At 37.4% G+C, this 144,179-nt stretch overlaps 1 protein-coding gene across 1 annotated transcript; it reads left to right on the top strand.

The window, feature by feature from the left end:
• Nucleotides 1-64,914: 64,914 nt before the first annotated feature.
• On the top strand, nt 64,915-139,632 carry ptchd4 (patched domain containing 4). The gene is made up of 3 exons (XM_028799110.2): nt 64,915-65,996; nt 109,836-110,316; nt 137,489-139,632. The coding sequence occupies exons 1-3, from the start codon at nt 65,397-65,399 to the stop codon at nt 139,120-139,122; spliced, it is 2,715 nt and encodes a 904-aa protein (XP_028654943.2). The 5' UTR covers nt 64,915-65,396; the 3' UTR covers nt 139,123-139,632.
• The last annotated feature ends 4,547 nt before the right edge of the window (nt 139,633-144,179 follow it).

Below are 144,179 nucleotides of genomic sequence, written 5' to 3'. Positions count from 1 at the left end.
ACAACCAAAGAACAACTAAGTCAGGGCCTCAAACTCCAGCCAATTTCACTCCAACCAGTTGCTTAATTAGGCGTTGATTCTTGTCGTTAATTAAACCTGCTCTTTAATTTCATGGCTTGTTGCTGCTCTCATTGTGCAATAGTAGACATTTCAGAAACTGTTGCTTTTCTCTTTTCTAAGAACACTGTTAAAATGTTTTTGGGACCTGAACAGATCAACATTCCTGAGACCTTCACCTTTCTTTATTTTCAAATATTGTATGATCAACACAGTTTGCTGGTCATGTTTTCGTTCATTTTGTATCTCATTATTGTTTGGCTGCTAATTAAGGAAAAAGAAACAATTAATGGGTCTGAGTCTTCAAGAGCAAGTCAAATAAAATTAATTCAAAAGAAGTTAATTAGGAGCAAAAACAGGTCAATAATTAATAATAAGGTTAGAATGAAAATCTGAAGCCACTGCAGCCCTCCAGGACCGGAGTTGGGGACCCCTGGTGTAAAACAACCTTATTAGTCTTTTATTATAAAGCACATGTTATTTATAAAACACCATGGGACAAATACCTCTCATTTATTTTTGTTTTTTCAGCCACTTTCTAGGCTTTAATGGCATAAGGTCCAGGACATTAATCACAAAGATATCTTTGGCAATTATCCTTGGTGTTAAAACTTTAAGAAAACATACAATCCCATAGTAAAATATATCATATATTTAAGACATATATTCAGGGGTCGTTGGTTGAAAATAACACTCCGTGTCAGGGGTTGGCACTGTTGCCTAAGGCCTCTTCTATTTCTCCCTATGTAGAAGGAATGATTGTCAGACATAACACCAATGATATCATTTCTGGCCTCCAGCCACCTGAAAATTGGCTCCACTGCCATCTTTGCTCCAGAATGCTTTTGGATTTGTGTCTGAGAAGAAGTACTCACATTTCTTTTTGCTTTGACTCATACAGGTGTAACTTAGGTGTCCTAAACCTTCATTAGCTTTTGTGGTCTCTTTATTACAACACACACATATTGAATTCAGTATTCTGTAGCGTAGTATTCATTGTATTTTTTTTTTGCTGTTGGTATTGTACTGCTGTCACTAGTCTGAGGGAAACATGTAAGTATGAATTTCATTGTACTACATACACATGACAATAACCATGAACTCTAAAGTAACATACATAGTAGTGAACTCGTCCTTTCTGTAGTTGTTGTCACATAGCCTTGTTAGAAATTTGGAGATGCAATGGAAACTGCGTTACTTCAAGTTTCTCACTAACAGTAAGTAAGAGTATTACAATGGAGTTCACAAAAACAGTTCAAAAGTGTCTATCCCAAAACTGGATGAATTGTTCCTGAACAAGGCACAAATCAATTGCAGAGCTCTTTCTCAGTGTCTCCACACACACACACACACACACACACACACACACACACACATTGTGAAGTTACTTGCTCAATTACAAATCCATTATAAAATGTAAGAACATTTTGCATTTTAAAGGATACATTTCTAATTGACATGGGTACCACATAAAGTTTATGATGCTTTTTGCATGTATAAATCAGTACGTTTTTTTTCTATTACTTCTATAACTGATTTTTATTCTACTACTTGTTAAGTACCCTGTCCTACAATTATTGTAAGTAAAGCTTTATAAATAAATGGCGCTGTTGATGTTTATGTCTTCAGAGTTTCCATTCCATCCCTGAGATTTGGCTGTTAAAATATGTTTTTAATTTTAACAGAGTCTGGTCAGAATAAAATTATGATAAGTACGATGAATAAAACATAATATAAATGTGAAGCCAAGGGATGTCAGAAATCCACAGCAGGAAAAAGTGAAAAAAAAAATAGTTCCAGTAGTATTTTAGAAGTCAAAATTAATGGAAGGAAAAAAATATCCATGTCTAGTCATCTTATGTGATGCAAATCAGTCTCCCTCTTTTATAAGATGTCAGAGAATAAATGGGGTTTTCATGTATCTTCTGTTGTTTTGTTGTGATCTTCTATTATACACTTTAGTTATTTTTTTGTTGTTAAGATGTGGCCTTTGTTTTATACAGTGCTTTGTGATAGTGTCTGCTCAAGAACCAACAAAGACCTGCATGTTATGTAACAGCTGGGTTTTTTAGTTATTGCTAGTTAAGAATTAAATTCAATTATGTTTTTTAATTTACTTTAAACTACAGTACAATTATGCATTAGTACGGCAAATTGGTAACACTTTAGGTACTGCAAAAATGCATCAATTACTCATTTATGTTTATGTAACAAGACCTTAACAAAAGGTTCTTTTGATTGTTATAACACTTATAAAACATATGAGACAAGATAAGTTAGTTGTCTCTGTGCATTGTGGCATATTGACATGATGGGAAAATTACTTGTTAATATGAAAGATTCATATGTCTTATACTAAATATGTAATATCAGGAGAAATGTGTCTCAGTTAAGCCACCTCAGACCATCCCAAAGTAAAATTTTGTTAGTCAGTCATATTGCAGAGATGAATAAATACTTCACTCATGCATTGAAGGTCTTGGTAAATATACCTAAACTAAAGTGTTACCACCAAATCCTAATCAATATTACAAGTTGTAAGTAACTGGAATATGTACTTTGTGTTTTGCAAGTGAGAAAGATTATTCAGATGTGCATAAATCTAATTGAAACAAAATATACATCATATACTGTCACGCACGTGTGCATGGGAGGCAGCTTAAGGGCTTGGCGACAGTAATCACCCACTGAACCATGGTTTGGTGTTGTGTTTTAATGCCTTCTCCTCTTCCCCCTCTGCAGAACAGAAGATTAACAGCCGCCTGACAGGATCCACCCCTTCCTGTCACATGACCATATAATCTGGAAACCGACCGTCATATTTCCAGTCCTGTCTTGAACTTGCGTCTGAGAAGATGACTCTGCAATTACTGCATGGTTTTTGTTCTACAAAGCCTTCAGATGTATGGGGTCACCAAGTTGGTGCCCCAACCTTCTGTCTTTGTCTCCTTTTTCAAATAATATGTATTTCTGTCTTCCATTTTCCAAAAGCAACAAACCTTTCTCAAGTACCATAGCTAGTGTGAACTGAATCTTAATCAAAAAACTGTAAGAAGTTCAACCTTATTTGAAAATGGCTGCCTTATTATGAGATTGGTAAGAATGAAAACTTTCCAATTTTCAGAAAAGAAGAAGGCTTTCTTGGCATTTGTCATTCTACTGTACAATAGTGCTGTTTAAAATTGACAAAGTTAGTAGTATTGGTTCTCAACTTAATATTTACTAACATGTGTACATTGACCGGCTCAGTGCTACCGTCCCTGCTTTTGATAAAGAAATTGCCAAAATTCACTAGGTCCGCCAAAGTCAATTTTTAAAAAGTCTTTATTACTAAGGCTTGATTTGGAAATTGTCATAAATGTAGTATGGTTCGATCTGAAATTGTTTGACATGTTCACAATAAAAAAATAGCCATCTAGAATAATCTAGATGATGATCATCAGTTTGGTATTGGATCTTTACTGGTTTCAGTTTTCAAGACTCTCTTATGAACAATAGCAGTAAAGGTTGTACTCAAAGTATCTAATGCATGTACTTTTGTTTGGATAAATTAGAGGCAACATATAAACAAAGCACTTTAGATGTTGCACACATCAATTTAGAAAGGCAGGCAATAGGATTTCATGGCATTTTGCTGAAGGCTAGCTTTAACTGATTCCAAAGGTAAATTTTATCTGAGAAAGTGCATAGGTCCTTTAAAAAATGATGGCTTTATGTATTATTTTTAACTTCTTTCCATTTTCTTAGTATCATAACCTTATACATATCATTGCTTCCTGCTCCTTGTCATTTGGGGCTTGTTTGGTCTTTATAATCAATGGAGTGTGCAGTGGGAAGCGATTTCAGAGCTCTAGAGAGTATTATGAGAGTTCAGAGAGACAGCCTTGTATGAACAGCCTCATTTACACCTTTGCAGTCTTTAGCTGTATTTCACCTCAGAATATCTTTAACAGCATTCTACTTGGTAATCCAAATCTCCGTCATATGCATCATGTCACATTTATAATTATGTTAGCTACTATGTAAATGTGGCCTTTTGCAAATACTGAAAAAAGGAACCTACTTTATAAAAAGTAATTTTTTGTCTTAATATATAAACAAATATGTTCATTCACTATCACCATGATTATATCTCATAAACTGGCATCAGTACAAATATTTTTAGCATGTACTGGTGTTAGGAATTGGCACAGAATACTAGTATTTCATAATTTACATCTACATAAGTATACTGCTTCAATTATATTGCTCTGATTCAGCATCTCTGTGGGGGTTTTGGCAGACAAGCCCATAATCAGTTAATAAATTAATCACATAGGTTTACTAGTCCCTTTAAACTAGCTCTAAAAAGAACTCTAAAAAGAGCTCTAAAAAGAACAAACTGTATATGTATATATATATATATATATATATATATACACATACATACACCTACTTATATACACCAATCAGCCACTACATTAAAGCCACCTGCCTGATATTGTGTAGGTCCCTGTCATGCCACCAAAACAGCTCTGACCTGTTGAGGCATGGGCTCTACAAGATCTATAAAGATGTCCTGTGGTATCTGCCTCCAAGATGTTAATAGCAGATCCTTTAAAATCCTGTAGGTTGCAAGTTGGATCCTCCGTGTTTATCTAGCACATTCCATAATTGCTCAATCACACTGACAGCTGGGGAATTTAGAGGCCAAGTCAACACTTTGAACTCTTTGTCATGTTTCTCAAACCATTCTTGAAACAATTGTTGCAGTGTGGATAGGCGCATTATTCTGCTGAAACAGGCTCCTGCCGTCAGGGAATATTGTTACCTCAAAGGGGTGTATGTGGTCTGCAACAATCTTTAGGTAGGTGGTACATGTCAATGTAACCTCCACATATATTCCATGACCTAAAGTTTTCTGGAAGAACATTGACCAGAGCAACAAACTGCCTCCTCCAGTCTTCCTTCTTCCTTTAGTGCTTCCTGCTGCCATCTATTCCCCAAGTAAATGAGGCACATGCACCCGGCTGCCCACATAATCTAAAAGAAAACATGATTTGTCACACCAGACCACCTTCTTCCAATGCTCCATGGTCCAGTTCCGAAACTCAGATGTCGATTGTATGCACTTTTGTCAATGGACAGGTGTCAGCATGGGCACTCTGATCAGTCTGTGCCTATGCAGCTCCATGCAAACTCTTTCTCAAATTGGCCAGCATTAAGATTTTTAGCAATTTGTGCTATAATAGTTCTTCTGTGAGATCAGACCAGACAGGCTAGCTTTCGCTCCCCACGCGCATCAATAAGACTTGGGTGCCCATGACCCTGTTTACCAGTTGTTCATCCAAGGACTACTTTTGGTAGTTACTATTACTGCACAATGGCAATACCCCACAAGACCTACAGTTTTGGAGATGCTCTGACCCAGTCGTCTAGCCATCACAATTTGGTCTTTGTCATAGTTCCTCAAATCCTTATGCTTGCCAGTTTTTCCTGCTTCCAACATGCCACCTTTAAGAACTGACTATACATTCGTTGCCTAATATATCCCACCCCTTAACAGGTGCCATTGTAACAAGATAATCAATGTCATTCACTTCACTTGCTAGTGATTTTAATATGGTGGCTGATCAGTGTATATACAATCTGAACATATAATTAGTAATATCTTTAAAACTACAGTTATATTTACTATTTTAATAATAATATACAAAAGTAGAAATAAACAACAAACAGCACAATATGTTTTCCTAAATAATACACACCTCCATTACCATATCCTATAAATATAACTTCTGCGGTGGGTTGGCACCCTGCCCGGGATTGGTTCCCTGCCTTGCGCCCTGTGTTGTCTGGGATTGGCTCCAGCAGACCCCCGTGACCCTGTGTTCGGATTCAGCGGATTGGAAAATGGATGGATGGATGGATGGATAAATATAACTTTTGTTGATTCTGATAAATACAACCTTTTCTGATTTACAGTATATTCATGACATTGATTTCAGTATAGTCAGTAAACTTGTGAAATGCAGATGACATTAAAATTGGTATACACTAAAGGAGGCCGACAATAAATGTAAAAAATTCAAAAAGACCAGGGGCCTCATGTATAAATGGTGCGTACGCACAGAAATGTTGCGTACGAACGTTTCCACGCTCAAATCGCGATGTATAAAACTTAAACTTGGCGTAAAGCCACACACATTTCCACGGTAACTCATACCTTGGCGTACGCAATTTATCCGCCCAGTTTTGCAGACTGGCGGCACCCAGCGTCAAAGCAGTGCTACTGTTCCTGTGTGATCACCCTTTCTTTCTTAGATCCACATTCCTGGCGTGGCTTTATAAATACACTGAAATTAACTGCATATTGTTTATTAGTGTAATGCATCTGATGTAATTAACCTATAGCAATATAATGGTCCAGGGAATAGCCATAGTATTCCAAATACCATAACTGCTTTAGCGTTGTAACTCTCACTGCATCTTCTTCTTCTTTCAGCTGCTCCCATTAAGGGTTGTAACAGCAGATCATCTTTTTCCACATTACTCTCACTGCACCACTCGGAGTATTTATATCACTGTATCTGAGTGGGAAATCACAGCAGCAGCTGATCGGAAAGAGAATTATCGGTACACAGCATGAAGCAGATGCTGCCTGAGCCACAGCAAAACGCTTTAGTCCCTGTACGGACTTCGCGGTTTAGAAACAGTTTCATCCTAAGAACTATAAACGCACTAAATCAGTCCATCAAGTGGTCCTTATAGAACTGTTTACTTATAAGTACAATTACCTCACTGTAAACTTGCACTACAGTTATAATATTGCACAACCTGCGCCACTTTATAAAGTGCGTATTTACATATGATGACGGTATTAATTTTTAAGACGAAATGCAGCAAAACATGTTGATTATATTATACAGATAAAACTTTAACTTCATTTAAATAATCTGTATTGTTAATAATTAAACATGTGAGGATACGGTGCCGCAGCGCTAGCTAGTTCAGTAATTGTTCCTGCCTTGCACTGTATTCTTGCTGGTGCTGACGCGACACTGGAAAGATAGACGGATATAATAATTAAACACGTACTACTAAGATATTTCAATGTTCCTTAAAAGTTTTGAAGAATCGAAGTTCTAAGCTTACAGATGGCTTCACGTCTATTACAGAGCTGATTGTGTGGCGATTGGGTTTTTGGAGAACGAAAAGTAAGGACAGGAATTGGAGGTTAGTACGTTTGAAAGAGGCAGTACTGCTGTGATAAATTATTTCATTGAAGGTCGCGCATGGCGCAGCAAGCCTCTTGCATGAGACATGAACAAGCACTGTGCCACCGTGTTCCCATGTTTAATAACATGCTTTCATTCCTATCATCATGAAAAAGATATCACGTATACATCTCAGTATTTTAATTATTCAGAGAGCTGTAATATCACGAATGTAATGGATTATGTGTCCTGTCGCAGAAACAGAAAGCCCGTTTAAGAAGCAGGTAGTGATTCACACACATAGAGCACATAGAAGATCAAATACAGAACAAAGCATTTAACATGCCACTTTAGCTACAATGGGATTTGAGAAACTACTAAATTAAACGATTTTAAGATGAAGTTTATGATGTTCTACTTTAATGGCAAAATAAACTAGGTGATTAAAGTGGAAATTTCGAGATTAAAGTTGACATTTCGTGCTTTTTTCCCCACTGTGTGTCTTTTTTTTTGTCTGTACCCTAAGCTTTCATATGACACTCAGACGGTGGGCTACGACTCGCCTTTTCACGGCGACTTTGATATGTGATTTCTTTTTTATTTCGGGCACTGTGCGACTTTGTGAAGTTGAGCCTTCGAGTTTCTCCGACTCTGTCACTCGATCAACTTCCTTTTGTTGATTATACCACTGGTTAAACCAACAAATAGTATGTTTTTCCTTTGCCTCCACTTGGTATTCGCTGAAATTCTTATATTTTCTCCCGTGCTTTTCCCATTGTCTTTTCACAGAAGGCTATTTATATCGATTTGCATATTCAAAGAGGCGTAATTCTGGGAGGAGTTGGGGCGGGACAGAAGGTGCGTGCACGTGCGTTACTTTTCACGCTGATCGGGATTTATGTAGTGGAAGAACGTGAAAGTTTGCGTACGTACAGATTTCTGCATCTGGATTTTTCTGTACGTACGCACATTCCCGCTTTTGTGCTTACGCCATGTTATAGTGTGAGTTCTACGCACGGCGTTATACATGAGGCCCCAGGACATCCTTCAGAACTGGGTAGACACTTGGAAAATGCAGTTTAATGCAGAAAGTGCAAAGTGATACACATAGGCAAAAGGAAAATCAAATATATGCAGGAGACACTGTCTTACAGGAAGCAACCTCTGAAAAGGGGTTTATGTTGACACAACGTTTTTATTGTTTAAGCAAAGTGCAGAAGCAAGGCAAATAAAATGTTAAATTATACAGTGAAAACTGTTGAACATAAATCGGGTGGACATTATGTTTAGACTATATAATGCACTAGTGAGACCGCATCTGGAGTATTGTATGCAGCTCTGGTCACCATGTGTAATAAGTGGTCCATTGCGCTGTGCTGGCTCCAATCGGGTGTGGGTGGGTGCATTCCAGTGATGGGTGGGGGTGCCTGACTGATTGTGTAGGCACATGTAAATGTGAGCATCATTCAGGTGCCTCATTATTGCCTCAGAGGGAGCAGCATGTTCACACTTGCGCCCCATTAGAGTGGCCACTATAAAAGGAGCATGCACAGTGGAGAGGGGAGACAGATGAAAGATAAGCAGAAAAAGAAAGAACAGAGGTTAAAGGGAAAAGAGAGAGAAGAAGTCAAGAGTGATAGAGAGATGGTGCAGAGAGAGGAGGTAGGCAACCATGAAATGGAAGACCCTAGGGGAACGTGCGGCCAATGCTCAGGGGCTGAATAATGTCACTCCAGTTAAATGGCTGACAAAGCTGGAGTGATCTGTAGCTCGCTCCCGCATACGTCCAGGGAAGGCAACGGGAGAAGAAGAAGAGAAGCTCAGCATGGGGCCCTTTTGGGGCCACAGACGGCGGTAGGGACCCGAGCCTAGGAGAGATTCGGTGCAGCACAGTACTGGGAGCCATGGAGCAGTTGAGACCTGAACCTAGAGAAGATTGTTGGCTATGCCTGTTGGTTTGGCATCTCTTTTACTGCAAGGCCCTGTGCCAGGGTAAGTAGAGGAGGTGTTGATTTTAAAAGGGATGCACCAGGAACTGAGATTTTAAAGGATTGCTTCCTGCCTTGGAGATTTTGATCTCATTTTAATGGATTGTTTATTTGATGGATTTTTAACCTCCACAGACCACTGTTTTTATGGATTATTTATTTATTGAACATTTGCACTACACTTTTGAACAGCTGATTTGTTGGATTCTAAATAAAAGCACTTGAGCACTGTTACACCTACCCCTTGCTAGATGTGTGTGTCTTCATTTGCCCGGCTCATCCTTGGTTATGTTATCGACAGTGGCAGCTTGAAGATGCTCCAAAAGGCAAACAGTGGTAAGCCCGAATAACTTTCATGACAGTTTTCTTCTGCCATCTACTGAACAAGAAAACATTATTCTAAAAAAAATCATAAACATATTTCTATGTGGCTGGAAAATGAACCAAGTAAGAGATGAAACAGGGCCTAAATTAACAGTCACATCAGGTAGCACACAGGCCAAGTAACACACCACACACCAGTCCAAAAGCAGCCACATGTATGCCACATATAAGCTAGTACATACTAGCTCAACACAGCTATGATACCATTAGTACTGTTGATACTATAAGGGGTGGTATCATTAAAACTGAACATAGTCAGCAGACCCATGAGCGTCTCTGTGTGGAGTGGTATAGGCTGAAGAGGAATGTCATGTTTCAAGGAGCGAGGAAATGCAGAGGAGACAAAGCAGTGTGAAGCATTCAGCTTATGTGCCCACACACAGGACAAGGCATGGAAGGTGTTACTTCCAAGTATTCCATGCTCATGCAGGTAGTCCTCAGGTGGCACTACTTATCTCGTGTGGAGGTTTGGATCAGATGTGGTAGTGAGAATAGGGTAAATGTTGCATATGGCCCATGACAAGAAAACAATCCTTGTAATACTAAAAAGCTCATCACGAAGTTGATTTTTGTTGTATCTCGCCCTACAACCAATTAAATGTCTAATTATAAGGCTCTCAATAAAAACTTGTTCTCCTTCCAATATGCTAACTATTTTGTGACTTGTTATTATTGGTTAGATAATTAAATAAATGATTCAGATTAAGTAATGTAAGCAACTATGTAATGTTTCTGATTAATACTACTACTCTGATGTTAAAGTAGGCCTCAGAGGATGCCTATCCTGCTGTTAAGGCCACAAAACACGTTACAGGATGACTTTTCCTCCTTAAGGCTTCCCTGGCCTTGATCATCACAGCAAGGTCAGTCACTTCAGTTGCTTCGGGTGGTGCTGGAATCAGCTTGCAGTGTGTGCAGTTGTACCCACCGTGGTTTTCCATAAAGCTTGAAAGCGGCTGTTGTCGTAAGCAACATTTGATAGCGTCCTTTCAACATTGGGTGCAAGCAATTTTTATGTTGGAAAATCCTTAAAAAGACAAAGGGTGTGCTTCAGTGTCAGCTGGTCGAGGCCATCCCTGCATAACCAGCTCATATTGAACTTTTCTGATTATGTTTAGAGCCAAGCAGTATTTGGCCATCTCACTGTGAGACTGATGCAAATCAGAAGGCTTAAACAGGTTCAGTGATAATGTTAGGCTAGCCATGGCACTACCAAACACAATCTCGGGTGGGAAAAAGGCTAGTTTTCATGTCAGTGGTGGCCCTAAGTGACGTTACGATTAATGTCAATGTTTCAGTCCACTTAAATTGTATTTGTGTACATAATTTTAGCAACTTGTTTTTAATGGCACTATTGGTGCGCTCTACCAGAATTGCACTCTGTAGTTGGTAGGCAGAGTAAAGCAAATGCTGAATTTGTTATCCTTTACCAAGACACTGTGTAAGTTCATTAGCAAAATGAGTGTCTCTGTCTGAAGAAATTTGAACTAGAATCCCAAAGAAGGAAATTATTTCTTTAACTGTGTCTTTGCTAGGGCACCTGTGTCATTTTTTCCTGTGTAGCACTGTTTCTACTCACTTGAATAACATGTCCACTATTAGCAGTTTACCAGAGGGAAGCATTTGGATGGCATTTGCGTGAAACCAATTTGCAGGAGCACTGAAACAGGTCTGCATTTGGTGGGAAAGCAGATAGCCCCTTCTTTTGTGGTTTATCCACATTACATGTTCCATAGATTTGATGTGATTTTAATACATCAGATATTTTTCTTCCTATATCTCCAGTGCATAGTATTCTTTCTGCAACTACTCCAAACGTCACTTTGTTTACATGTGTGTCGGCCCAGGTGTCAACTTAATTAACTACAATTAGAGGGGAGAATTCAAAAATGCCAGATTGTTGTCTACAACTGGTGGATTCCCAATGCTGCTAAGGTAACTCATCAATATTTATGAGTGGTGCAGAACCTTCAACCAAAACTCAACAGCATGTAAATGAGAAGCTGTAATGTCCATTTTAGAACAAACTGAAATTGAATTCGGGCGGCACAGTGACGCAGTGGTAGCGCTGCTGCCTCGCAGTAAGGAGACTTGGGTTCGCTTCCCGTGTCCTCCCTGCGTGGAGTTTGCATGTTCTCCCCGTGTCTGCATGGGTTTCCTCCAGGTGCTCCAGTTTCCTCCCACATTCCAAAGACACACAGGTTAGGTGCATTAGCGATCCTAAATTGTCCCTAGTGTGTGCTTGGTATGTGGGTGTATGTACCCTGCGGTGGGCTGGCTCCCTGCCCAGGGTTTGTTCTTGCCTTGCGCCCTATGCTGGCTGGGATTGGCTCTAGCAGAGCTCGTGACCCTGTGTTAGGATAAAGTGGGTTGGACAGTGACTGACTGACTGAAATTGAACTCATTAGTTGAATCAAGTGATAGTGATGGTCATGAAAAACCAATAGTGAAACTGATGTATATGACTGAACCGCCATGATATGCCATGGTGAATTTGGTCGCCTGAAGGTCAGCGGGGTGCAAGTAGGTGCATGGCAAAAACGCAAAATGATAGCAATCTAGTAGAAAGACAAGGAAGACATTAGCCTCCTGAGCACTGTTCACAATGCAGCAATTGTTGTTCATGTCAGAGGAAATGTGGAAGTCACTAAGCCTTGTGCTGTAGTAGCCTATAATAATGAAAGGGACATGTCAACCACGTGTATCAGGTACAGTCCTTCTACACTCTCACAATTAAGCAGAAAAAAAAAAATTAGAAAAGTTAAAAAAAAACACACTTCCAATGTCCCTTTTGCAAAATCGTGTTGCGTGTTGGTGACTGTTTCAAAACATGTCACATGAAGGATTTATACTAAAGCTACATCAGCACAGCAGTGGATACTAGACATACCTTTCCTAATATATTTATGTTAACATTTTGATATTTACATGTTTCTGTTAAAGTAATAACATTTGTCTCGTTGAAAAAAATTAAAAGTTTTTGACTCGTATTTCTGGAGTAAACATAAAAATAAGGAGGCTAAACCTGTTTAGTCTGAAACAAAGGAGACCATGTGGGGACCAAATCCTGGTCTTCAGAATTCCCAGACTCATTAATAAGGTAGATCCAGGGGAATTCTTTTAACTAGACAGTGAATCACGTACTTGAGAGAACCATTGGAAAAACCATTGGAAATTAAGAGGACGGGTATTTAGGACTGAAACTAGGAACTACATCTTTACACAAAGAGTTGTGGGAATCTGAAACAATCTACAGAAACATTTAGTTGAAGCAAAAACCTTGACAATCTGGATAAGATATTGGGACAGCTTAGCTATTAGCTAATCAAAGAAGCCTGATGCAATGTACTGTCCCCTCTTATGTGTCAAATGTCTTATGTTTTTATATATGGTCCAAATACAGTACATAAAAAAAATGTTATTAACAAGTATTCGTAATAATTAGTAATGTAATTGAGGTCATAAAAATGACTTTATTGAATCAAAAACCACTGGAAATTATAACTAATAATGAAACATAGTCCATGGAGAAAATTAACCCACATAGTTCAAATTAAGTTCAAAAGAACACCCATGAGTGGAAGGATGTTTTTCCAAGGCATTTTTGGACCTATTGTCTCTTCTTAGAGTGAATACACATTTGTACATCAATTGACAACAACCACATTGTTTTAAATATATATCTGTAACATTAGAAACATTTTAAACAGCAAGGATACTGTTACAATTGAACCTGTACGAATTTCACATGGCCCCTGGAATGAGTACTGCAGCTGGCCATGGCATGTGTAGCCCCTTCATCAGCTCTGACTTCCAAAATATCTTTCTACTATTAAACAGAGGCAACAAGCCAGCAATAATTCGACTGCATTCTGTCATTAAGTTTTTTGCTTTTGAACTTTTTGGCCTTTAGTATTTAGGTATTTAGTAGTTGTTGTGTAATGCCTTGAAAGGGATAAGGCAAATATATTTTTAAACAGAGATTGGGAGTTGAAATGCAAGTCACAAAACGTGCAAAGGTCAAAACCTTGAAACTTTCTTATCTGTCACTGCAGGCAAATCATTAAACAAAGATAGAGTCAAAATACAGTTGCACAAATTCTGTAATTAAGAAGACTATAACTAACACAAAGATTGTAAAAGTTTAATAATCAGGATAATTGAATAATTATGAAGTCCATGATCCCTAAGTTTTACATCTTCTATTCAGTAACAGCCCGGGTTGTTACTTCCAGTGTTTTTGCATAGCAGTGGGGCTATCAACTAAAATTGTTGTGGTGGTGCCCACAACAAACAAAATGACATCACAATAAGTTTTTAAAAGTTTTCAATAATATTAACAATTGCCTTTACTATATAATAAACCTAAAATAGGAATTCTCCATATTCCAAAAAATATGTCCTTGAAATAAACACTGAAATAACACTAAAATAAATCAATTAAAAATAAACATATATATAAATATAGGTGAGACACAAAAATAACCGGACTGGGCTTGGGGCTTTCCTGGAAAACCATCTGGAGGTCAGCCGGACATGAATCATAAAACTATATCCCCTTCTACAAGCCCTCTCAAACTGCCAACTGGCTAGGTATATCCTGTGAATAGCCCAGCCAGTATTTGCACAACAATCGCTACACGAGTTGCCATGTTAATGTTGGGTGAAAAAATCGAACAGCGAATCAACATCAAATTTCTCACGAAATTGAACAAAACGGCCACAGAAACTTATGAAATGATAAAAACAGTGTACGGTGATAAAAGTTTGTCTCGCACACGAGTTTTTGAGTGGCACAAACGTTTCAAGGAAGGACAAGAAATGTTCAACGCTCAGGTCACCCACGCTCATCTTGGACAAATGAAAACATCAAAACGGTGAATCAGATTGTTTGAAATGATCGTTGCTTATGTGTTTGAGCTATCTCAGAGTTGGCTGGTATTGACAGGGAATCAGTGAGACGCATTTTGCACAAATGTATAGAAGGTGACAATGTTTAGAATGCTGTAATTCATCAATAAATATTTTTTTACCAATATATTTCGTTATAATAACTGTGGGGAAAATACATATAGTATTGTGACCTGGGCCTCCAGTGATTCGCCATGTCTGACAGCAACAATGCAAGGACAGCTCTGTTGCTGCACTGCTGTGTCTGGTATGCAGTAAACCAAGGACAAAGCAATTGGTTGTTCTCTACAGGATCAGGGTTACTGAGCACCGTGCTTGTTACGCAAACAACGGACTTTGATCTGCTCTTCCTCACACTTTCCTGATGTCTCTTCTCCAGACTGCATCTGCCACAGAAGTGATTCCGAGCTTCAGATTCTTTATATCTGAAGAATTTGAGTCTGTACGTGCCTTCTCTATATAGTAAAAAAATACCTGTACTTTCCTTTAAAACCTGGACTCATCTTCCTGTCTCTCATGCAACTCTGTGACCCAAGCTCGACAGTACCTGTATAAAAAAACAGCACTTCTTAAACTGTACAAATATAGAAATACAGGTATGAACATGCAGAATGAAAGTGAGACGTCAGATGTAATGTTCTTTTAAATAGAAATAGAGATATGAACACAGAATGAAAACGACATTTGATGTCATTTTTTAAAATAGAAATACATTTTTGAATACAGAATGAAAACAAGATGTTAGATGTATTTTTTATAGAAATACAGGTATGGACACAGAATAAAATGACGTATTTCTATTCAAAAAAGAATCTAGGTATAAACACAGAATGAAAACAAGTAATTGGATGTAACATTTTTTTAATAGAAATACAGGTATGAAAATACAGAATGAAAACGAGTCATTAGATGAAGATGAAGGCGCGATTCCAAAATTCTTTCAGCACATCATTTTTCTTAATTCCAGCTCAAGTTGGACGGTTGGGAGACAAAGTCAGAGAGGTGAGATTGCGTTGGTTTGGACATGTGCAGAGGAGAGATGCTGAGTATATTGGGAGAAGGATGCTAAGGATAAAGCTGCCAGGGGAGAGGAAAAGAGGAAGGCCTAAGCGAAGGTTTATGGATGTGGTGAGAGAGGACATGCAGGTGATGGGTGTAACAGAGCAAGATGCAGAGGGCAGAAAGATATGGAAGAAGATGATCCGCTGTGGCGACCCCTAATGGGAGGAGCCGAAAGAAGAAGAAAGAAGTTAATTTTTCTTTTAGTGTAAACTGATGCCATTTCTCTCTTTTTTTTTTTGTTCATCTCAAAGAAAACTTTAAGAATCGCTATGAAACTCAAAAAGTATGGTATGCACACACAACACAAATACCCACACGGACGCTCGGTGGAACAGTGACTCAGAATTCAACTATGTGTATGATGTCATGCCCACGCGCTCGCTGAGCCTGCCCAAGACCGGAAATTTTGTAATAGACTTTCTCTCTGGCTTTGCGGCAGCCTGTTTCAGAGTTTCTGAGACTAAGCAGGGAAAGTGTAGGAGCAGCATTAAATATTTTTTTTCTTTGCAGTATTATGTTCGGTGGCCATTTTTGCCCAAAAAAACTTTCATTATACTGAGATTTACATTTCGTTAAAATGAGATTCGCTGAACATGATTGTCTATGAATGTTTGTCTGGGCCCATAAAAAGTATTTGTTATACTTCAGTATAATGGGTTTAACCTATATATATTGTGTGTGTGTGTTTGTATGCGTATAAAATCATAATATCTTGGCCTTTCTGGAGAATTTTGTATTTTGTAATTTTATTTTCTTGTATTTTTCAACTTTTGAAATTCAGGGTCTCTTGGCCTTGTTATTGAAAAAAAACTATTTGGATTTAATTAACTTATTAAATGATGCATCAAGTACATTTAAATCAACCCTTTTTGGGACTTTCTTAAAAAATAATAACCTTTTTCAGATGCAAAAAGGAAACTTTTGTGTATGGCATATCCTTAAAATAATGCAGTCAATGGTGGGGCATTCTATTGCCTGTCACCTATTTTGTTGTCTCTTGACTTTGACAAATTGCAGCACCTACACTTCAAAAACTTCTGGTGAACACAGTGCTTTGCTGCCTTTGTGTGTGTACCTGAAACTATACTGGCGGGCAGACTGATAGCATTTCCACAGTTTGGTGGGCAGAGTGTTACATTCAGCCTGTTCTGAAAACTGATGAATGGGTGAATGAAAATAAATACATTCAAGCTGAAATAGTTAATCCCATGACACATCAGTGTATAAGGTAGGTTAGAAAATTAATTGATGCCTGAAATATTAGTTGGTGTATTTCATTTATAAATATGACAACAGTGTATGAGAGACCGTATTTTTTTAAATGAATAGGAAATATGCAAAGTCAAGCCAAAATAAGAACAAAAAAACTCCAAAATCAGGGACAATAGAAAAGGTCTTAAGAACTGGGAAATCATAAAAGAAGGTAGGTTTGTTATCCATAAACTCAGACACATAAAGGCTAACAAGATGACCTTTTAATCTCTCATCAATTGAACCCCTGAAGCTGTGACCCTAAATGCCATATCTGATTTCAGGATACGTCAAGACGACAAAATCCAAAAATGGCAGCCCCCAAAGAAAAATGAAACTATGTTGAAGCATTAATAAATTATAAGTTCTTCAAAAATGCATTAACCTTGAAATCTGACTTCAGAAACAGAATCCCTGAGTTTCAAAATCACAGAAGAGACACACAATTAGACGGAATTTATTAAGGATACAGCATAAAACATGTATGAAATCTATTAATCAACACAATTATTTAATCATGTACTATGCTTTCGGCAATTCTAATTAGACATTTTGGTACGGTTACTTTTTATTTTCTTTACCTTTATCTGTTGATATGGGTTCTTGGCTGTTAGGCAAATAAAGAAAAAGAATGATACAATTTATTTATTAATAAACACAAAGATTATAGAAAAATGATAAATGCTCACAGTACGGTATACTGAGATAAAAGATGGAAAGCAAAACAGATGGGACACATAAAAACATATGGCACAGAAGCAGCTATACTTAGTTCTTTAAAAAGTTTTCTGGAGTTTTTTGATTCTACAGACTTTTTTATTTAGCATTTTTTAGAAAAATTAGTTATTGCACCCTAAAAAGTTTTATCTTTTGTTTTCAAGTTTTATTTCACAGTCTTCAACAAAAATGATTGTTTTTATTTTGTGTTGGAGTTACATGTGCATCTCCTGGTCAGCTTCATAAAACTTAGGATGGGCAGCGGGCCTCAGTGTAGCGGGTGTTTCAACCATTTATTGTTTTTTCATGACTGCAGTAACAATTGTACACAGTTATGTTGTAACCTGTGAATGTGATGCATGATTTTCAGGTTTTCCTCCACATAGAAAACAGTTCTAAATAAGTTTTATTAGAAGAACATATAAAAAAGACAATGCTTTTGTTTTTTTATTGCAGTGTTCAAACTCAAGCTCATCCACATTTCTTCAAATAAAACTGTCTTCTCCACACAGAGTAACAAATGTACAGGGGCTTAATACCCCCGACTTAATGGCAACAGTTTGTTACAGACAGTACAGGACTCTGTTACAGAGAGTGGATGAAATGGAATAGCTTATTTAAAAGTTACTTCCAGGCTGAAAACAAAAGATTCAACATGTCTCTTCCAACTTTTCATCTTAAAATATTATTAACCATTAGTATCACATTAACACACGACTGGAACATTTTTACTGGCATAAAAAGAGGAAATATACAATGTGGCTCCTCTAAAAATTTTCGGTTTATGGAAATATTTTTATGTTAGTCTTTTTTCTTTTTCTTTTTTCTTCTGCTCAGTAAGTTTTTCCTGAAGGTTGTCTCATTTTCTATTATAGTTTTATAACTGGAGAAATGAATTTCCAATTTTAATTTTGTACATAAAATGTGTTTTATTTTACCACTTATTTTTGAAAATATTGTGATGCTGTTTTGTTTTCTTGATACTAGCATTTTTGTTATGGCACGATGGTAATTGCTAAGAGATGCAATTTCAGAAAGTGATGCACTGTGGATGCCTTTTGACACAAAATTAGAAAGACACCCATGATACCGATAGTATATCCTATAAAAAGGAGACAAAAACCCAAGAAAAAGATATGGAGTTCCACCTTGTATATTCAGAATCCTGGCAGTAATTAAAGTGATTGGAATCAATGTTTTTAAAGAGAGTGAATAGACTTTTCAGTGTGAGTCCAAACATACGACTGCAAGGGAGGGAAAGTAACTGCTACTTATAGCTGTTGAGGAAGAAGAGGTGTGACCAAGGGCAGGAACCAGAAGTGAGGTCAACGGAAGGGAGGTTCTGGAAGTAGAGATGGAATAAGGCAGGCTTCTGTTTGGAGGATCTGGATGAGACAGAGAGAAAGGCATTAGTGCACCTAGTCAACCCATGCTCCAACTTACCATGTTCAGCCAAGCCCACTGACTGCCTCCCATGTGCTTGTGTGTGACAATCCATACCCCCAAACATCATTCTCTGTTCTACAAGGAATAACAAACCCAGAAGGGTGAAACACCTAGCTTTTGTGACAACAGTTTTGTTTAAGAGATTCAGAGCTCTGTTACTGAAGGTGGCTGAAAAGGCTCAAACCGACTAATATGAAAAAGTGGTTCTCAAAGTCAGGGTTGAAGTTAGACATGGCAAGGTCCTAAGCTACGGGAAGCTATAGAAATCATATTTGGCACATGGTAACAGAAAATAAGGATCTGTAAAAAGTGGAGTTGGCAAGCACGCCACCAAGATGCTTTACAATATAGTTAATATGTCTTTAATTATTTAGTTTCAAGGCAATTATTAAGGACAATCGACTGAACTTTTTTAATTCCTAGAAATACAATACTGTTCTAAAGTAAATGCCATGAAGTTAAATGTAATTTGCAAACTGTAGCATGATTTACATTGATAAATATAAGAAATCGTTATTTTAAAATATTTTCCTTCTTGATAACAAAAAAAATCACAAATGATGTCCAGAAAAGATGGCACATGCAACACTCCAAACTTTCTAAACAGACTATGGAAAACTTTATTTATCCATTGCTTGCAAATAGCAAACAGGAAAAATGGATTTCCACAATATAGCTAAAACCGTGTAAATTAGTTTCTCTACTAGTGTGAAATGAAGGTGGGACACAGGAAAAGAAATGCTAAAGAAAACTGCCTTTTTAAAGTATATTTTGGTCCATTTTATTCACCTATTATCAACTGTGCCTGTAATATACTGGGGGAACTGAACTCCTTCAAACTGCCCCAGCTCTGAAAATGACCCTCTTTTTTAAGCAGAGGGAATGCCAGATAAGAAAAAAAATGAAATGAACTTAGTAGGTTGAGAAAGTTTGGATTATCATTGTACTATGTTTATCATTGTTTTATTTTGAGTTTATTTCTGTAGTACACAGTATGAATGCCAAACTGGATGAAATTGGGGTGAAGTTGAAACTGAGGTCTTTCTGAACAATGACAGTCATAACAGCCAAGTAATTCATAACTTCTGAAGAATGGATAAACATTTCCTCTAATCTACAGTAGATCTGATGGTGTTCTATTATTATATTTACTACAAAACTGCATCTAGAGTAAAGTAAATTTAAATAAATCTCTTAGCTCTCCTGTTATAAGTTGTTATCCTAATGTTAGACAACTCACCATGGCAGGCTAAGAGTTTTCTATCCAAATGGCAGTCACTGCACCCCAACACTCATAAGAAAAATGGAAAAAAATTTGATAAATAACAGACTACACTCCATATACAGCACCCTATTAATGTTTAGAAGACTAATTTCATGGCTGGGAAACTTACAGGTTTTTATTCTATACATTTTCATGCTTGAGATGACAACAGAGCAATTAGTTCTTTTTTGTTACTCTGTAGCAAATCAGCATTCAAGGAAAGAGCACAAGTCTCTTTTTAATGCTGGTGCCTGTTTAGTTAAGCTGCTGACACTTTAGCATTTTGAAGACTCAAATGTGGACAACAAGATAACCCATGGCTACATGTCATATGCAAATGCTGTGATTATGTATCATTGCCTCAAAAATATGTCTGTTTAATTAGTATAAATAGTTGGTCCAGTATGTAATTGGTCTGCTACACAAAAAGTATTCCAAAGCAGGTATGTGGATAATTCCAAAATGTAGATACAGTAAATACAAAGCAATGCAGTAAATCAAGATGATTGAATTAGTTCAGAACTAGCAAGCACTGAGGAACTGCACTGCCGGATATGCCAAAAAGCACTGAGGGACTAAGAACAAAGTAAAGTGTAGTTGTTTGCAACAACACCCCTTCTGAACAGTTCTCCTGGTAAAGACGTAAAATTCAGAGAAGCAGAGAAAGAGGAAGAGTTACCTAAATAAGTAAAAATAAACTACTGCATATCCTGATGTCTGTTCGTGTGTACATGTATACAGTATATATATATATATATATATATATATATATATATATATATATATATATATATATATATATATATATTTAAAGAGCCTCTGTGAAAAGCCAAGTTTCTCTGAGGAACAAATAAAGTCCTATCTTTCTATATATATAGTGCCATGCCCGGCTGGGATGCCCCTTCGATGTATGTTCTGAGGGAGCAACCATGGGCTGCTCAATACCTCCCCCAGGACGCTTGGTGGCAGCATCCCTGGTGATCAAGCACCTGGAGCACTTCCAGGTGGGCCATAAAAGGAGCCAGCAACCACCAGTCAATGGCCAGAGTCAGGTGGGAGGAGTGGTGGTGCCAGAAGAGAGGAGTGTGGTGTGCTTACTTTGTGTGTTTGTACACTGGGGACTGTGTTGTGCCTGTGGGGTTTACAGGGAAGACGTACCCCACAGGTGAAGATCAGTAAAATTCTTTTTATTTTATACGTGCCTCCCGTGTCCATCTGTGTTGGGTCAGGCGCCTATATAGCGCCTTTGTTATAATATATATTATTTATGTATAATCTACTGTGTTTATATATTCATACATATATATATTTATACACAACATTTCTCCTATACTTTTCCTTTGTGTAACATATATTCTGTAGTTTACTTAATTCAAAGCTGATGCCTAAATGAGTTTAGGTGGTCTGTGCCAAAATAAAGAGAAAATAAAGGAAACAGAATTTTAGAACAAGTTTCATTAATTGAAAACAGATAGAAAATTTTTTAGCAAGAAAAAGCCGTATGGTCATCCATGCAGTAGCAGGTTCTCGATTAAGAAAAAAATTGAACTCTATTATACTTTACACCCACATCCCAGAGTCCCTTTTAACACCTCACTGCTTACTACAATATATATTTATATTATGGCAAAACATAAAGACAATTACTTTATATCTCTACTGTGTATATCCTATGCATTGGTAACTGTGCACTCATTCCTATAAAGGTTAAGAATTGCAAAACAAGAGTCCTCTATTACTGATTTTACAGCTGACCAACCAAGCACATTTATTACTTTTTCTAAAACTAAATACATTTAAATATGACCAAAATTGTTAACCCTTTGTGAATTAACATAGTGTAAAATTGAATAGCATAATGCTGTGTTAAATGTTTTAAAACAACTACCTTAAACTAAAATAATTTAGGAAAAGGAAAAGGAAGCTAGAGAGCCCAGTCATACTACAAGCATTGCTGCTAACAAAGGACAAAATTCTGATGCTCTGTACAAAGCAAGTTTGTTGTTAAAAAGTTGAAAGTAAAACTTGTGAGCAAGAGGAGTGTACAAAGAAGGCTGAGATTGACATCTGAAATAATGAAAGAACAGTATGATTGGGAAAACAGGGTGATATAGTGGAAGAGTAGAGAAGGAGAGTATTGTAGGTAAGTGCTGTAGCAGGAAACAAGTTTGAGAGGAAAATGTATGAAAATGTTTTCTAGACAAGTAACATTTTTCTGGTAGAAGTGATGCAGTGCTTGTTGGTATGGTTGTGGTTGAAATCTGGGTGCATAAATTAGTGGAGATGAAGAAAAAGCAGTTTAAAGACGACTAATGGACATCAATAAACTGCACGTGCTGTGCATTGAAAAGGATGATTCATTTTTGGGCAGATTGTTGTTGGTGATGCCTAACATGCTTTAATGAGAGATATAATTTTACTGGTTGAAATCTAACTTGACATGTGGGACTCATTGCTAAGTTATGAGGCCGTTCACTGTCACTAATTTCGATACTGGAAATGCTAGGAATGACAAGATTTGAGCAATTAAGTGGATACAAGTGTTGAAGTGTAAGGTCTACAAGCAGAATAAACAGATGAAAACTGGTAAGAAGAGAGGGAAAGAGGTCCCTGGAGCAACTAAAAAGTGGTAAAGGGGAAGCAATGAAGAGTTATTGGTAAAAACAGCAGAAATATTGAAACTTAACAAAATGGCAGTCATTCTTCTTCTTCTTCTTCTTCTTTCGGCTGCTCCTGTTAGGGGTTGCCACAGCGGATCATCTTTTTCCATATCTTCCTGTCTTCTGCATCTTGCTCTGTTACACCCATCACCTGCAAGTCCTCTTTCACCATTACAGTTTTTTTTCAGCTGCTTTGGCACATTTCATGAAACATTCTTAAAATTCACACAGTTTTAAATGAATTTTACACAACAGTTCATACAATAGGCAGAACACAATAGTTAAACAACAAGAAGCCAGCACTCACACAAAACATTTAAGTTGAATTACAAAAGCAAATAATTCCTTCAGTGAGTTAGTCAGTGTCACCAAAACAAAAAGTGCATTTCACATCACACAAATCACAACAATCAGACACAAGTGCAACAAAATTACAGTAACAACGTAACATTACAAGCCTTTACATTGGCTGTACTGAACAATAAAGCCTGCGGTGGGTTGGCACCCTGCCCAGGATTGGTTCCCTGCCTTGTGCCCTGTATTGGCTGGGATTGGCTCCCGCAGACCCCCGTGACCCTGTGTTCGGATTCAGCGGGTTGGAAAATGGATGGATGGATGGATGGATGGAACAATAAAGCATGTAGCCGAGTACATAACATTTCATTAGTTTAAAAAAAAAACATGTATGAATGTAAATCATTTTTACTGGAACACACTCAAGACAGTACAATGCACCAAACAGCTAAAAGAACAAATACACCCAGCACTGATAGCACGACAGCACCAAAATATTCATAAACTGAAAATCACAACATTGTACTCAACTAAACATCATGCAGAATTTAACAATGTTCACTGGAAATCTTCAGTGGACCTCTTGTCGCTCACGTCTGTCTGGCCACATATTTTCACCCACTTTGCACTTTATATTTTCTCTTGCAATGCAACAAGGGCAAATCTTTTTGAATGGCACATCCACCCACCACCTACAAGATTCTGCTGTTACGTCCTGAGAAGCTGCTTCCATTGCACCTAGCAAGGACATTTTGTCATGAGGCCGATGGTCATGTACTTTCCATCTTCACGTTGAAAAGAACTCCTCAATTGAATTCAAGAATGGAGAATAGGTTGGGAGGAATACCATTTGTATCCTTGAGTGAGCACTGAACTATTCGTGGAATGCACTGGTTCTGTGAAAGCTGACATTGTCCCACACAATTACATAATTCGGCAAGTCTTTTCTGACCATACCTCTCTGATTTTCTGGAATGAGATTTGTGTACAGAATGTCCAGGAAGATAAGCAGTTGTTGAGTGTTGTAAGGCCCAAGAATGTTTCTATGGGTGACCACACCATTCTCTGATATGGCTACACACATTGTAATATTGACACATCGCTCACCTGGGACATCTACCATTGCTCACTCACCTATTACATTTTGGCCACATCTTCTGCTCCTGATCAAGTTAAAACCAACTGCATCCACAAACACAGCCTTGTGAGGAATTTCACTTGATTCTAGTTCCAAGAATAAAAAAAAATGATTAGTGGAGATGGAAATCATGCACCTACATCAAAATTGTATTGTTCCATATTCTCTATAGCAGCCACAGTACATCTTGTAGTAAAGATATGCTATTACAGATATGTACATTGTCCAATATAGCACTGTGAAGTACAAATCTGTTCTTTACCTGAACATAGTGGTATTGCTGCTCCTTAACTCTTTTATGGTTCCTTTCTAAAGGAACCCTGAACAGTTGTTTGACTGGAAATTGAATACTATTCAACACTTTACTAATTGTTGGGAGACTGACAGAACTGATGTTTTCGAAAGATTATATATAGAAGATATTTTATAATGGCACTCTGGATCTCCCGAAGTCTAATGGAATTATTGGAAATCACCATGTTGAATATTTCTTCTTCCTGTTGTGGTGTGAAAACTGCTGCCCTTCCACCAGCATGAGGCAGACGCTCCATCTTTCATCATATATTTATGAATTTATTTACTTTCTCTGTTGTACAATAACAGCAGTAAATGTGCAACATTGAAGTAACAATATACTTGTATGTGATTTCACACCTGTTTTCCCTGCAAAATTTTTGAATGACAGAGGACACGGTTGACCATCTGACATTAGGCAGTACTCATTGTCTAGTCTCTGCCATTGGCCATGGTTGATCACATGGTCCACAATTGTTGCCCTCATTTAATTTGAAACAAACTGATGACCTTGACATCTTCTGCCTCTTCCTCTGCCATGGTGTCTTCCCCTCATCCTAGCCCCTCCACGCATTCTCACTCCCCATCCTCTTCTGACTGTTGTTCCTTTCCAAAATATTCCTGCACTGGTTCATGCATTGTAACAGTTCTATTAGAGTCCTGCTGCAGACTGTGAATGTTTTCCAATTTATAGTGTAAGCTGATTGTATGCTCAGCCCAATTAGTTGAGCCATGAAATGACACAACCACTTCATAATTGGAGTTCATTGTTTACTGTGACTGATATTTTTGTGACTTATTTGTGACTTTTGTGACTTATTACAAATGTTTGTTGAATTATTTCGTATGTGCTGGCTTAAACAATGATTGCAAACATAAAAAGTTTTGCTAGTGAGACTAATTCACTGGAAACATAAAAGATCCATTTTAAGTCACAAAACTTAAGCAGCTGAGAGTTGTGCCTAATGATGATAATTGTACAATACCACTTGCATATATTTAGTAAACACGTTCAAATTTGAAGGAGACAAAGAGAAATAACAAATACAGTAGAGTCTCGCTTATCCGACATAAACGGGCCGGCAGAACGTCGGATAAGCGAAAATGTCGGATAATGGGCGGTGTTAAGAAAAAGCCTATTAAACGTCAAACTATGTTATAATTTTACACATTACGAGCCTAATACAGTGGAATCTTACTTCACGAACATCTCTGAACACGTACAAATCGGGTTATGACCAAAAAGTTCGCCAAACTTTTGCCTCTGTGCACGACCACAAACTCGGTATAGGAACAAGCCAGTTTCCCTTTCGGTTTGTGCGCGCCGATGATTTCCGCACGTGTTCAGTCTCTCCCTGTGCATTCCCTGTGCAGCATTAGAGAGAGAGCGCGAGACAGAGACACAGACAGACACATGCATGCGCAAGAGAGAGAGAGACACACGCACACACACGCGAGAGAGACACATGCACACGCGTGAGAGAAAGAGAGACACACGCACACGAGAAAGAGAGACACACACACACGCACGCACGAGACACACACGTGAGAGAGACACACACATACACACGCGCACACGCGCGAGAGAGACACACACACTCGCGAGAGAGATGCACGCACACACATACGCGCACGAGAGAGACGCACGCACACACGCACGAGAGAGACGCACACACACACGCGCGCGAGAGACACACACGCCAGAGAGGGCCAGCCACATAATCCACTGTAATCATGTTTTACAACAAAACAACAGAAAAATTTAACTGAAAAAATGAACTTAGCAACAAAAAATAGACTACGCTCACGCTCGCCGTTTGATGCGTTTTTTTTTTTTGTTTTTTTTTTGCGGTGAGACGTCGGATAATACAGAATGTTGGATAAGCGAAGGTTGGATAAGCAAGACTCTACTGTAACAACAGAATGGTGTGGAAGTAAGATTAACTGTTTTGCAAATATTTATTGTCAATTGAGACATGTCCCTAAGCAATTGTTTAAAAACAGTAATTTTGGATATGGATAATTTTGCTAAAAAGTGCAAAGTTCATTGATTTTGCCTTCTCCTTTCCCCAATCAAACAATAAAGTTATTTGCTTTTATTTCCTCATAACATCCTAAGAGGTCTTTGTTTTACTTCCCAGGAAGGTCACAGGAAACACTGTATCCCCTTTTTCCACTAAACATTACATTTCTCTCAGTATTTCTTAGTTATTCTCAGTGAATCCAATTAATTTTGACTTTGTTTTTCACTTTTCTCTTTAAATGCCCCATGATCTGATTTTGTTCAAGACTACAATATCCTTCCTTTTCTCTCCTGTAAATAGTAAAGCACTGACTTTGCTCTCTTTTGTACTTTTCCCCACTTAAAACCTCAAGTCATATATTCACAACTACCAAATTTCCTTTTTTCAAAACAATTAAACTTTATTGCCACTACAGGCTTTTTGCATTTTTTTCATTTTTTTTAATTAGTAATTTTATCTTTTATCTCTATTGTAAACACTTCTCTCTGAAGCACTAAACATTTTCCCTTTAATCCCCTGCTAAACACCAAATCTTTTTCTTTTATTTTTTAACCACTGAATTATATTACAGTCTACCAAACTAAGAACAAAGTACTGTTTCTTGTAAAGATCATCTTTATTTTTTAAGTGTTAGAGGTGTGGTAGACTCAAACAAATGAGCTTAAATTTAAAAAAATAATAATAAATATAAATAATAATAAAGGTTGAATCCTCTTTTTATAGCAAAATTAGAGTAGTACCCAAGTTAAATTATATGTAAGTCTCAGTTGGAGTTTCCAGTCTGTGATCAGTTCCTCATTCTTAAAGTACAATATTCATGGCTCATGGTGTGGTGGATTCAGTTGGTGTTGTGATTGATTGCCTAATTAATTAACCACCTTCAGTAAACATCCCTGTGGGTTTGCTGAATGTGCCTGCTTTGCGCTTGAACAGATGGTTTGCCTTAGAGTTACAGTATGCTTACTGGACTCCATTGTGCACAGTAGACAACTTGCCTCCATACTTTTTAGGTAGATAACTGCAGGTTTCAATATAGAAATGTATGCAAAGGTCTTTACAATATGTAAAAATTCTATGGACCTACATATATAGTTTTAAAAAGTTACACATTATTTATATGAATGAGTTATAGTTATATTTTGTTATATTTTATATATTTTTACAAAAAGTTGTCAATTTGTTTTAGCCCTTTGACCAGCAAGACATTCTAACTGCACAAAAGCTCACAAACTGCACTTTTATCAGTGAGGTCCAGGTGAAACAATGCCTGATCAGGTCACTTTAATTTAACAAGACAAAGAACACACTTAGTCAGCTTTCTGTATATTTCATAATGCCTCCCATAAGCAAGGGAGAAGGCCAGTGGGAGACTGCAGACATGCATGTCATGTGACAGTATTACCAGACCCTAAGGATTAATCTGCCCTGCTGTACTGCAGGTAATGTTTCAGTACTCCAATAGAACGGATAAGTATTGAAGATATGGTTGCTATCAAGTGACTACACCAGTGTAGGACCAACATATCACACAGGTCCATCTGAGAGATCATTTCTGATATGTCAGCTATTCTGCTGCTGAAACTACCACACAATGCCCACATTAGTGACATGGCAGTGGGGCCTTCTGGTTCTAAAAGGACAAACCAGAGAAATTCATGGAAAATGGATCAGGAGGAGGAACTTGAGCTTTAGGCGTAATGAAAGTCAACACTGGAAAATGGGAAACTTATTCTAAAAGTAGATCACAGTAAGCGTGATTAGTAAATCCAAGTTGAAATCAAAATCAAAACACAAATCAAACTCATTGTTGTTTACTCTTGCTATTGATTCATAACCTCATAATTCTGAATAACACCAACACACTTTTAAATTGCAGTCCTTATTATTCGATGCTGTGAAACATGTGGTGCCAGCTTTTAACAAGTTGTACAGAGGCTGCCATTAGGCATGACCTTTCAGAAACAAGGGCCTCAGCATCAGCGACAACATGTCGTGGTGACAAGGCCACAAAATGGCCACAGTAACAATTACATTTCAAATGCCCTTCTGGCAAACAAAAACATGATGATAAAAATTATAAACATTAGTCCAAACACAGAATATTGTAATAACAAACATACAGAAACCATCTCTGACACACAATATCCTAAATTAGATAGATAGATAGATAGATAGATAGATAGATAGATAGATAGATAGATAGATAGATAGATAGATAGATAGATAGATAGATAGATAGATAGATAGATAGATAGATAGATAGATACTTTATTAATCCCAAGGGGAAATTCACATACTTCAGCAGCAGCATACTGATACAAAAAACAATATTAAATTAAAGATTGATAACAATGCAGGTAAAAACAGACAATAACTTTGTATAATGTTAACGTTTACCCCCCCTGGTGGAATTGAAGAGTCGCATAGTTTGGGGGAGGAACAATCTTCTCAGTCTATCAGTGGAGCAGGACAGTGACAGCAGTCTGTCGCTGAAGCTGCTCCTCTGTCTGGAGATGACACTGTTTAATGGATGCAGTGGATTCTCCATAATTGATAGGAGCCTGCTGAGCGCCCGTCGCTCTGCCACAGATTTCAAGCTGTCCAGCTCCATGCCAACAATAGAGCCTGCCTTCCTCACCAGTTTGTCCAAGCGTGAGGCGTCCTTCTTCTTAATGCTGCCTCCCCAGCACACCACCGCGTAGAAAAGGGCGCTCGCCACAACTGTCTGGTAGAACATCTGCAGCATCTTATTGCAGATGTTGAAGAACGCCAGCCTTCTAAGGAAGTATAACTGGTTCTGTCCTTTCTTACACAGAGCATCAGTATTGGCAGTCCAGTCTAATTTATCATCCAGCTGCACTTCCAGATATTTATAGGTCTGCACCCTCTGCACACAGTCACCTCTGATGATCACGGGGTCCATGAGGGGTCTGGGCCTCCTAAAATCCACCACCAGCTCCTTGGTTTTTCTGGTGTTCAGGTGTAGGTGGTTTGAGTCACACCATTTAACAAAGTCCTTGATTAGGTCCCTATACTCCTCCTCCTGCCCACTCCTAATGCAGCCCACGATAGCAGTGTCATCAGCGAACTTTTGCACATGGCAGGACTCCGAGTTGTATTGGAAGTCCGATGTATATAGGCTGAACAGGACCGGAGAAAGTACAGTCACCTGTGGCGCTCCGGTGTTGCTGACCACAATGTCAGACCTGCAGTTCCCAAGACGCACATACTGAGGTCTGTTTGTAAGATAGTCCACGATCCATGCCACCACTTATGAATCTACTCCATCTCTGTCAGCCTGTCCCTAAGGAGCAGAGGTTGGACTGTGTTGAAGGCGCTAGAGAAGTCTAGAAACATAATTCTTACAGCACCACTGCCTCTGTCCAAGTGAGAGAGGGATCGGTGTAGCATATAGATGATGGCATCCTCCGCTCCCACCTTCTCCTGATTTGCAAACTGCAGAGGGTCAAGGGCGTGTTGAACCTGTGGCCTCAGGTGGTGAAGCAGCAGCCTCTCCATGGTCTTCATCACATGTGACGTCAGAGCAACAGGCCGGAAGTCATTCAGCTCACTAGGACGTGATACCTTTGGGACTGGGGTGATGCAAGATGTTTTCCAAAGCCTTGGGACTCTCCCCTGTTCCAGGCTCAGGTTGAAGATGCGCTGTAGAGGACCCCCCAGCTCCGATGCACAGACCTTCAGCAGTCGTGGCGATACTCCATCTGGACCTGCTGCTTTGCTGGCACGAAGTCTCCTCAGCTCTCTGCTCACCTGCGCTGTTGTAATTGTGGGTGGGCATGTCTCTCCTATGCTGGTATCAGCAGAAGGATGTGTGGAGGGTGCAGTACTCCAAGGTGAGAGTGAGAGTGGGTTAGGGTGGTCAAACCTGTTAAAGAAGTTGTTCATTTGGTTTGCTCTCTTCACGTCTCTCTCGATGGTGGCACCCCGCTTTGAGCAGCAGCCAGTGATGATCTTCATCCCATCCCACACTTCCTTCATGCTGTTATTCTGCAACTTCTGCTCCAGCTTTCACCTGTACTGCTCCTTCGCCGCCCTGAGCTGGACTCTAAGTTCCTTCTGCACGCGCTTGAACTCATGCTGATCACCACCTTTAAAAGCCCTTTTCTAATGGTTCAAAAGGCCCTTGATGTCACTTGTAATCCATGGCTTGTTAGCATAGCAGCATACAGTTCTTATTGGAACTACAATGTCCATACAGAAGTTGATGTAGTCAGTAGTGCAGTCAACAACCTCCTCAATGTTCTCACTGTGTGATCCCTGCAGGATATCCCAGTCTGTAGTTCCAAAGCATTCTCTCAGAGCCTTCTTTGCCTCAGGGGACCACTTCCTGAATGATCGCGTGGTTGTAGGTAGGACCCTCACTCTAGGTTTGTAGTAAGGCTGAAGCAGAACCAGGTTATGATCTGCTTTCCCAAGCGCAGGCAGCGGGGTGGCGCTGTATGCGTCTTTAACGTTTGCATACAGTAAATCAATAGTCTTACATACTGGGAGAAGGCAGGTAATATTTTGTCCAGCGTCACATGGTTAAAGTCTCCAGCGATTAGCACAAGCGCCTCAGGGTGCTGCGTTTGTAACTTAGCAACAGCAGAATGGATGATGTCACTCGCTGTCTCCACGTCCGCCCGAGGAAGGATGTAAACAATAACAACAATGACATGTCCAAACTCTCTGGGCAAGTAATAGGGACGCAAACTTACGGACAACAGTTCAATGTCCCTGCAGCAAGTGGAGACTTTGACGTTAACATGTCCAGAGTTACACCACCGTGTATTAACACAGAGAGCGAGTCCTCCTCCTTTGTGCTTCCCGCAGGTACTTGCATCTCTGTCCGCTCTAACTGTGCTAAACCCGGGTAGCTCCACGTTAGCATCTGGGATGGTGGTAGTTAGCCACGTTTCACAAAAGCACAACAAACTGCATTCTCTGTAGGTTCTGACATTTTTCACCAGCGCAGCCAGTTCATCGGTCTTATTTGATAGTGAGTTCACATTTCCCAGGATCACAGAAGACACCGAAGGCTTAAAACGCCACTTTCTCGCCAGCCGCTTCATTTTTAGCTTAGTGCCGGCTCTGCTGCCACGATACCGCCTTCTTACCTTGTCGGGTAAATAGGGAACCACACCTGCACTGGCATTTGCTCTCAGCGCTCGCAATTGAGTACTTGAATAGATGAGTCTCGGCGTGTAAAAATCCATGTCCACGTTGTAAAAGTAAGTGTGTCCAGGGAATGAATCCACATAAAATAATGTGATAGGAGTGATCAATAAAAAAGAGAAAAATAAAAGTAGAAAAAAAAAGTCGTACACAGAGCTGCTGAAAAGGCTGCCACTCTTGGCGGCGCCTGAGTCATCTAGATTAAATTATTCCAAAAGCCTAGAAAAAATGTAATCAGGCAATGCTGCTGGACTTTGAGCTAGGTGACCTGTCAGAAGCCTTCTGTTTACACCCGCATATCTACAACCAGAAAATGGCTGATGTGTTTGTTGTAGGTGAATCTAGATTGCCGTGATGCACTTGTTTCCAGCCTTAACAATTTTAGACAGTGGGTACCAGTTTGCCTCTACATTATGGGAGGAATTCTTTTTCAAGGTTAACTACATTCCCCACACTGTTGAGCTTCACATTTTACTTGCAATTAAAGAATGCATTTGCTATGAACAGAGTATGCTTGAAATATATATAATTCTTCTGATACTTAATTATTTGAGTGTGTCTTTGGTTTCAAGTCTTCAATTTGTTTTTTTGTCTAAAGCTACAACACATACAGTATCTGTAGTTCACCATAAAGTGATTTATTTGAATTATCCAATGCTCTTTCACTAATACTAGTTTTTGAGAGAAGGGAAATTCAAAGGAGTTCAAGATTTATTCTCATACTAGGGGGCTTACCCCCTGCACTTCGCTCGCCAACCCCACTTGCCTGCACTCACATCTCTGCTGCTCGTGTTGTGAAGAGGGGTGCTGAACACACCCCAAGGAGATGTGGTTGCTCCTCCGAAACCCCCTCTTAAACGGTGATACAATGGGAAACAAATACAGGTTTTTTTTTACCTCCTCTTTGCTCAATCAGCTGCTGGCTTGCTGCTGCTGCTGCTGTGCCTCATGATCTGCATCTTGTGCAGCGCTTCGAACATTTAAAAGCCTGTACAGCAGCTGTCTTTGTCATCTACTCTTTGTCTTTTATTTCTGGCCCCGGGCATGGTTATATCTGTTGGCACAAAGTCGTGGGATGTGAGTTCTTGATATTTTTTTAGTTTATAATGTAAAAATGGAATAAGAATCTGAAAATCTAACAACATCACATTAAAGTTCGATAAACTATGAGAAGAATGATACCAAACATATATATGTAGGTTTTAAAATAAGCCTGTTCATGGTCTAGAAGGAACAAGTTGATCTCTACCAAAGATGCACATGCCTCTATATTATTATGGCTTTTTCACTGTAGGCATCTTTACAACCAAAAATGGAGTATCCGGTGGCTGAAACTTAGCAGGAGGGCTGAGTCAGGTTACACAGTCACTTTATAATAATTTTGTGTTTTATGTTAGTTAGTACATGCATCTGTCCGTATAGTAGCAGAAATGCTTGCAGTTTCAACCTTAAGACCTCTGGTTTTCAGTTTCTTTTTCAGGCTAGTGTTAGTGGTCTATTTAAATTTTAAGCATAATATGGTGTTTTAATATACCTGTTACCAATGAAATATAGGCAACACAGTGGCACATTTGTACTACCGGAAAAGTTATTTTTATGTTTTTGCTATTTGTAACACCTGTATTTTAGCATTGGATTCTGTTAAAATAAGATATTTCTATCTATTCGCCATACTGAATGTGAATTTCCCATCGGGATTAATAAAGTATCTATCTATCTATCTATCTATCTATCTATCTATCTATCTATCTATCTATCTATCTATCTATCTATCTATCTATCTATCTATCTATCTATCTATCTACTGCACTGATGATTTTTTTCATTTTACTTAACCAGTCAAACCATTATCAATTGAACTGTTCAAATAATTACAGCAGTGGTTACTGTAATAGTTCCTGTGTTTACAGACACAGGAAACATCCCCTCACCCTATTTATGATCCATTCAGTTTTATCACATCACCATTTTAATCTGCACAGGAGGCAATTATTAGCATGAATAAATTCATTAGTGTCCAAATTACAGAGAGATCTTTACCAGCAGGCATTGTGCTATGTCATGAGGCATGTTGTCAAATACTACCATGGAAACTAAAAGTCACAGAACTAGAAGGAGTACACATATTATCTAAAAATAATAATGACCAATAAATTTAATTAGGACTGTAAAAATCAGCAATAATAATAAGTTATTGTAAGCAACGTTCACAGTCGGAAGTTGCAAAACAAAGGCTATCCAGTGGCCCTTAGCAGAAATCTGGGAAGGCACAACCATACTACTTTGAGACTGAGGACTTATCAGCCTCATCAAGTTACAACATGAACATTTAAAACCTTCCAGCTCTTTTAATTAGATTTCCTACAATATATACAATGATATAAAGCATCTAGACCCTCTAGATTCTTTTTCGGACTGCTACTTGAGACTTTCCAGTAAAGCTGTTGGACCATCTTGTCAGATTCTCAACCTGCTCCACCCAATTCAAACTGGTCCTTAGGTATGAAACATATATTTTAACCATGCTACACTAATTCAAAAAATTAAAATACCAAACCAAATAGTGATGCTAAATGAATATGCTATTATTAATGTCATATAGTGATATTAATATAATATGAATTAGCAATATGAAGTTATGGAGCAATAAAGGCATGGGTAAAAACTGAATGAGAAAGTTTATTATCATGGGGTTAGTGAAACTTATCATGTTCATTATAGGTTGGCCTTCTCCCACACCCTAAACTTAACACACAAACACACACACACACAGACCCTATGTATTTATGTTACTGATTACAAGAAATTCCTGCACAGTCTGTCACCCCTCAGCACTCCATAGAGGGATTCATTGGCTTGAACAAGACACACGTGTCTGCAGATGTAGCCTAGACCTAAAGGCTACTTGGGCCCATGAGAATAACCTAGACACAGGGCTGACACACCCTCCCTGTTTCCTTAGATGTAACCTAGACCTAAAGATTCACACACCTTGATTGCTGAGAATAACCTAGACACATGAAGGCTGATACACTTTGGATAATTGCCATTTACCATTTAAAGGAGCATTAATTAAGAATAGAATAATTATGAGTGAACTACATTAAGTAAATTATAGAAAATAGTGAATAATAATAAAATCTGGATGTAAAGCCCTAATGCATTCTTGCTTTAAGGTCATAAAGCTTAAACAATCCATCCATCCATTTTCCAACCCGCTGAATCCGAACACAGGGTCACGGGGGTCTGCTGGAGCCAATCCCAGCCAACACAGGGCACAAGGCAGGGAATCAATCCCGGGCAGGGTGCCAACCCACCGCAGAGCTTAAACAATACTTTCTGTAAAAATAAACGTACAGTAATATCTGTGACAGCCATCTTGGACAGCTTTTAGATTCAGCATCCAGGCTAACCCCTGGACAACATTTTCAACATCTAAGTGAATGGAATTTCCCTGAAGGAGTGGAGAATCTCTCTCTGATGTCTCTGTTGTCACCTTAGATGGTCCATTCTCCATGTCAGAAGGAGCACATGGGGTTCTGTACCTTGTGATGTTACACTGAAATAATTGGCCAGCTATGCCTACTGTAAAAGCTTTGAAGACAAAAGTATGTGCAAAACACTCTGTGTTGTTAAGTGTGCTTTGCCGTTTTTTTTTTCTCCAGTTCCCTTGGGAAATGAATTTCTCCCATCTAACATTTGAGTTATGGAACATCTAGTCATTCTAATACAAGGTTATAATGCAGATAACAGTGAAAGAAAATGTACATTTGACTTAAAAAGGTAATTACGACATTAAAACGGTGCCATTCACTGCATTGCTCTTCGTGGAGTTCTACAGCACTGCTTTTTCTCCGACAGCCGTAGAGTTCATTTATAGGTCATTGCAGTCTGTCTGAGCACACAAACTTGTAAACAAGGCAGACTGCAGCCTGCAGTACCAAAATGATTGCCCACTTCATAACAGAAAGTATTCTATTTTCTTCCGTTAAAAACAATCATAACTTATTTGAACAGAGAAGACACTTTCACTGTCACTTCTCATTGCAGCTTAAAATATAATTGAAACCAAAATCCTTCAGCTATTCTATCACTTTTGGTTATTTCAAATTTCTTTTTTCAATCACCCTTTTACTTTTAAGCTACAGGGTTTTAATATTCAATTTAATTCAGTTTATTTTTGTATAGCAATCTCTACTGAAAGCATGCTCAGATTGCTGTAACAAGTTCACAGGTAAAATGCAAATTCAAACAATACAGAATTACTAATTACATAATGTATAAAAATGAAACCTAATAATATCTTTTAATTAACATTATCGTTGAATTATGGCCAGTTGTCAAAGGAGGAGAGGAAAATAAAAACTTGTGTCAGCAGCATATCTGGAGAAATTAAACCTCCTGGGCATTGATGGTCAGCTATAACAGACAAAATGTAGTTGTTAACCTCCCGGCAACAAATTCAATCAAAAGTCCTCCGCTTCTGATTGTGGCCAAAGCTGCATGAAGCAGGTCCATCTTGTGGACACAAGTTCCATGAAAGGAAACAAAAAATGCTTTAAATTATTAAAATAATTCTGCAGAGCTGCAATGTCTCACAGCCTTCCTAAAATATTCAGTATTTAAGATATAGTAGAGAGCCTGATGCAGATTTTGATTTTATTTCAAATTACATTAATCTTCTGTTTTGAAAGAGATGTGCCTTAAGCAAGAGAAAACAATACAGTAAAATAAAAGATATGCCTTTAGAAAAATAAAAGGACTCCAGCAACTTCTTTAAATAAGTTTATAAAAAATAACACAACAACTGACTATAATTGGTTAATGGAAAAAAGTTACTCATAAACAATCCAATACAGTGGCAAGTATAAGAATATAAGAAATATGTAAACCTGAAAAGGTTGGTCTTCAGTCCTTTTTGAATGCCAGTGTTTGCTTTTCTTAACAGCACAGCGTAAACCACAATAGACAAAGCTAGATTATAATGCAATGAAAGTACACTGTGATTATTGTGAGCTGTTGGCAGCCGCAATATTAGAAGATGGATTTTGGAGCACCTGAATGAGTTAAGAGATGATAAGAAGTATAAGTAAGATTAATACCTAGCCCAGAGTGTCTAATTTCTGAATAATGCACAGCTACGAATAAACTCTCTTGTTTAGAAAAATTAGGCTTCAACGAACATTTAACAGAGATAATCAAGTTCAAGGCTAGCATACACATGATGAAGTATTCTCAATATACTTTAAAGTAAATAGTGCCGTTTTATAAGTGGTGTGATGAAGCCTGTTCAGCATAGTCATATTATTGTAATATTATACTCTTTACCTCTAGCCATTTTGTGAAAACACATCTTTTTATGAAATATTTTGGAACATCTTAGTGTCTCATGATAGCTGCTGTTGTTCTGACAAAGAATTTAGGGTCTTCCTTTTTTGCCTTATTCTAGTTGCAGGTGTAATTATATAGTAGTATTGGTAATACTTGCTTAGTTATGTTTTTATCTTGTTCCCTGTTGCTTTTGATGCTTTGTGCCTTCTAATCATTCTTATATGTATTATAACTTGCTTTGTGGGTCACCTTGAATAAAGGGATCTGATAAATAAGTAAAAAATTAATAAAAATAATAATCATTTTCACCTACTTGTCATTAATTCACAAAAAGCAATTAATTACATATGGTAAACTTACAGTATGTAGCTAATCTTATCCTAGTTAAACATATTGAAATGATAGATAGATAGATAGATAGATAGATAGATAGATAGATAGATAGATAGATAGATAGATAGATAGATAGATAGATAGATAGATAGATAGATAGATCTGTGGTGGGATGGCACCCTGCCCGGGATTGGTTCCTGCCTTGTGCCCTGTGTTGGCTGGGATTGGCTCCAGCAGACCCCCGTGACCCTGTGTTTGGATTCAGCGGGTTGGAAAATGGATAGATAGATAGATAGATAGATAGATAGATAGATAGATAGATAGATAGATAGATAGATAGATAGATAGATAGATAGATAGATAGATAGATAGATAGATAGATAGATAGATAGATAGAACAAACTTTAGGGGGAAATTTGGGTTTTTAGAGAAGCTTTTTAAATAAGTCAATAATTAAATATACACACACACTGTGGTCTCAATACACACCAGACTGACTAAAAATCAAGAAAACTGAAAAGAATGAAAATTACTGACTTGGCTGTCACAGTCACAGTGAAGCATTGTGCATACATTTTGCTGTTGGTATTGTGATGGGCGGCCAGGCCCCATGCCTGGCCGGGACACCCCTACTGCATATGTTCCGGGGGAGCAACCATGGGCAGCTCAATACCTCCCCTGGGACGCTTGGTGGCAGCCTCCCTGGCCGATGGTGATTCCCCAACCTCCCGGAGGGCTCCATGGGAGATGGAGTCCTCCACAGACTGGTTGGGAGCTGAGGTGGCCGCTAGGGGGTGCTGCCTGGATTGCACAGCCCGGCTGGACAAATCTTCAGCCTCACCCGGAAGTGCAATTGGGACCAGGTGGTCAAACACCTGGAACTCTTCCAGGTGGTCTATAAAAGGGGCCAGCCACCACCACTCAGTGGCCAGAAATGAGAGGAAGAGGACAAAGTTGCCAAGGAGGAGTGGTTGTGCAAAACGGGATTGTTGTGGTGCTTTGAAAGTGCTTCTTGGGACTGTGTATTGCCTGTGGGGTTCACGGGGAAGACGTGCCCCACAGGTGGAGAAAATAAAAGTCTCTGTGTTTTTTACACATGCCTCTGTGTCAGTCTGTTCCAGGTCGGGCGCTATATAGCGTCTAATTCACAGTATAAAGGAGCCCTTGTAGCATTTCTTGCCACAATCCTGCTGAATAATTCGTTGGCTGAAAGTCCTCAGTGTTAGTGTGTAAGAGAGAGGATATCTTTTACAGGTAGCAAAGTTCTACACCTGCTGTTACAGACTGAAGTCAAAGGCTTCTTCTTTTTGGGTACATAAAATGTCAGCATGGCACTGTCAAATCTAAACACTAGCGTGACGAATTGCTCACATGCTAAAGTGACTTTAGCTACAGGTGTAAGTCCCAGTTTACTTATGGTGCCAAGTTGAGTTGTGGTGCAGCAAAAGCGCTGTGAAGAAGATGTCTGTTGTTACGGTTCTGCCTTTGTCCAGAAACGGCTCCATAAGCTTTATGACCACAGACTCGGACAAACTTTGCCCTGGGTTGTAACTCAAAACACAGTTCTCAACAAAATGTTGCTAGATGTCCGAAATCACAGCAAATCTGTTGTTTTTTAGACGTTTTGCATGGGTGTCTTTGTTGTCAAAGCATAAATGCTGCATGATAGTCTGATAGCGGTCATGGAACATCGTATCTTTAAATGCCGGTACAACAAATAGTTCTGAGCAGGTATCAACCACAGCACCAACTGTGGTCATCGCTGCTCTTGTGAAAAGAATGGAGATAAACATCATCAACTCAGAGAGGGAGAGGCAAGTTCATTGTACCATGTGAACATCACTGACAGAATAAAACTGAATAATAAAAAAAAGTGCTAACTTTTACAAGTAGCCAAAATTTACACCAGGTATTACAGACTCAAATCAAATCTATGTTTTTATTATATTATAGTAATAATAATAGCAACTCACTACTCAAAATGCATAGCACCTGGACTCAAACCCAGAACCTTTTGGTTATAGGGTAGCAGTTTATCCCTCTGCACAATCCAAGAATACATATCAAATTTCTGTCAAATGACATTTGGGCTTTGGTTTTTAACTTATTGACAGCAACATGTAAATTGAATGATTTTTCTTTCTTTGGTTACATTCTTGAAGAAAAGCGCACATGTGTATTTGATATTTGGACTAAAGCCTTCACAATATTATACACTTCACTTCATTATTAGTTTAACATTAAAAAATTTCTGTTTTAGGTATGTGTTCACCATTTCTTGCCTCACATTTCATGTCATCCTGCAATTACACAGAACTTTGTAGGCACGGAACACACATGAAATGTATGTATTCTAAATAACGATATATTATTTACCCTATACAACTCCAGGCACCTCACACCACAATAAAGAGACTTGATATGGTAGAAGTTTGTGGATTGGAGGGATAGCAGGCTGCTTGCTGCTTGTACTGATCAACACATTTGTAAAACAAAAGATGCTGATGAGGAGAGGTGTGAAGGAATTTAAGGTGTTCCGGTAATTCAAGTAAAACATTCTACAGTACAATTAGTTTTTTCAAAATATAAGGTACAAATATAATCCCACTGTGGCTCAGATGATGGTTTAAAGGTGTTAATTACAGACAAGAGTCATAAGTGATGTTTACAGGTGATTTCTGCTTATATGGTTAACATGTATTTGTTGTCTGCGGTGGGTTGGCACCCTGCCCGGGATTGGTTCCTGCCTTGTGCCCTGTGTTGGCTGGGATTGGCTCCAGCAGACCCCCGTGACCCTGTGTTCGGATTCAGCGGGTTGGAAAATGGATGGATGGATGGATGGATGTATTTGTTGTAATTTTTCTAGTCAGAAAATGTGGAAATAAATACACACACACTTGCAGTTATCTACATTAATTACCTTCATAAATACATATACAAAAATTACAGACACCATAACATTAACAGCAATCAAGCATGTCTCTCTCACAGCCTACAATTGATAAGCCTTTCATTGATTTACTCTGTGAGGGTTTGTAGACATTCTGCATTGTTGTTATGCCATATTTGAAAATTCTCCTTTGCACTTTGCAGCCAAGCTGTATGCTCTTGGAAATTTAAATGCCACAGACTGTATTTAATTTTTGTCATAGGTAGGACAAAACTAAAATTAAAACTTTTTTTTTATTGACAACAAAAATTTTCTTCATACTTTCCAAGACACTTAAGATCAATTGGGAAGATTTGTGTATAATCAAATTCAAGTTTTCTCAAAACTTTTATTTTTCACTTGGGCTGCTTACGGGTTGTGAAATTGCACTTTCATTTAAATAATAGCACTCCAGATTGAGCACAGTTTTTCAGAACTCTTTCATGTTCATTTCATGTCATGTCAGACAAAGTACTACATGGCTTCTTTTGTCAACACTTTCTTTACAGAGGAAGAAGAACTTTTGTGTGATGTACGTATGCTGTACCGGTATATAGAAAAAAGAAAATAAACCTTACATTTACACTGAAGACTGTTTCAAGATTTGTGAATTTTCCTTTGGTGTTTTCCAGTTTGGTAGAACAGGTGTGTAAGGAAATGTTTCAGACTTAAGTAAAAAGCACAGTTTAAGTTAGCAATTAGAACAGTGACTCTCTGCCAATCATTTAAAACATCATTGTGTTAAAAAGTTTTCTTTTATCGATTGATCTGTTTCATCATAACATTTAAGTGTGTATAGGACTAACTTATACAGTCTGGCAGAACAAAATATACTGTAAATAACAAGAAAGGCTCTGATTATTTAAAGAGATTTCAGGTTCTCTTGAAGTGTTCATTTTATGTGTAATTAGCCGTAACATCATGGAATAGTTCATTGCTCATCATCTAAGAAGAGCTAAAAGACAAACAGCACTGGCCATTTAGACATGCCTGCAGATCCTGGGATTGCACCTGTCCTTCAGCCTGAGCATAAGCATCTTACAGGGCAATGTCATACCTGTTGTGCTGTCCTGCAACTTATTTTGAAGATTCACTGGACTAAAATCACACTAACATCTGTTTGCAATACATGCAAGTTTGATTTATTCTTTACCTGTTAAGAAAACATTTCCTGTTTTGTGGCAGGTGACATACTCAGCTTAGCGTTTCTTGTCAGAAATGTCAGATAACTAAGAGTCAGTGGAAAAGATACTTAGTAGAGATAATGATCAGAAGGAGAGAAATACAGTAATTCAGTTGGAAGCTAGCCAAATTACGAAAAACTCCCCAAATCTTTTGCCTAAACCAAATCAGAAACCAAATTTATGAAAAACTCCCCAAATCTTTTGCCTAAACCAAATCAGAAACCAAATTTATGGTTAGAAAACAAGCAAGTCAAAACTAAGAAACACAATCTCAGTATTTTTAATCCACAATAATGGATAACTCAAAAGTGATTCAGGAATGTAGACCTTCCAAATGAACCAAATATTCAGCTCAAAATTTATGATGACAAGAATCCAAAACTAAGTGTATCTCATATTTGTCAAAACTATTCACATTAACAGAAAGAGGAAGGGAGATTCAGTGGTAAAATGGACTATGATATATACAGTAGGCTTAAGCCTGAGAACATGACACATGGAATGAGTTTTAAAACTGGCCAAAAATGGCAAGCTATAAGAGCCATTAAAATGTGCCATCTTATAGGCAGTCCATGCCTAGCAGTGCTAACAAAATGGAGGGGCTTGCATTAAAACAAAAAATAGCGCATTAAAGAAATATGGTAACTGAAATGGAATTCTCAACTTACAAAATTTCTTAAAATACATAGAAACAGCATATAGCCAAAATCTGCTGTACCCATTCAGCTACAAAATAATTGTGCAATGTCACAGTCTAATACTGTAAATACAAAATTTGTGCAAATACAAAATCCTATACAATACTGTGGCTGTCCATTTTTCTGTCCAGGATTTTAAATCACCTGTAGCTTGCCTTTTGAAATATTGACCTGAAATTTGGAAAACATATACTACGTGACATCTACTATTCGCTTTCAGGGTAAGAATTATTACTCTTTTTATTTTTATTTTTCTCGGCAGTGGGCAGCAGGGCAGCCATGTAGCACATGCGTATGGGTGCCGTTCTCATCCCTGCCACCTTTGCCGTCACTTCCCCTTCCTCTTTATATCTTAAATCATTCTTGAGGCAGATTGAAGTCTTCAGTGCTAGCTTAAATGAAAAATTAAGGAAAACGTACTAAGTCATTGCAGCACAAACACTAACTTAGTCAGTTTTAACACGAAAAGATACAGATGAAAGAAAAGAAGAAGCGGGCTGGTAGGGTGGAGAAAAGAATAGCTGCTCAGGAAGAAGCAAGCGGATCAACCTCTGAGCAAATGAATGCTAAATGTACAAAGAAAGAGTATGCAAACTATGAAGAGTGCACTCAGCATTTATGACAGGCTGACGCACAGCGAAAGAGAATTGCTCGAGCAACTGAGACCATACAATGAAGACAGGCCGACACTAAGCGAAAGAGAATCACAAGAGTAAATGAGACTGAGGAAGAGGCTAATCGACATGGGCAATCAGTGGTCAAACGTGCCAGAACTGCAAAGGCAAATGAGACAGAATCAAACGGCATCCAGTAACGACAAAGTAAAGTGTATTCACTGCACGTTATCGTGCAGTGCGCCGTTACTGGTTTATAAATAGTTCAGATGATTCTTGGAAAAGCTGATCGCATTTTAAACAAGTTACTTTCCAACACTAACTGAATGAGAATTTTATCATAAAATATCACTGCAAATTGTGATCTTAGTTATTGGGCTGTATTTTATACCACTTGCTGTTCTTCATTTACTGCTACCCATAATCACAGTGTTGATGATTCTCATTAATTAATGTATTTCCAAATCGAATAATATTCAATCAGTAGATATTATAATTAGACCTACAATTAAATGTGATCCCTTTACAGGGCTGCTTGTATTAGTAACTCAATTCATATTAATAAAAATATACAAAACCAGTTCCTGTATGTCACTGTTGTGATCTTAACTATGATTCACCATTCAGGGTGGATGGTGAGGATGGTGGCAGCATCTTACAAATGGGACATTAAAATAGCAGTGCCTGTCAAAACCAAAGTGCTGGTGGAAATGATACAAAATGTAATTATTAAGGTCAAATCTACTTATATAGCAAGTAATAAATGTAAGTATTAAGTTTCTCACCTTCAACAACCCCAAAGGGAGGGTCTCAAAAGCACAGAAACTTAAAATTGAATAATCAAAAATTAAATCATATTACATAATAATGATGGGATAATAAATAAAAAACAACAGTACTAACTCAAATACATACAAAATAATAATTTAACAAAAACAACTGGAAAACAAAATTACACCATTCAAATACATAACAGCTTCAGAAAACGTAATGATCTATTCACTTTTTCTCTTGTATAGCAGCACCCTAATTACTCCCTATAGTTTAAACTATAGATATTATAGTGTCTAGTGGCAGTTTGGGTGTGGTTATCTGTGTGTTTTCCTGACACAGACAATTGCACATTACATTCTTTTCCAGGAAAGTCTTATCAATAATAAAATTTGAATATTGGAAGCTAGTAATTACCAGGTATAATTGGACTTGGAAGAGTGGAGACATTAGTGACAGAATACAGAATTGCCTACCTTTTCTTCAATAGTCATTCAAAACCTTATTCACTTGACAGCTAAACATCTTAAAGCAAGAAGAAGCATGGTGGGCTGTAATTTTAATTTTGTAATTTCTTACTAAACTGGTGAAAGGAATGTGAAAGCTGTTCCCCTTCTGAATTAATTTGATTTGCACAAAAGTGAAAGTAAACTAGAACCTAGAATTCTTGATTCAGTGGACATAAAAGAATTTGGGACAGTCTATTATTTGTTTCTGTCTAAGTTTATCAGAAAGCATGGTCATGTTTCTTTAGTTTCCAGGCATAAAGAAACTCACAAAATAAAGAGCTTGTTGCCATGTCTCTTAACAAGATATATAAGACTAGCTATGCTTCCTGACTAAGATGGGTTGAACGAGAGACCTCTGCGATAATGTTTGCAGTGCACCATCTATTGGAATGTATTTTGTAATGCATGTAGTAGAAAAATACATTGCATTTGTCATTCCAACAGATGGCACATCACACACATTTGTAGTAATATAATGCATTACTACAAATGTTAGTGATGAGCCAACTGTAGGCATGACAAATGCAATGCATATGTCTCTGTTATGTGCCATTTGTAATGGATTCGTAAAAGCTGTGTTAACGTTTATAATTTGCCATCTGTTGAAATAACAAAAGCAATGCATTTTATTACTGCAAACGTTTGCGTTGCACCATGGTTTGGAATGATAAAGACACAGCAAAAGGATGGACACACAAACAGACACTTATCGTTTTATTAATGTGGATTATGTCAAAGTATGTGCTAAGTGTACTGTAGATCAGCAAAATATTTAAATAGTTACTCAACAGGCACCCACAAACTGTTAACACCACCTGTGGAGAAGTTGGGAGCACATCTCAATTGTCTTTAAAACCAATCTTTCTCCCTCTGAAGGTTTAGCAACATTATGATAGCAGTCAGCAGAGAAAACAGAGTAAATTAATACTTATAGAAATAGCTTAGATATAATACAGATAAATTCCAGTGAAACTGAAAAGAAATTCTTCATACAGCTACGTTCTCTCATAATTCAAGGACTATAGCGATCATCATTTTTCAATGTTTGCATGGTTATTAGTGTTGATCGGTGAAATTAGGCAAAATGTTTTTCTCATCGATGTGCTGCATTCGCTTGTATCCTGGATCCCTGAATATTTACCAATGCCCCATGACGCTTTGCAAAGCCAGTGTGACAGCACCAAGCTGTAGCATCCAGTGTTGGACCAGGGTATATAATGCTGATCCTATGGGGTAAAAATGAGCAGAAAACTGGCAATACATTTAAACACAAAACGCACACACAGAATGAAGCTGGAAATATGTCAGTGTATTCAGAGCCGGCCCTAGACAATTTCGGGCCCGAAGCAAACTGATACTGAGGGCCCCGTAAGGGGCTCGACCCCTGCAGCTAGGGGGTCCGGGGCAGAGCCCCGGCCGCCAAGCGATTTCCTGCATTCTGAGCTGCAGAAATGCGTTTTCCTGGCATCTACAACCATCACTTTTTGACGATTTCCGTTTGACACTGACAACCGTAACTGTACAGAGCCGGCCCTAGACAATTTCGGTCCCGAAGCAAACTGATACCGAGTGTGCAGTGGGCCCCCTCCAGCTGTAGGCCCGAAGCAGTCGCTTCGCTCCTAAAGGTAGTGTCTTTTTGTATGGACATGTATGTGACCTGTGTGAAATACTGAGTCTACCTCTTTATTAATAATACCCAGAATGCTTTAGTGTTGCACTGACATGGTAGCAGCAGCAGTGAACAAGCAAAAGTGTCAGAGGAAAAAAAAAGCAAACTGTTCAAGAAAGGTGAGTAGTGATGAGTGAACATTGCTGAGTTCACTTTGCTGTGAGTTCTCCGAAATCACGGAAATGTTTGCGAAATTTGCTGAACTTGGTGAACTGCCTTAAAGTCAATGGGGAAGGACTAACTGATCTAGATTTGAGTGAATTATAATGGTGCAGACATCTTTAAAGTGTCCCTGAGGGCTAGGGAAATGCCTGCTAATTATACTGGACCGATTATTGTGGCCAAAAAGGTGACTTGCCAACCATTGCACCACCGTGCCTCTGTAATATTAAAGAAGAAAGAACCCAGTCAGAGAGGCACAAATCATAGATTTAATCAAAACAAAGCAGAAATGCCGAAATCATAGTCAAAAGTCCAAAAAAATATGTAGGTCTTTTAAAGGCAGAAAATTCAATGTGGTGCGTCATGATTGAATCCACTGGGTTGTTCTATTTTTTAAGTTGCGCTGATGGATCTTCAAACTGTCTGTTTTGGTGCTTTGCACTTTTTCTTCTATCAAAAAGATGGAAATGTGTTGTAAATAGTAGCAAACCTTTCATTATTATTATTATTTCTTAGAGTCTCCTGTCTTTGGGGGAGGGGGGGCGGGGTGTCAGGTTCCTTCAAAGTTTGTTTTTTATCTGCATGTGGCTAATTATTATGCCTGCATAGGGCACGCACCTACTTCTGTTATACTGACGTGGCACTCGAAGATTGACCTGCACATTGCTGAAAATCCTTGAACAAACTTTCTGATTAATGACTTATAGCACTCCATTCATCAACCTGAGTTATGGTTTTAGCATCTTAGTTCTGATAACGACTTGTATTTGCTTAATGGCTGTTAACATTTCTAAGTCAGACAGTAATGTCAGGTCCATTTAAAACCATCTGCACAGTTGCTCACAAACCCTGTTGATGGCTGGCAATTCAAAGACGTCAACTACAACTAAAAAAGTAGGTGGACCTACTCTATGCAGGGGTCTAGCCAAGCACTTTGGATACTTGCAATTGACACCATTAACATTTTAAAATCATAACTGTTTATTATAATACATTACAGCTTCACAAGCAGAGATAGCTCATCCCACAGAGTCTGTAATGCAAAAGATCAGCATTATGCACCCGGGTGGGTCAGTCCCATCAATGTTGGTTGTTACAGCTCCGGAGGATGTCACACTGACCTCGCAAAGCATTATGGGGCGCTGGTATTAAAAAAAAACAAAAAAAAAAAACAAAGCCTGATCAATACTAGAGGTGAGTACCTGCTATCGAATCTGTGTAGGCCAAACCTTAGTGAGTTTGTGTTTCCTGTCTGCAACTATGTACAAGAATTTACTCTTCTTATATTTAATTCAATTAGTTTTATCTCAGTGACTATCACAGCTGCATTTAACTGAAATCACATTTTCGGCAAAATAACCAGTCCAGTATAGTTGGCAGACGCTTCTCTAGCCGCCAGGGTCACTTAAAAGACCACTAGACTAATGTAATGTAGTCAAAACTAGTTATGTTTCTCCATTCTAATTGACTTTAATGCATTTTGCAGAGTTCAGTGAAGCTCCTAAACAGTTTCGTGATTTTCCTGAACTCCAAGCAAAGCGAATGCTGAGAGGTTAGCTCATCACTAATAGTGATATTGATAGTGATAGTGATAGTAATGATGACTAATAGTGATGAGCTTCCCTTAATATTTAACTATTTATTTATACTTAATGTTTAAAATGTTCAATGACCGTATACCAAAATCATTCCCAAGGTATTACAGTAAATTGAATAGACAGTGTGGCTCATCTCTGAGTAATTACCAGCAGAAGTTTCTGAAAGTTGGCCCCTTGGTACATAAGGCCTTTTATATCTAATTTAACAGCTATGCATGACTCCCACTAGCAGGCCATTATAAAATGTATCCCACTGAGTGTGTGCCATGTTTTAAATGTGATTATGCTAGCCCTTATTCTTTACTGATTACATGACCTTCTCCAGTTTTATTAGCAGAAAGCCATAAATGATACATAGAAAATTATTCATTCCTGCCACTAGATTTCTAGTTTTTCTGGTACATTGTCAAAGGTATGGACTGGAAAATTGTTCTTTAGTTGAAGTAAAGATTTTCCTACTCCCATATTGCTTTGCCAGTTTCATTGTTGTTTCATCATCCCCTTAGGATGGGGCTATGTCAAAACTACGTTAATAGTGTTTTATTTTTGCTTTATTTATTTTTCAATATTTTTGTCAATTTTGGCACCATCACCATTGGCATCATTTTTTAAAATGTAATTGATACTGCCAGTTTGTGCATTTGTTTTTCTTGAATGCTGTCATTTTAGACATTCTGATTGCTATGATGTCGTATGTTACTAGGCATGTGATGTATGCGCCATGTGCTATGTGATGAGTGATGTCGGGAAGCCACAGTATAAAGAAAGGCTGTGCAGCTGCCACATGTTTCACCTTTGTTGCAAAATAAGGAGAGATTATAAAGGCTGGTCTTGACTGAAGGTTTGTTGTTTACTATGGATTTTGAGAACTCCCTTGAACTTGATGATCCATTGAAAGACTTATGATGCTTCACATGGCAGCACCCATCTTACTTTCTTTAACATCCCTTAATTCTTTTTCAGTCTATCAGTTTAATAAAGTTGGTCCAAGGAAGTTTTTAGAAATGAAGACATGATAAAGGTGTTTTAATTTGACCAAATCCTGGGTTTTGTTTGCTTGCTTGACAACCTTTATGAGTTACACAGAAGTTGCATCTTCAGTTTGCTCTGTTCAGACTCAAAGTACTAATATGTGTACTATATAAAGAAAACCTCCCTGTTCAACAGCCATAGTTAGTGATAATGCAATTCTTAATTACTAACATTGTTGATAACAGAAATTAAATCAGTTACTAATACTGCATTATGCATATATTAATGAACAGTTTGGATACTAACACTGGGGGTATAAAATGCAAATATTTATTAATACCTCTGCTCTAATTTTCATTGTGCATTCAACAGGAATGGGTCCTGAAAAACAGTTGTTGTTTGTTTACAATTTTATTGCAGTCCATTATTTTCTCCTGACTTTTTGATAGTTCCCTTATACTAACTTACTTTAGACATTTTTATTATATTATGCTGAAATTGGTAAATAAATAAAATTTCTGCACGGAAATTAAAAAAGAGAAAGTTGTTACTGTAAAAGGGCAGATTCTGCCTGAATTGAACAGGTGACTTATTTTGCTACTCCTGATCAGTGAAGTAAGTAATTAAATTTGATGTTCAACAGCATAATGGGAAGGCTTTTATCCTTTCTGTGATAGCCTAGATGGTTTTAGTTATCCTGCTGTTTTATGGTTATTTTCAATTGTGAATTTAGCAATTTAACTGTGTGAAAATGTAAAGCGTGTTAACGTTTAATATTTGAAATAAACAATTGCAGTGTGTAGGTGGTAGTGATTTCTCACATTTAATGATGAACATCCCCTCTTTGTATCTTTATGAACTATTAAAATATTCATTATCATTTATATAATAGACTGTGCATTATGCTTGATTGTGAAAGTAACCTTTGATGAGAAACACCAAAACTATAAAAATATTATTTTCCCTGTGTTTTCAGAATCGTTATTAATAGTACACACTCTGGATACAAATCCATATTAATTACTTTCAACATTTATCATATTTATTATTTTAGAATATAATTTTTTGTCTTTTTTATGTCACTTTTAAGAGCGTAAAGTCTTGTTGAATGATATGCACATCAATATTTTTCAACATTTCTTATTTTATAGTTATAAAATAATACTCTATCATGACTAAGAAAATGAAGAATATTCTATAAAATCAACACAGGAGCTCCGCAGGGGACTGTACTTTCTCCGGTCCTGTTCAGCCTATATACATCGGACTTCCAATACAACTCAGAGTCCTGCCACATGCAAAAGTTCGCTGACGACACTGCTATCATGGGCTGCATCAGGAGTGGGCAGGAGGAGGACTATAGGGACCTAATCAAGGACTTTGTTAAATGGTGCAACTCAAACCACCTACACCGGAACACCAGTAAAACCAAGGAGCTGGTGGTGGATTTTAGGAGGCCCAGGCCCCTTACGGACCCCGTGATCATCAGAGGTGACTGTGTGCAGAGGGTACAGACCTATAAATACCTGGGAGTGCAGCTGGATGATAAATTAGACTGGACTGCCAATACTGATGCTCTGTGTAAGAAAGGACAGAGCAGACTATACTTCCTTAGAAGGCTGCCGTCCTTCAACATCTGCAATAAGATGCTGCAGATGTTCTATCAGACGGTTGTGGCGAGTGCCCTCTTCTACGCGGTGGTGTGCTGGGGAGGCAGCATAAAGAAGAGGGATGCCTCATGCCTGGACAAACTGGTGAGGAAGTTAGGCTCTATTGTAGGCACGGAGCTGGACAGTTTGACATCCGTGGCAGAGCGACGGGCACTGAGCAGGCTCCTGTCAATAATGGAGAATCCACTGCATCCACTAAGCAGTATCATCTCCAGACAGAGGAGCAGCTTCAGCGACAGACTGCTGTCACTGTCCTGCTCCACTGACAGACTGAGGAGATCATTCCTCCTCCACACTATGCGACTCTTCAATTCCACCAGGGGGGGTAAACGGTAACATTATTCAAAGTTATTGTCTGTCTGTATACCTGCATTGTTATCACTCTTTAATATTTTCTTTACCAGTATGCTGCTGCTGGAGTATGTGAATTTCCCCTTGGGATTAATAAAGTATCTATCTATCTATCTATCTATCTATCTATCTATCTATCTATCTATCTATCTATCTATCTATCTATCTATCTATCTATCTATCTATCTATCTATCTAAAAGTCTCAATGCTTCCTGTTTTTTATATTATTATTTTCTATTTGAATGTATTTTTAATAAATCTGCTGTTAGTTTTTTTATATAAATGTTCAAAGATTAAAGACATAAAAGGTAAAAAAAAATCCAAAGGATAAAATTTTGTTCTACAACTGGTTCCGTGATTTCTTTCTGTTTATAAGAAATTCATAGAAACTAGTTTGGAAAATCATTCATTCAGATTTGCGTTTTGTTTAAATTATTACAGATCATTTCTTTTGAGGCCAACACTCTTACCCAAATTGTTAAAAAAAAATCACTACTTCTGCTTCCCTTAGAGGCCTAACAAGGTACATTCCTATAATCAAATATTAGAAAACGTCACATCTCCCAAAGATCCAGAAATATTTTATCTGAGACATAATGAAATTGAAATGTTGAAAAGCCTTCAGTTATTGCTTAAACTATGCTAGCAGTTCAAGCCATTCCATTCATGTCAAAATATACTTCAAGAGAAATAAGGATACACTCTCCATCTGCAAACATAATTAATATATAATATCAGATTTTGCAAAGAGCTTTACCAAAAAGTGAAATAGGTAGCATAGGAGATCATTAAGAATCAACAAGTTTCAAATCCTACAATATATTCTCGACTGAATAGAGGTTTTTAGCTTTGCCTTTGCTCCTTATGAGCAAAATATTTGTTTTTAGGCTATTTCATTGTATATTTGGCTTTATGTCTTTGATCAAGGTCTTGTTATATTATTTTTCCTTAAATCTCAGGCTAATGACCACATTAATGCACAGTACTTCCTTCTGCCCTTAAAATGTTCTAGAAATGTGTCTCTTCACTGTTCACTTTGCTCTTTTTGATTCTAGACTCTGAGAGATTTTTTGCAATAAAACCCATAAATATGGATGGCATGAACTTTCCTAATTATTCCAAATTTTACACATTCATTTTTCAATAGTTCCACATTTGTTTTACTGTTTTTTGAACTTGCTGTTCTCAACAATATTGACTGCATAAGGAGAACATTTAACCAACAGAAACATTAAAACGTCTTGTTGGTCCATCAAAATGACACCTACAGCAAAAGTTAATCTACAATTCATGTCCATGAGCTGTGATAGGTAATTCCAGGTAAAGATGAGAAGAATCTGGAAACTCTACATAATGATGACCATAACTCATATCCTGTCTGCCGTGAGGTGTTTAGTATTCAGTTTTTCTTCCCTGAGTATTTCAAGTCTTTAGTACACTAAAAAACAAACCAATTTTAATCGTCAGTATTATTACTTACTGTTAACCTAAGGAATTATTTCCTCATGTTCAGCAAATCAGTGTAGCAGATGTCATTTTTTATTTTTTGTAATATTTAATTTGTATTTTACTTTTGAGATTTAACAAGTGATGTTACATTAATACGAGCCTTCAAAGTAGCCATCTGTCATGATGTCCCAGGAGTTTGTGCATGTTGTGCTATTGGTGTACTCACAATGTCATTGTGTTGTGTCTTAAGGGGTGGTAAAATTGTTTGGGTAGATACTTTTACTCCACTATGGAAGCATTGTAAAATTATAGATTTTTTGTAATTGGTAGATTCTTGTGTTATTTGTTTAATACCTTTTTTGCATCTATGACTATGCTTATAGCTGTTGCATGTATTTATTTAGAATCGGTGACCGTGTTCCCTTATTTTGTACTTTGTGTTTACATGCTACCTTTTATATGGTACCTTTTATATTTAGTGCAAGCGTGTTTTATGTTTATTTACATATGCAGGTGCTAACACTGGTTGAGCAAAGTTTTTTATGATGAAAGCTTTTACACATTCTATGTAGTTTTGCTTGTTTCCTCTACCGACTGCTTGCTTTGTTTACTACTAAACCCTGTTGAGTTGTTAGCTTAGCTTTTGTTTCTTAAATTTTTTTCTTAATAAATTTTTCTATATTCTTCTCTAATTTTTTATTTTGGTTGTGAGTTAATTGGGGTATAATGATGCCTTCATTTTTTGAATATAACTTCAACGTCATTGTTTTATTTTAGCATTATTCCTGAGGTACCATTTGGGCCAGTGGTTAACAGGATGGGCGTGTCAGTTGCTAGGCCCTGCCCCCCATAGGTTGTATCATGTGTCATCACCAGCACAATGCTATTTAAGCTGGCCCTTGTGGAGACAGTACATCTCTAACCCTTCATTGCACTTGTGAATACCAGGACTATGAATATCACACCCTATTTTCTGATTTTGATCCTGGTTTAGTTTAGACGCATGTTAGAATTGATTTCCTGGTTTTGATACTCGATTTGTTCCTCGGCTATGTCTTTGTTCATTGATCCATCTCTTTCTCTGTTCACCTAAAGTGGTACAAACTCAGCTTTTCATTTTGCACTCATATTTTTTATTTTTATTTGCCAGCTGGCTAGTATAGATTGCTTCATTTTCTATTGCTTCATTATCTAAACACTGAAAAGTAGCTTCAAGAGTCAAGACAGAAAGGACTGTAATATTAAATTATAGAATAACAAGCCCTGAAAGTATGTTTGGGTAGGAGGAATTATTATTTTATTAATGCTATATGTACTTGCAGGTTATAGAGCTCCCACTGTTTATGGACTGGAAATATGACATGTGTCTAAAACCCGATATAATTGAAGTAGAGAATAACTAATGATGAAACAGTTACCTTAAAAAGCTTCTTATGCTAAGTGATAGACTATAACTTGTCATCTGTGCATCTTGTTGGGGGTTTGATTTTGTCTTGTAGAAATGGGAAATGTTGAGTCTTACTACAAATCAAGCATTTTTTATTTTTTCTTTATATGGTAAATTATAATGAATTAAACTAAAAACCCGGTGATTAAGATGATGAACAAAGAGACCACACTATTATGGATACTTGCCATGCATTAAATATTTTAGACTATGAATGTGAATCAATTGAGCAAAAAAATTAGTTCAGGCAGCAGAGTGCATGTTCATTTTTCTAAAGTTTATTGTATATTGATGCTTACTGTAATACTTTGGCAGCAATTTAAATGTCCAAGAAAGGCATTAGGATTTTTTTTGTAAGTTTAGCCAAGATATAAATCATAATCATGCTATTCAAAATATGTTCAATGATTTTCAAAAGTAGAAGGAATTGGATAGCAGTATTACAATACTTAATACATTCAGTATATGTGAGACAGTGTGCCAGTTATCCTGTACATCAAGACAGAGAAGTCTGATGAACATTCAGTTAATAAAGGCCGTAAACAAAGATGTAGAACCTTGCTTTAACATATTATTCCCAATGAGGCAGATTTTTTGATTAGTGACAAAGGTTAATAATCGCATATTCTACTAAGTGTCTTCCCTGTCTAGTCGGTATTTGCGTTTTGTTCATTTTTATTAAACTTCTGTGTGTTCTTGTCAATATAATTTGAGTTGTTTGTTATTTTGTTAGTATTCTGACAGTGTAGAAATTCTTTTTTTCAGAAACAGAAAACAGATACTGGGTTATAAATTTAACATTACTGACTGAATTCAGAACAACCATAGACCATTCTAATATTTCTCCTAGTTGCATAAGTTACTATATAGTTTACATAATGGTGTAACCTTTGATGACTAAAATAACAATTAATTCTGATATGATTTTAATTTATTTTATGTAGCCTATTTTGAAGAGAGTTTTAATTAGATGGATTTTATGTTTGATTATGTCTTTGTACCTTACATATTTGAGGAAAAATCTGCATATGACAGCTGCTAGAAAATTATGTGTATTAGCTACTTAAACAATCCATTGTCTACAAGAACCATCAGGTTCTAATTTTGTTTTTTATATTAATTCCTTCCTGTTGTTCATTATCTACTTTCATCCATCCATCCATCCATTGTCCAACCCGCTGAATCCAAACACAGGGTCACGGGGGTCTGCTGGAGCCAATCTCAGCCAACACAGGGCGCAAGGCAGGGAACCAATCCCGGGCAGGGCACCAACCCACCACAGGACACACACGCACACACACACCAACACACCAAGCACACACTAGGGCCAATTTAGAATCGCCAATTGACCTAACCTGCATGTCTTTGGACTGTGGGAGGAAACCGGAGCACCCGAAGGAAACCCACACAGACAAGGGGAGAACATGCAAACTCCACACAGGGAGGACCCAGGAAGCGAACCCTACTTTCATTCATTTTGAATTATTGTTATTCATTCATTCATGCCTAAAGTAAATATTTTAGTGCTGTATGTGTTACTGTAACTAGTGCTTTGCACTGAATTGCCATCCTATCTATGGTTATTTCCTGCTTTGTGCTCAGAAGTGGCCACGTTTGATTTCGATGAAGTAGTGGCTAATAGTACAGTTACTTTTGTTTAGAAAGCTGCTTATAAATAAAGACTTTTAATTTAATATTAGGCAGTCCATGATTTTCTATGTGTATCATGTTCTATGTATGTGTTGTGAAAGGGACTTAATCTGTAATTACTGCACACCAGTAGTTCTCAACCTGTGATACACATATTACTGGTGGTACGTAAAGAGTTACAGGGTAGCATGTGAGGGAGCACAAAAGTGCTGGAAAGGCAGAGAAAAACAGAAAGAAAAGATCACGGTTACATGTTCAAAAGTGTTGAGGATATTCACTTAGCACTCTGGGACGGACACTGCCTTTGATGACATGGCAGCAGTAAAATTCAGTAGGGTTTTCAAGGTAAGAAATGCATTTGTTATTAACTCTTATGGAATTGGTTCAGAAATTTTAAAAAAATGTGTTTGCTGTGAGAGTGCACTGATGTGACCAATCAGCTTACAGCTACTGTTGCTTTTAATTTCTACTGTTACATATTTGAATGAGTTGAAATAATGGCTAGATTAATTGGCTTTTAATACAGCACCATACATGGTCCAGATAAATGAACACACTCCTTCTCATCCTAATTGTAAGGAGCATGGTTACATTTGTGCATCCACCTATATTACATTATAATGAATGTATCCAGTTCACGATTGTTGGGTGCAGGCGCCCATCCAAGCTTCACTGGGTGTGAGGCAGGCAAATGGAAAGTGAAAAATTCTTGATCAGTACACAGGTAAAAGAATAACCAAGTCTGATGAGCTTTGCAAGTCACCTTGAAAACAATGAAACAATTTGAATTGTGAAATAATACTGATCTTGATAAATCTGATTTAATAATAATAATGTATTCTAAAAGGTAGCGTTAATGTTGGGACAAATTTAAAAAAGGAGGGGAAAAGTTGTAAACGTCTAGCATCACTGTTTTGCGACATTTAATGTCTGAGTTATTTTGACGTGTCCATTAAATATTTTACCCTTATCCTGTGTTATTGACCACCTCATGTCTCCTCCATGTCCTGATGCAAAAAGTAATCTGATCCCAGCAAATGACACAACCCTGACAAAGAGATTTTCTGACGAAACTTCATTTCACATAGTGCTTTAAAAGCAATTTTAAAAACTTTATTTAAATTAAATATAATCCAAATTATACAGCATTCATTGATTAATATAGCAAAGGTATAATGTTGCCTGATTTTTTTAGTACCGGCTTTAAGAAGTGTTTATTTTGTTAATTAATGGACAGAAACTTTAAGTGAGTAAATTTAATATATACACACAGTAAGATAAGTCAGGCTGTCCATCACACATGAAATTCAAGATCCATATCTATATACAGTATATGACATTGTTGTTCTTTAAAAAAAATCATTAAAAAATTAGGTGCACACCCACAAAAACTAAACTCTGTTATACCTTGTTAAAACACTCTGAATAAGATATACTGGGTGTGGATAAAGAAACACCACCTTTAGTTTTAAGAGTTAAGAGTTAAAAGTATTTAACAATTTCAGAATGACTTACATAATTTTCTTTTGTTATAAGTTACATGTCCCTCTGCTGTCCTTCTGAAAACAGCCAAATCAGGGACATACTTCAGTTTATGTCAGGATGGTAGTATGTAATCATTACCCACCAATGTGGTAACCCCTCGGCACATATACTCAAACAGAGCAAACCTAAACCTGTTTCCTGCAGACATAACTCAGAAGGATGGGAAGTCCGTCTCTGTTATGCCTGGAGTTGTTTTAACCTTACCTTATATTTCAGGAAGAAATTGTACTTTTATTGTTTATTTCGTTTTAGTCTCAATGAAAGTTACATTTCTTTACACTTGCTGTTAAGATGCTTGCTAAAAATATGAATGTTTATTTAAAATATTTTTTTTTACAAAACCCCTTATATTAAATGGGTGCACTGTACAAAATAAAATGCTACTCAAGCCAGGGCATCAGTTGTGACCTCTTTTTTTAAAAACAACATTCACTAATACTTTACTTTTATGAGGCCTTAAAAGTAGTTCCATACAGTATGCAGGGTGCTAGAGCCTATCTCAGCAACACTAGGCAGAAGGCAGGAACCAGCCCTGGATGTGATGCCAATAAAGCATGAGTATATCTATTGTGAGCTTTTTTAGAAATATTGATTACCAAAACGTCATGAATGTTGGAAGTGGGAATGAACAGGAATATCTGGAGAAATGCAAAGATGAGAAAAACTTGCAAACTGCATGCAGTGCAGTGACTGGGATTCATACCTTGGTCCCAGTGAAGCACTGGATCATTATGTCATTAAATACCTTTATTAACAGAATATGTTTTATATTTTGATAGAAACTAGCATAATTTGCCTAATTATCAGTAAGCTCTTTTCAGTTAAGCTGCAGATAACAGTCAAGAAAAAACACTAGTTACGGTTATGGATTGTGAATTGTGAATCTGGGGAGATATTAAAGCAAGTTATTGATTCATGTAAAATGGACATAAAATGTGCAAGTAGCTCAACTGATAGTGCTTCAGATATTTTAGGATTAATATAAGAATTTTTTTACATTATTCTAAGAAGAATCTGTCCATTTTAATGACAGACATCAACAAAATTAAGTATTCACATACTTGGAAGTTTTCACATTTCTTTATTAAACAACATTAAACCACAATGGGTTTAATTTGGCTTTTTTGACAGTAATCAATAGAAATAGACTCTTTAATGTCAAAATGAAAACAGACCCCTGAAAAATAGTCTAAATTAATTACAAATATAAAACACAAAATAATTGATTGCCATTAGTATTCACCTCCTTCAAGTCTGTATTTAGTAGTTGCATCTTTGGCAGCCATGATAGCTTTAAGTTTCTATTGTCAGGACTCTATCAGCTTTACACATCTCAATGCTGCAGTTTTTCCACATTCTTCTTAGCAAAACTACTTAAGTTCTGTCGGGATGCATGTGAATCCTGAGTGAACAGCCTTTTTCAAGTCTGGCCATAAATTCTTATTTAGACTGCAATCTGGGCTCGGCAACTCTAGGACATTAACATTGTTGTATTTAAACCATTCCTGTGTAGCTTTTTCTTTATGCTTGGGGCTGTTGTTTTGATTGAAAGCAAATCTTCTCCCAAACAAATCTTTCTTGCAGACTGCATCAGGTTCTCCACCAAGATTTGCTGCATACATTTTACCCTTGCAAGTCTTCTAGGACCTCCTGCAGGGAAACATCCCCAACAGCATGATGCTACCATTACCATGCTTCATGGGGGGCGGTGTTTTTTGAGAATGTGCCATGTTTAGCTTACAGCAAGCATGACATTTAGTCTGACAGCCAAAGTTTTGGTCGTAGTATGCCATACAACCTTCTTCTAGTTCAGTGTTTCTCAACCACTGGGTTGCAACCCACATTTGAGCTGTGGGCTGCCTCAGGCTGGTCACAAGTTGCTGTTCTTTATAATGGTATTGAGTTGTGAAGTGGGTTGCAAGTGGATTGCTCTATCACTCACGTCACTCTGATGATCCCATTAGTGGGTCACAAAGACACTTATACAGGGAAAAAGGGATTGCAACACCAGAGAAACTGAGACACTGTTCTAGCTGACTTCAGTTTCTCCCATTTACTTCTGGCATCTCTAGCTAACATGTCATGTGTGTTTTTTTTTTCCATTAGGCTTCCATTCATTAATAAAAACCTAAAAGGGATGTTTGTGAAGACAATGTTAATGCTTAACAGGCCTTGTTCACAGTTCCTTCCATCAGGACCTACTCATACAACTAGTAAATTAATAAAGTTCCTACTTGATTGTCTCCTGTTAATGCCAGATGCTTTGAGTGACCGTGATCAGTAACATTAAAGGCAATCTTGTTTTCTAAACATTCTATGCCATAAAATGACCACCCATATATATACGTTCTAAAGCATAAATTGCCTTGTCCAATGACAAAGTCAAACTAGTAATTTTGCTGTTTACGTTCATATATACTGTATATACAAGGAGATATATATTAAAATGCATGTATGCAACATAGGTTAGTTATCATTTGTTAAAAAAAATAATTGGAAAGTTAAGCTACAACACAAGGTCGGGAGGAAGACAAGCCTACCAAGACCCCATATTGGCAATGCACCTGATCAGGACTAGCCTAGGAAATCCCTGGACTCGTCCTTCAGAAACACTGTCTAGTGCAGGGGTGTCAAACTCCAGGCCTGGAGGACCGCAGTGGCTGCAGGTTTTCATTCTAACCTTTTTCATAATAAGTGACCAGTTTTCACTGCTAATTAACTTCTTTTCTTTAGCCCTGTTTTAAGGATTCTGTCCCCTGAATTGATACTTTTGTTCATTAAATGACAGCCAAACAGAAATTACACGTGAAATGAGCCAACAGATTATCAATTAAACTGGGGATTCAAATTCCAACCAATTTCACTCCAACCAGTTTCTTAATGAGATGCTGATTCTTGCTGTTAATTGAACCCGTCATTTAATTCCATGGCTTGTTGCTGCTCTCATTCTGCCACAGCAGACATTTCCAAAACTGTTGATTTTCTGTTTTACTAAGACCTTCACCCTTCTTTATTTTCAGATATTGTGTGATGGGCACAGGTTAGCAGGTCATGTGGCTGCTTGTTTTGCGTCTCATTATTGTTTGGCTGCTAATTAAGGACAAAGAAACAACTAAGGGGTCTGAGTCATGTCAATTAAAACAAAGGCAAAGAAGTTAATTAGCAGCAAAAACTGATCACTAATTAAGGAGATGGTTAGAATGAAAACCTGCACCTACTGTGGCCCTGGTCTAGTGGCTCCAGGTGTCTATGCAATCTTAGAAACTCAACTCTCTGATAAATGGACTTTAATGTTGTGAAATTATTTCCTATTTTTTGGCATCATTTATAAAACTGTTTCATTTTAACAGTATTTTCATAACATTATGTCAGTGTCATTTTGTTAGTTTTTGCTGGTCATGTGGGTGTGGTCTATGCTATCACCATACTGCTATTATAGTAGTAACTCAGCATCCAAACATTTGAAGGATAAAATTTTTCATTTCAGTTAAAACTTGAAATTGAATTTGTTTTGGGCTTTGCTGAATAGAGTTTTTTTCTTTTTTTGACTACTGACCTTGCAAATTTTGTTTCAACTGTTCTCTTTTGTTGCTCTAAATTTTCAGTTGTTTCATGTCCTGATCCAAATCAATGTCTTAAATCTAGCTTTTAATTGTTGTCATTTTAGGCATATTTTACTTTGATTGTTATGGGTTGTGAAGAGCCACGTATACAAAAATACACCTCCCTGCTTTTCATCCATCATACAATCAACCATTTGCCACAGCAGTTCTGCTGTGTTGACATAACCCCTCAATAGAATGTTGAAAGTATAGTCCTCAGTATGATAGTTGTCTACAAATTCCTGTTTGAAACTATGTGGATGTAGATGAGTCGATGACAGAAGTGCATCTCTTTTCATGCACAACAGAGCCTTCTTTATTCATAATACACATTTGGTAAAATGTGAAAGAGTTCTCACTGTTCTGATATTTAGTGAACAACAACATTAACAAAATGCTTGCAGATGAGTCAACAAAACATACCAGCCATTCATCGCACATCATCTGGACCCTGAGAACTTTGTTAAGTCATATTTGCTCTTCATAAATTAAACAAACATCTTCTCAGATGTCAAACTGTTACAATGAAAACTTGTCATTTAAAGATAACAAATTTGGAAATGCCACAGGATAAATTTGAGGCAATTTCTTTGGAAACCACACTAAAAGTTATTGGTGGCACATGATACTCCTCTTGAATTTCAAAGAATGCGTACTGGGCCTGGATAGACTTTCCTGTAAATGAATTGCTGTTTACGCCGTCTACAGTAAGTTCTGCCAAAAAATAATTTACCAACAGATGCTGTTCATACTGTTTGCCTGCCTGCAAGTTTTATTGATACTTCTTGTCAGACAAATGGCTTGTGAGTGAAGCTTTTCAGCAATAAAACTGTTAAAATTTCAATTAGAAAATACTATTTCATAGGGACATCTTGAGTATTTTCATGTAATAGTGGCTAAAGAATGGATTTAGGTGTTCTCAGACTTGTAATGATTATCAATAAGACAGTAACAGCATTATTACATAGTGTTACTACAAGAGGGGCATCAAGGAGCCTCACAGCTCTAGAGAACTGAGTTCAGTTTTCAGCAATTCAGTCTCACTTGGTTTTCCTGTGTTCATGATGGGTTTCTTCAAGAACCCCACTGTTCTTGTATGTCTAAAAGTGTTGCCTGTTACATGAATTAGTGACTCTAACTAAGCCAGTGTGAGTGGGCATCAGTGTGACCAAAGATATGGTGTACCATCCAGGCCAATGCTTTCAATATGTGTTGTGGTTCGCTAAGGCCTTGTCCTGGAAAAAAGAACATCGGAAATGAGTAAGTGGATTCCTCAACTGAATTCATAATAATACAACTTACTGCTTGAAAGACAGACTACATCTACATTTTATTTGATTTAAAGTGTACAGTGTATTTTGAAAATATTTAGACCCCTTTACTTTTTCACATTTTATGTTGCTGCTTTGTGCTAAAATTATTTAAATTCATTTTTTCCTCTCATCTGACAATACTCAATATTCCAGAGTGACAATGGGGAAACAGCATTTTATAAGTTATTACACATTTTTAAAAATAAAAAAACTGAAATGTCACATTGACACAAGTATTCAGATCCATTACTCAGCACTTAGTTGAATCACCTTTAGCAGAGATTACAGCCTGGAGTTTTCTTAGGTATGATGTGACAAGCTCAGCACACCTGCATTTTCTGCCATTCTTCTCAGTAGATCCTCTCAAGCTCTGTCAGGTTGGATGGAGGCTGTTGGTGGACAGCTGTTTTCAAGTCTCTCCAGAGTTGTTTGATTGGGTTCAAGTTTGGGCCATGATTCGGCCATTTAAAAAGATTCACAAACTTGATCCTAAACTATACCCATGTTGTCTGTTTTGTGCTTGTGGTCATTGTTCTGGTGGAAGGTGAACCATTGGCCCAGTCTGAGGTCCACAGTGCTCTGGAGCAGGCTTTCTCTCATCCTTGTCTCATCTCCGAGGTCCTGCCACTGAAAAACAACCCCACAGCACAATTCTGCCACCACCATGCTTTACTGCTGGAATAGTATTGCATAGTGAGGCCTGGTCTCCAACAGACATGATTCTAATCTTGGCTTCATCAGACCAGAGAATCTTATTTCTCACAGTCTGAGAGTCATTTAAGCGCCTCTTTGCAAACTCCAAGAGGGCTTCCATGTGTCTTTTACTGATGAGTTCGCTCTTTCTGGCCAGTCTGTCATTAAGCCTATATCAGTGGAGTGTTGGCAGCGATGGTTGTCTCTCTGGAATTTTCCACGGTCTCCACACAACTTCTCTGGAGTTCAGCCAGAGTGTCCATGGTGTTCTTGGTCACCTCTCTTACCAAGACCTTTCTTCTACTAATTGCTCAGTTTAGCCAGCTCTAGAGAAAACATGGTTGTTCCAAACATATTCCATTTAAGAATTACAAAGTCAACTGAGCTCTTGGTAAACTTCACTTCTTCAGAAAGTTTTTGTAGCCTTACCTAGACAGGCATTTACTTCAACATCGTGGCCAGATTTTTGCTCTGAAACCTATTGTCAACTTTGGGACTTTCTATAGACAGGAGTCTGCCTTTCCTGATCATGTCCAATCAATGGAATTGACCATAGATGGACTCCAAACAAGGTGTAGAAACTGCTCAGTGACGATCAATAGAATGGGGTGCATCTAAGGCAAATTTCAAGTGTCATAGCAGTGGGTCTGGATACTTGTGTCAATGTGATATTTCAGTTTTTATCATAAATTTGCTGAATTTATAAAATCTTGTTTTCTCTTTGTTATTTGGAGGTATTGAATGCTGCTTGATATGGAAAAAAATGAAGTTAAATGATTTTACCGGAAGGCTGCAACATAGCAAAACGTGAAAAAAGTGAAGGTGGGTGATTACTTTCTGAATTCACTGCATATTATGTAAAGACACAAGTATACGGTAGGGCTAAAAATATTTTTTATTTTATTTTAAATGAGCGAGGACTAAAGTAAAACAATAGTTTTACATTTTGCTTGAAATGTTTAAAGGATGATGTTTACTTACAGTTGGCTATTTTTTTTAGCTAACGTGTAATAACATTTTATTATTTGTGTGAGTTGGCGAGGAAAATGGGAAAATGTATAATTATTATTACTGTATTATTTGCTGTGTTTGCATCATCTGGAAATAATGGTACAGGCTTTTGTAAATGCCCAGACCGTTTTTTGGTTTTCAGTCCAACACTGTGATCAGTTTTTCAAGTACATTTGCAAAGTTCAGTTAGGATGCTTCTTAACATGTATATCTGACTGTACACTCTTAAAAATAAGGGTTGTTTAATTTTATTTTATTGATCTTTTCTGGATTGTGTGGTTCCTCATAGAACCATTGGTTGACCAAGCACCATTTCTTTCTGGGAACAGTTCTTTAAATATGAAGTTGGTTCTTTGTGCTTTGGAAAACCTCCTAATATGTAGAAAGGAGAAAAAAGCAAAATCTTTAATATATGGTAGGCTACCTAGCAAGACACTAACAGATTAAGAAAACCTGTGCTTGGCATTTGTTATTGTATGCAGCATGTGCCTTTTTAAAAACACGAGCCACTGGTGTTTACCAAATCATTTACCATCTATTAATGGTTATTTACTGTGTGGAGCCTGCTACAAATCTAAATGAATAAATGTTCTTCCTGGAACCTTCATGTTGATGGGACTTTTGTCCCTATGGTACTGTTCTGAAGAACCACTCTGACATCTCTGTTTTTAAGTATATGTTAAAAGGAATGTAATAAAGTATATTAAAAGACATTACAATGATTTGGTGGTTACACAACTGTCTGACAGCTCCAGACATCTGGGTTTGGATACCAGCTGAGTAAATACCAGTGCAGGGTTTACATGTTCTCCTTGTGTTCTTATGTTCAGTTTCCTTGATAGTTTACCTCCCACATCCCAAAGAAGAGTGAGTGAGGTTCATTTTAGAAGTTACTGTAAATTAGCCCAGTGTGAGTGAGTGTTACTGATGGACTGTGCCCCTACAGCTCCGAACCAATTTATACAGGTTGGATAATGCAATGGATAATTGTTGTGAATTCCCCTTGGGATTAATAAAGTATCTATCTATCTATCTATCTATCTATCTATCTATCTATCTATCTATCTATCTATCTATCTATCTATCTATCTATCTATCTATCTATCTATCTATCTATCTATCTATCTAATGGATGTAAAAGATGCAACAACTACTTTCTTTATTCAATCATGGCTATTAGTTTGCTTTTTTCTGTTAGTTTCTTTATAAATAAATAAATGCGTTTAGTCAAACCACATCAAAAATGTATTTCATTCTCATGAAATGTCCCAGCTGATTAATTTACTAATATTTTTGGGACACCGCGGAAAAATACGATCAAATAGACTGAAAAAGTGAAAGTTTTCACAGCTTGGACCTAATTATTGGAAATCGCAATAATAAATAGACATTTTTAAAATATAGACACTGTTGGTATGGGAAAAAACTATCTGACATCGCCTTTAGAAAAGTGTACATTGGGTGGAAAAAGTAGAGCAGCTGTATCTTTAAGAGCTTTTCAAATCGGCGTTTATTAACTGTAGAGGAAAGCATATCAAGCACGATAAAGGGTTTTTTACGTTAGCGGTACTCTCTCTGTCCTTCACCTTTGCAGCAGATTCACTGTTTTTTTCACCTGATGAAAGAACAAGCTCTACGTCCATCGGATACCTGACAATATGAAATAATATTCTAAAAATATTCTATCATCATTTTCTTCAGTCTCGCAGTTGAAAACGCCGGACGTGCTAACAGTTATGTGCATATATCAAGCGACACCGGGTAGTACAGTAAGGAGACCTACACATGCACATCGTAGACCAAAGCAAGGTTCTCTTTTCTCGTTTTCTTTTTTGTCATTGCAGCAGAAACAATACAAATACTATATCACAGATCAATGGTTAAAAAAAGGGGGAGGGATGTCTTACGAGGAAAGAAAAAGCCACGAGTGATCAATATCTGGCTGTCTTGTTGCAAATTGCTGCAGTGTTTTAAAGCAGTAGTGTATTGTAAAAGGGATTGACAGAGAGCGGGGCAAAGGAACCACATGTCACATGTGCTTCATAGGAAGAAAAGGGGCATCTGCAAGCTGGATCTGGAGGAGGATGCTGCGGCAAGTCATTCACAGAGGGCTCAAATCTTCCTTTTACTGGCTGGGCTTATTTGTCAGCAGGCATCCCGTGTTTTTCCTCACTGTCCCCGCAGTTCTCACCATTATTTTCGGATCCACCGTCTTGAGCAGGTTTAAGCCCGAAACAGACCTCGAGGTTTTAGTAGCTCCGACCCACAGCCTGGCTAAAATCGAAAGAAACCTCGCGAACAGTCTGTTCCCTCTCGACCAGTCCAAAAACAAGCTCTATTCGGACCTGCATACCCCCGGCAGATATGGCAGGCTGATTCTACTCTCGAAATCCGGGGAAAACATTTTGGAGCTGGCTGACGAAGTGCTGCAGGTCCACAAATCGGTGCTGGAATTGAAAGTTAATTACAGAGGGTTTAATTACACTTTCGCTCATCTGTGTGTCATGAGAAATCGGGACAAGAAATGCCTTTTAGATGATATTATCTCGATCTTCGAGGACCTCCGGCAGGCTGCGGTCTCCAACAGTACACCTTCCAGGGTTCAAGTAAGCTATCCAGACACCAGGCTAAAGGTAAGAGCGGCTGCTGGTACTGGGGATTGCCCGGTTAGTGATACGTGTCCGGCGTTTGCATGGCAAATCAAGCACGAGAGATACGGGGAAGTCTTAGCTGAGGGGTGCGTAAAGTCCCGCTGCTCCGGGGCAGTACTGCACCACCAATTTAAAACAATTACCTTTAAGAGATTATATATGTATGTGTATGTGTATATATATATTCATGTGTGTGTATACATATATCCATTGCATTATCCATATATATATATACACACACATGAATTTTTATTTGACATCAAGTAATGTAATGTGAATGTTATCGTTTCTGTTTCAAAAATAGTATTACATCGAATCTAAATTCCCACTAGTAACTTTTCAAAACGTTATGCGGCAGGAAATAAAGTTTAAAACTTACCATTAATGTTAACAGTGAGCCCTCACTAATTCGCAGTGAAGTACGAACAACATAGAACTTCAAAGTGTTTTTACTTTAATATTGCTTCTGCTTTTGATGAGGTGACGGCGAAAAATTTCCCTTGCGATCTGACTTCCAAGTCTTCTCTAATTCTAACTTTTTGCCGCCTAAATTCAAAATTTCCAATATTGGATATGCACTTATAATAAGCACAAAGGTAAATACGTACTTCTAATTTGTTGTCGATTTGCCTTTCTTGTCTATAAACACACGCTCACAACTACAGTTCCTTTCTAAATGTTATGACTGTGTGAGGCTGTGTATTAATGTAGCCTACCTTAGCAGGAGCTTGGAGACTAATTATGACATTTAGGAGACACCGAACGGCTGCCGCAGCGAGAGAATAATATCAGGTGAAAGTTTACTCCATGCTGAATAATAAAGGCGAAGTTAGAAATACAAAACTTTGACTGCTTCAGGATTGCATGATATGGAAGCCCTCAACCCAATGGATAAGAATGTTTGTGCATCCCTTAATACATGGGAATCCAGTATAAGGAAGAAGCTTTGATTCTTAAAAAATGGTGATGAAAAACTGATTAGTGGGTGGAGTTTATGTTAGTTATTTTCAGTATACTTAATATAATAAATATTCCTGTTTTACACATTAACTCTACAGGATTACATGTATAGACAAAGTACATACTACAAAAATTATTGACCACCCTCAATAAACTGGAAGACAATTCAAACAAATTATTATAATGTAATATCATTTATGGTAACACTTTATGACATTCTAGGCTTCCAGATGAATCGTTTCTTCAAGAATTCAATCATTCTTTCCATTGCAGGGTCTTTGCGAGCTGCAGCCTGACCCAGCAGCACTGGGTGATAAGCAGGAATGAACCCCAGATGGGACACGTGCCTGATGCACGGCACACTTGGATACATACATACTGTACGTTCACTCATTCTGAGGCAGTTCAGACTTGCCATGTTATCCTAACATGTTTTGGTTGTGAGTAGAAATGAGCATATTCTGAGGAGATGCAAGTGGACATGCGTAAAATATACAGACTTCGTTTAGTAAGTGACTCTGGTCAGGGCAGCTGTGAGAAACAGTACTAATCACTGCACCACCAGTACACCCTTTACGAGTTCAGTCTTTGGAGGAAATAAGTGTGGTTCTTACACCATAGCATGAATTGTTCTTACACTGCAAACAAATGTGTATGCCTTACCCAGAAATTATTGTGTGAGAAAATTATCTTAACAATAGTAATTCATATGAAGTATATTATAGTAAATATGACTCCTCTCCTATAAACAGTGATTTGAAGACAAAAATGAATTTGCCTTTATTGTTATTCAATAATTTTCTTTTACCAAAAATGGATAGCAATGGATGTTATAATTTACTTTTCATCTCTATCAAAGACAATAATCCTTTTTCCAAGTTGTCTTAATTAAAGTTATATTAAGAATATAGAGAAAATATTGAATCAAAGCTGATTTGTAGAAAAGTAATGAAAATGATGAGCCAATATTTAACTTTTAAAGGTAGTGTTCAAACTTAAGAGCACTTAGTGCAGTGTATTGTAATCCGTGACTCATGAGGAGGTGTTCCTAAAAGTTTATATATATTAAAGAATTAATGGATGTGATTTCACAATGGTGTTTTGTAAAATCTGTAATTAGAAGCCAGCAAATGACAAAAAAAAAAAAAATAATTGGGAAGAAAAGAAAACAAGGAAAAATGAAAGTCTGTTACATTATGAAATGGTTAATAATCTGTGAAATACTGTAGTAAATTTTAGCCTGTATTAACTAATAATAATTAATATATAGTGTGTATATAATTCTTCTGGAGAATGGGAGGTATTAACAGTTGGCAAATAATCATCATTTATTTAATTGGAATAACTTTAGGAAGTGTTTTTAGTAAAGAAATATATATTTCAACCTTTTTTGGCTTGATATTAAGCACAACCTAAAGTGACAAATGTAGATTTAAACTCTGAAGAGACCCCTCCTCAGTTTAGTTTATAGTATCCCCATGAGTAACAAATAACCTTGAATTATTTGAATCCCAATACATTCCCAGATAACGTCTGTTTGGTATTATTCTTTACAGCTATGAAGTGACATCCAAATATTTCTTTTTCTAAGTATTCATTGCATTCTACCCAAGAAGGACATTAATCTGAAGTATCGTGACATACGTTGTTTACAGCTCTGCATGTAGCCAATGAGTTTCTTCCATCACTTTCATATCCTTTCTTCATCTGCAAAATCTGTGTCTTTTTATTATTCTTTTCCTTTTCATATCTTTTCTGTTCAATTTGTTATCAAATTTTAGGACATAAACTCTCCTCCAGACATGTTCTCTATATGTGGTCACAGGTTCAAGACACAGTTATTGTAGATGCTTAATGTACACAACCGGAATTAAAACTTATTTAAATAATGGACCACAAAACAGCACCAGAAAAAAAAACAGCAGGAGCAAAGCAATCAGAGCAATGTCTCTAAATCCGACTCCAAGCTTACTTCACTAGAGGGGCATTGAGGACATTTTCATTCCAACTGAATTATTAAAACACATGACAAGTAGTTTTATTGTGCACTGTAGCATATATTTTATGTATGACTTCTTGTTTGAATACTATCCTTTAACACTGTGACTGTCAGATAGCAGTTTGTTTAAACTTGATTTTGCACATTTGTACACACTTTGTGTTTCTGTTCAATACTCTATTTATATTGCTTATTATTTTTTAATATTCTGATTGTGTTATTAATGAAAAAACAAACCAAATGAGAATTTCATTGTAATTGTTACATTTGGCAAATAGGTTATTTCATTCCTTACATATTTTTAGGCTTTATTAAAACATAGAGTTACTTGCTAAACAATGGTCCTCTAAACCTTTATAAATGTATAAACCTGTATGTTTAGAAATTCCAAAATCTATTTTTACATTTTATCATTTTAACTGGAATTCTTCTAATAAATCAAAATTTACTGAAAAGAAAGTAACAATATAATAATTATTTTCATGTTATGTTATATTTTGTATATAATGAAATTATTAGTAGAGTCTGGATGAAAGTAGCATAGGCAGCATATTGATACATTAATTGTAATTCCATTGATTCATTCATTTTTATCATTTGTGAACACACTTAATCCAGTAAGGGCCAAGCGTACCACAGCACAGCCCAGCAGCATGGGGTGCAGGGCTGGAATGGGTTCTGAACAATGAGCCAGGACTTTGTAGAACTTGTGATCTCACACCCATGAGGCCATAGGACCTGGAGAGAACACTCTAAGAAACTGGAAGAGCATGCGAAATTCCATACAGACATTGTATGAGCTGGGTTGGAGTACAAATGTGCAATAACTGCTGCGCTATCATCGTGACTTTAATATTTGTTAAATTCTCAAGTGTTTACAGAAAATGCAGCATGCCAAAACTGCGCAAGGGTGCATATCAGAATCAGAATGAGATTAGTTGGCCAAGTATGCATGCATACAAGGAATTTGACTGCGGTTTTGGTGACTCTCCAATTATAAGTTACATAGTCGACATACACACAGCAGTTAATCACACACCTGAGAGATAAGAAAAAGACAGAGAATGTAAATATACTGTATATATATATATATGTGTGTGGGTGTGAGTGTGTGTGTGTGTGCATACAAAGTGTAGAGTGCGCTCTCTTAGCGCAAGAAAGGCTGATATGAACAATGAAAACAAAAAAAAAATACATTGTATAAATATGTTATGAAAGCAGAACCAGGGGAGGCTTTCAAACCAGCAGGACTAAAACTTTAATTATGGAAGGTTATGTTTTGTTAGCTGCAGGGTGTAAGGCAGAATCAATCGTGTGGCCTTGTGGTTAAATGTTCGTATGATAACAATATGTTTAAAGATTGAGTCCCCACCACAGACTTGCTGCATTGCTGTGATCAGTTTACTCAGCATCTTGGGTCAAGTCCTCAGTGTCTTTAGTTCTGTGTACAGTGGCAGTGCAAATGTGAAGTGCAGTGGCACAGGGTTTATCATGTATGGAATGCTGCTCTTTTAGAGGAAAGCTCCAGTTCTTTTGTTATTCTTCTTATTATTACAGGTGTTGTTGATGTGCAGTCTGGTGTATTTTGTTTATGGTGAACACAATTAAAACCACTTTACTCCTTCAGTGAATGCAGTTTATAAGAATGTACAATCATACACTTGGCATGCTGTTAAATCACTTGCTGAAGTTATGCAGAAAGCCAGTAAAGAGTATTGAACAAGCAATCTTGCAAATGTAAAGAAGTTATAGAGAAGCTGCAGTAAAGGTAACAGAAATCAGAATGAGGATGAGGAATCAATCTAGCACATTCTCCTGAATAACAATGATAGTAATACATTTAATTTATAAAGCATCAAAATGGTGAGCCGAGAGCCAACATTTATTGGCAAGCTGCAGTGAAGAAAGAAGTGTGGAGGTAAGAGGCAGAGATACTTTTGTGTTAACTCTGTCCTTTAGTAATTAGGTTACATCCTCCTATTGTTTGACAGCCACCCCATAATTGCATTATACATGCCAGTAGATTATTACAGTTTACTTTATTCAGCTCAGCGTTGTGTTACAGTATGTTCTCGCTTTATTTAGCCCCTTCCTGCCACTCCGTTAGAGAATTAAAGACAACACAAGTTTCACATTGTTTTTGTTTTAAGTTTTGAGCACACCTGAGGATACTCCATCTTCATTTTTCTCAAATTATGTTATAAGGCTGCGTAGAGAGCTCTTATTTTTTATAATTAACTTCTAAGTAACTGTTTTATTCAACCAATTCTCTCTAGTGGTAGGTTATTGGGTTTTTTAATTCATATATTTAGATGTTTAATAAAATGAACTAACGCAAATGGCCTAAATTGGTAAAAGCATTTTTGTAAGTTAAATTAATATAAAAAAAAAACACTTTTGCAAATGAAAAGAAAAAAAAATCAATCCTGTGGAAAGCAACATTGATTTGCCATCTGTCTCTTGGAGAAACAGCACATAAATTACAATATTGTTAGGCCTATTATATGCTTCTCAACATGCTTCAGTTGATTAGCTAGTTACTGGAGGAGAAACACATTTTTTTAACTTTCTGTAAACCTGCATACCTATAGATACACACTTTTTTGAAATTTGTGAAAAGTGAACAATAGTAAAACTTTGAGAAAGATGTTTTAGCAAATTCTTAATGATGCTTTAAAAAGGAAATTGGAAGTACAGTGGAGGCAAAAAACTAAATTATCCAATGAGAACAATGCATGAAGACAGCACAGCATATTGCACAAGCCCTTGCGCTTATGTGAAGAGACGCACACCATATTTGCCGTATCAGCGATATTCTCCCCTTGCTGCATGATTTGCATTATTATCAGACTATTATGCAGCCATCATGCTTCATTTTCTTTATACATTTATTAAAAGCTGCTGAAATGTTTCTTAAGTTCTGCATTCTAATTCTATTTTAAATAGAAACTACAAGTAAAATAGTATTCTTTCACATTTTACTTGTATACATGATGACATTTTCACACAGTGCACAACGTTTACATACAGTTGCTGTGTGGGATTTAAAATGTTGGGCTGTTCACTTGTTTCAAAGGGAGACCATTTAAATACAAAGCAACAGAATGGATAAAACCATTTCATCTCAGTTCTGCAGTTAGTCATGTGAAGCAGCCAAACAATGCACCAATAAATAAGTTATGTGTTCTGGTAGTGGTCTCCATTTATTTAGAAAGGACTGTAAGAATTTTTAAATGTTTCTTGTAGTTTTATATTGTTTAGATATTTATGCACAAAATCAATGTTTGGATGATGCATGTAATGCGCCTGCTGCAAACACACAAAATGAAAAAGAAGAAAAAGATGATTTCAGTACAATCCAAGTTTATCTAGAAACCACAACATATTCTACACAGCACTGCTTTCCCCTAATAAATCTGAAAATCTGTAGTCCTTTAGTTATTTCTCTGTCCACAAATGAGTAATCTTATTAATCAGTTTCACCAATAGAAAAATTAACAGGCTAAATGAATTGGTATGAAAAGAATGAAAGTTCAAATTTTATGCTGTATTAGTTGTTTAATGTTTACATTTCAGTATAGCTTGTGACCACAAGGGGGTATCACTGAGCCCCAACCCCAAGACACAGCAATACAGCACATATTATCAGGATAAAAGAAAGGAATTCGTTTTCTCTCAACTCACTTCTCACAATCCTCTCTCCAGTAATCAGCTATACAACAATACAAAGTACACAATTCTTCATCCTTGCCTGCTGATTCCCAACTCTGACTCAAATGAAGTGAGGCAGCAGTCTCCTTTTAAGTTGGACCTGAGAATTCTTCTGGCTGTATCCTCGCTGAATCACATCCAGGCCATAGGGAGGTCCTCCCACAACAGGACCATCTATCAATCCCCAGGGACCCCAAGAGGGCTGCACAACCGAACTCCAAATCCCAAGCACCCCCTGTGGGTGTCCCGGTTGCGTTACCATACAAGGACCACTGCCACCTAGTGTTTGGGGATGGAACCACTCCCGACCCTCTGCTTTTCTCTGTCCATCTATTAAAATATACCGGCTGGGTACAAATTTATTTCCTTTCCCTGCCAGCTAATCTGCTTGTATCATCACAGTGGCTTCCCATCCATATAATGAACTATCCTGCTCTGCTACAAGCTATAGTCATATAGTTATTGAAAATTGATTGTCACTTTCTTTAGCAGGAGATAATGGTGGTGCAGTCATTAGCACTGTTGCCTCAGTCCCTTCAGTGACCAAAGTTCAGTTCCCAAGCCATTTTCTGTGAAGTCTGGAAGTCTTCTTTGTGTCCACTTGAGTTTTTCCTGGGTGCAAGGGCTTTCTCCCAAATCCCAAAGACATGCATGACATATTTCTAAGTTGTGTTTGCATGGGTAGGTAGCTACATAGCTGTGTCATACTATGAATTAATGTCTGCCTGTGATTGGTTTTGCTGTGTGACGGATGCAGCTGGAATCAGTACTGGCTCCTTACAACCCTGTCTTAGAAGATAAGAGTTTAGGAAATAGTGGAATGGATTTTCTTGGCAAACATGGTGCTTACTTCAGCAGCTATTGAGGGTAGCCTGCATCTAAAACTCATTGTTGGTTTGTGATTAAATTATTTGATTGCCTTATTAAAGTGTCCTTGTGCATAGTATAGTGCATTTCTCTTTAAGTACTGACAGCTATAAAACAGCGGGCACCAGCACTGTATTGATTATTAGGTCAGTAGTTACTACAAATTAGAGTAGGATGTATACATTTGGATAATTAGCTGATTGTCATAACCAATAAGTACACACTGAATAAACACATAAGAACTGATGGATGGATATACAGTACATATAAATGTATCTTGTATAGCATTTTTACTGATAACTGATATTCTCCTGGTAGCCTTGATGTTCTCAGTTAAATACAACTGAGTGTACATACGAAAAGAGAAGCACGCTTCAACAGTGCAACTAATTTTTTACTTCAATTGAGCCTTCAACCTGGTGAATATTCTTAAGTTTTTGTCTCTAATTGGAGGTTTGGATTGTAGAATGACCTAAAAAGAAGAAGAGGACAGAACAAAAGCAATGGCAAAATGGGAATTAAAAAAATTCAAGTCAATATAATGTGTAAGGAAGTTAAAATGCCAGAAAACCAAAGACACATCTAAAAACATAAAATTAGCATAGAAATGAGCCGTGTTAACTAAAGCATCTTTACAATGTGACAGTTCAACCTTTTATAGGCTGACATGAGTACATTACACACCATCATAGGCAATATGGAAGGCACAAGTGGACAGGGTGAAACAGGACAGCACCCGGATGAGATAAAAAGCTAAATGATAGCAAACAATAGCATGTTAAGCACAAAAATCAACTGGCAAGTTTGATTGACATAGCTTAATAGGCCAGTAAAGTACTCACCAAAATTTAAGGGAAAAAATAGAAGCCAATGCAATGTGAATACTGTATACGTAGGTCTATATACTTTAGATAATTAAATTTATCTTAATATATCTCAATATGTCTCAATAATTACTTTTATCAAAAACTGCAGATGTGCTCCTGCTCAGGAAGTAAGAGGGTTGTAAACCTTAGCTGTGTGCAATGGTGCCTGTGTGTGTTGTCATATACAGTACCAGCGAAACCTTCAATCTGAAGCAGGTGTAGAGATACAGAGGTTCACATTCTGTTGTACGGTGTAGACTGAACTGAGTCTGCTTTCAGGTTAATGTTGTTTTGAAATCATATTAATCATTTAATGCTATTTTCTTTTCTGATGTGTCTTGTTTATCAAGAGTCCAAACAGACATTCTTTTAAAAAGTGGATATAATTTACTCAGAGCCTGAATATACAGTAAGTACAGGTGGGAAACTAGAAAGAAATTCACACATTTCCGCCTAAACATAGTACAATTTAGGTGACATCCACATTTTATTGGTATGAAAAAACAATATGTGAATTAAAAAATATAAATAGTTAAAATATAATGTATCCATCCATCCATCCATCCATCCATCCATCATTGTCTCCCGCTTATCCGAGGTCGGGTCGCGGGGGCAGCAGCTTGAGCAGAGATGCCCAGACTTCCCTCTCCCCGGCCACTTCTTCTAGCTCTTCCGGGAGAATCCCAAGGCGTTCCCAGGCCAGTCGAGAGACATAGTCCCTCCAACGTGTCCTGGGTCTTCCCTGGGGCCTCCTCCCGGTTGGACGTGCCCGGAACACCTCACCAGGGAGGGCGTCCAGGAGGCATCCTGATCAGATGCCCAAGCCACCTCATCTGACTCCTCTCGATGCGGAGGAGCAGCGGCTCTACTCTGAGCCCCTCCTGGATGACTGAGCTTCTCACCTTATCTTTAAGGGAAAGCCCAGACACCCCTGCGGAGGAAACTCATTTCAGCCCACTTGTATTCGCGATCTCGTTCTTTCGGTCACTACCCATAGTTCATGACCATAGGTGAGGGTAGGAACATAGATTGACTGGTAAATTGAGAGCTGAGCCTTGCGGCTCAGCTCCTTTTTCAACCACGACAGACCGATGCAGCGCCCGCATTACTGCGGATGCCGCACCGATCCGCCTGTCGATCTCACGCTCCATTCTTCCCTCACTCGTGAACAAGATCCCGAGATACTTGAACTCCTCCACTTGGGGCAGGATCTCGCTCCCAACCCTGAGAGGGCACTCCACCCTTTTCCGGCTGAGGACCATGGGCTCGGATTTGGAGGTGCTGATGCTCATCCCAGCCGCTTCACACTCAGCTGCGAACCGATCCAGAGAGAGCTGAAGATCACGGCCTGATGAAGCAAACAGGACAACATCATCTGCAAAAAGCAGTGACCCAATCCTGAGCCCACCAAACCGGACCCCCTCAACGCCCTGGCTGCGCCTAGAAATTCTGTCCATAAAAGTTATGAACAGAATCGGTGACAAAGGGCAGCCCTGGCGGAGTCCAACTCTCACTGGAAACGGGTTCGACTTACTGCCGGCAATGCGGACCAAGCTCTGGCACCGATCGTACAGGGACCGAACAGCCCTTATCAGGGGGGCCGGTACCCCATACTCTCGGAGTACCCCCCACAGGATTCCCTGAGGGACACGGTCGAATGCCTTTTCCAAGTCCACAAAACACATGTAGACTGGTTGGGGCAAACTCCCATGCACCCTCCAGGACCCTGCTAAGGGTATAGAGCTGGTCCACTGTTCCGCGACCAGGACGAAAACCACACTGTTCCTCCTGAATCCGAGGCTCGACTATCCGACGGACCCTCCTCTCCAGGACCCCTGAATAGACTTTTCCAGGGAGGCTGAGGAGTGTGATCCCTCTGTAGTTGGAACACACCCTCCGATCCCCCTTCTTAAAGAGGGGGATCACCACCCCGGTCTGCCAATCCAGAGGCACTGTCCCTGATGTCCATCGCGATGTTGCAGAGGCGTGTCAACCAAGACAGTCCTACAACATCCAGAGCCTTGAGGAACTCCGGGCGTATCTCATCCACCCCCGGGGCCCTGCCACCAAGGAGTTTTTTGACCACCTCGGTGACCTCAGTCCCCAGAGATGGGGGAGCCCCCCTCTGAGTCCCCAGGCTCTGCTTCCTCATTGGAAGGCATGTTAATGGGATTGAGGAGGTCTTCGAAGTACTCCCCCCACCGACCCACAACGGCCCGAGTCGAGGTCAGCAGCGCACCATCCCCACCATATACAGTGTTGACACTGCACTGCTTCCCCCTCCTGAGACGCCGGATGGTGGACCAGAATCTCCTCGAAGCCGTCCGAAAGTCGTTCTCCATGGCCTCCCCAAACTGTATGTAAATGTATGTAAAATATAATTTAAAGCCTCATACTTTATATGAATTAGAGAGGTTTAGTGCTCCTTCCCCTGTTCTTTTTATTCAAATTGACTATTTTGTATGCAAGTGTTTTTACCTTTTACAGCCTATAGCTATTAAAACTTTCAATCAGCCTTGATTTTTTATCTTTCCACTACCAGCATACATCTTTGTAACATTAGAACAGTAGAAAATCTTTGACTAGATCAGGCCATTCAGTTCAACAAAGCTCTGCAATCTAATCTACCTTATTTCTCCAAAAGAACATCAAGTCGAGGTGTGAAGGTCCCTAATGTCCTACTCCTTACTACACTGTTTGGCAATTTATTCTAAGTGCCTGTGGTTGTCTGTGTGAAGAATAACTTTCTAATGTTTCTGTGAGATTCCCCCATAACATATTTTCCAACTATGTCCCCCAGTTCCCGTTGAACTCATCTTAAAGTAACACCCTCAATCCACTGTACTAATTCCTTTTAGAATTTTAAAAACATCAGGCATGTTACCTCTAAGTGTTTGTTTGCTTAAATTGAAAAGGATTGACTGCTTTGATTTTTCCTTATATCTTCTAGTCCTGGAATCAATCTAGGTACTCTCTTCTAGACTTTCTCTAGCACTGCTATGAAATTGTTGTAATATGGACACCACAACTGTAAATAATACTCCAGATGATTCCAGAATAGTGCATTTGACGTGTACTGTGCACACCGAGATACTAACATTCTGTTAGCCTTTCCTGTACACTTTCTAGATGTAATCACTTGGTGAAAAAACATGATTACATATAATATAGCAGGAAATATATGCATTAATCATTTATTCAGTCAGTTTCTGAACCTTCTTACTTTACTTTGATACATTTTTCATGGTTCTGAAGCAGCAATTATCAAAATGCATAAAAAACCCCAGGCAAGGTACAGGTAAATCACAGGGCTTCTTCACTCCTACTTGGCCAATTCAGAACCTGCAGTCTGTCCAACTTGAAAATCTTTGGGATTTGGAAGGAAATGAAAAGAACAGGAGATGAAACTTAATTTCATTATATTATGTACACTGTTTCATACAAACTTTTGTATGCTGGCAGACTGGGACATAATGACTAGCACTGCTGCTTTACAGTTAAAGCTAGCCATCGTGTGGCGTTTTCATGATCCTACATGTCCAGGTATGGTTTCTGTGGACACTCTATTTACTGGACACCATGTGGAAGCCCTGTAATTCTCAGAAGATTATGTTAATTTGTCCATATTAAGCTCAATTCCACCTGTAAACCGAGTCAAATAAAATCTAACCAAGTATTTTATGGGTTCACTGAGTTGGCCAGTTAATCCTTGCAAAAGTAGAGTGTTGAAGCTTAACATTTTACAGTCAGCTGTCTTACACCAAAAACCTTTAGCTGCCTTTTATACATTAAAAAGGGATGGTGAATTTGTTCTAGCTCCTTATCATAGGGTTGTCAAATTAAATACTAAATAAAAATAAAAATGCCAAACTGACAACTGCATGGAGGACGTGGAAAATATTCCTGACAATAAAGTACAGCACTCTCAAAAGCAACTTCACTCATCAAATGCAGTTGCAGTCTAAAAGTATGAAGAAGGGTACAAAACAAAGACTAAGAAAAGGTACAAGATAGTTTCATGCATTTTCCATAATTTTAGGAAGCGTTTTCACAGCTGGTGATTCAAGCTGTGCTATGACTTGGTGCTGTCATTACTGTTAACATGAAGTGAAGAGACTTGAAATTTAAAAATGAGGAGACAGCAGTTAATAAAGCCAAAGACAACATATGGGTCTTCAGAATAAAGCATGATGGACAGACCTAAAAAGGCAGCTTGAGATACTAACTTTTTCTGAGAATTGCAAAATACTAAGGGCTTGATCATATGATCTAGCCTTAATGTTGTGATCACTGTATAGGCTGTGACCAGTAGTGTGTGCTGCAGCCTCCCAAAACTTAGACACAATAAAGCCCAAACACAGTTTACGCTCAAAAAAAATGTTTTCATTGAGCCCCAACACCTTCTTCACAAGAATAACCAGCAAAAAACACATCAAATACAATTTTCCTTCCTCCTCCAAGAGCGCAGCCCACTTCCTCCCGATTTTGACTCATCAAACTGAGGCAGCTGGCTTTTTTTTAAGCTCGACCCCAGAATCTCTTGAACCAATTGTCTGGAGTACTTTCAGTTCAAGCGGAAACCAGGACAGTACTCTCATGGCAGCACCCTTTGGCGGTCCCCCAAAGACCCTGACAGGTTTGCGTTTCTGGACTCAATTTCCCATGCATCCCTGTGGGTGTCCTAATCAGGTTTAGCCCAGAGGCACACTGCCACCTGATGTGTAGGTGAATGACCTGCTCCTGGTAAGCCCATTCTCCCAGTCCTTCCATTATAGCCTTCAGGCTGGGTATGAAACCTTCCATTATCCCAAGCCAGGATGCCTTTCCTTCCTTCTGGTCACGCACAAGGCATGGAATGTTGGAGCAAACATAATGATGAGATGATTCAGAGCTGCACAGGAAGTCAGTGTATTTTAAACATCAGAACTACTGAAATAGGGTCATGCACTGGCCATGTTAGTTAGATGATAAAATGAAGTTGTGAGTGAAGCAGAGATATGGGATTCAAAGGTCACACTACAGTTAAGTATGACTCGAAGGCTGATCACAGAGGAGAATTAAATCATTTTGCAAGTACACAGGTGTAGCAAGAAATTGTGATGCCACTGATCCTAAAAAAGTAACCCAGTTATCTTTGTGTTTGTTGAGATAGAAAAAGTTTGTAGACATCCATAGTTCTTAATTTACAGAATCAAAAAACCTGGCAAATGATGTCAGCAACATTTATTTTCAAGCCTTACACTCCTTCCTCTTTAATAAATACTCACAGAGAAACATATTAAAATAGCTGGACTGGAACTTTAGGAATGTGCTCCCTACCTGAACAAGGTCTAGTATTTTGCTGTTTCATTTATATATATATATATATATATGTGTAGTTAGTCAATCATTATCCAACCCGCTATATCATAACAGAGGGTCACAGGGGTCTGCTGGAGCCAATCCCAGCCAACACAGGGTGCAAGGCAGGAAACAAATCCCGGGCAGGGCGCCAGCCCACCACAGGACACATACACACCCACATACCAAGCACACATGAGGGACAATTTCAGATCGCCAATTCACCTAATCTGCATGTCTTTGGACTGTGGGAGGAAACCCACGCAGACACGGGGGAGAACATGCAAACTCCACGCAGGGAGGACCCGGGAAGCAAACCCAGGTCTCCTTCTTGCGAGGCAGCAGCACTACCACTTCATCACCATGCCGCCCATATATTTATGGTATAGTATATATATATTTATTTGTATATTATATCTTTTAATCCATTCTGGAAAAGAAAGCCTTATTTTTTCAGTGGTGTTTTTTTATTTTTAGTCATCCGCTATTTTTGTTTATATTCAACTGATATTTAGAGGTTATACATATAGAAACCCCCTAAATTTCTTTATCTCCTAGCAGTGTCTAAACTATTTCAAAATGTGCCTTTTTTTACTGCTTAACAGACACTGGCAGCACTAAGTATTAAAGGAATTTATAACACAAACACAAGAACCCCGGGTGTTCCTTTGCCGGTTTGCCTCCTACCTTTTTAGGTGGCATGGCTCACCCACTTTCTGTGTCTTTCATGTCCCTCTTTACCTCCAGAGGCTATTTCCTCTCTTCACTTAGTCCTTGACTAAAACTTTCACTCTGATTCCAGACTCAAAGTGCTCCCGTATTGATGCAGCCTTAAAACCCTTTCTGGAATTGATTATTTTGTTATAGATAACAATTTCTTGCCCACGATCAAATCTTGCAAATACACATCCCTATGCCCCACATACTCATCTCGCAACTGACATCTTAACCCTCTGCCATTAGCTGACAAGAACTGTACAGAATTTATATCCAACAAAATTGATTTTTTTTAGAGACAAATGCATGCTCTGAGGTTTCTGCAGGAATACTCTGGGAAACTCTGAAGGCTTTTGTAGGAGGACAGATTATTTCATATCTTTCCCACAAAAGTAAATCGGAAAATCAAGTAGGCATCAGAGTTAATCAGTGAAATTACCAGAATAGATCTTGAACATGACAGTTCTCCAAATGAGGCACTGTTTAGGAAAAGACAGGTTTTGCAATCAGAACTCAACCTCTTGACAACAAAAGAAACAAAAAATGGATCAACTAATTTTTAAATCATGACATCATTACTACAAACACAGAGAGAAGGCTAACAAGATCTTAACGTAACAAATCCATAAGCAGGAATTTTGCAATGCAATATCAGTAATCACCAACACAGATGGATATACAGGCATAGGCCATTAAATTTAACACATACATTTAGAGACTACTATAAGTCCTTATATTCTACTCAGTTTAAAGAACACAAGACACAATCTAATGCACTTTTTGACACATTACGAATACCACAGCTAAATACTCTAAATGCAAAGAAACTGGATAAACCTCTGACATTATCAGAATTACTAGATGCTATAAACTCACTTCAGAGTGGGAAAGCAGCATGGTCCTGATGGCTACCCTGCTGAATTTTATTAAAAAAATTTGTTAAGTTACCTCCCCTCTTATTAGCAACATTTATAGAAGCTAGAGACAAAAAAATTCTACCTCAAACTTTTCGCCAAGCATTAATTCCTAAAAAAATAGTCTCACTTGAATAATGATATTAAGATACTCTCCAAAGACTTAGCCAGAAGGACTGAGAAAGTGCTTTCTTGAATAACATCACAAGACCAAACCAGATTTATTAAAGGTAGACATTTGGCTTCCAATCTTCGATGCCTATTTAATGTAATATATTCACCTATAATGTCTAACACTCTTGGAATGCAGAAACAGCATTTGATCTGGTTGAATGGGACTACCTGTTCACCACTTTGCATAAATTTGGGTTTGGTCTGAACATATGTGCATGGATCAAACAACTGTATACCAGTCCAGAAGCTATAGTTTGTATTAACATTATTTCAAACTACTTCAAACTCGTATGCGGTACTAGGCAAGGATGCCCCCTGTCACCACTGCTATTTACAAATGCCATTGAGTCATTAGCTGTTTACTTTCAAAATGGATCAGAGATAAAAGGGATTTTCAGAGAAGGACTTGAAAAGGAAAATATCACTATATGCAGATGATATGGTACTGTATATATCAGACCCACAAAAATCTGTGCCTACAGCCCTAACAGCACTAGTATAATTTCAGATGATATCTGGTCTTAAAATTAATTTGAACAAAAGTGTGCTCTTTTCAGTGAATTCTCTAGCAAACAACATTAGATTGGACACCATCCCTTTTATCATTGCAAATTAGTTTAAATATCTAGGAGTCAAAATCACAAATAAATAATATAAAGCTTGTTTTCAACAAAATGTTGCTATTTGCATGGACAAAATTAAACAAGATATGCATAGATGGTCTGCCCTCCATCTTACATTAGCAGGAAGAATTAACTTTGTGAAGATATATATCCTCTCTGAGCTTCTGTTCCTATTTCAAAACATCCCCATATACATTAACAAATCTTTTTAAAGAAATTAGATTCAATCATAACCTCATTTATTTGGAATTCGAAAAATTCACACATTCAAAAGGCAACCCTACAATGACCTAAATCAGAATATGGCAAAGGCTCTACCTAATTTTCAATTTTATTACTGGGCAGCAAACACACAAGTTATAAAAACCTGGACAACAGACTTGGTCTGCAATATAAATTAAATCCTGCAGCACTTCTTTATATTCCTTGCTTTGTACTCCAGAAAATACAAGGTATCACCAATATACTAACAACCCATTTCTCCTTCATTCACTCAGAATATGGAACCAATGTAGGAAGCACTTTAAGTTAGAGAATATTTTATCTGCGGCACTTCTACATGGTAACCACCTTTTTCCACTCTCTCGAACTTACACAGTTTTTAATGTTTGGAAAATGTATTGGATTAAATCATTTAGAGATTTGTATATAAATAATGTCTTCGCATCCTTTGAACAATTACACTCCAAATTTAATCTCCCATCAACACAATTTTTCCACTATCTCCAAATTAGAAACTTTTCTAAACGAAATCTGCCCAGTTTTTCTCACCTCCCACCTATTTCTATTCCAGAAGAGATATTGATCGGTCTTGGGGACTCAGACAGCATTTCTATAAAATATAAAAACATTTTAAATTCCCTTTCTTTTAAAGATCCCAGAGCACCGTGGGAAAAGAATGTCTTACTCAGCATTTCAGAAACGAAGTGGAAGGCAGCCACACATAGAATTCACTCAAGCTCTATTTGCGCAAAACATTCATTTATGCAAATTAAAATCTTTTACCGAGCAGATCTCTCTCGTTTGAACTTGTCCAAACTGTTCCCAGGGCAAGATCCAACCTGCGATTGTTGCAGTCAAGCTACAGCTTCACTAGGCCATATGTTTTGGGCCTGCACCAAATTAACATCATTCTGGACAAAAAATTTTAAATGCCTTTCAGACAGCCTTGGTGTCACAATCCCTCCTAATCCACTAACAGCTGTGTTTGGTGTTCTTCCAGATGGGCTTAAAGGGGAGAAGGACAAAGAAACTGTAATTGCCTTTACTTCACTATTGGCACGCAGACTTGTCTTGCTCAACTAGAAGAATCCTAGCCCAACTCTTTTAAGTCAGTGGGTAACTGATGTTATATGCTATTTGAAATTGGAAAAAATCTAATTCTCACTTAGAGGATCTGTTCAAAACGTTTTTTAAACCTGGCAGGATCTAATCAATAACATTTTAAATTAAGCATTTATACTGGGAGAAAAGACTCCTTTCTCTTTTTACTACTCTCAACAGTTTTGCTCTGGTTGTTGGCCTTCCTCTCTTTCTCATGGGTGAGGGTTTATTTGTATTTAGTTTTGTTAAGTTTGACTTGATTGTATGGAATGTTATATGCTTTTAATAAATTCAATTAAAAAAAAACATTCTGGGGTTACTTTGTGCCAAGCACTCAAATAATTTCCAGGATGAATTGTTTTCCTCTTTAGTCTTACAGGAATGCTAGGCTAAATATCTCTCTAGTACCTTACTGTTCCTGAAGTCTTTAAAGGGCCCTTGGCATGTTTTTTTTTTGCAAAACTTTTACCTAATTCTATTACCAATAAAGAAACTCATACATTTTTTTACTGAGATTTACAAAATTAATAATTTTCCAATGCTCTTCTCTGAATTCTTCCTAGACATCGCACATTTTACATTTTTTCAAATCCACTGACAAATGCTTACCTTCTTTTAAATGATGTTATGCATTCTTTTTATGGCAGATTCAATAATTGCTGCTTAGTAGATGTCTACCAATTGTCTGCAACCATTTGCAAACTCTTGGTTGTCATCTTTGCGGCTCTCCATTCAAAGTTTCATTTATTTTTGGTTGCATTTTGGACTTTACATAGTGGGGAAGAGGGAACACATTTGGATGACACAGCCCATCTGGAAAATGAACATGAAGGAGTCTAAAGAAAAACAAGTAATGGGTCTTCTTACAAATATAGGAATAGATAAACAGAACTAGCAACAAAAAATACATAATATGTTTAAAAGAAAACCATGTTGTTTCTCAAGGCTGTTCTACACCAGATACAATTCTTTGCCTATATAGTGGGGTGGCTGGTCCATTTCCCAATGTTGAAGCCCTGCTAAGCAGTTCTTAACCAAATGTGTACCTCCCATTATAGTCATCTGGTATTTCTTCTTTCTTGGACAGCTTACTGGAATGAGGTTTAAGGCCCCAGACTGGAACCACTCTCAGGGTAATCCCACTAGGCATGGGCTCTGCTATTTCTTGTGCCATCCTCCTACTTCTGCCTTGAGAAGCCTCAGGTGGTCTAATTGAAATATTCATAATTAAAAATATACATAAGCACATTATGCTAAACATTGCTTTCATCAACACGGTGACCTCTAGGAAAAATCTCAGTCAGACATTCAATTTCTGGTTGTTTTATTACTGTATCTTATAAAATAAATAAATCCAACTTCATAATGCAATTAACAGAACTGAAATACAACAAAACAAAATTCTTTATATGTTTACTGTAGAGCTATTGTGCACAAACTTGTTACAAATTCAATTTTTATTGGTTTTAAATATTTACTGGTTTCAGAAGTTCAATGATGCTGCTTCAGATCTTTAAGCAGTAAATTTATAATTGGTATTATTTAATTTTTACGTAGCTGTTCATAGGTATTATATGCCTAATTGTATCTATGATTGTCTAGGATGTCTGCAACAAATGTTTCCATCTCTTTTCTATTTTGCTTCTTCTAACTCAAAGGCATGTGGAGCCCAATGTGACAAAAAGAAGAGCAAGGCAAGAACATTGTGCGGCATGGATGTAGAGTACATTATTCATAACCTATGAGTAAAAGCTACAAAGTCAAAAAGATGAAACTATTCAAATAAATTATTCATTAAGATTGCACTCTTAGAAGTGTTTTTGTACTCAGTAAATATTGGAATGTCTCTGTGTTGTTGCCTGCGTATTGTAGGAAAGGAACACCACAGTGTTGTGTAAAGGTCAAAAACACCAGCACACAAGTTTTTTTCCAGTTTCTTTAAGTGGTCTTTGTTTAACATTCACTTAATAACAAAAAACTAATACTTCAAACCCTCTGTACAATGTTTAATATATTTTATTTAAAATATTGCTATATATGGAATCCCACCTGGAAGGCTGTGCATGCCCCTTTTTTTCTGCCATAATCACTGATTTCACTCCATTGTTATACTCACAGTATTATATAGACTAAAATTCAAGAGCTTTATGATTGCCTAATTAATAGTGGTTTGTTGATAATGGTAAATGGTGATGATTAAACAGGCATGGCTTGAAGAAAAGAAATTAAAGTTTGTAATAAGTTAGGTTTTCTTCAATAATCCAAGTATAAAATATAGAGTAGCCGCTTATATAGCACATTTTTACACAGTATTTAAAGGTCAAAAGAAGTAATTTATTAATAAATGCAATTTTAAGTATAGTGCATTATGTATATTTGCTTGAATGAGATGCACTCACTGAGCAAATTATTAGGAACAATATACTAATACTAAGTGAGGCCTCCTTTTTCCATCAATACAGCCTCAGTTCTTCTTAACACGGATTCCAAAAGATGACAGAAACGTTTCTTTGAGATTCTTATCCATATTGATGGATTCATGCTGTTGGTGCCGAATTTTGACCTCATCATCTGTGTGCCTCAGCAAAAATCGAAATTCGACTGACCAGGCTACATTTTTCCTGTCTTCAGCTATACAGTTTTGGTGAGCCTGTGCCCACAGCAGCTTCAGATTTCTGTTCTTTGCTGACAAGAATGGACCCCCGATGTGGTCTTCTGCTGTGGTAGTTCGTCTTCCTCAAAGTTCGAAGTGTTGTGCATTCCAAGATGCTATTCTGCTCATTACAGTTGAACGGAGTGGTTATTTGAATTACCATTACCTTTCTGTTAGCTTGAGCCAGACAGACCATTCTCCTCTGAACTATGTCATTAACAAAGTGTTTCCTTACACAGAACTGCCACTCACTGGATGTTTTTTTGCTTTTCACACCATTGTGAGTGAACTCTAGAGATTGTTGTGTGTGAAAATCCCAGGAGATCAGCAGTTACAGAAACACTCAAAGTGGCCCATCTGGATTGTCTGAATAATGTCTGAATAGACGTAATTGTGGTCTGTGATGGACTGGAACATAGTTGATAATACTGGGCCCACTCTAACTGCTTTTTAATAGTTAAGGTATGCATGGCATATTAAATAACTCTTTTGCATCCTACGAATGAATAGTGACTGCAATATGTTCATAGTACAATACTATAAGTGGTCAAATATGTTGCAGCTAAAATTTATTTGATGACATTGTTGATGATACTAACGCTGTAAATTTAGCTGCAGTCTACTCATTTTCAGATTCAGGGTTTCATGTATATGCTCATACGCTATTACATTAAAGACATTAATTGTTTGTCTAAATCAGCAGCATAGAGCTTAGGTAGAATCCAAGATCCTGAAAGTACTGTAAGTTTTTTTGTCTAACCAAGTTTCTTACCATTAAAAAATACAGTAGGTCTATTGAAATGCTCATTGCTTGTGATTATTCAGGAGGACAGGTAGGTGATGCTTGTGACATCATATCACTCTGCAAGTCAGTATACACAGTGGTTAAATATATTCTGATAGGTTGTTGACCTGGCAAAAGGCACATAAAAATGAAACAAGACAGAAGGTGGGCCTGGTAGGGGCACTTCTGTAAGTAAAAAAACACACTAATAAAACTACAAATCTAGAATAAAGTGATGTTCATGCAGTAGGTGGTCCCATAGTAATAGTAATGCAGACTGGCAGCCACTCGAGGGCCGTCAAACTATGAAAGTTGAGTTTGAGAAAATTAATATTGTATAATAGGGGAATAAACAGTCAATGGATTATTGTGTTCTCCATTTTTTTTTTAAAGAGCACCTCTGAAGTAACTTGAGGAAAAGGAAGGTTGGGAGAGGCTCCTCAGGTTGAATGTGACAGCACAAAGCTCTTGAAGACAGTAGGTTCAGACCTGTCATATATTCAATACTATCTGCACTAACCCTGCCAAGGATGCCAAACCTTTAAGCATTGTACTGGACTTTGGGAATGCAGGAACATTGACTGCCAGAAGGATCTCTAGGATAGACAACTGCTGGCCTTTCTGGGGACATGCCTGTAGTAGTTCCAGGATTGCCCTGAATGTAGTCTGAATGTAGTCTTCAAATGACATACTTCTTCTTCCCGTTAGGGGTTGCCACAGCAGATCATCTTCTTCCATATCTTTCTGTCCTCTGCATCTTGCTCTGTTACACACCCATCACCTGCATGTCCCCTCTCACCACATCCATAAACCTTCACTTAGGCCTTCCTCTTTTCCTCTTCCCTGGCAGCTCTATCCTTAGCATCCTTCTCCCAATATATCCAGCATCTCTCCTCTGCACATGTCCAAACCAGTGCAATCTTGCCTCTCTGACTTTGTCTCCTAACCGTCCAACTTGAGCTGACCCTCTAATGTGCTTATTTCTAATCCTATCCATCCTCATCACACCCAGTACAAATCTTAGCATCTTTAATTCTGCCACCTTCCAGCTCTCTCCTGCTTTCTGGTCAGTGTCACCATCTCCAACCCATATAACATAGCTGGTCTCACTACCGTCCTGTAGACCTTCCCTTTCACTCTTGCTGATACCCGTCTGTCACAAATCACTCCTGATACTCTTCCGTGATAGAGTGGAGCCGCGAAAGGCGAAGCGCGATATAGCGAGGGATCACTGTATACTGGAAAAGGCCAACAACTGAGTAAAGACGTAACATCCTGTATCAGCTTCATTATCGCCAATAGCATCCTAAGCTTAAATGTTTTACTCGCCACTATGCTTGATTGCTGGTATATGGTTCTTTGCGTGATATTGTAAATTATACTCATACAACTTCACTTTTCACTTGTCTGTGCAACACAAACTTCAACATGTGTTGTGAATTATTCATGTGCACAGTGCTGTTTTTTTTGAAAAACATGGATTCTTCTTCATGGAACTGTGGAGCTGTGAGCTTTAGCATTTGGTATAGTGAGACAGACCAACAAATCAGTGCAGATGACCTTTATGTTTATCTATGCTTCTCCCACTATCAGATTCTGGACACAGTTTGGAAAGTTACCATCTTTCTCGGAAGCTAGGTCCCAAATGAATGCTGACTTCATGTGTAGATGCTTATTATATAGCATGGAAGCTAAAGGGGTGAAGTTAGTGGCATATATATAGTAAATATAGTATATAAGAAACAATCATGCATTTCTCAGTATTAGTGATTGTGGAGTAGCCGTATAAACTGTGAATAAAATTGGATCTGATTCTGCTGGTATGACTACTGATGGTTGTATACAGTTTGCCAAAACAGTGACAAGTGAAACCAAAAAGAGCTACATCATTTAGCGGTGTAGGTGAGAAAAAGGCAAATGTGAAAAGGAAAAAAATTATGAATTGGCAGCAAACAGTAAACTGTATATTCTGTCAATTATTTCCATGACAGTTGTTTTTCTAGTTGAGGATGTAAAAAAAGGTAGATGTTCTGTTTAATAACAAAACATCACATATAAATAATTTTTTGTCATTGATCAACTGACAGCATGTAAATGTTTATGGGTTAATCCTTTTAGGTCCTAAAGCTTCAGTTATTCTTTCTTATTCAAAATCAGAATCAAAATCACTTATTGAGATGCAGACCAAAGTTCCTGTCATTAATTGATGATGTTGTAAATATTAACATAATGCATGAGACAAAGAAATGGTCATTAAGACAGGTTGGATGAAAATGGCAAGGAAAGTCAAAGCTACTAGTTTTTCTAAGAGCATGTCAAAATTGCTGGAATATTTTTTGTTTACAGTTCTCATGTTATCCATTCTCATGAGGTAACCTAAGAAAAATATACTAAAAATATACTATTATGAATGTTTGTGTTGATAAAGAGAATTGATCACCAATTGTGTGCATTAGTTCTCCCTAGAGTATAACTGAAGGCTCATAATTCAAACTGCTGTTATTTACATCATTCTAAAAAGGAGGTTTTCATTATGTAAACAGCCTTGTGAATTTTTTATTACTTTTTAACAAATGATGTAAATTACTGATTTTGAAATATGCATACAGTCTAGCATTATTCCACATTAGGATTAATCAATACAGGGATATGCCATTTGGTTTGCATAACGCTTTAATTAAAAAATAATGATATATTATATATATATATTAATTATTTAATAATTATATATATTGAAGATCAGCCCTTTGCACATATAGGCAGCGAGACACATTAGTCCCAGAAGCACACTTTTAATTGCTTTTCTGCACAATGCACAAATGACAACAACAATATACTCAGTCCTGTTTTCCTTCCTTCTCCTATTCTCTTGTCTCTTTACTCGACTTGTCACTTTATCTTCAGCCACCTCCACTCCTCTCCTCGCAAGATTAGTCCTCCTCCTCCTCTGACCCCAGCTCTTTTAATGGAGTGAGGCGGCCCATTTTATATTTCACCCAGATGAGCTCCAGGTGTTCCTTGACGACTTCCCTGCAGCACTTCCCGGTGTGGTGGAACTGCTTTATGGATTCCCAGAAGCACTTCAGGTGTGCCTGGTTACTCTTCCAGCAGCACTTCCTGGTGTGGCGGAAGTGCTGCAGTCCATGGCTCCGGAGTCATTTGGGCGCACCCTAGCGGTGGCCATGGGCTTTCAATCACATGCTGTGTACTGATATTGAAGCCATTGTGTATATAGTACAATTACATATTGCCCCTTCCACCCTGAATTGGGAATGTACAGCAGATATTTATGTTGATGGGTTTATAGGGTCATTATTGTTATGCCTAAAGGGTACAGTGAATTCTTACTTACATGTGCTAATAATCAACACACAGCACTTCACCACGTTCTGTAACTCCCTTCAAAGCTAAAATGAAAGTATTCAACATAACGGCCATGGACTGGTACCTGTCCAGAGGTGCTGCTGGGATAGGTTGCAACTACCCAAAACCCAAAATAAGAGAAAGCAGGTGAGAGAATAAATGGAATGATGGATTTTTGTAGATATGGCCTCTATCTTAGTTTGCCAAATGCATTAGTTGACATAGTAGCACTTCTTAGAGGAGCTGCCTGTTCAAAACCCCTCAGAAAGGAGAACGTGCAAAGCTCACATTCTGAGAACAATCTAAATGCTAAGCTGATGTGGGGAAATCTGCTGAGTACTTGTTTTATTTCCAAAATTGAATTTACAGTATAGCAAATAATCAGAATAATCAGGTTTAACACTAAAGAAACAGCGTTTAGTTTCCGTAGTTCATTTTAATAGTTAACACCATCCCATGGTGCTTTACAAGTACTGAGCTATAGGTTAATTGTCTACATACAGCTGGAGCTCAGGCAGGTTCAGTAACTTGCTCGATGTCGCATAGCACATTTATGGCAGGGATTGATGTGTTTTTTAGTGCTTTGACATGGCTAGTGGGCCACACTGCCTGCCTAATATAAGGTTATTTGAAAGAATGCTTATTCACAAATGAATCACAAATGCAAGTCAGAACAGTGACAAGTTGAAAACATAAAGGTCATAGTAAAATATTTTTCTTTCTGATACTTTGAAAGAAACAGTTTGTTACTTTCCAAAATACTGTATTTGTTAAAAAAAAATTGAAAATAGTAAATCTAGTCAGCTTATTTCTAAATTCCTGGGAAATGTATCTGAAACTTCCGTATGAAAAAATGTGCTCAATTCCTTCTCAGAAACATTAATCAAGATTTAACATTAAATTTTCCATTCATCAAAAGCATGTTAATGTAGCTTGTAGCTACTAATACATTTCATATTCAGAAGAGTAGGCTATTTTGTGTTATTAATTTTTCATTCTGGAGTTCAGGTTTTTTCCAGGGCACGTTGTCAAACAGTGCCCAGTAAAAACACACTCACTCTTCCATTATCACACACAATTGACTTTGTTCCTCATAACATAACATTTCATTGCCCTGCATATGCAGCAATCACTATAGTCTCTCGTGGTTAGTCAAATGTAGTCACTCACTGGAGATTTTTTTCCTTTTTAAAAGCAACCACTGTGCTCAAAGTAGGTCTCTGCATAGAGTGCATTCAAGTGTTGCCTAAATTATGTAAATTATCTTTAAAAAAATAATGCAGCTAAAGTTGTAATGTTAAGAAGCAAGGTAACCAGTTCAGGATGTGGGAAAAGGTTATATTCTGAGAATACTGAGACCATTATACCTACATGTCTTACTACCAATGCTCTTTAAATTAAAGGGTAATTCATTCTTGTCTTTAACTGAATTTCCTAGCTGACAAGAATAATTTCTAAATTCATTATTAAGTCTGTATAATTCAGTTCCTTGATGAGGAGACTAGAAGGAGCTTATCTCAAGCACGAGGCAAAAAACCACCCCCAGAACGAACTTCACGGCCATCGCAGAATACATACAACTCACTACTATTGCCAGTTTATAATGTGATTAAATGTACATCTTTGAAATGTTGAAGGAAAACTATAGTGTCTGGATGAAAAAAACTTGACTTTTCTATAATGCTCCCAACCTTATATTTTTTACATTTCTTAACAGATCAGGATTACCAGCCATTAGATTAATTGTAAGAAACAGAATGATATAAAACTAGGGGTTCGCCCCCTGCGCGCTTCGCTTGCCAACCCCCCCAGCCTACGCTATGCACCAGCCACTTCACATCTCTGCCGCTCATGTTGTGAAGAGGGTGGCTGAACGCACCCCAAAGAGATTTGGTCGCTCCTCCAAAACCCCCTCTTAAACGGTTATACAATGGGAAACAAATACAGTATTTTTTTTACCTCCTCTTTGCTCAATCAGCTGCTGGCTTGCTGCTGCTACTGCTGCTGCTGCTATGCTGCATGATCTGCATCTTGCATGGCACTTAGAATATTTAAAAGCCTGTACAGCAGCTGTCCTACTCTTTATCTTTTTTTTTCTGGCCTTGGGCGTGGTTAAATCACTTGGCAGTGTTGGTTAAGTCTGGTCTTGAGGGATGTGAGTTCTTGATATTTTTTAGTTTATAATTTAAAAACAACACACATTAAAGTTTGATAAATTCAGAAAAGAATGATACCAAACATATATATGTAGGCTTTAAAATAAGCCCAATTTAAAGCATGACAAAAAACGTGACATAAAATCATTGCACAAAATCGCTGCACTTTTAGGCTAAGAATTTTATATATAGAGAGTAGATCTCAATAAACAAAAGGATTATAGAAATAGGATAATTTCTTAGGTATACTTACATAAAAGATGGGAAGAGACAAACATATAACACACAGCTGGTTGTTTTTAAATCGTTTCAGAGGTTTTTATGGTTCCAGGTTTGATTAATTTATTTTTTAAGCTTTTCCATTGAGTTTTCTCTTTAGAAGCTTTCATGTGACTTCCCAGCTATTTTACCCTTCCTCACTATAATGAAGTTTGAGTGAATTTAAACATTATGCCATGACACAGCCTGCTGTTTAGGTAAAACCTGCTAAAAGCTAAATATTTACCTGATTCATTGTTTACAATCTTGTTACACAGTGTAGATTAAATACGTCACAACAATAGCTTAGCTGGAGTGTATTAATTTTTTAAACTTCTAATTTATCTTGGCAGGCGGCATGGTGGCACAGTGGTAACACTGCTGCCTCGCAGTAAGGAGACCTGGGTTCGCTTCCCGGGTCCTCCCTGCGTGGAGTTTGCATGTTCTTCCGTGTCTGCGTGGGTTTCCTCCGGGTGCTCCGGGTTTCCTCCCACAGTCCAAAGACATGCAGGATAGGTCGATTGGTGATTCTAAATTGGCCCTAGTGTGTGCTTGGTGTGGATGGGTGTGTGTGTGTCCTGCGGTGGGTTGGCGCCCTGCCCAGGATTGGTTCCCTGCCTTGCGCCCTGTGTTGGCTAGGATTGGCTCCAGCAGACCCCCGTGACCCTGTGTTCGGATTCAGCGGGTTGGAAAATGGATGGATGGATTTATCTTGGCATCTATACAGCAGCTCTAATGATACCTAGCCTTCAGGGAGATATTTAATGCTGTGCGACACAGCTATCTTCTTCAACAGTATACTGTAGATACAGATGATTCCTTCATTGAAGCAAGATTTTATCTCCCAGAATGGGTTCAGCCACTGACACAGAGCAGTAGCAGTAAGAGCTGATCTTAGGACAGGTGAGCCAAGATTGTGGTCAGGGGGCTTTCAGACAGTTCAGAACGCCAGCAGATATTAAGAGAGAGGAAAAGAGAGGTGAATGTCTGGTGTTAAGATAAGGCATGGCTTCTACTGTTGTCCAGAAATTACTTCCAGGTAAAGGTTAAAGCTTGGTCATGTGTGCCAGAGTGTGCCAATCACTTTGCTGATATAAAACTTAATATGAATGTCCTTCCAGGTGTCTCTTGTTTTAGATGTCACTTTATCTTGATTAATACATCTGTTAGTCGGATGGAATTAAACAACAACATTTATTTCTATTGGACACTTTCATACAAAGGATGTAGCTCAAAGTGCTTTGTGACAAAGTTAGTTTAGTTTTGCATATACATAAGAAATATATAATTAAGAGAAAAAGAGTCCTTAGAATATAATGTTTTTTTAGGTTCTAAGTGACAATCCAGTGAAAAGTTCATATGGCCAGGTTGGACAGAATTTTTTTTAAAAAAACTACAGTTAAGCTGGAGAAGAAAACAAAATCTGTAGGGATTTCAAAACTGAAAGACCACCTAGCCCCACTGGGCATTCTGCCTAACATAAATGATCTTAAGTAATTCATTATTGTTGTTTTTTTTTTAGTCTTCATCTTAGGGATTCGATGGGTTCGACACAGTTGGTCTTAAGATAAGTTGGAGTATCTGCTTTCATTCAGATACCACAGGCAACTGCGCAGAAGATTAACAATGATTCCAAATTTACTTAAGAAAATGATAATTCTATACATATTTGGGGTATTGAGAGTAGAATTAAATTAATGCTATGAAAAAGCTAAATAAAAAAAGTGGGATTTTAGTTGTTTCTTAAAATGTTCCTCAGTATTTGTCTGGTGTATTAGCATTGGTAAAGTATTCCAGATTTTTGGTGCATGCTGCCAAAAGGCAGCTTCACCAATTCTTTTAAGCTTGGCTCCTGGAATTATGAGCAGGCCGCTATTAGAAGATCTAAGGTTATGACTTGTAATGTAGTGTGCAGAAAGTGAAGGAGTCTGAATACTTTCCGAATCCACTATATATGATTTCTGAATTCAGAACTTTACTGATGAGTATTAAACTTCTGATGAGATTATGATTTGCAAATTATTGGATATTATAGTTTATCCAGTGGAAGATTATTCAAATCATTGTATCTGAGGTGCTTATAAAGAGGAAAACTCTGCATAAATCATGACATCCTTTTAAAAACTTTTTTTCACTCAAAGGGGCATCAATTAAATCAAAATTAGAAAATACCACATAATGTTATGCAGTTTATTAACACATCTTCATATTTGCTGCATGAAAGTAATGTTTTGGCAGTGTAATTACACTACATTAATTGTTTTTTACATATCAGTGCATTTCTGTGTCTTCTGGCTATAATTATTGTTGCTATCAAAGCTCAAAATAATTTATCTGTGCATAACAATTATGCTCATAGACTAAATTAAACTCAGAAATATAGGAAATTGGAAGTCTGCTCACCTTTTAAATATGAGGATTAAATTTAGATTAATTTTGTCAGTGATGCACACATTTCTTTAAGTTCATTTTGCTTTAGCTCGATGGTTTCTGTCAGTCCCGAACTGTCAGGACCTGTCATGGCACATTTTTTGAGAAGGCCCTCGCAGAGCTGAGTCACTTGATGCACATCGTGCTAGTGGCCCTTGTTTCTGCTTATTAGAGTGAGTGACGACAACTGAATTGCCAATGTAAGCCAATGCACTGTGCTTCATGTGTTTGAACATGTGACTTTTATCCCGTAAGCATAACAGAAGTTTAAGACACAAGAAAATTTGAATTTACAATTTATAGTTATGGTCATTGCTGGAAATAATTATTTTTATTTCAACCCTGGCCTGGAAGTCAAATTAATTAGAGAGATTTCAAATCATAAGTACAAAAGAATGTACAATAAGAAAATATATTCCTTTACAGCTTTCAAAACTAACATTTATTTGTCTACAGAGCCAACCAAATGAAAAAGTCAAGTAGTAATATTTTAAAAGCAACACAAATAAAAATATGGAAAGGTACTAATTCAGATAAAGTAATTATGGTCAGCTTTCCCCTTTAACATGAATCTGTTTATTTGAATTTTATTAAAATAGATGTTTCAGTATTTCTATAAAACTACTACAGTGGGATACAGTAGCTTGTTAATGTTGTTTGTACTTATTTCTTAATTATGGTGACATATTTAGTTATAGAGAAATTCTTATATTTTTTTACTTTCTGTGCCATCTTGAAAAATTAAGTCATTAATTCTATTATATGTTGTGTCATGTTTACCATGCTAAACCTCAAATAGTTTCTCTCTTCTTTGCTTTTAGATTTTTGTGTTATATTTCAACATTTCAGAAAAATAAAATCAAATCTCTAGATGTTCACTGAAGCCTCCTTACATGGAAATGCACTTAAAACTTTTATAAAACACTCTTTGTGTTTCCAGGGAACCTCTTTTGTCAAAAGTTTAATGTATCATATGAGACAGATATTATTCTGAAATGCTGTGTGTGTGTGTGTGTGGCATAACATGTTCTATTAGGCTGCTATACAAAGGCTGATTCTGCGTACCTTGTTGCCTGCAGCATTATTGATCGTAGATAATGTGTATCTTTCTATTTATGAATGTTATGGGACCCAAGACACAACAAGAAGCAAAAGAAGAAATATAAACTTTCAAAGCTGAGTACTAGTGACTTAGTTGTGCATTTGAGACTCTCAGTTATGTGAGATTTCCAGGGCCATCTTTGTAAAGAACACACAGCCAAGTTCTTCTGATGATGCAGATTGTATGAAATGCTCTGATTTGGTGAGGCAGTTACTTTCTATTGAATAGTCATTAAATGGCATTACATGGTATATAAATAATAAAGATAAGCTGCATGCTTCTACAAAAGTTGGGCCTAATTCAGTATCTCCTGAATGGAACTGCCAACAAATAAAAAAGCAGATACATTAACCACCAAACTATTCCAGTGTGTTTAATTTTGCACACTGAATCCTTCTGATTTACTAATAATATAAAACTCTACATGTGTTGCCTGTTTGGATTATCAGCCAAATATTTGGAAAAGAGTCACAGGGAATTAGATTGCCAGTCAGATGGCAAAAGAAGAATAGTAATCTTCTCTAAGACTATATTAACTCTGCATAGTGCATTTTCATCTCCTTTTCAAATTCTTACTCTTTTAATAATGGTTTCAGACTTGTGCGGGATTTCTGAGTGTTTTCAGTCAGGAGTTTCGAAAAAGTATTCTTATTATCTCACTGTATTGAGCAAATTAATGTTTCTTAAAGGTAATGCAAGTTCTAGGAGAAGTTTCCTATTCTATCAATTTTGCTTGTACATAATCATGAGTCATATACTACTATGGTCTCTTGTTTTTGTTTTTTTTTCCTTTTGTTTTAATCTGTCAAGATATGCCATCCATACTTGGTAATAATATTATATGAAAGCTTATACATGATTAATGGGGTATATCATTCTGTCACCTAGTACGGCTTGCTTCATAGTAACTATACAGTAATGTTCAAACTAAACTCTTCCATTTCACAAACCCTTTGCTTAACAGATGTGTTGAACCAGCTATGGGAACATAGTTCAAATAAAGTTGTTCTATCCTATAATCCAAAATCTAAAAACATTATACTTTCCTTGAGACCTAACTTGTCATGCATCAGTGTCTGGCATTATGTGGAAAATCTTCTTGTATTATCTGGAAGATGGCATACACATCCCCTCCATTTTTAACTACCTCTTTGCAGTGCACAGGAATTAGTGTACTTACTGATCTCTTTCATTGCTTGGGGCACATGCTGTTCCACTCTTTACAAACTTGTTTTTCTGCACTTAGCTTGGCTATCTTTTGCTACCTACAAATCCAATAAATGCTTAGAACACGTGGCATTGCCCAGGGGTGTCGAACACCAATCCTGGAGGGCCGTAGTGGCTGCAGGTTTTCATTCTAACCCTTTTCCTAATCAGTGACCAGTTTTCACTGCTAATTAACTTCTTTTCCCTTCATTTTAATAGCACTGTTTTTAAGGATTCAGTCCTCTGAATTTATTCCTTTCTTCATTAAATGATAGCCAAACAGAAGTGAGATGTGAAACGAGCCAACAGATGACCAGCTAAACTGGGATTTCAAACTCTAATCAATCTCTTAATGAGAAGCTGATTCTTGCTGTTAATTAAGCCCATTATTTAATTCCATGGCTTGTTGCTGCTCTCATTCTGCCACAGCACACATTTCCAAAACTGTTGTTTTTTCTGTTTTTTTCTAAGAACGCTGTCAAAATGTTTTGGTGACCTGAGAGATCAACCTTACCAAGACCATCACCTCTCTTTATTTTCAGATATTGTGTGATGGGCAAAGGGGAGCTGGCCATTGTCGTGGCTTGTTTTGTGTCTTATAATTGTTTGGCTGCTACTTAAAGAAAAATAGACAACTAAGGGGCCAGAGTCAAGTTAATTAAAACCAAGGCAAAAGAAGTTAATTAGTTCACTAATGAAGAAGATGGTTAAAACAAAAACCTGCAGCCACTGCAGCCCTCCGTGACTGGAGTTCGACACCTGTGCCCCAGACTATTCTTCTACCTACTCACCTTCTGCATTCTATTTCTTATTATTTTCCATTCAAGAAAATAAAAATGTCCACATTTTCTATACCTTACTTTGTAAACCATCTTACAAACCCCTCCCCAGTTTTCTCCACTTTCCTGTCCCCTCTGCTCTGGTATACTGTATTCTCCACAGTTAGATACTGCTATAGATACCCCAACTACTAGTACCCCATACTTAAAACTTCATAAACTTTATCCAGCTCGCTCCCAATAAACATTGCCTGATAGGCCTCACCACTGACGCAATCTGACATCTGTGTTCCCTTGATATACCGAGCATTTTTCTACACAAATTATGGCATTATCCTCCTGATTTTTTCCTTTTGGTCATACATATGTCTTTATGTCTTCCTTTTTCTGTTTATATTACCCTTTATTACCTCAAATCTTCCTTCTCTTTCGACTGCTCTGTGGTACTCTTAACTCTCTACAAGGTAAATTATTCTGAGTCGGTATTCTGGCAGCCTTACTATTTCCTCCTTACCATTGGAAGGACCCCTGAGCTTGTTACTGTGAACAATTGGCAATCTTCTTTTTACAGTTTAATTCATCTTGAAGAGTCTGTGCCATGGACTAACAAGGGCAACCAGCAAATCAATTGAAAACTAGATTTTTTACAGCTGTGCTGTTCAAATTCTGGCTCACTGTTGCCCCATAAAATAGCATTCCTTCAGCTCCTTTTCTCTTTTTCCCTGGTGGCATGCTATAATCGTAGTTCTATTTCTGTCATTTTTCTTCTTTGTACTCGTTATCCTGAATTATCTGCTTTTTTGGCTCTGGCTGGGGTGGGAGTGTGATGGATGTTTACCTTTATGATTATGTTTATTTTCATATTTTGTTTTGTGATATTTAAAAAGCTGAGAAAAATTAGAGTCTGGATCACACTCTATAAGAGTGTAGACTTCTGACATGAAATAAACTCACATCAGATAAGAAAGTGACCAAGAATGCCTTAAATATAAATGTTATCTTCCAAACCTGCACTGATACTAGGCCACTAATTCTTGACTTTTTTATTCACCCTTAACTGGATTCTTTTCCACTTAGTATGGAAGAAAATTATTCTGTGCTATTTTTGGATTTTTCTTCTTTGGTCTTTTTACACAGCATTGGACAACATGGCCATTGGACTGCATCTTGTCTACTTTTGTAATTGAACTGTTTCTAGTTGGGAAATGTAAGTGCTGCCGTATTGCTGTTTCATAGGGAATGTTTCCCTTTTGGCATCATCAGACTGTAATCTTTGACATGGAGCTTAATATGAGCTAATTATGATGAAAATTGGCACAGCCAAAAATGAGGTCACAGTCTGCTGGTTTCTTGCAGGTAAGAAGTGGGCAACTGATCCAAAAGGAGTGGTTCAAGCACTTCTGGGTCTTCGTTTCAAGTGAGGAGAGAGCTGGTCATGTATTTGACTAGTGAATCTGTTGCACACTAGAGGCCATTTTACAGATGTAGTATACAATACAGTGGTGAAATAGGAGCTAACTTGCTCAAAGTCATTTTTTTCTAATTTATAGATCACACTACAACTCTGTCAACACCAATGGTCATGACTGGTCATTAGTGACATCATGAATGAGATTGTGAGTGCAAGATGCTGAAATCATGTCTCTACACACTGAACTTGGCTTAAGCTTTGAGTCAGGGGTGAGGAGCTCAGCAGTGTGAGAGGATTTCTGAGGAAAACTACTGTTAAGAGGGTTTGGGCATGTAACTCAGTATAGCACATGGGGGGCTTTTCTATGCAACCAGTGCTAAATCCAGGAAAGGTGAAATCTTTAAAATATTTCAAGTTACCTGGAGGTATCTGTGAAATACTCAGGAAGAGCTAAGAAAGGTGGGCAAGTATAAAGTAGCCTTGTTAGTCTAGGTCCTTGATGTTCACCAGGAGAGGCAGAGAAAATGTACAGTTAAATAATGGGTAGGCACTTTAATTATAGTCTTTAAAAGTTCTGAGGTCTACATTAACCATGCAATCAGTTAATGCAGAACTTATACTTATATCAACACTAGTTGGATACAAATAGTGCACACTGAGTTGACAATGCAGAGGTTTAAATAATTATAAAAAAACTTTTGTTTTTTTTATTTCATGTCTCCTTAATTCTATGAGCTATGCTTTATTTATAATAAATATCTCATATGTCTTCAAAAGCAACATACCTGCCAATAGCATTGCTGTTATGCCATATTGGATATTGTTCATGTAGTGTTTTCACATTTTCCTCATGTTCACCTCAGTTTGTTTCTAGAGTACCTTTCCCATCTGAATGGAAATGTAATTTAGGTAACCTAGATGAGTGTCAGTAGAGTATGGCTTGTGATGGACTGCAGTTCTGAAGTTAAAACATAGGTTAACAAAACAAATGGAAGGATTCAATGAGATTGTGCATCTCTGCTTCCAATTCTGACTTGTGATTAACTTTTTAAAGTAACATATTAGCTGTATGTAAGGTGCTATTAAAAAAGGTACAGTTATGAGTAGCATATAATATAGCTGCTCAGCTTCGTGAATATATTAAGTGATGAATAAATTGCATGAGTCTAAATAGGTTAATATAAGATTGTTTTATCAGAATACAGTTGTGCTGGTTAAACCTCATTATGAAGGCAGGGGGGCACCAGAGAGCCCAAACACAAAGACACAAGACATTCCCAGGATCAAATAAAGGGTGTTTAATACACAAATACCTTGTATACACAAGCAAAAAACCACAGGTGTCTCTCCTTCCTCTCTCTCTCTCACCACTGCACTGCTCTCCTCCAGTCGAGTGTTGCCTTCCTTCCTCCCAGCTCTGACTCGTCTGGACAAGGCAGTGTGATTCCTTTTATTGAGGACCTGGGAGGTACTTCTGGTGCCAGGGAATTGCCTGTTGGAAGCACTTCCATGTGGAACTCCCAAATAGTAAGGAGTATATCTCCTTGTAGCACCTTCTTGTGGCACCCCCCCGACCCAGTGTTCTGGGTTTATAATTCCTGGCATTTCCTGCTGGGTGTCAGAACAGGCACTGATATCCAGGGCTGTCAGGTAAGGATCTTTCCTCTCTCTTGGTCAGGATGCCTGTCGATCTGCTTGGGGCTTCCTGTCCGGGTAAAGATTCTTCCCTTTTCTTAGCCGGGATGCCCGTCCATCCCGTATGGTAGTTACAGTATATAAGAAGTAACCATATCCATATATCTTCTTGCTTTCATTTGTTTGTTCTGTTTCCTTAGTTATTTGCAGTCACCAAAAACTTTTTAATAATGGAGTGAGTGTACAGGATTCAACATTTAGGCAGTTACATGAATAAAATACCTTTTGAAGGACAAATGTATGATTGGACTGAATAATGTATTATGAGATGCCTATGTCCAGCAAACACAACTAGGATTTTATAACCAGAAATACCTTAATAATGAGAACTAGGATTCAGGGATGAAGGGGAGGCTTTCAACTGCACAGTATTTTTCTCCCAAACATTTAGTCTCTAAATAAAAAAATAGACGATATCAGAGGAAGACTGTATGGTAGATATCACCATCTGCTGTATTTTCTGTTTCTAAAAGACATGGCTGACTCCTAACAAGGTTTCTGATGTATTGCCCAGACTAAATTAATGGACTAAATCATCTCACAAAGATATTGGTTAAGGGAAATTATTGATGAAGTGCTTGTTATTTTGTCTTTCGAAGAAATTCTCCTGTGTCTTTTTGACTACTACCTACATTGCACCACAAGTCAACAACAATATTATGCTGAACAAACCAAACCTCACCATAATATTATATGACTAGTACTAATGTCTGTAAACATACCATGTTCAAACATACTATCCATCCATCCATTATCCAACCCGCTATATCCCAACTACAGGGTCATGGGGGTTTGCTGGAGCCAGTCCCAGCCAACATAGGGCGCAAGTCAGGAAACAAACCCTGGGCAGGGCGCCAGACCACCGCAGGGCACACACACACACCCACACACCAAACACACACTAGGGACAATTTCGGATCGCCAATGCACATAACCTGCATGTCTGGTCTGTGGGAGAAAACCAGAGCACCCAGAGGAAACCCACGCAGACATGGGGAGAACATGCAAACTCCACACAGGAAGGACCTGGGAAGTAAACACGGGTCTCCTTACTGCGAGGCAGGCAGGCGCTACCCACTGCGCCACCATGCCGCCCTCAAACATACTATGTACAAAAATGTACATCTTGTTTCTGAAATCTTTAGCAAAGTAAATTTAAGGAATATCTGCAACAGATGTCATCAGGATGTCATTTACCTCACAGTGGTGGTAACAAACTCGACCCTTGTTAAATATACAACCCTGTCATTAAATCAGTAAAATTACTTCTTAGTACTCCTGTGGCTTTTTTTAAAGCAGAAACTGAAACATAAATAGCCTGTAAAGAAATGGTACAATGCTGGACTAAAAAACTGTTCTTCCACCATGACCGAGGTACAGAATGAAACACAAGTTTTACTAGGAAACGAAACAGGGATCTAAATGCCAAAAATATCTAAAGGTCAAAATCAGGAGATCAAAACACGTGTCATTAAATTGAAGTGTGTATATTCCAGTAATTCATCAATACACACACAAAACTTTCACAAACAACACAGCATACATATCTCAGACTTAAAATCATTGTGGTGGTGGTATAATTTCCAGGGACAAGCCCCCCAGAAACCAAAAATGGTGACTCCCATTAGACAAAACAGAATCACAGAACAAAAAAACAAAAGATAAAAATATATGTCATCTGAAGTCATATTTTATTGTATTGTGTTGAAAGCAAATGAGATTACGAGGTTTTAACCAAACTGAGATTTAGGCCAGGTTTATATTTCACTCGATGTGACAAGTGTGCCTGCAGACGCTACTGCTACACAAGTGGTGTACTGTTTATACTTGCATGCATACTTTATGTAAATCTGGAGGATTTACCATCTGAGTTATAGCACATCTTTATTTGAAAACAGAAGTGTCAGATTGGGGGGAGTGTAAACATGACTGAGAGAATAAAACTGAATAAAAAAAACACTAACCTTTACAAGTACCATAAATTTACACCATCTGTTACAGACTCAAATCAAATGTATGTTTTTATTCTATAATAGTAACAACAAGAGCAGCTCACTACTCAAGATGGTAATTCTAGAAACCATCCAGTATCGAACCGGCAACCTTTTGATTATGAGTCAGGCAGTTCTTACTGCTGCTGTCAGCGTCGTACCCTAACCCGATTTCTTTTTCTTTGGTTATATTCTTGAATAAAAGTGCACTTGTTTTGTTATACGTGTACCTTTTGTGAAACAGTTTTATTTGATATTTGGACTTCACACAGTCTTCACACATTGTACACTTCATGTCAAAATTTTTGTCATTAGTACTATAACATGAAAAAAGTTTCTGCTTTAGGTATGTGTTTCAACATTTCTTGCCTCACATTTCCTGTCATCCTACATTTACATAGATCATTGTAGACACAGAACACACATAAAATGCATGTGCTCCAAATAATAATATACAGTGGAACCTCAGTCATGACCATAATTCATTCCAAAACTCTGGTTGCAACCTGATTTGGTTGTGACCCGAAATAATTTTCCCCCATAGGATTGTATGTAAAAACAATTAATCCATTCTGGACCGTACTAACTATATAAATATTTTTTTTAAAGATTTTTAAGCACAAAAATAGTTAATTATACCATAGAATGCACAGTGTAATAGTAAACTAAATGTAAAAACATTGAAGAACACTGAGAAAACCTTGAACAGAGAAAACTAACATTGCAAGAGTTCACGCTACAGCCTTACGAATTGCTCACTGTAAATACTTTTTTTAATGAGTTTTAAGCACAGGGAAATAAATGAAAATTTGAAAAATCGTTAATTTATACAAAAACTAACCATAAACAACCAAGAAAACTAACCTTGCATGAGTCGAGTTCTGGCATGAAGGAAGTGAGAAGGAAGCTGGGGGGGAGAGGGTGATGCACGTCTGACCGAGAACAATGTACTGTACAGGGAGAGACTGAACACATGGGAGAAATCATTGGTGCGTACGAACCGGAAGAGAATTCGAAATAGAGCACAAAGAGTTCACAGCGAATGCACAGGGAGAGACTGAACACGTGCGGAAATCATTGGCGCGTACAAACCAGAAGGGAAACTGGTTTGTTCGTCACCCGAGTGTGTGGTCGTGAACAGATGCAAAAGTTTGGCAAACTTTTTGGTTGTAACCCGATTTGTACGTGTTCCGAGATGTTCGTGACCCGAGGTTCCACTGTATTATTTACCCTATGCAAACTCCAGATACCTCACACGCAGATAAAAAGCCTTGAGCTGGGAGAACTTTTTGCCCGAGTTCAGCTGTGGGCGGTTGGGGACATGAGATAGCAGACTGTTTTCTGGTTGTGCTGATCGACACATTTACAAAACAAAAGACCCTGATGAGGTGGTGCAAAGGAATTTAAGGTGGCCGGGGGATTACCAGTTTTTTCAATAGGCTTCAGTGATTTTAGTGTTAAAATAAATTCTTCAACAAGAACACGGGACACATTTGGAAACTTTTTAAGGGTATATTTTACACAACCATTAGAAAATTACCAGGTGATGTAGTAGTGAGTAGTAAGTTAGGGATAATTAAAGCTCAACTTGTTTTTTATTTGAAAGAATTTTTCTAATGTTCTTTCTAATTTTGTGATGGCTATATTGTGCTACTTTCACTAGTCCATGATAGACATACAAATAATATTCTTATTGTACTGTGTACATATGACAATTAATGAAATGAATTGTATTTTCTAGAAAAAAGATATGACACATCCATAGAAAATCTACTCTTTATATATATAAAATCCCTAAGCCTAAAAGTGCAACGATTTTGTGCAACGATTTTATGTGACGTTTTTATGTATCGTTTTTTTGTCATACTTTAAATCGGGCTTATTTTAAAACCTACATATATATGTTTGGTATTATTCTTTTCAGAATTTATCAAACTTTAATGTGATGTTGTTAGATTTTCAGATTCTTATTCCGTTTTTAAATTATAAACTAAAAAATATCAAGAACTCATGTCCCGAAAGACGAGACTTTGTGCCAAAAGATTTAACCACGGGGCGGAAATAAAAGACAAAGAGTAGGACAGCTGCTGTACAGGCCTTTAAATGTTTGAAGCGCCGCACGAGATGCAGATAACGCAACACGGCAGCAGTAGGAGCAGCAGCAGCAACAGCAAGCCAGCAGCCGATCGAGTAAAAAGGAGGTAAAAAAAACCCTATTTTTTCCCATTGTATCACCGTTTAAGAGGGGGTTTTGGAAGAGCGACTGCGTCTCCTTGGGGTGCGTTCAGCTCCCCTCTTCACAACGTGAGTGGAAGAGATACGAAGTGGTGGCACGTAGCGCAGGCCAGGGGGGTTGGCGAGCAAAGCTAGTAGGGGGGGAACCCCCTAGTATGACTATAAATACAATAAATAAGAATAATATAAGTGCATAGCTTTAGCAATTGTTATTTTCTGATTTCTATTCTTGGAACTGTTCATAGGAACAGTTTAAAACATCTGTTTCATGTCTTTTGTGTGTTATGTTTGAATAACAATGGTTACAAGAATAAAACATTTTAGCTTTATTTGTTAACATTGCTTACTTTGCTGTTTCTTGCAATACAATATATGAATTTCATGTGCTCATTCAGTTTTATTAGCCTTAATAACTCATATAATGACCAGAATAGGAAAGCTGTAAAAACCATGTTGTATATCTGGGTATGAGTTGTCCTGCTAGAGTATATGTATTTTCTTTTGACTTTATAATGTAAATAATAATTTTCATTCTTGAAAAATGAACAAGCAAAATAGCTTGCATTAAACAAATATCTATTTTATCTCAAAAAAACTTAAGAAATATTTTATTTTATAGTACATTATCAAAACACCAAGAAAGATGTATTTACAATAGGTTAAATCAGTATATCTTGTATATGTCTTTTTATTTCTACAAATACATTAAAACAGACCAAGTCAGAAAAAGAAAAAAGCCATCCTTTTTTCTATTTAAATAACACAATCCCATAGCAGTAATTCTGATCTCATTCATACACCAAAATCATTGCCTCTTTAGCTCTGCAGGTGTACACTCTTAACTAAATTGCCTTCTTTTTGTCATTTGGACAATGAGTTGTCACAGTGAGATGGAACTGGATTATTGTTTGGCAGTAGCAGTAATAGTCATAGCCATATTACAGTAATGGTGGAAAAGATACAACGACAGAAAGGTGGGCTATAGCTTAGTAAAATGTGAAAACCTTTTAAAGGAACATAATAGAAGCATAGGGTGAGATATTGTTCTGGCCTAGGCACTGTACTGTCTAAGAGGAGTTTGTATGTGCAAACTGTCTTAGCTGTGGATTTTGGCAGTTACTAGGTTATCCTACCATCCTACCATGCTTCTAAACAGGCTTTCATAGACATTTTTAGTTAAGGCTCCCCAGAATGTTGTACCATCTAGTTACCCCCCACCCAATATAAAGCCAATGCTGCAAAGCAGAGATCTTGGATCTTGGTTACTGCTAACAACAGTGGCACAACTTGCACAGTATGATTTTGCATAATAGTAGACCTATTAATCAAAACAAATGCTCATGTATAGCACATAAGTGACACAAATGTGATCAAATGTCTTGTGATAACTCTAGGCTGGAGTGCTCACCATTTTTTGAAGTTCCATTATTCAGTCTTAGATTGTTAAGTAGTTAACTCTTACTAGGCACAACTAAAAGTGAGATTTCTTTAACTCCCACACCTCCCTCTAATATTGCATCTGTGGATTTAAACAAGGGATTATAGATAGTTTTTTTATTGTTCTGTGTGTCATTTAATTTTTCATATGCACAGCAAATGCATTTTAATTATTTTTTTAATGTGAAAACAATAACATAGGTTGATAAGAAATAAAAATTAAAAAACCTAAATTTTCCATTCTTTTAATTTACAAAGATAATATAGTTACATATGAATCAAAATCAAAAGGAGTAGAAAAGAAAAAAACTCAAAGTCAGTGGTGAAGGTTTGAGCCTCCTTTATGGCCCAAGTGTGTTTGTGTTTTATAGGGCCATCATTGTCAAGGTCGAGTTCTAGTTTTGATAACTTTAAGTACAATTCTGCTTGTGCCAATTTCTGTATTTAATTTGTAAGGAAGGGCAAAAGTTACAGAATGTTGGCAACTCATCCAAAAAAAAAATTAAGCTTTTTGCTGTTAATTAATTAATAATACTAAAATGAAATGTTAGATTACTAATTATTAACGTTTGTATTTGTTCTTCATTTTATATTCTATCCATTGATGTAACGTTTGTTACACCAAATAACTGCCACACTGGACCTGGTAGAGAGACACACACAAGCTGTACAGCCTACTCGAGTGAGTATGGGAGGTGGGGTGGAGGGGGTGAGGAAGATGCCGCAAAAAGCCATTGGTCTTGGTGTGTTGTTCCTGAGCACTCTACATTCAGGTGTGGATTGACTCAAAGAGGTCAGGAACAAGAGAGAGCTGTAAAATATGACCAAATGTGTGCAATAGGAGACTTTGGTTTGGTGTGAATGGTGGATATGGTATAGGAGAATGGGAGTGTGAGAGACAGAATTGGAGTCTCACAGCAGGTGCACCCCAAAATGGAGCAGTGAAATTGGAGCACAACTGAGCATGGTCCCTTTCAAGGCTCCCTTTTTAAACCTGTTTTATTGCCTCATGTACCATCTGATTGCACAGGTTGAGGACCACTGCTCTACTCTATAACTACATTGATAAAGGACTACTTTTATGCAACAACTGAAGAACATTTTAAGTTATCTGTATGTTTATTTAAACACTATGTAAAGAACTTTAAAGACAATCTTGTTAAAAATGTCAATCTTGGCAGAATCTGCCACTAATATATAATATTAGAATATTAGAACATTTCTATAAAGAACAGACCATTTAGCCTGACAAAAATGTGTCTAAAATAACATCAGTTTCAAAGGTCAAACATGCCACCTCCTACTCCCCATTTGCTTAAATTTTAAATTATGACATATAGTTTAATATAACCTCCCTTGGTATTTGCTCCACATACCAAGCAAGCTATATGTTTGAAAACAATAAATATTTGCCTTCTTAATGGTGTCTGCTCTTTTATACTCCTTCTAGATAGATAGATAGATAGATAGATAGATAGATAGATAGATAGATAGATAGATAGATAGATAGATAGATAGATACTTTATTAATCCCAATGGGAAATTCACAATTCTGCCATTAGGGGTGAAGTCAATTGCCCACAGTGGCTGTCTTCTTGTGGCTCTGGGTGACAAAAGGGACAAAGTTAGCGACTGCGCCCTCTCTCACTCCAGGGTGGAATGGCTTACCTCCACAAAACCTGGAAGGTGACCCTCCATTTGGCACACATGACATATATACTGTATATTCACACATTCACAAATCTACTGAATTCAATTCAGTGTGGGGAGAGGCTCACTGTGCAAAGGGAAACAACCCTGGACAGGACATCAGTCAATTTCAAGACAAAACATGACAACACACACACACAAAACACATTCACTTACACTGGGACTAATTCAGAGCCACCAATTATAGTACCTGTGTAAATCTGGAGATGTGAAAGGAAAGCACAGGCTACACACACCCATGTACACATGCCTACATTTTCACGTTCAGGGCAAATTTAGTTTGCACTCAATTGATCATTTAAGGGATATTGTATTGTGTCTAATATGCAACAAAGTTTTAAAAGCCTGTTGATTTTACAGTCTCAACAAAGCATCCTACTGTGGATATAACCATCCTGGTACATCTCATAATGAATAAACAAAACTACAGAAGACTCACGTGTAGATTCCATGTACAAGGCTAAGAGTATTCTTTTGGGAAGGGCAAACAGATAGGTGAACTAATATTCATTTAAGAAAAGCAGTACAAGTTAGATTTTCCAGATTGAAAAGTTTAGGTATTTCATAAGGATGCAATCACATGAACTGTACCGGGCACAATGCACTGAGAAACCACAGTGCAGACACAGAACACACTTGTTTGTTTGGCCTCAGAAACCCTTGACTTTATGTGTTTCCAAAGGAAAGGAAAGACAGGTCCACTTTTCCAACATACTGACACCACAATCCCCACCAAGTTAAATGAGGATAGTTTGTTGGATTGTATCGATAGGAGAATCTGATATATTTTAACAAGAATCACACTGATTGAATGTAGAAAAGGAAATGTAAACAGAATAGTATAAAACATCCAAAAACCCTTCATGTTTGTATTGTCCTCCATCTTTTCACTTTAGGCTTATTGATTATCACAGGATTTTCTAATTGTTGAAGAATTTTATTTTATATAATTGTAAGAAACATTAGTTCCTTACAGATACAAACAAAGGACACTAATTATGTATGTCATGTTCCAAGACAACTCATAATAGCAGAAAAGCATTCTGAATTGCTATGATTTTATTTAAGGACTGGTATTAAATATTTTATAATTTCATTTTGCTTTTTTTTCCTGAAGGGTGGAAGAATCGCTTTCATTGGCCATCAACTGGGCGGCGTCACAATTATTCCAAACAGCAGAGACCAACAAGTCAAATCTGCCAGAGCAGTCCAGATTACCTACTACCTCCACAACTATGGCTCTACAATCCAGGATATTATTGCTGAGAAGTGGGAAAATGAGTTTTGCAAACTTATTCGCGGACTTTCTACAGTTAATGAAAACCTTTACATTCAGTCTCTGACCTCATTCAGTCTTTGGAGGGATTTTCACAAAACTGTCTCTTTAGCAAGGAGCGAGGTGCTGGTGAGCCTGGTGCTAGTTTTGTTAGCAGCCACTGTCTCTAGTTCCATGCGGGACTGTCTTCGGGGGAAGCCTTTTCTAGGTCTACTAGGAGTTCTTACCATCTGTAAAGCCAATGTTACTGCAGCAGGGATATTTTTCATTACAGATGGAAAGTACAACTCTACACTGCTGGGAGTCCCCTTCTTCGCCATGGGTAATTATGCATCTTTTAAACAATAAGTTAGCAATGGATTTATATTTAACATTCCAAAATTATGATTTTGGTTATAATGTTAACTAGCAGTGGAGTCTACCAAATATGTACAGTAGTTCAAGTTGAATGTTTTTTAGTAAAAAGTCTTTTTTAATTGATTTACTACTGTATATCCATTTCAGAAGCACATTTCATATGCCACAGTAAACCAATAACGTTCTGGACAGACATGAAGTTGTATGAAAAACGAAGTGAAAGCTTATGCACTGCACAGTTGCCATAAATATTATTGAATTTACAACACACAATACCACTTTAAAACTTTTCCAACTCCCATGGTAGGAATCTGAAGTTCAAAGTCCTTTGTTTGGGCTTGAAGGATGTTATTGGCGTTATTTTCAAAGTCAGGTGTGGTGGTGATTACTTTAAAGCAAAGAGAAAAGAATAATATGTGAATTGTTTAATGAATTTAATATTAGCCAAAAAAGAAACATCTTTACAGTTTGTACCTACTACTTAAAATTAAAATAGGCCATTACCATTGAAAACTGCAAGTCAGACAATTCCGCTGCAGTGTGTGTACTGGCTAACAAGGACAAAGACCTGAATGAAATGAGAAAAAGTTTGCAAATTGTTGTCTACGTTGAGAGCGATGACATTGTTTATAATGCTGACATTTTTAGGACAAACAGTAAGAAACTAAGAGTATAATCACTTATTTATTTTATTTATGAGAAGCATTTAATGAGAAAGTCTAGATAAGCTTGACCTAATGTGAAAAGCAAACCTTGAAAAAACTGTAATGCAGAAACAGTCAGTGTACAGTTTGACATTTTTATGGTTACATTTGTTTCATTTGGGAGCAACATAGACAAGACTGGGTCTAATAAAAGTCTATTATTTATTTCTACTTCAGTTTTTGGAGATGTATATGTACTATAAAAAGTACTATATATAATAGAAATTGAGTGACTATAAATATAAGGAAATTTACGCTAAATTAAATGAAGAGGTAAAAAATAAATAAATAATTTGAACAATAGTATTACAACTATGGACAATGTAGATGATATTAAATATTAGGTTAGCTTGAAGTTGCATATAAAAAGCAGCCCAGTCTTAGTGTCAATGTTGCTAATGATTTTATTAGTAATAAAAGAATATAGAATGTTATATTACATTTAAATAGTTATTTTGTTATTTTATTATTATTAGGGAATAGTTTTAAATAATGTTGCTAAGCATTTTACAGGATTGAAAATGCTCTCCACCAGCAGTGATGCAGATTTCAGTGTGCTGTAACATATTTATGAAAACATGAACACAGACTCCATTCACTGGCTGAGGTCTCCTGGTGTGAGATGTCCTTCAGTCTTTCTAAGACTTTTCTGTACACTTTCCCTTTTGGCGAGCCCCAGAGGTAAAAATCACAAGGACGTAGGTCTGGAGAGCGATAGACGTGCACTGAAGCACATTAGCTTGTGAGGACATCTTTCTATAAAATCCATGACCGTCCTCGGGGGTAAGGACTAGAGTCTTTCTTGGTTTCAGTGAATTGCTCATAGAAGCAGTAGCATACCACTTTTCCACCAATTGTTAAATTGTGTGTTTCACAGGAGAACTCACTATGGGATTTCATCTTGGAGTAACCAATATGAACATACAACTTCATAATTGAAGTACAGTTTTCAAATGAATATGACAGGTCTTCACTTCAGTGTGCACACAGATAAGAAACTAACAACACAAAACAAAACATGCCATTCCTATGTCATCCTACAATTAAAATAAAAAAGTCAGCTGGCGATCCGAACACATTGCATTATAGTCTTCCCTGTTAAACTCAAGGAGATGGGGAAAACTGTACCAATGAACTGTATATGCATACCAATAAATGTTCCCAGACTACTTTATCCAATTCAGAGTGTTTTATCATGTTATCAGATCACCTAATGTGAAAAGTACCAACTAATCTCTTAGGTTCTTTTCTTAATTTGGGGGGGGGGGGGGGGGGGGGGGTTGTTACAAAGCAACGTCAAAATCAGCTATGTAATCTCTTACCTCTCTTACTTCTCATATTGTACCCCACACTGTTCAACCCTAGGGACCTGTAATGGCAGATTGCTTACTAACTGGGATTGTCTTTTATTTTCACTCTTTTACTTAAATCCACTTTACCACCAATAGAAGACTTCACTAAGCATTTTTTGTGTCCTCAAAGGGACCACAGCTATACAAGGAATGAACAATCGTAGCCTCTTGGCAATGCTAGTAATCAAGAATCAGACAGAAACATGGAATTTAAGCTTTTATTCAAAAATTATATTATTAGCATAATAACCAACAGCAGTATATTTAAGTAATGTAAAGGATTATACAAGCTGGATGGGTTAATGCAGTATTCATGCAGTCTCAAATAACATTTCCAAGATGGTCCAGTTTCTTAGTCACAGAATATATTTTTTTAATCTAAAGTGAAACAAACAATTTCTTGCTGGAGACAGAGCTCCTTGGAAAGTGTCCAGCATCTAAGCAGGTGGCAAACTCCATTTTAATATCCGTAGCTTTTCTCAAAGTTTCAGAAGGGCCACAGATAACCAACTGAACTAAAACTAAACTAAAACCTGCAGTGTTGACTGAACTGAGCTCTTATTTTTAAAAGGTACTCATAAAAGACAACCACTTTTTACCCCCTTTTTGCACAAATTAGGCAGACACACATGGCTTACTGTCCAGTAGCAAGGCGGCTAGCATTTTTTCAGTTTCACAAAACACAGGAAAGTTATTTTACAAGCTCATGGACAATTCCCATGGGAATCAAAAGCTGTAATAACCTGCAAACAGACTAGCTACTGTATACAAAACATTCTAAAGTCCTGGTTTGCCTTTCAGCCTTCCCAGAATGAACTTCACTCCTGTCCAACTTGACAGTCTTTCAGGCCTTGACCATTTACCTGATATCTGTCTGTTGAAAAGATTAATTCCCCCCTCCCCTTCTCCCATAAACAAGGTCATGCGAGCCTGATGCTTATCGCAGCAGCATTGGACATAAAGCAGGAAAAACCCATTAAACAGGATGGCAGTCTATCACAGTTGTTTCTGATTTAGAGTCATGAAATAACCTAACCTGTATATCTTTGGGGAAGGGGGAGGAGAGCCAGATCAGAAGAAAAATAACTGTACATTCTGCACAGTCCAAGTGTAGGACACTGGATTTGTGAGTCATCCTTTGTTGGACTTGCACACTAAACATGATTGTTTCCTGTCTTGTACCCAGTGCTGCTTGGGTAGCATTCAGTTTCTGGAAACTCAGTATTTGATTAAACAAATTTGAGACTGTTATCCACCTTAATAAAAGTGTGTGTATGTGTATCTATGTGTTTGTCTGGTTACTATATGCCATTTGGTATGGTATTCGTAATAGTAGTGCTAAAGTTTATGATGCACCAACTATTGGAACAAAAATGCAATGCATTTTATTACTGCATATATTAAAAATACATTCCAATATACGGTGCACTGCAAACAACACTGAATAAACTAAGGTCTACGCTAATCACTTAGTGTCTTAGATGGGTAGCACAGCTGATGATATATATAAAACAGTTACAAAATATGCCCTTGTGGAGGACCACTTTATGAGGACAGCAACAAGTCAGTTTCACTCTTCTGAGATTTTCCAAATCTACATCTGTTTTCTAGATCAACATAATCTAACTTGGGATCAAAAGCAAGTAAAGCCTATTTTGGGCTCAAGTGCACTTGATGAGACACTAGTCGATAACAGGGCACACTCATGTATGCACTCTCATTCACTTATAATGGACCAGTTTAGAGTGGTCAGTAAGGTCAAGGTTAGCCTTGTGGAATTTTGAGGAAGTATAGTAGCACTAACCTGCACTCCACTGTTACTTTGTCAAATTGAAATCCAAATTAAGCCAGTACAGTGGTTGATAATAAAGCTAATATAAATCTTAAAAGATTACTGCTGGTTACTATAAAGTTGAAGCAAAGTAAAAATAGGATTCTCTCTCTTCTGTTTGACTTCATTAGAAAATCACCGTGGTTCAGATAAGTCTTTTGTTTTCCCTTTTTCCTCTTCAAATTATTTATTTACAAATACAAGAGCCACTGTTCAGAAGCTATTTAAAGTTTTTGGATATGTGTTTTACTACTTTATAGGTTTCTGCTATGCTAGAGATACCTTGGAAATCAGATACAATACTGTGTTCAGTTGCTTTGCTCAATATTTTAACAATTTTACAATAATATGTCAAAAATGTCCCTTATCAGTAAGTTTCTGATTCATTTTTGACCTTATTATTAAAATCAACAACTTAAACTCTCCAATCAATTTAACCTGTATGTGCAGGAAATATGCGAGGAAACCATAAGACCTACAAACCCACTTAAGTATTGGGTAAAGGTGCAAACTTCACACAGACCGTATCCAGGAACTGATTGGTTTTAATAATTTTTCTCAAGTACTTGGGTTTCCTCTAACATCCCCAAGCCAAATACCAATTAGAATCACTGCAATTGCTAAACTGCCCTGGTGGGAGTAAGTGTGGATATGTCCATTAATGTGCTCTGAGACATTCAGTCCAGGATTTCTTCCTGCCTTCTTTGATTCTGTTTAGATAAGCTACGACTTCCAAAGGCTCCACACTGACTGACTTCAGAAGATGAATGAGTAAATAAAAAATGAATTAATGAGATTAAGAAAATTTCTGGGGTAGAGACGACTGCCTAGTATCAGATAATTCACCCTTGCTATTTAATTCCTGATGACTCTGAAATGGATTAGTGACTGTTTCCTACTAGACCTACACAAATTCTTCAGCAGCACTCTACTTAACGGGAATTTTGAGGAGAGACATTTCAACCAGTGAAAATAATTCTACTGTATATTGAACTATATATTTAAAGCTGTTTCAAAAAGGGCTACACATACAAGCAATTCATTTTGCAAACCTCATTGTGTATTTTTTGCATGTTGTTCAGGATGATAGTACCTTTCAGTCAATTTTAAAGGGTAATTTAAAGGGAGAACTTGTTACAACAGAAGAGCTGAACCTGCTTTATTATTTTTGTACCTTGTTAAGCATGGTGTGGAACAGTTGGCAAATACATCACCAGCACACTTTAAAACTCTTTTGCTGTAATGAAAAAACTGCAATAACTACCTGAAGAATATATAATAGGAGATCAAATGCTTACAATGTCAGATGGGTTGTTTCAGAATAATCTCAGCTAATGATGCAACAGCAGCCATTATTGCACAAGTACACTCACTAAACATTAGCTATGTGTTGGCGAAGAGATGAGAGAAACAGTTAGCCAATAATGGACAGGAGATGATTAGGGGGCCAGAATAACCAGGCTGTGGTGGGCAATTTAGCCAGGACAGTAGAATACACCCTACTCTTTTCGAAAGATGCCCTGGTATCTTTTATGGCCACAGAGAGTCATGACCATAGTTTTTCATGGACCACAGAGTTAGTGCCCACTGATGACCTTATTAAAGGATTGCTTTCTAAAGTAATCATCTGGGTAACTATTTTAATACAAAGATAGATTTCCATAAAGTAATATCAACAAAGTTTACCAGCAGTTATGTTGCCTCAGAATAAAATAAAGAAAAATGCACATTTATTGTCATAATGTGGGCATTCTGCTTTGCTTTGGGTGGCACGGTGGCGCAGTGTCAGCGCTGCTGCCTCACAGTAAGGAGACCAGGGTTCGCTTCCCGGGTTCTTCCTGCGTGGAGATTGCATGTTCTCCCCGTGTCTGCATGGGTTTCCTCCGGTGCTCCGGTTTCCTCCTACAGTCCAAATACATGCAGTTTAGGTGCATTGGTGATCCTAAATTGTCGCTTGGTATGTGGATGTGTGTGCCTTGTGGAGTTTGTTCCTGCCTTTTGCGCCCCGTGTTGGCTGGGATTGGCTCCAGCAGGCCATTGTGACCCTGTGTTAGGATATAGCGGGTTGGAGAATGACTGACTGACTGACTGCTTTGCTTTTCTGAACCCACTTTATCCATTGCAAAGTAGTAGGAATCCAAGAAGGGTCTGTATTAAGAGTCCATTAGAGAGCAAATATGTACACACTAACATTTGTTCATACAAGGACAATTTTGTCTCCAATCATTTTAGGATATGAAAGGAAATCATAAAACCCAAAAAAAACCCTCATGCTGCTTTTCTTAATATATTAAACCTCCACACAGCAACCAAACCAGGAATCACACAGAGAGTGTTGGGGACATTGGCTACTTTGCCATCATGTCACCTGACCTAATCTGTCTTTGATAAATGCTTATTTAAAAAATTTAGTATAAAATATATGTGGGTCTGCTACTTCTTGTCTTTCTAATATTCGTAGGGAGTCATGCAGGCTGAATTTAGTATTGTAAAAGCTTCATCAGAATTTTGTTTAGAACATATAATAAAATTAATATTTCTGAAGTCAGAGGAGATGTCTAGTCAGTGTCTGAACTGGTAAGTGTAAAATACTGTATCTATTAAGGAAATTTACTTAGACATTCAAAGCTAAGTCTTTTTTTTTAAACTGTACAGTTCTTACTCCTTTAAAACAAATGGCAGTTTTAAAAAATAATTAAATTCTTATTAATCAAACCAGCAGTAATTCTACATGGCAGGCTGTTTAATCACCAGCAGTAATTTCCCAAGCCCAAGCATTCCTCTGCGAAATGCTTCTGGTCTCATTTGTTTGAGTAGGTAGGTATACTGGAGCATCGTCTAGGCATTCCTCTCAACATCCACCACAGTAATGCCTGCCAGTCTCCTATCGGTGTCCCTGTCACGTCAACAATGGTTGTCAATATCTATTGACAGTGCAGTAATACAGTACAATTCAGTTCAGTAACCAAGTTTAATTGAAGTTTGGTAAATTGTTTTTTCATAGTGCTACTCAAAAAAGGGAATCCTATTGCCTTCATTATTAAAATAATATATCCTCATATTAATTTTTGAGCAGCTTAATATAACTCAGTGCCATAGGGCATAATGATAATCTTATGATTTACATAAAAGTATTAGAAAACCCCTAGAAAAATTATGAATGATTTAAATAATTTATTTTGGAAAAAAAATGAATACAAAGTATAGTGAATATCCAAATGTTCATTATTATTATAGTATTTATACTATAGAATTATAACTGTAATTTAAGTGATTATTAAGCGACCTTGGGTTTGTGAAAGGCGCTCAATAAATGTAACTTATTATTATTATTATTAAACCATAGAAATGATATTATTTAAAATAATAATGTAATAAAAAAATTAACAACATAATTAAATAAAGATGTATTATTTTTAATAACATAGTAAAGGTACTTTTGATCTGTATTTGATTGGTGACTGACCTAGGAGGGAAGCTTGTGCTACAAGATCATCAGGACTATGACGGCAACCATTGTAAGTGTTTCCATAAATTCTTTCTATAAAGTCACACAGATGACTTTGCTGTTTGGCACATCTTTGGACTAAGCATGTAACTGATGGCCAGTTCCTGGTGAAGGCTGCAGTTTTCCCAGTTTTACATTGACTTTTATGTGACATGAAAGAGGAACCGTGAGAGAACAGTTTTTTTTTTGGTGGGGTGCTTCTGGATTAAAAGTTAACAGCAACTCATGTATTGGCGATGAAAAAGTGCTTATAATTGGCATGTCTACAGTTTAGAATGCTGGAATTCATAACAATAAAAAACAGCAATATATATTAAATTTTAAACTAGGAGCCATGGTTCCAGACATTGAAAATAAATTGAACTTGATGATAACGAAATTATTACTGTGATATTACACGTCAGTACTAATGACATACTGTATGTATTCAGCAACCAGAAGTTATAAAAACAAATTCATATTTTTATGCACAATAGATAAAAGGAAACATCAGAATTTCTGTCTGCCTCTTACTGTTTACGTAAAAGTGATGTAGTTTATAGCTGGTGGCTCTCCTTCCACTGTTGGTTACTGGCCTACACTGCATTTAAAGCACAGTCAATGTAAATAATTGGGATTTCTGGGGAAAGGCTGTAATGTTTTAGGACAGAAGGTCTCAGTAACACTTTATGTAAAGTATTACCTATAGTATAATTCATCTGTTAGTCACAAATAAGCAGCAAGATACAGTATTAATAAAGGCTTTTTTTTCTTTGTAAAACTTAGAAAACATCAATAAATTGTTTATGTATCTCTGTGCAATATGGCATACTAAAATAATTTCATTTTGGTGGCTTAAAAGTCTCTCAGTATTGCATTCTTAAGTATAAGGCTTGTGAAGAAGAAGCACATATCACAAAATGTGTTATGATACATTTTATGCATAAACTGCCAAATCAGGAAGTGATTAGATGAGAGGAATTACTTAGGGTGGTGAATAGTGGTAGTGGAAGATAATGAAGAAGAAGATAAGAAAATATTTAAAGAGTGGGACATCTGACTCAGAGATATTTGTTAGTTCAGTTTCTCCAGAGATTAGATTTTACGTAGGTCCAACAGCAAGAAAATGGCAATCAATACTGTAGATTAGGAGAGTCACAAAGAGTTGGGGAGGAAGAGAAAGTCTGAAGTAAGAGAAGCAGAAAAGCCAAGAAGGAAATTCAGTATAAAATGAAAGAGGTGCAAGGGAGAGGGCAATAGGTCACTGCAGGAGGGCAATGAGGAGGAGAAGAAACCTGGGCAGGGGCTTAAATAATGAAATATCAAGAAATGTACTTGTAGTAGAAAAATTAAAGATGACTGCATTTTCTGAAATCAGCCAGTTTGAATTTTCAATGTAGGAAAATATTGCTATTTAATCATTTTTTTTAATGTTAAGATATAAGCCCTACAGTAATGCACTTCACAGCTTATATCCAAGTGTACACGTTCTACATTAAGCATTAATTTGATCTGTTGGGCACTGTTTGAATACTAAAACTTAGTAATGCATAGTGAACGTGAAAAGCAGATTTAAGCATAGAGCATAGAAAGTGAAAATATGGTTTGGATTAAAAAATAAGCAGAAATATTCCCAGAAGACGAGACATGAGAAGATGTAATAAACTGTGAAGGCCTGTATTTTCAGCAGTTATGCGGTAATTTGACTTCTGTAGTGGCAGAAAAGGTGGGGCTGAGACAGAATGAGAGGGAGCTCAGCTAATGTCACCAGCAAGTGCTCTGCATATGGTGTTCAGAAGCAGACTCTTAGCAGTCGATGCCTGGGTTTCTCCTATTAGCTTACATTGCTAGGTGACAGCTTCTGAACCCAACATTGTGGATTTGTAGCTGACAACTAACAGTTGTGTAGATTTGCAAACTGAGAACTAAGATACTGCATGGTGTGCGTCCGCAGCAATACACTTGTCAAGAAGGTCTGGGTTTGTACTCTGGACGGTTGAGTTGTAGTGGTGGTGTTACACAAAAAAGGTGGGGGCTGAGAGATAGAGAAAGAGAGTCCTCAGCTGACATTGCCAGGAAACGCTCTGCATGCAGTATTCAGAAGTAGTCTCTACGTAGTTGATGTAAGTGTGTTGAACTCTGTTAGGGGGTCCATGGCGGTGCAGGTTTTTAATAAAAACAGTGAGACATCGCCGATCCCATGAGTGTAGGTGGTAATTGTGGTTGTAGTCCATGAGGGCAGTTGGTACAGCTGTCCCTCATCGGAGCTCTGTGAGTCATTTAGTGCATCTGCTCTCACTGGGGATGAAAGGGGTCTGAGAGCGAGAGGCTGGTAAAGCAAATATGAATTTGAGAGAAAGAGTGGCGGGAGAAATTAAGGAAAAGGAAAGGAAAGATAGAAAAAATGAAAGTGGTTGAGTGTGCTCGTCAGCTTCTCTAAAGGGTGAGCAGATGACACAAGTTTGAGAAAGAGAGAGAGAGAGAGAAATGCACCAGGGCTCACAGTCCAGAAGAAGGAAAATATAGCCAATCCTGATTTTTTTTTTATTCTTCATTCTAACCTTCTTAATCTGTTTATGATTTTATTTACTTATGGATTTTAACCTCTACAATGGCATGCTTTCTGACATGAATTATTTATTAATATGCTGAAGAATTTTCACTGCATTTTTTGCACATTGCCTAATTGTACAATGTGTTTTTGTACCAGTCTTGCCTGTTTGTGTCCTCATTGCACTAGTTCATCTTGGTTTCATGTCTATTGATGTCCATGGGAAATGGATGATGCCAGGCTGCAGGCAACCTGGAGTACTACAGTAAAGAGATTTCCTATGAGCTCACACTGGAAGTAGACTGTTTCTGTGCCAGTTAATGTGGGTTTGCAGCTGATCACTGTCATTTCGCTACAGTACAAATATGCGAACTGAGATGCTTCATGGGGTGAATCCACAGCAATACACCTTCAGTTACCAGATTAATACACTACTATTGCAGCTACTGTCATAAATTCAAGACAATTTCGTAGTCTCATACTTTTTAATTATGATATATAGTTAAAAGAACACAAGCAATGGTTTACCAAACAGAAAGCACCAGGTTAGGTTAGGTAGACTTTTATTATCCCATTATTATTGAAACAAGAAAATAAAAATATAAGGCAATGTTACATGGATATAAAGGCACAACAACTGACAATGAGAGTTATCATAAGTACACACACTCAAGATTAGTACAAAGAAAGATAATTACTTTTAACAGGACACAAAAATATTTCAGAATTCAGCAGAATCACTACAAGTAGCAGAATTCAAAACACTTATAGCTCTAGAAATAAGAGTTCATAAATCTGTTGTTTTTACCCTTGAGAACGTAAACCTGCAGACTGATGGCAACAACACAAATTTATGAAAAACAGAATGGCTACTGTCTGACAAAACTGAGCTGATCATCTCTCTAACCTGCTTGTAATACAGCTCAGTGACAGAGATCTGCTGCAACCCAATAATTTTAGTACTAGTTTTCACAGTGTTGTTAAGACAATTTGTATTCTTAATGTTGAAGCTGCTAAACTAACATATAAAAGCAAATATACCAACAGATTCAGTAAAAGATGTACAAAAAAGTGTCATTATGGTTTTGTCCACTTTAAACAACTGTACAAACCTGGCATTCTGTGTGAAGATTCATTCAAACTATAATACAGCATCAGGAAAACACATTAGTTATAAAATGAAAAATAACATTAGATTAGTGTCAGAAACTGATCTGGGGTCCTAATGCTTTTTTCCAAAGATGGTTAATTTCATACACTTTAGAGCTGATTTTATATTGTGTTCTGTTTATTTATTACAATTAAAAATGTATCAAATGAACTACCTGTGCTACCTATCAAAGATGCATTGAAATCTAGGTAATCTACATAGACCTCAGTGTTAATGTTTGCAGTGCACCATGCAATGCATATGCTCTGTTATATGCCATTTTGCATGGGATATGTAAAAGCACTGTTAATGTTTGTGATGTGCCATCTATTGGAATGACAGAGATACTGTATAGCAATGGGACAGACAGACAGACAGACAAACATACATTTATCTTTTCATTAAGGTGGATAGTAAGAATATTTAGTATGTAACCCTTAATAATTCCCATTCTATTGTTTTTAACAGAAAAAGGCTAACACGACGGAGCAGATTCTTAGTGTTGCCTCACAGCGTCCCAAGCCTGAAGACTGCACTTGGCCTGTGTCTGTGTACAGGCTGTATGCTCTCCCCATACCTGCATAGACTTCCCTAAAGACTTTTAGATTAGACCTACTGGGCCTAATGAGTGTAGGTGCGTGCCCTGCAGTTAACTGGTGTCCATTCCAGTGTATTTCCTGAATTGCAACTTTGCTGCCACACTGCAGTCCACTGTTACCCAAGAGTTTGATGTGCGTATTTTTAATATACTGTATATTTTATATACACAAACAGCAAATAATCTGTAAGTCCTTTTTTTCTGAAGTCTACATTAGCACTGAGCCAGTATGACATGAAGCTAAAAAGCTAATTAAAATTGACTTTTACTAAAGCAACTTTTTAAAAATGAATTTGCTTGAAGATTAATGTGGGACTGTAGTAATTTACTGATTTAATAAACATTCCATAATTTAATTATAAAGTCTTTGCATTTATTCATGGTAGAGTAAATTATTAGACATACAGTATTTTGATTCACCTTTTCTTGTAATTTGTAATGCACAGCTTTGTAAATTAATGTAACAATAAATCTAATATTCTCAAAAAATCTAGTTTTGTAAAGTCTAGTGTTTACATGTCATAGGCTAATGAGATTTTCATAGTTGCTACACGCTTCTTGCTGGGATGGATTAGAACAAAGAGACAAAGTACAGAGAGAATAGTGTTTGTGTTGCTGCACTCTGTATATTCATCCATCCATCCATCCATTATCCAACCCGTTATATCCTAACTACAGGGTCACGGGGGTCTGCTGGAGCCAATCCCAGCCAACACAGGGCGCAAGGCAGGAAACAAACCCCAGGCAGGGCGCCAGCCCACCACAGTCTGTATATTCAGTGCTTTCAAAAAGTATTCAGACTCCTTCACTTTTGACATTTTGCCACGTGGCAGTCTAAAATCGTTTAAATTAATTTTCTCCACATCAAATAAAATGTAATACTCCAGAATTAGAAAGCAAAAATGGCAATTTAGACATTTTTGCAAATAAATTTCAAATAAAAAAAATAAATATCACCCTGTCACAAGGATCAGACCCTTTACTCAGTGCTCAACTGAAGCACATTAGGCCATGATTACAGCCTGGTGTCTTATATGGCATGACACAGCAAGCTTCTCACACCTGGATTTGGGTATTTTATGCACATCCTGTCATGCTCTGTCAGTTTAGTATGCGGCCGTTGGTAGAAAACTTATCTCCAGGTCTCTCCAGAGATGTTCAACTGGGTTCAATTCCAGGTTGTGGCTGGTCTACTGAAGGACATTCCCTTAGTTGTCCTCATACCACTCTGCGTTGATTATGCTTTGTGCTTAGGGTCATTGTCCTATTAGAAGGCGAAACTTCAGCCCAGTCTTAAGTCCAGAGTGCCCCAGAGCAGGTTTTTATTAAAAATATCTTTGTACTTTGCTCTGTTCAGCTTTTCCTCAACCCTGTCTAGTTTCCCACTCCTTAACGATTAAAAAACAAGCCCATAACATTATATTGCCATCACTGTGCTTCAATGCTATAATTTTATTCCGCAGGTGATGAGTGGTGCCTAGTTTCCTTCATACATGATGCTTAGAACTGAGGCCAGACAGTTCAATCTTGGTTTCATCATACCAGATAATATTATGTTTCACAGTTTGAAAGTCATTTAGGTCCCTTTTTGCAGATTTCAAGTGGGCTTTCATGTGTTTTTTGCTGAGGAGGAACATCTGTCCTGCCAGCCTGCCATAAAGCCCAGATAAGTGGAGTGTTGCATTGGTGGTTATCCTTCTGGAAGTTTTGCCTATCTTCACACATGTTCTCTAGATCTCAGACAGAATGACCCATTGGACTCTTGGTCACTTTTACTAAAAAGGCCCTTTTCCATGATTGTTTAGTTTGGCCACACAGCCATCTCTAAGAAGAGTTGTGGTTGTTACACACTTCTGTTTAAGAATTTTTGAAGCCACTGTGCTCTTGGGTCCTTGTAGGCCTTGGCACAATGCTGTCTCTAAGCTCTGCACGCAGTTTCTTCAACCATGATGGCTTGGTCTTTGTACTGATACATATTATTAGCGGTGCGACCTTATATAGAACTTTGTTAATCATGTTCAATCAGTTGAATTGACCAGAGGTGGACTCCGAACACAACCCAAGATGATCAATACAATGGGATGCACATGAGCAAGATTTCAAGGGGTCTGAATACTTATGTCAATGTGATATTTCAGTTTATTCTTAAGAAATACATTGGCAAAAGTTTCTAATATCCTGTTTTCGTTTTGCCATTCTGGGAATTGAGAGTTGCTTGATGATGGACAAAATGAACTAAAACGATTTTAGCATAAGGCTGCAACATAACAAAATATGAAAAAAGTGAAGAGGTCTAAGAACTTTCTGGATGCACTGTACTCAATTCAATAGCATATTTAGTGTTCACAAAAGCTACAAATTTGTTATATATGTATTTACAATTAGCCATGTTACTGTACCTATCACAGATAGGTAACAGAATAAATTAAAATCACATTTGATATCTTTTGCCATAAGTGTACATTCAGCACCTTGCCTTGGTATCCTCATGTGTTTGAAACTTTCTTGACTGGCGCCCCTGCTATTGATTGCATTCCCATAAAGCCTGCTAGTCATTTCACGGTGCCTTGCTCATTTCACTTCTGCTTTTATACTTCCTGTCTTTGAAGACGACTCTCAGCAGACCTCCTGCCCCTTTAGTACTTTTTGTGTGTCTCACACTCACACTTCCTCCTTCTATTGCATTACCAAAGCCAAACTGACCAATCAGATTTCTCTGAGGGACCAGACACACACAGACCTTAGTGTTTTATTATATAGTACATTTACAGTACAGTACAGTACAGTACAGTAGTGCACTAGTATAAATTTTCTTAAGAGAGATCAGAGTTCTTCAGATCTGAACATTTTAATGTTACATTTGGGAGCATGCAAATGATAACATTAGTAACTTTTTTGTTATTTAATTTTTATATTTTCTCACTGTCATTTTGTTTCCTTGTGGTATGGCTGCCACTATGTTATTTTAACAAAGGGCTGGTTACTAAGCACATCACCTGACATTGCACTGGAAGTGATGGCATTGTGATAAACCTATAAAACTTGCTTGAGGGATTTTCACTTTACTATAATTAGTGAAATTAATCTTAATGATGACTGAACCCATTTTGTTTTTTTTTGCAACATTATTTGCTTCATGTGAATCCTCATTCACATCCTTTATTTCTTTCTTCCGCATGCGGAAGCAACTCACTTTTCTTAGAGGATTCAAACCAATATATGGTTAATCAACATAACAGCCTTAATGGGGAAAGGTATTATTTCTGACTAGCAAAATACCCGCGCTTCGCAGCGGAGAAGTAGTGTGTTAAAGAGGTTATGAAAAAAAAAGGAAACATTTTAAAAATAACGTAACATGATTGTCAATGTAATTGTGTTGTCAATGTAACTGTTGCTGTCTTTTATATATATATATATATATATATATATATATATATATATATATATATATATATATATATATATATATATATATATATTATATATATAATATACACACACACAAACATTTATATACATATACATATATATACATATCTACATATACACATCTACATATATATACACACATACATAAACACACACATAAGACTTACTGACTGAAACGGGCTTTCATTGACAATCATGTTACGTTATTTTTAAAATGTTTCCTTTTTTTTTCATAACCTCTTTAACACACTACTTCTCCGCTGCGAAGTGCGGGTATTTTGCTAGTATATATATATATATATATATATATACATATACACACATACATGCAGTTTTAATAACACAGAAATCAATATAAACATTAACATCATTATCATATGAGAATATGAAGTAATATATAAGAAGCACTTTTCATATAAATATAAATTATTAAACAGTAAAATCTTCTTCTGTAATTTGCTACCGTGGCAATTTGTGTGTCTGTCCAGGATTTTAAATGACCTGTAGCTCGCAAACCGTTTCACCTATACACTTGAAATGTGGTACACATATAGTACGTCACGTCTACTATCCGCTTTATGGGTGATGATTGTTTTACTCTTTTTATGTTTATTTTATTTTATTGTAGAATCAACTCCTATCTGCGCACAGCAGGGCAGCCGTGGGCAGATGCGTATGGTGTGTTCACTCCATGTTATCGTGCATTGCGCTGTCAGTGGTATTTTGATAAAAGAATTTGAACAACATATAAGAAGCGTATAAATTATTAAACAGTAAAACATTAACATTTAAGAAGTAAAGTTACATGAAGTACTACTGCAGTGCCTTCGGGTATACCTCATTTTTTGTTTGCCCATTACATGCTTAAATGTATACATTTTTTGGTGCACCTACCCGAGAACACGCGACATATAACCAAGCGTGGGAGAAGCATGGATTTTAAACACGCGTTGAGTTCATCTGCTGGTCTCCCTCGTGGAATAACTGGTAATGTTTGACTAAAATCTACAGCGAGTAAAACGACATTACCTCCTATTTGTTTTTTTACGATCTCTGAGATCTTGCTTTTTTCGGTTCAAGGCTTCATAAGCTCTTTTATGTTGTATGGTGTACTTATCCCAAACCATCATCTTTGAATGTTGCAAGACTTTCGCCTTGTATGTAGATCGGGGTAATTACATTCATTGCATTCCTAGTCTGAATCACAATGTGATTGTATGGGTGGTTACCTGGCACTGTAGGGTTGCCACCCGTCCTTTAAAATACGGAATCGTGCCGCGTTTGAGAATGAAATTGCGCGTCCCGTTTTGAATCAATACTGGACGGGATTTATCCCGTATTTTTTTTATCATTTTTTTTTTAAAGCAGCATGCAAATCATCCCACACGCATTTTATGAAGATGCCTCCTTTCCTACTTTGGATTGGGTAATACTTGATGTCATCGTTAGTTTGATTGGTCTTTTTAACTGTCCAGTGAGGAGGGCGTGTCTTTTAAGTACAGTCTGCAAAGTGTTGGCACTGAGATGTGGCGTCAGCGCCATAGTTGAAGCCCCTAACGTTGCGGTCAGCAAGTCGGCTAACATCCGCCATGTGCCGTCTTTTAGTTGCGAGAAGCAGATCATAGAATGGTTGAAACTGTTGCCCCTAACGTTGCGCCACGGCGTGTGGTTCGTTTATACCTCGTGTCTTCTCATTAAACTTTTATCTCGCGAATATTTTATTGCAATCCGCAGCGGGAGCGTTTCTATAAACTTAATTGAAACTTACGTTTTACACCGTGCTTTGTTTCCCTTATGAACATGCTTGTATGCTTAACTCGCTCCGTTCTCAATTGTTTAATTAATTTTTTGCTATTCGCTGTTTGCGGCTGTTCCTCCATTTCCCCCTACTTCGTTCTTTTATCTCGCGAATATGTTATTGCAATCCTTAACGGGAGCGTTTCAATAAACTGATTGAAAATAGTTTTGCATTTACCTTTTTAGTAAAAGGCGAGCTTTTAAGCCTGAGAAATCACCCCGTAAATGCACACGTTTAATTGGACTTGTGTTAATATGTATGGTTACACAGTATTAAAAGACAGTGAACAACGTCAGTTACCTTTCTTCCCGCGTTTGATAAAAGGTGAGCTTTTAAGCCTGAGAAATCACCCCGTAAATGCACACGTTTAATTGCACATGTGTTAATATGTATGCTTACACAGTATTAAAAGACAGTCAAAAATTAACGTCATTTACCTTCGTTCCCGCGTGTGACTCGTGCTGTAAATGTCTTCCTTGTTTTTAGTTCACGTGATTACGTAGGAGGCGTGATGACGCGATACGTGACTCCGCCTCCTCCATTACAGTGTATGGACAAAAAATATGTTCCAGTTATGACCATTACGCTTTGAATTTCGAAATGAAACCTGCCTAACTTTTGTAAGTAAGCTGTAAGGAATGAGCCTGCCAAATTTCAGCCTTCCACCTACACGGGAAGTTGGAGAATTAGTGATGAGTGAGTCAGTGAGTCAGTCAGTCAGTCAGTGAGGGCTTTGCCTTTTATTATTATAGATTAGTTCATCAAAATGCATTTTCTTTTATAGATGATGTAACTTAAGAAAGAGATAAAAATTAACTTCTCTAATTTCCTCCAGTAGAGACATTACTTATGGGGAAGTAACTTGTTTAGAACTCTCCATAGCTATCAGTAATGACCTTTTCTTTTCTTAACAAACTGCTGTATAAGCACTTTTAGCAATACCTATCTCACGAAGTGTTGCTTACTTTTGTTCAGCTGTCTTGACATACTGTAACTAGACAGCTTTTAACTAAATGCAGTAAGGCCAACAAACCTTGCAATACAGATAAAACACCTTTTCTCCCACACTCATCCTTTTTGTCTGTTAACCATATTATGCACATTACTTTCATAATGATCTTCCTTGAGTTCCCTTTCATGCTTTTCTTTTACTAAACTGGCCATGGTAATTCTTCCCCTAATATGATCTTCATGCCTTATTGTATCTTAATGAAAAACTCTAAAAAACGTTTTTTTAAATATACAGTGGGGGGAAATAATTATTTGAAGTTTGCTCACTTACAAAGAAATGCCCATGATGATTCAGAGGTTCACTGGGAAACCTTGGTGACTATGATCCCAGTTGCCTTCAGATCATTAACAAGCTCCTCCTGTGTAGTTTTGGGCTGATCCCTCACCTTTCTCATCATCATCCTCATCCCATAAGGCAAGATCTTGCATGGAGCTCTAGAACAAGGGCAATTGATGGTCATTTTACAGTATATTTCTTCCATTTCCGAATAATCACACCAACAGATGTCACCTTCTCACAAAAGCTTCTTGCTGATAGTCTTGTAGCCCATTCCGGCCTTGTGCAGGTCTACAGTCTTGTCCCTGACGTCAACCTCTTTGATCTTGCCCATGGTGGTGGAGAGGCTGGAAAGGCTTTATCCACATAATGAGTTGTGATCAGGTGTATCTGTAATTGATTGACTGATTGATTGATTGTAATTTGTGTGCCCAGCCAATCTGTGGGAGCCAGAATTCTGGCTGAGTTGTAGGGGATCAAATACTTATTTCACTCAATGACATGCAAATCAATTTATAAGTTTTATGTAATGTATTTTTTCTACATTTTTGATTGATTTTCTGTCTCTCTCCTTTAAAATGAAACTAAGTAAGTGAGCAAAGTTACAAATTCAGCAGTTGATCAAATACTTATTTACCCCACTGTATGCTGGGAAGTATTAAAGTAGGTAGGAGGAGAGCAAGGTACCTCAAAAAAAAAACCAGACAGAATCTGTGAAGCAGGTTTTACTGGAACGCTGAGGGAACACTGGACAAGAGAAGTTCAGACCCACAAGTATACTGAGGAAAGATGCTGAAGGTACATGTAGGGCAAGAGATATAAAATGTATCAGGTGTGGGTGTATTCAGTTTTGTTAGGTGTTGTCTCTGTTTGTTCCTGCCTTTTTAAACTTTCTGATTCTTTTTTTCTTCTTTTTGTTTTCTAGTTTGACTATAAAGACATAAGTTCGACTTGATTGTATGCAATGTTATTTTCTTCAAATTAAATATTTAATATATATACTGTATATATATTTAAATTTACTCTTTTACCTGTAATGTGGCTAATTGGATATAATTCTGTATTGTCAAAAAACATTACTGTGCTATTAAGCTATTTTACCCACACTGCCTTCTCCTTATGGATTTAATCAGTGACAAATATATTCTCATTCATGTTTTGTGGTCCTTAAACTGTACTGAGGTAGTTATTTTAAGTGAAAATTTTTTTGGATTATGGTGGCTGTCATGTATTTAGACACGTATTAAAAAGTGTGTTATTCTTTAAAATGCCAAAACGCTGATGATAATACGGTGGTTTCTGTATGTTTTGGGACCACCTTATAAAAAAGTTTTGCAGTTGGTTTATGTTTAATATAGTAAGTAAAGAATCCTGTTATCACTTTGTTGAAATTCTCTTTAAAGAGCCCTGGAAGGGAACATGACTGCTATTAAGCAAATGCAATGGAGTTTAAGCTCACCCAAATGTAGTTTTATTCTGTTCCTTATTTTTAATTAGTTATTTTTCAATTTTCTGTTTTGAAGAGCATGATAAGACAGGAGACAAGGAGATTTTTCACAGAAAATATTTGACATTAGAAACACAAATAGGGCGGCACGGTGGCACAGTGGTAGCGCTGCTGCCTTGCAGTCAGGAGACCTGGGTTCTCTGCGTGGAGTTTGCATGTTCTTCCCGTGTCTGCGTGAGTTTTCTCTGGGTTCTCCAGTTTCCTCCCACAGTCCAAAGACATGCAGGTTAGGTGCATAGACAATCCTAAATTGTCCCTAGTGTGTGCTTGGTGTTGTGGGTGTGTGTGCCCTGCGGTGGGCTGGCGCCCTGCCCGGGGTTTGTTTCCTGCCTTGTGCCCTGTGCTGGCTGGGATTGGCTACAGCATACCCCCGTGACCCTGTAGTTAGGATATAGCAGGTCAGATAATGGATGGATGGATAGAAACACAAATAAAAAATACAATTTTCAGCAGAGTGTAGGATAGGAGTGGGCAAAGTCAGTCCTGGAAGGCCACAGTGGCTTTCACAGTCAACACCTGTCAGGTATCATCATCAGAGTAAAATGACTTGATATACAGGAATCAAGGCAATTTATAGCAACTGAGGAAGGGGGTTGTAAGAGGGCTGGATTAGTAAGGTGGTGTTCATATTGTGTTAGTCTTAAAGTCTTTTAAACCTGCATATGCTGAGTTCATGTCCAAGTGCCTGTAAGTGGCGTTTTCTTTTGATAGCCAAGATTTAGCCAGTTCTCTGGCAGTCTTAGTATTTGCCTTGAATCGTACTTGCACGGTGTCCCAGTTAAATGTGTTCCCACTTGACGGATTAGGAGAGCATGGGGTGGTCATGAGGTTGCTGGAAAGGGCAGTGTGATGCTTCCAATATCTTTACAAAAGGATGAAGGTCCAAGTCTTTACAGTCCTGGAGCCTCATGTATAAATGGTGCGTATGCACAGAATTGTTGCGTAATAAATTTTTCCACGTTCAAATCACGATGTATAAAACCTACACTTGGCGTAAAGCCACGCACATTTTCACGGTACCTCATACCCTGGCGTACACAATTTCTCCGCTCGGTTTTGCATACTGGCGGCACCCAGCGTCAAAGCAGTGTTACTGTTCCTGTGTGGTTACCTTTTCTTAGATCATCCACGACGGCGGCTTTAGCAAATACACTGAAAATAACCGCATATCGTTCATAAATTTAATACATCTGATTGTAATTAACCTGTAACAATATAATGGTCCACAGAATGGTCAAACTATTTTAAATACCATAACTGCTTTAGCGTTGTTACTCTCACTGCACCTTCTTCTTCTTCTGTCAGCTGCTCCCGTTATTGGCTGCCACAGTGGATCATCTTTTTCCATATTACTCGCACTGCACCACTCGGAGTATTTATATCACTGTATCTGAGTGGGGAATCACAGCAGTAGCTGATCGGAAAGAGAATTATAACTGCTTTAGCGTTGTTACTCTCACTGCACCTTCTTCTTCTTCTTCTTCTGTCAGAAGCTTCCGTTAGGGGTTGCCACAGCGAATCATCTTTTTCCATATTACTCACACTGCACCACTCGGAGTATTTATATCACTGTATCTGAGTGGGGAATCACAGCAGCAGCTGATTGGAAAGAGAATTATCAGTATACAGCATCAAGCACTAGCTGCCTCAGCCATTCGCTATTTGAACTGCTCTCATCCGACCAACGCTTTACAGCCTTTCCTGTTCAGACCTCGCGGTTCACAAACAGTTTCATCCAAAGAACTATACATGCACTCAATCAGTCCATCAAGTGCTCCTTGTAGAACTGTTTGTACTTACAAGTTACCGTGAGGTAATTGTACTTATGATACAATTATAATATTGCACAACCTGAGCCACTTTATAAAGTGTGTATTTACATATGATGACGATATCATTTTTAAGATGAAATGCAGCAAAATATGTTGATTATATTATACAGATAAAACTTTAACTTTAACTACACGGTGCCGCAGCGCTAGCGAGCTTGAGCTTCGTTCACGGTTTGGTCCTGCCTCGCGCTGTTTTCATGCTGTGGCTGGCGTGACACTGGAAGGATAGATGGATAGAATAATTAAACATTACGAAGATATTTCAATGTTCCTTAAAAGTTTTGAAGAATCGGCGTTCTAAGCTTACAGATGGCTTAACATCTATTACAGCGATTGGGTATTTGGAGAAAGAAAAATAAGGACAGGAATTGGGGGTTAGTACGTTTGAAAAAGACAGTACTTCTGTAATAAAGTATTTCATTGAAGGTCACGCATGGCACAGCAAGCATCTTGCTGTAAGACATGAACAATCACTGTGCCACCGTGTTCCCATGTTTAATAACATGCTTTAACTCATATCATCATGAAAATGATATCACGTATACTTCTCAGTATTTTAATTACTCAGAGAGCTGTAATATTACGAACGTAATGGATTCTGTGTCCTGTCGGAGGAAGAGCACGTAGTGATTCGGGCACGTAGAGCACATATAAGATCAAATACAAAACAAAGCATTTAACGTGCTACTTTAGTTACGATGGGATTTGAGAAACTAGTAAATTAAATGATTTTAAGATGAAGTTTATGATGTTCTACTTTAATGACAAAATAAACTACGTGGTTAAAGTGGAAATTTCGAGATTAAAGTTGACATTTCGTGCTTTTCACACTGTGTGCCTTTTTTTTCTCTGTACACTAATAAGCTTTCATATGACACTCAGACGTTGGGCTACGAGTCGCCTTTTCACGCAGACTTTGATATGTGACAGCTTTTTATTTCGGGCACTGTGCGACTTTGTGAACTTGAGCTTTCGAGTTTCTCCGACACGCTATGTCACTCAATCAGCTTCCTTTTGTTGCTTATATAACTGTTTAAACCAACAAATAGTACGTTTTTCTTTGCCTCCATTTGGTACTCGCAGAAATTCTTCTATTTTTTCCTCTTACTTTTGCCATTGCCTTTTCGCAGAACGGCGTTATGCATGAGGCCCCTGATGCATCCTGTTTTACTATATAGTTGCAAGACATGGATGCTATCTATTGACCAGAGACAAAGAGTCCTTTGGTACTCTGTCTCTTTGGAGAGTCCCTGGGTACCACTGGTTTGACTTTGTGTTGAATGAGCGGTTGCTCATGGAGTCCCAAACGAGGTACATTTCCTCTGTTGTGAGGGAACATTAGTTACAGCACTACGGCCATGTGGTGCGATTTCCCGAGAGAGACCCTTCACATAGAATCCTTGTTGTTGAGGATCTGAGTTGCTGGACCAGGCCAAGGGGACACCCACATATCACCTTGCTGTGGCAGATAGAGAGCCATTTCCGGAGGGTGGGAATAGACTGCATGGCTGTCTGGGGGGTTGATAACCAGGATCCTGAGTTATTTTGTTGTGTGGTGGGTGAAGCAATGAGCTGTACCAGCATATGCTCCCCAACCTGACCCGACCTAACCTGATATAGGTATACATTTAAGGTTTACTTTAATGTTCATGATATTCTTTAATGCTGCTGATTTTCTGTATAAACAGTGCATGTCAGGTAAAGGTCATTTGCATGTTAAAAGTCCACAAAAGAAAGGAACCACCACAATGTAAATGGGAGTCCACCTCTACATGTCCGTGTTAGAAAGGGATCACAACAAGGGGGTAGTAGATATTAAACATGTAGTGGGTCCTCAAAAAGTACATTCCTAGGTGCACCAGAGCAGCGGAGAATTTGGGATGCTAGAAGGCAGAGGATTCAGTATTGCTGAGATGTCCCAGATCATCAGCTCACAGAGAGAGGGAGAGAAAGGCCATGGAAGTTTGGCAAGAGGCCAGAGAACCTCCTGGTCATGAGACAGCAGCGCATTGCTGGACAAAGTGCCCTTTTACCAGTGAAGAATGTCAGCATCACTAAAGGCAAAGATGAAGCCAAGGTGAATCTGAAACAGCACTCAACCACATTGTTTTCTTTTCAAAAGCTTAATTGATCTCCAAGTTCCACTTCTGTAATGCTGTGAGCTGGCAAACAAAAACTGAAACTTTTGAAAATAACCTTTAGCCCTGTGTAATTAATGCTACAAGGAAATTTTATGTTGACAAGATTTTGTGTTCATTTGGGTAACACAAGACACAAAACCCTCGATAATTTTGAATTTGAACTAAAGGATACGGTTAAAAGTAAAAGAAAGCAAGGATCTATTGGTTTTATCTTAATCTTTTCTCTCCTTGGATAATTAATTTAACTAAGCTGTGTGTATTTGTTTTAAATAAAAATAAATGTTCTTCTTTTGTTTCAGAGTACATTAGTATTCAGCCTTTTCTGTGGTTTCTGTTGTCACCTTTTATTATTATACACACAATTCTTTATGTAGCCTTTGCAGTAATTTATCAAGCTTAAGCTAAGTACATTTGTTCAGAGAAAAATAAGCAATAGTTATGCTTTTCTACACTGGACAATGTAGACAGCATAAAACCTACAATTTGTTTTATTCATGATTTTTCTCCAATTAACATTTTATAACAAAGTGTGAACTTGAATACAAATCAAGAAATGGTACATGTTTTCTTGCATTAATTGTATTGCATTTCACTATTAATAAATCTTAAATGTAAACTAAAATGAAACCTAACCCGCTAACAAGCTGTAACAGAGGCATGATACTTTGATTACATAGATTCAGAAAACAATTTATTAAACAAAATATGTGCATGGCAGTCTTGTCTCTCAGCCCCAAAGGCTAAGTAAGCAATCCATACATCCATTTTATAATCCAGCGTTATGTAGCTCAGGACCTCAGACATCCATATCTTATCTGACAACAAACGAGAACATTTTAGGAGCTGATACTGTCTGAGAAGGTGGTGCATCACAAGGAACTTTAACTCTCACAATAAGAAAGGCAGGTGCCAAGCCTTAGAGAGTAAGTGAACATAATGCAATGCTCAGAGTGCAAGCTTTTAGGGGGTGAGGGAGAGACCAAGAAGAAAAGCTTTTTGGTTTAATTTGGAGAAATTCAGAAGAACAGTCAGATAAGCAGGGTCAATTTCATGAAGCAAAGAGAAAAGAAACTAAGAGGCAAAAAAAAGTCAAGAAATAAAAAGAATGAAAAACAGTAAGAAGTTAAAAATGCAAAATAAATATATATATATATAATTGACAGAGAATCTTAACTCTGGAAAAAGCGAGCAAACTCTTTTTGTTGAACTCATAAGCCAACCTTATACAATATGGCCATCATAACATCACATGCCATATCGTCTTCGGAATGTGTACCCTTATAACAATAAACTTCATAAAACAGTGCAGATGATGATGTCACTGATAAGACAGTAAAATAAAAACAAGGCAAAAGTACTTGACACTAAGTGCAAGTGTTTAGAAAAGCAAGCCATGTGAACATGGGGAAACATTATCTGGTTTCCTTTTTAATTTTCTTTCTGTACAATTTGTATGTCGAATGAGGCTTCATTTTGAGGTTTTTAACCTTAGAGAACACAATGGTAATGTTTGCTTTCACTTTCAAAGTGTATTTACCAATATTAAAGATCATTCCCGCCTTTCTGTGACTTCATTATTGTTTATTTTGGCAGTGAAATTTTGTGAAGTTTTATATTTGCATTTCTGTGGTGTTGCTTCCCAGAAGGGTGCAGCATGTGAAATCATTTATGTCACTGTATAAAGTTTGGTACCATGCATGTCCTGGTTATACAAGATACTCCCAAACCTCGATGTGTGTTTTGATTATAATGTTTTCTTTTTAAAGATTTTAGTACTCTAAATTTTCTACTTCGAGTTTTGGCTTCTCATTTGGGGTTACAAACCTTGCTTTGGGCTTAGAATACGTATACTTCTCAGCTTCTGATACCTTATTCTTTGCATGCTGCCTCATGTTCACCTTGTCAGTGCAGTACAGAAAACACCTTCATTTCTTATATATGACAGTGCATCCCTATAGGATTCAAGCAGTGTGAGGCATAAGTGCTACATGTTGTTTCACAATCTGACTGGCTACTGTTTTAAATGTCATAAAAATGTAGATTTGCCCATTTAAATAACATTGTTTCTCTAGAGTTTCTGAGATACGATAAGTTCTGTATTTTTCAAGTCAAAGTTTCTTCTTCACAAACATGGCACATATGCATTTGTCATGCAAAATTGTTTCTAAAGTTAAGCATTTTCTATAATTAAAAAAATAAATAAATACATAGCTAATCCTAGTGTTTTATAAGTAATCTATGGGGCACAAAGCACCACCATAAAATAAATGCCTAAAAACTTGCCTTCCATGTTTCCGACACATTTTTGTGATGACAAAAGGGATGTAATCAATGTATTGTATATTCCTGGTATTATTTCTATTGAGGTAAGGATACTTTTTCTGTTTGCTTGTGTGATACTAGTAGCCTTCCTGGGATGAGTTCTCACATAAACACGGAAGTAAATCGGCACAATTACTGTGATTTTGTCTTTCGAGAGAAAACCTTATGTTGATGGTGAGAGGTTGTTACAGAAGAAGGCAAACACTGAGCTAGCACACACAGCTGGTTTTCTTTTAAAATGATTGAATCTCATAATATTGGTGTTTTTTTGTTTGAGATGCAGATTAATGCTTGACAGCTTTTTCAGCTTGACAAATGGACATATTTGGTAAGTTTTTAGGCTTTTCTTTTCTAGGAGATCAGTGCCCCATAAGGTTCCATTATCAAATGCCAGGAGAGGCTGTGTATTATTCTAAATTTATAGAAAACATTTAACTTTAGAACACAATTTTGCATGGCAAATGTATATATATATATTCAATGTTTAAAAAAAATAACTTTGACTTGCAACATACCAAACTTATCCTTTCAGCATTTTAGCAGAAGTTGAGCCAAAGTAACAAGCATGGCTCAGCACACAAGATAAAATGGATTGGTCACTGAAAAATTCTGGGCAAAACACAAAGTTTAATTCACAATTTGTTCCAAATCTATATTTTAAATTAATTTAAATATTGATTGAATGTCTCTTGCCAGAATTGACATAATGTTCTTGTAAAGTTCAGACAGGATTTAAATATGACAGCTGCCTTTAAATAACATGGCCTCTTGCCTCTTGAGATCACAAGATAGTAAGGTGTGCATACAGCTGACTGTTTTTACAGAAACCACAACAATACCCAGCAAGCAGGTGACATCACAAGAAAAGGGAAGGCAATGGCTAAGTCTTGCCAGGTACTTTAATGCCAATTGTCACATCCTTAGTATGATGTGTTTCTTTCAAAATAGCAAAAATGCCTTTTCTGTTTATATTCAGGAAGGCCTAAGTATTGCTTATTGCACAATAGAGAGGTTGGGTTATTTAGGGATTTTGAATCTGATACATTAACAGTCTAAAACTGTGCTATGAAGGTAAATATCAACAGATATCCAATTGAATTTTGGGAATAAAAGATCTAAACATGTTTTTGTTTGATTTGCTTTTTAGGTCATGGAACAAAGGGAGTTTTTGAGCTTCTAGCAGGATGGAGAAGAACAAGAGAAGATATTCCTTTTAAGGAAAGAGTAGCAGATGCCTTTGCTGATGTGATGGTGTGCTATACCATGACCAGCTCACTTTACATCATAACGTTTGGTATGGGAGCCAGTCCCTTCACAAATATTGAATCAGTTAAAATATTTTGTCAGAACATGTGCATCACCATTTTGGTAAACTATTTTTATGTCTTCTCCTTCTTCGGCTCATGTTTGGTCTTTGCTGGCCAGCTAGAACAAAACAGATATCATAGCGTTTTCTGTTGCAAAATACCTTCTTCAGATTATTTAGATAGGCAACCAACATGGTTCAAAACAATGATGAGTGATGGCCATGACCTTTCAAGTCATCATGAAAGCAGTCCATATCAAAATCATTTCATTCAACACTTTTTACGAGAGCACTATACTGAATGGATTACAAATACGTATGTGAAACCTTTTGTTGTCATATTATACTTAATTTACGCATCATTTTCATTTATGGGATGTTTACAAATAAGTGATGGATCTAACATTGTCAATCTTTTAGCCAGTGACTCACCCAGTGTCTCCTATGCACTAACCCAGCAAAAATACTTTAGCAACTACAGCCCCGTTATTGGGTTCTATATATATGAGCCTATTGAATACTGGAACAACACAGTACAGGAACATCTAAAAACATTAGGCCATGGGTTTCATAAAATAGCTTGGATTGACCATTACTTTCAGTATTTAAAAGTTGTTAATATCAGTGCAGCAACCAAAACTGATTTTATCACAGTTCTTCAGAATTCATTCTTGAAGAAACCTGAATTTCAGCACTTTAGGGAAGACATAATTTTTTCTAAGACGGGGGATGAAATAAACATTATTGCATCACGGATGTATATGGTTGCCAGAACTAGTGTGAATACAAGGGAAGAAGTTGTGGAGCTCCTGGAGGGACTGAGGCCGCTGTCCCTCATAAACAGCATCAAGTTCATTGTCTTCAACCCAACGTTTGTCTTCATGGATCGCTACAGTTCTTCCATCATATCTCCTATCCTGACCTCTGGATTTAGCATCTTGATTGTGCTAATACTGACAGTCTTCCTAGTGATCCATCCACTTGGCAACTTTTGGTTGATTCTAACAGTTACCTCTGTTGAACTGGGGGTGCTTGGTTTAATGACCTTGTGGAATGTAGACATGGACAGCATATCAATTCTGTGCCTTATTTATACTTTGAATTTTGCAATGGATCACTGTGCACCTCACCTTTATACTTTTGTATTAGCAACCGAGCACACCAGAACTCAGTGTATTAAGATGTCCTTGGAAGAGCATGGGGCAGCCATTTTGCAGAATGCATCTTGTTTCCTCATTGGGCTAATGCCTCTGGTGTTTGTGCCTTCAAACTTGACCTTTACACTGTTTAAATGTTCTCTGCTTACTGCTGGGTGTACAGTGTTGCACTGCTTTGTAATTTTACCAGTTTTTTTAACATTTTTCCCACCATCGAAAAAGAGGCATAAGAAAAAGAAACGTGCCAAACGAAAAGAGAGAGAAGAAATTGAGTGCATAGAGGTCAGAGACAATCCTGATCATGTGACGAATGTATGAAATGAGATATAGCATAGGGAAATCACCAAATGGATAAAAGAGCAAAAATGAGTGCCATAGCTGTTAATGTGGATTTAAAATGAGTGAGACAGTCAGTCCTAGCAAGGATAAAAACTAAATAATCTGAAAAAATAAAGAGGCTTTCTAATACTACAGAATAATGCCATATGAAGTCAAAAAAATGTAGACTTAGATATTGTAGCACTTATGGGAAATAATTGTATTATCTTGATTCAAAGTTAACGTATTACCAGGAAATCAACAGAGACTTATGGCCAGTGTGATGCTTATGGCCATCAGTGATGGTTAATTTTATCATTAATCAATTTGCAGTTATAAAGAGGAGCCAAACATTCAAACTGATTTTGTAAAATTAAAAACAGGTGCCAAAATGTAATCTCAAAAACTTTCATTCAGAACCTCACTTATAAACATACGTTGCATTATTAGCACTGGTGTTTGAACCTGTAAAATATTAAACACAAAACAATATGCCAGCCATTGGTACTGCAATTTGGATGACAGTTAAGGCTGATAAGACCACTTTGTGATTCTGCGTGATAAGAGTCTTTGTACAGCACAATCGTGATAATCTCTCGACCTTATGTTGTCCAGTTCTGAAAAACAAACAGTGGGATGTAGGTGATCCTCTGCTTACATTTTCCTGGTACTGACTGTGTCACATTTCTACTCTAACTAGCACAAGAAAGAATTGCATTCTGAACAACAAGCTCAGTTCATGACACCATGTATGTACATGCTCTGAAGCAACTTCTTTTTGCCAATTAACAGAATAGTATAAATGTGAATGCTAGGAGGAATATGCAGACAGGCATTCAGATTTCAACTCTGATTTATATTCAGGATACAACAGTGGGAGACAGCAGCCGGCCTCTGCCAAAATAATAAAGCAATATACACCATTTACTGTACATAATCAAAAAAATGTAAATGTTCTTAGGACATGCCATATACATAAAATTGTTTCATAAAGAGAGTGATGACCTAACCGATAACAAAAACAGCATTTCTCAAGTGGACATCACGTTCATGTTGTTTACTTGTAGTATACAGTAATTTTCATTGCATATGTTTTACAGCTGGAGCACAAGTGGGTTTGCTGAGGCACAGATTGAACCAGAAGCTTAGTGGTTTAACATCCAATGCAACAGCCAAAATATCTCACTGCCCAACAATAATATTCAATATATTACACTAATATAATAATTTAATAAAATATCTTTCAACACCATCATTATCAGCTATTTAAAAATATATTTTTTTATAGTTACCATCAATTAATAGTAAAAATGCAGGCTGTCATTTTAACTGAAAAAAAAAAAGTCACGTGCCACATTCTTTTGAAATTTGGTTTAATATGATTTCCATTTTGAATAAACAATGTTTTTATTCACCTCAACTATACATATTTATGACTCTTTCCAAACACATTTAGATTCAAGTAGGATCCAGGTAGGGCTTGTTTACTTGCCATCCACATTCCCTTTTTATTCCATGTCAAAACAACAATCATTTACATTATTACAATATACTTACTTTATAATTTGTTAAAAGTAAAATCAGAAAAGTAACTCTGGATTTTTATTCATTAACAGCTAATAAATTCTATTCTGCAATTCAATCTGCAATCTTAGAAATTCCTTTGCAGTTATGGCCTACAAAAACTGATAATTCTTTGAACATTTGGCCCAATATATTCTATTAAAATATCTAATGGAAAACATCATCACAATAATAAAGAACAAATAAATACAGTGCGGGTGGCACGGTCGCGCAGCGGTAGCGCTGCTGCCTCGAAGTTAGGAGACCTGGGTTCGCTTTCCGGGTCCTCCCTACGTGGAGTTTGCATGTTCTCCCCATGTCTGCGTGGGTTTCCTCCGGGTGCTCGGGTTTCCTCCCACAGTCCAAAGACATGCAGGTTAGGTGCATTGCCAATTCTAAATTGTCCCGAGTGTGTGCTTGGTTTGTGGGTGTGTGTGTGTGTGTGTTCCCTGCGGTGGGCTGGCAGGAGTTTGTTTCCTGCCTTGCACCCTGTGTTGGCTGGGATTGGCTCCAGCAGACTTCCGTGACCCTGTAGTTAGGATATAGCGGGTTGGATAATGGATGGATGGATAAATACAGTGCAAATGACATTCGGTGGAGCTCTGAATGTCTCATACTTGCCACAAGCTTCACTGATGCATGTGAAAGAGAAAGGTCACCATTTTTAAAATACTGTACAGGCTTTTTAGTTTGTTTGCCATGGCCAGTGCCCACAGCCCTAGCCATTCCTTTGTTGCTTAAACAAGACATATACTTAATTAAGCTTTAATTAAGACAGCCCTTCTCCACATAGATACCCATTAAATACTTTAGAAACACACTGCAGTCCTTGTAATGGCCACAACAGTGATTTAAATATTGGTCTGGCTTTTTCCCTTCAAACAGTTTTAGTAGCTAAAAGTCAGATTACATGTTTTTTAGATTTTTGAAATGTAGAAAATAGTGATATATCAAGGCTTATCTTCCATTTTAGACATTTTAGTTTGAAGTTAGGAAGTTGTGAGGTTGACGCTGTTCCACCTTGCATCCTGCAGGTATGAAAATGAAAGAATAAATAAATGATGAGACTGATAAGCAAGCAAAAAAGTTTTCACATTTTTTAAGTTGTAACAGCATGATAAAATGATTAAATGTCTAGAAGCTTTCGTTACATGTTTTTGAATGGTTCCAAAAAAAAAGTTGTGAGGGAAAAATCCACATTCCTAAATATAAAATAAAACATGAAAAGTATTATATGAACTTCTCCTTCAAATCTAAAACTTACAATTTATTTTAAACATAAAAGTTTATTGGGTACACTAAGACTGGACTTGAATGTATCCATTGTAGTTTGTTACATTTAATGCGGTTCACTAGTATGAGCCAATCAATGCAAGTTCTTTAGTCAAAAAAAAATTAAAGATAGAACAGTGCATAAAACCAGACCAGCCACCATTTTTATAGAGTCTGCACATCCTCTCCACATCTGCCAGCTTTCCTCCCATATCCTAATGAGAGCATTTTAGAATCATTGGTTATTTCACACTGGCCCAGTAAGTGTGCCCTGTGATTGCCTGGCACCTCTTCCAGGACTGATTTCTGTCTTGGTCCCAATGCTGCTGAGATAGGCTCCAGCTTTACTGCATTGGATTACATGGGTGCAGTAAATGGATAGGTAGATGTTGTTTTCTCATATAAAATTATACTAAATTAGGTCATCTTCATTGGTTAGCAATTATACCTATTCATGTAACATTGCTTATACAGCCGACTTATATAGACTGGCCAATGATTTTTTCATATACAGTATATACAACATACAAATATTTAATGACTAGCTATGTTCAAACACAGTGCTGACTTTAGAATTAATTGGCACCTGAGGTGGGGTGCTTCAGTCACATTTATGCAGGTCACAGACTGCATCATACTTGTCTTTTGGGTAATTGTGTATAAAATTTGTTTTAAACTGCTTGTAAATGCCAAAAATTCTAGTGTGCCCTAAAGCTGCAACACATACACTTTTGGACACTAGCCTCATACTAAACTAGATAGATAGATAGATAGATAGATAGATAGATAGATAGATAGATAGATAGATAGATAGATAGATAGATAGATAGATAGATAGATAGATAGATACTTTATTAATCCCAAGGGGAAATTCACATACTCCAGCAGCATCATACTGATACAAAAAAAAAATTTGGTAAAAAACAGACAATAACGTTTACCCCCCATCCCCCGAGTGGAATTGAAGAGTCGCATAATTTGGGGGAGGAACGATAAACTAATACATAAATACAGTATACCAATGTGTGTACATACACAACATGCTCATGTGGCACTTTGCTTTCACTTTCCTAGTAGAATTGAATAACGATATTGTTGATGAAATAGATTTTTCACATAAAAGGTATTTTTGATTTGTAAAATGCTATACAAATATGCTACACACTAACTTTTCTTGTTAAAGATGAGGCAAAAACCTAAAACTGTAATACTAAAATAGTGGTAAATTCTTTTAGAAAGTTACAATGAAATCTACAGAAGAATTACTGTTCTTTTTGCCAATTTGCAAAAAATATATAGCTATGGAAGCAGCTTATATTTAGCGAGACAAAAGAAGAATTTATTTGAGATTAAGTTATATTCACATACTGTAGCTGTCTCTGTTAATTGAAAAAGAAAGGAACAAGCATGTTACCTAGGCTTGCTAAGATAGGAAATTATTTTGAAAGTAATAAAAATGAAAACATGTTATAGAAAGAAACTTGTATAGCCCACTGACTTTCCACTTTTCCACTTTCGACTTTTGTCAAGCTATGTAAAATTAAAGCCTAAATAATTCATATTGGCCTCATTTCTGCAAAACACCAAAGGTATGAGTAGGACGAGTAGAAAGCTAGCCAGAATATGTCATTGCATTTTTAATAAATGTCATGTTTCATTCATTTATAGCACAAAGGCATGACAGATGATTAGCTTTAATACCTAAAAGCAAAACAGAAGTGATCTCCCCAGTCTATAAATGCATGGCATTGTGATGTATGCATGCATGTTGCCTAATTAGTATAAGTATCTTTTTCAAATTACATTCTTTCTTGTTTTTTTTATTTATTTATTGAATTTAAGTTTTTAGGGCTATCTTTGAGGTTGAAAAGACTATTTTAAACCAGAAGAAAGATCTAATCACCATTATTTGTTTAACTTAAGTAAAAACGGTATGTATTCTTCATCCAGTAGATAGACAGTGTATGGCATACCGTAAGTTTATGCATAAAAACATTTGACTGTTCTTAGGTACTTTTAAATAAGCATACATAAGTGGTTTAATATACAATAAAATAAGCAATAATTTGATGCTTTAAAAAGTATTTTAAAATTAGAGTATACTATTTAATTTAGAAAACTCAAAATATTCAGTGCATTATTTGCATAGTAATCATAACAGTGCAGGAAACTGTAGATTAATGTTAACCACCTCTGTTCAGCACCAAATAGGTGGTGCAAAG

Source organism: Erpetoichthys calabaricus, chromosome 3 (assembly GCF_900747795.2).
Source record: "Erpetoichthys calabaricus chromosome 3, fErpCal1.3, whole genome shotgun sequence".
Classification (NCBI taxonomy): Eukaryota; Metazoa; Chordata; class Cladistia; order Polypteriformes; family Polypteridae; genus Erpetoichthys; species Erpetoichthys calabaricus.
This window is presented reverse-complemented; position numbering and strand designations above follow the sequence as displayed.

Excerpts from the sequence above, each read along its gene's own strand:
- ptchd4 (XM_028799110.2), top strand. The coding sequence starts at position 65,397 with ATGTGCTTCATAGGAAGAAAAGGGGCATCTGCAAGCTGGATCTGGAGG. Across the intron at positions 65,997-109,835 it reads ATCCAGACACCAGGCTAAAG|GGTGGAAGAATCGCTTTCAT; the intron begins GTAAGAGCGGCT and ends TTTTTCCTGAAG. Across the intron at positions 110,317-137,488 it reads AGTCCCCTTCTTCGCCATGG|GTCATGGAACAAAGGGAGTT; the intron begins GTAATTATGCAT and ends TTTGCTTTTTAG.